Source organism: Capra hircus, chromosome 8, assembly GCF_001704415.2.
Source record: "Capra hircus breed San Clemente chromosome 8, ASM170441v1, whole genome shotgun sequence".
NCBI classification, from domain to species: domain Eukaryota; kingdom Metazoa; phylum Chordata; class Mammalia; order Artiodactyla; family Bovidae; genus Capra; species Capra hircus.
In genome coordinates, this window is record NC_030815.1 from 192247 (window position 1) to 314142 (window position 121896).

General features: G+C 39.3%; 1 protein-coding gene across 1 annotated transcript; it reads left to right on the forward strand.

Annotated features, from left to right (window-relative positions):
* MFSD14B (major facilitator superfamily domain containing 14B) lies at positions 2502 to 121144 on the forward strand. Its single transcript, XM_005683502.3, has 12 exons — positions 2502 to 2972; positions 48986 to 49081; positions 75765 to 75827; positions 91164 to 91291; positions 93535 to 93649; positions 97497 to 97715; positions 98584 to 98697; positions 103295 to 103366; positions 115111 to 115223; positions 116685 to 116782; positions 118534 to 118676; positions 119390 to 121144. The coding sequence occupies exons 1-12, from the start codon at positions 2874 to 2876 to the stop codon at positions 119639 to 119641; spliced, it is 1512 nt and encodes a 503-aa protein (XP_005683559.2). The 5' UTR covers positions 2502 to 2873; the 3' UTR covers positions 119642 to 121144.

Sequence of the window (121896 nt, forward strand, 5' to 3'; positions counted from 1 at the left end):
AGCGGCTGGGAGGAGCTACTCTGTGTCTGCAGTCAGGCGCAGTGGCCGGAAGGAGACACCCTGCGTCTGAGGTCAGGGGCGGTGGCCGAGAGGAGCTACCCCATGTCCGAGATTGGGGTGGCCAGGAGAAGCCACTTCGCGCCTGAGGCCGGGGCAGTGACCTTGAGGAGCCACCCGGTGCCCGAGGCTGGGGCGGTAGCTGGGAGGAGCCACCCGAGGAGTGGTGGCTAGGGCTTAGAGGAGCTATCCCACGTTGAAGCTCAGGAACGGTGATGATAAGGAGATACCCATCGTCCAAGGTAAGGAAGAGCGGCTGTGCTTTGCTGGAGCAGCCGTGAAGAGATACCCCACGGCCAAGGTAAGAGAAACCCAAGTAAGATGGTAAGTGTTGCAAGAGGCCATCAGAGGGCAGACACACTGAAACCATACTCACAGAAAACTACTCAATCTAATCACACTAGGACCACAGCCTTGTCTAACTCAATGAAACCAAGCCATGCCCGCGGGGCAAGCCAAGACAGGCGGGTCATGGTGGAGAGGCCTGACAGAATGTGGTCCACTGGAGAAGGGAATGGCAAGCCGCTTCAGTATTCTTGCCTTGAGTACCACATGAACAGTATGAAAAGGCAAAATGATAGGATACCAAAAGAGGAACTCCCCAGGTAAGTACGTGCCCAATATGCTACTGGAGATCAGTGGAGAAATAACTTCAGAAAGAATGAAGGGATGGAGCCAAAGCAACAACAATATCCAGTTGTGGATGTGACTGGTGATAGAAGCAAGATCCGATGCTGTAAAGAGCAATATTGCATAGGAACCTGGAATGTCAGGTCCGTGAATCAAGGCAAATTGGAAGTGGTCAAACAAGAGATGGCAAGGGTGCACGTCAACATTCTAGGAATCAGTGAACTAAAATGGACTGGAATGGGTGAATTTAACTCAGATGACCACTACATCTACTACTGTGGGCAGGAATCCCTCAGAAGAAATGGAGTAGCCATCATGGTCAACAAAAGAGTCCAGAATGCAGTACTTGGATGCAATCTCAGAAATGACAGAATGAGCTCTGTTCGTCTCCAAGGCAAACCAGTCAATATCACAGTTATCTAAGTCTATGCACCAACCAGTAACGCTGAAGAAACTGAAGTTGAATGGTTTTATGAAGACCTACAAGATCTTTTAGAACTAACACCCAAAAAAGATGTCCTTTTCATTATAGGGGACTGGAATGCAAAAGTAGGAAGTCAAGAAACACCTGAAGTAACACACAAATTTGGCCTTGGAATGCGGAATGAAGCAGGGCAAAGACTACTCGAGTTTTGCCAAGAAAATGCACTGGTTACAGCAAACACTCTCTTCCAACAACACAAGAGAAGACTCTACACATGGACATCACCATGTGGTCAACACTGAAATCAGACTGATTATATTCTTTGCAGCCAAAGATGGAGAAGCTCTATACAGTCAACAAAAACAAGACCAGGAGCTGACTGTGCTCAGATCATGAACTCCTTATTACCAAATTCAGACTTAAATTGAAGAAAGCAGGGAAAACCGCTAGACCATTCAGACATGACTTAAATCAAATCCCTTATGATTATACAGTGGAAGTGAGAAATAGATTTAAGGGCCTAGATCCGATAGATAGAGTGCCTGATGAACTATGGAATGAGGTTCATGACATTGTACAAAAGACAGGGATGAAGACCATCCCCATGGAAAAGAAATGAAAAAAAGCAAAATGGCTGTCTGGGGAGGCCTTACAAATAGCTGTGAAGAGAGGTGAAAAGCAAAGGAGGAAAGGAAAGATATAAGCATCTGAATGCAGAGTTCCAAAGAATAGCAAGAAGAGATAAGAAAGCCTTCTTCAGCGATCAATGCAAAGAAATAGAGGAAAACAAAAGAGTGAGAAAGACTAGAGATCTCTTCAAGAAAATTAGAGATACCAAGGGAACATTTCATGCAAAGATGGGCTCGATAAAGGACAGAAATGGTATGGACCTAACAGAAGCAGAAGATATTAAGAAGAGGTGGCAAGAATACACAGAAGAACCGTACAAAAAAAGATCTTCACGACCCAGATAATCACGATGGTGTGATCACTCATCTAGAGCCAGACATCCTGGAATATGAAGTCAAGTGGGCCTTAGAAAGCGTCACTACGAACAAAGCTAGTGGAGGTGATGGCATTCCAGTTGAGCTGTTTCAAATTCTGAAAGATGATGCTGTGCTGTCCATAGGGGTCGCAAAGAGTCGGACACAACTTGGCTACTGAACTGAACTGAGAACATGCCCATCCATATAACTGTTGGTGGCATCAGAAAAAAATAGTTCGGCGGTTTGGCTTCCAAACCAAGGCCAAAAGTACAGTCACTAACAATATACACCGACACTCTCACTTGCCCACACCAGCTCAGGAAAAAGAAAATACGATTGGAGGCCCTAGGTGATGACGCATTTCCGGCGCGATGCGGAATCCGGAAGCCAAGGAGGCCCCGGAAGCGTGGAGGAGGGGCCTGAGGTGGGCGGGCGCCGCTGAGGCTTCAGGTGCTGGCCACCAGCTTCTGGCGGGAGCTGAGATCCGGGCGGAGGCCTCCTTCCCCGCGGCAGCTTGTGGGAGAAGCGGGGGCGGGGCGGGCCGGCCGAGGAAGAGGTGGTCAGCTACCTGAGTTGTGTTCGGTTCGGCGGTGTGGTTGCAGTCGCGCTCTTGCTGCCTCCGCATCCCTCACAACCCACGGCCTTGCTGCTGGCCTGCCGCTTGACCTACGGCCGTTTTGGGCCCCAGAGCCCATGAGAGCGCGGGCCCCGCCACCGCTTTTGCAGCTAAGCTGTAATCCAGGGGCGCCCGGAGCCGGCGGAGGCATGACCGCAGCATGAACGCGGAACCTCCGGAGGAGAAAGCAGCGTCGGAGGCGGAGGCAGGAGCCATGCCAGAGAAGCGCGCGGGCTCCCGGGCCGCGGGCGGCAACTTGGTGAGCGTGGGCTTGGAGGCCGGCCGCATCGCCCAGCCGGAAACCCGGAGTCAGGGGAGGTCGGGCCGTGTTCGCGGCCGGAGTCCAGGGCCACCCATTGCGGGACTGGGATCTGGTTCCCCTTGGGGGTGAGGCATTGACCGTCAGCTCGGCGCAGGGGCTCTGGCTCTCGGAAAACTTTTCCGACTCAGCCAGCCGACTTCATCAGTGCTCTAGCGTTGCTCACCGCTAGATTAAAAATTAGGCGACTTGGTTGTTTCAGAAGACGCCCGATGTGGGATTGTGAATATAAGTAATTTGATTTTTTCAGAGTTCTCCATACACGTGACAGCCGGTACTGCTTTCATGGTGCATTTCTGGCTTGAGCCAACTTAGAAGATGTGCGGAGAGCATTCAGAACCTGCCTTGGGCCCTGGATCCTGGACCCGGAAGGTTGAGTGGATGCTGGGCAGGTCCTTCCTGTTCCTTCTTGGTTCTCTAGGCTGTCGCTGCAGCGTTTGGTGAGCAGGATTTCAGAGGGAGCTGCCGATCCCAGGGCTCGGCTGAGGAGTTTATTCAGGCCAATCTCTTTAACAGTTTCACGTGAGATTCAGATGACTTCTGAAGCACTGGTTTTATTGGCCTGGGTTGGCAGACAGGCTATGTTCGTGGCGTTTAGATGTCTGACGGTGGAACTCTAAGCATAGAGTGTCATTTTTTAAAATATTTTTTGGAGTTTATGTTAGACAGGAGACATAGAAATGGTACAATGAATACAAACTAATGCCAGCGAGACTTCCAAAGAAAAATAGAAACTTTAGGAAAATTAAATTGTATGCAATCGGCTTCGAATTTAATTTGCTTTTAAAAGAGTGCTAAATAATGTTGAAGACCCCCTTCCTGCCCAAATGACTTTTTATTTTTGGAAAAACAACCCTTAAGGGTTCCTCATTTCAAAGATAAGATTTCTGGAAAGTGGGAAGGTTTTTCGGTAGGAGGGAAATTCTGTAGAATTGGGTTTTTCTCGTTTTGTTTTTAATTACATAAAAAGTAGACTTGTCTTCCTGCCGCTTAGAGGAGACCAAATTGCCAGCTCCTCCTCCTGTCTTTGAATCAATAGAGCATAATTACTGACCATTGGCCAAGGTACTAAGCTTGGAGGTAGCCTCCTTCATCCTTTTCCATCTTTTCATCTCATACATTAATAAGTCTATTTACGTTTACCAGGTAAAGATTTTAGGTTTTTTTTTTTTTTTAATCCTTTCTGCATTCCTGTGGTTCAGTTCCTCAGCATTTTTGAGCTAGATTTTGACTTTGATACTGTTGCTTTACCATCAGGTTGTTCTCCACCTTATTGATTAGTGGAATCAAGAATGTAAATATGATCATTACTGCTGTCCTTAAATATTTTCATTGGCTTTCCTTGGCTTATTGTATAAAAAAATAACCTGACAACTTGACACATTGTAGCATAATGATTAGATGAACATGCTTGGAATTTCCCTTTCCACCTTTTATTACCTATATAACTTAGGGCAAATTATACAACCTTTCTCAATATTTTGAACATAAATGATTGGTCAGAATGTATAAGTCATCCCTGACTGATATAAAGCGTTCAGTTCTCTCCCATGTACTAATCTATACAGTAACTAGAGCCCAACCTAAAAATTAAAATTGCTAAGTTTATGTGCTTAGAGCAGAAACTTTTGAGAGATGTGTATTCAGTGAAACTGATAGGAGTCTTGCTGCTAATTAGGAATAAATAGATTCCTGTCCAGTCTTTCCTTGTCTCTGAGGGTGCAGCTAGTCAGTGTTGATCAATTGCAGTGAATCCTGACAATGAGTTTTGGTGCTTGCTCTGTTTAGTGAGATCAGTAGAATGGGCAGGTGACAGAGTTCAGCCAGTGGCACGTTTTGTAATGTGTGTGGCCTGGGAAAGAAGTGAATGCCTTGAATATGCTCATGTCATATGCCAGTACCCCCACATCATAAGTCTTTCCTGCTTGTAGTTTCTTTCTAGGTTGCTAACAGGTGCTACGTTCTTTGCCTCCACCCCACCCCCACGCCCCCAGTTGTTTAGCAACTAAACAACAAGAACTGATTCATTTTGATGTGTTGGAATTTCCTTATACCTTGATTCTATAATAGTGTATTCATCGTTTCAGGTTTTTAGATGCTACTAATAATCACAAGCAAGACTGCCCATGTCCAGGGATTTGGTTGAACCGTTTTCTGTCTTGTTTGGCAAGAGATGTATTGACCTGAATAATAGAAGGGAATCACGTATTTATTCTAAGAGATCATTGCATTCTAGAAAAGGGAGGTGTCTGTAGCAAATAAGTTCTTGTTTTAGTGTCCTTTCTTTGCTCTGTCTCTCCCTAGTTGTATGTGTATGTAACACCTTGAAACATTGTGTCAGAATTATTTGCATTATCATTGAAAGCATATTTCCTGTTTCCAGGTAAAGGGAAATCCCTTTTGGAGTCATTTACCTTTGAGCATCTAATGAGAATTAAAGATTTCCTGCAAAGGAAATACAACTGAATTTTGCATACTAGGTATTTCACAGTGTTCATGAACTACATAGAAGCAAACTTTATGTCCACTGACAGATGAATGGATATAGATATTATATTTATGCATGGTGGAATATTACTCAGCTATAAAAACACATTTGAGTCAGTCCTAATGAGGTGAATGAACCTAGAGCCTATTGTGCAGAGTGAAGTCAGAAAGAGAAAGAAATATTGTATATTATTACATGTGTATGGAATCTAGAAAGATGGTACTGATGAACCTGTTTGCAGAGCAGCAGTGGAGATGCAGACATAGAGAACAGACTGGTGAACACAGTGGGGGAAGGCGAGGGTGGGATGAATTGAGAGAGTGGCCTGGAAATGAGAGGGTAACAGGCAGGAAGGCCAGGGGTCTCCAAATGGAGGAAATAGCCTGCAACTGTCAGACATTTTTGTCTCTCTTAAGCGGCAGGAGGAAACAAACTAGCGATATTTTCTCCTTCTCTATACAAATTTAAAAGGAGGTTTCTCTTAAAATTCTGTGTTGCCATAATGACACCTGGTTTCACTTGAAGTTAACCAATGCCTTTTTCTTGTGGAAATGTTTATCTTAAGCTATGCTAGTGTACTATGCATTTACCCCAAACTGTCTTTTAGTTGGTTCCACCTTTTGGGCTCAGAACCTACTTGATAAACCAGTATGTTATACCCTGATATTGTTCCTCTAATCTGTGTAAATGAAACTATTTGTATGGTGCTCTGCCCTTCTTCAAGATTCAAGTTAATCCTTTTATGGCCCAAGATAAACCATTTGGTGCCAAGATTATCCCAAAATGCATCTTATGGGGGAGGGGCCTGGTGCCATTCTGAGTTTTGAGACATTCCTTTCTTCCATTAACAGCCCGCTGGTGACTGTATAACATCCAGCTGCAGACTAGCAGGGGGGTACTCTTTCTGCCCCCTTCTGATGCCTATGTCAGAAGCTTTCTCTATCTCCTTTATACTTTAATAAAACTTTATTACACAAAAGCTCTGAGTGATCAAGCCTCATCTCTGGTCCGGGATTGAATTCTTCTCCGGGGGCCAAGAATCCCGGTGTCATGATTGAACAACAACCTTTCAGAAACACGTACCTCACCATGTGTTAAATAGACAGCCAGTGGGAATTCGCTATATGACACAGGGAGCTCAACCCAGTGCTCTGTGACAACTTAGAGGGCTGGGAGATGGGAGGGAGGGAACACATGTATGCCTGTGGCTGATTGATGTTGATGTACCAGCACAATATTATAAAGCAATTAGAAGGAAATGGCAGCCCACTCCAGTACTCTTGCCTGGAAAATCTCATGGGTGGAGGAGCACTGTAGGCTACAATCCATGGGGCTGCAAAGAGTCGGACATGACTGAGTGACTTCAGAAACTTAAAAAAAAAAAAAAAGCCAGTACTAGGATACCAGTTAAGATCCCTGGTGGATGGCTTCTCAGGATCAGTGCCATTCTGGTTGCATTTGATGTCTGTTTAGTTGCTTTTCCTCAGACTGTTTCAGAGAGGGCCCTTGTAAAGACTGATTTTGATTTACAGGAACAAGAATGTCATATGGGCAAAATGGAAGTGATACCAAACAGCAGTTTGCTACCAAAACAGACAGACAAAGGCTGAAATCACTAGATATGTTTTGTTTGTAAAAAATTAAAGAGAGGACTTCCCTGGTGGTCCAGTGGTTAAGATTCCTCACTCCCACTGTAGGGCAGCACTGGTTTGATCCTTAATCAGGGAACTAGGATCCTGTATCCCACAAGCTGAGTGGTATAGACAAACACAAAACAAAAACAAAAGTGAAAGAGGTCCTAGGGACATTTTAGGGGAAATTTATCTTAAAATTAGCTTTTGGTTCTTAACACTATTAGGAATCGGTATGTCATTTCAGTAATAAAACAGTACTGGGACAGTGGTGCAACCAAACTGTTAAATAAATGAGAGCAGAAAAAAGATTAAAAGCATTCATGGGTAGTTGATCTATTGCAATTTATGAGTAACTGCATCATGCTTTCATAGCAGAGACATTTATGTTTCATGTTTAGAATTATGCAGATGTCTAGACAGCTTTCTGTTATTAAGCCCAGTCTTTATCAGAACACAGACTTAGAGTTGTTGTTTTATTGTTCTTGGGCCTGATGAAGGCAGGGTTTTTCAGAATTTGCTTCTTTGGGTATCTAAGCATCCTTTTGCTCTGTTTGTCTTAACAGATTAAGTCTTTGAAGATAGGGACTACAGCTGTGTATCTTTTAATCTAAATATTTAGGCAATCATCAGTAAATGTATTCGGAGAAGGCAATGGCACCCCACTCGACTACTCTTGCCTGGGAAATCCCATGGACGGGGGAGCCTGGTAGGCTGCAGTCCATGGGGTCGCAAACAGACACGACTGAGCGACTTCACTTTCACTTTTCACTTTCATGCATTGGAGAAGGAAATGGCACCCCACTCCAGTGTTCTTGCCTGGAGAATCCCAGGGACGGGGGAGCCTGGTGGGGTGCCGTCTCTGGGGTCACACAGAGTCGGACATGACAGTGTATTAGAGAAGTAAATCAGTTCAGTCGCTCAGTCGTGTCCGACTCTGCAACCCCATGAATCGCAGCACGCCAGGCCTCCCTGTCCATCACCAACTCCCGGAGTTCACTCAGACTCGTGTCCATCGAGTCAGAGATGCCATCGAGCCATCTCATCCTCTGTCGTCCCCTTCTCCTCCTGCCCCCAGTCCCTCCCAGCATCAGAGTCTTTTCCAGTGAGTCAGCTCTTCGCATGAGGTGGCCAAAGTACTGGAGTTTCAGCTTTAGCATCATTCCTTCCAAAGAAATCCCAGGGCTGATCTCCGTCAGAATGGACTGGTTGGATCTCCTTGCAGTCCAAGGGACTCTCAAGAGTCTTCTCCAACACCACCGTTCAAAAGCATCAATTCTTTGGCGCTCAGCTTTCTTCACAGTCCAACTCTCACATCCATACATGATCACAGGAAAAACCATAGCCTTCGCTAGACGGACCTTTGTTGGCAAAAATAATGTCTCTGCTTTTGAATATGCTATCTAGGTTGGTCATAACTTTCCTTCCGAGGAGTAAGCATCTTTTAATTTCATGGCTGCAGTCAACATCTGCAGTGATTTTGGAGCCCAAAAAAATAAAGTCTGACACTGTTTCCACTGTTTCCCCATCTATTTCCCATGAAGTGATGGGACCAGATGCCATGATCTTACTTTTCTGAATGTTGAGCTTTAAGCCAACTTTTTCACTCTCCTCTTTTCACTTTCATCAAGAGGCTTTTTAGTTCCTCTTCACTTTCTGCCATAAGGGTGGTGTCATCTGCATATCTGAGGTTATTGATACTTCTCCCGGCAGTCTTGATTGTAGCTTGTGCTTCTTACAGCCCAGCATTTCTCATGATGTACTCTGCATAGAAGTTCAATAAGCAGGGTGACAATATACAGCCTTGACGTACTCCTTTTCCTTTTTGGAACCAGTCTGTTCTATGTCCAGATCTAACTGTTGCTTCCAGACCTCCATATAGGTTTCTTAAGAGGCAGGTCAGGTGGTCTGGTGTTCCTGTCTCTCTCAGAATTTTCCACAGTTTCTCGTAATCCACACAGTCAAAGGCTTTGGCATAGTAATAAAGCAGAAATAGATGTTTTTCTGGAACTCTCTTGCTTTTTCCATGATCCAGCAGATGTTGGCAATTTGATCTCTGGTTCCTCTGCCTTTTCTAAAACCAGCTTGAACATCAGGATGTTCACAGTTCATGTATTGCTGAATCCTGGCTTGGAGAATTTTGAGCATTACTTTACTAGCGTGTGAGATGAGTGCAATTGTGTGGTAGTTTGAGCATTCTTTGGCATTGCCTTTCTTTGGGATTGGAATGAAAACTGACCTTTTCCAGTCCTGTGGCCACTGCTGAGTTTTCCAAATTTGCTGGCATATTGAGTGCAGCACTTCTACAGCATCATCTTTCAGAATTTGAAATAGCTTAACTGAAATTCCATCACCTCCATTAGCTTTGTTCATAGTGATTCTTTCTAAGGCCCACTTGACTTCACATTCCAGGATGTCTGGCTCTAGGTGAGTGATCACACCATCGTGATTATCTGGTCATGAAGATCTTTTTCATACAGTATATTCTTCTGTATATTCTTGCCACCTCTTCTTAATATCTTCTGTTTCTGTTAGGTCTCTACCATTTCTGTCCTTTATTGTGCCCATCTTTGCATGAAATGTTCCCTTGGTGTCTCTAATTTTCTTGAAGAGATCTCGAGTCTTTCCCATTCTGTTATTTTCCTCTAATTCTTTGCATTGATTGCTGAGGAAGGCTTTCTTATCTCTCCTTGCTATTCTTTGGAACTCTGCATTCAGATGCTTGTATCTTTCCTTTTCTCAGTCAAGTTTAAACCAGCAGTTATGACTATCAGTGAAATTAACTTGTTGCTGTTATATGATGTTTTGGTTGACTTTATAAAACAAATTGGAGAGTTCTGTTTTATTCTCTGAAGAGTTTGTGTAATATTCAAAATACAGTTATAGAACTTGGTAGTTCTTCACTTTTTTGGACTAACGTAGTTTTAGAACAATTCAGATTTTCTGTTTGATTTTTTATTTTTTTCAGTTAGTTTTAGTAAGTTGTATTTTGCTAGGAACTTGTCCATTTCGTCTAAAATTTCAGATTAATTGGCATAAAGCTGTGCCTAACAGCCTCTTAGGCTCTTTTAAATTACTATTGGATCTTTAGTCTTTTTTTTTTTTTTTATTGCTGACATTGGTAATTTTTACCTTTAAAATACATTAATTCTCTGATGCCTTCTGGATAGTCACAAGTTTTTCAAATGGCAATAATTTCTTGTCTTAGTCCTATATTTCTGTATTATATGAACTACACTATTGGGGAAAACATTCAGTAGTGATGATAAAAGTGTACAACTGTCTCTGCTTAACAGGAGTATATATATTTTTCCACTGTCATATATGAATATGAGAGTCTGACCATAAAGAAGGCTGAACACCGAAGAATTGATGCTTTAGATCTGTGGCGTTGGGGAAGACTCTTGAGAGTCCTTTGAACTGAAAGGAGATGAAATCAGTCAGTCCTAAACATGCTGAAGCTCCAGTACTTTGGCCACCTGATGCAAAGAGCTGACTCATTAGAAAAGACCCTGATGCTGGGAAAGATTGTGGGCAGGATGAGAAAGGGGCGATATAGGATGAGATGGTTGGATGGCATCACTGAATCAATGGACATGAGTTTGAGCAAGCTCTGGGAGATGGTGAAGGACAGGGCAGCCTGGCGTGCTGCAGTCCATGGGCTCACAAAGAGTTGAACATGACTGCATGACTGAACAACAACAACAAAGTGTTCAATTGTATGGATATATCACAGTTTGATTTTTCATTTATCCCTTGGTGAAAATGTCATTTATCACCAGTTTTGGGCTGCTGCTGCTGCTAAGTCACTTCAGTCGTGTCTGACTCTGTGCGATCCCATAGACGGCAGCCCACTAGGCTCCCCCGTCCCTGGGATTCTCCAGGCAAGAACACTGGAGTGGGGTGCCATTTCCTTCTCCAATCGTGAAAGTGAAAAGTGAAAGTGAAGTCGCTCAGTCGTGCCCGACCCTCAGCGACCCCATGGACTGCAGCCTTCCAGGCTTCTCCATCCATGGGATATTCCAGGCAGGAGTACTGGAGTGGGGTGCCATTGCCTTCTGTAATGAGCAGTCATCAACCAATCTTTGTATGAACTATACCTTATTTTCTTTTAAGTAAATGTCATACTTAGGAGTAGAATGGCTAGCACATATGATAGGTGTATTGTTTTATATTTTAAGGAACTGCCAAACTATTTTAAAATGTTAATTTAAAGTTTTCTATTGCCACCAGACCTGTGCCCTTGGTCAGTCAATTTTTGCCCTTCTGTTAGATGTGTAGTGGTGTCTTACTGTGCTTTTATTTTGCATCTTTCTATGGCTAATTTTGTTCAGCATCTTTCCAGAAGCTTACTTGCCATCGTATATCTTCTTGGTGAGGTGTCTGTTCACCTCTTATGCCTTTTTATTTGTTGTTTTGTGCTATTATCTTATAATAGAGATATAATGTTTTTATTTTTATTTATTTGGGCTACAAGTCTTTTATCAGATATACATTTGCAAATATTGTGAGCAGAAGTTTTAATTTTGATGAAGTTTTAATTTTATCAGTACGTTCTTTTAAAGATTGTTTTTGTTTTCATATCTGAGAAATCCTAACTCAATATCACAATTATTTCCTTTTATATTTTTAGAATCTTTTTAGATTTTACAGTTAGTTTTATGACCCATTTTGAGTTAATTTTTATATGGTGCAAAGTATGGATGGGAGTTCTTTTTTTGTATATGGCAATGAATTATCTGTTGAGAAAACTTATTCATTGAATTGCCTTTGTACTGTTGTCAAAATTCAGTTTTCCCATATGTGTGTCCGTCTGTTCTGGATTCTCTATTTTGTTTCATTGATCTGTTTATCTTTACATCAATACCATTCAGTCTCTATTACTGGAGATTCATAATAATATTTGAAACAAGTCGAGTTTGTCCTACATCCTTGTTTTTCTCTTTAAAATGATTTTGGCTATTCTCTCGTCATGTCCAACTCTTTGCGACCCCATGGACTGCAGCATGCCGGGCTTGTCTGTCCTTCACTCTCTCCCAGAGTTTGCTCAGACTCATGTCCATTGAGTTGATGATGCCATCTAACTGTCTCATCCTCTGTTGTCTCCTTGTCCCCCTGCCCTCAATATTTCCCAGCATCAAGGTCTTTTCTAATGATCAGGCTCTTTGAATCAGGTAGTCAAAGTATTGGAGCTTCAGCATCAGTCCTTCCAGTGAATATTCAGGGTTGATTTCCTTTAGGATTGACTACAGCACCACAGTTCAAATTCTTTGGGGCTCGGCCTTCTTGATGGTCCAACTCTCACATTCATACATGACTACTGGAAAAACCGTAGCTTTGACTATATGGCCTTATGTCAACAAAGTGATGTCTCTGCTTTTTAATATGCTGTCGAGATTTGTCATAGCTTTTCTTCCAAGGAGCAAGTGCCTTTTAATTTCATGGCTGCTATTCTGAGTCCTTTGCATTTTAGAATTATAAAATCAGCTTGTCAGTTTCCACAAAAAAGTCAGCTGATATTTTCAATGGGATTGTGGCGATCCAGAAAATCAGTTTAGGAAGAGTTGAAAAAGTATAGATCCATAAACAAGGTACTCTCCATTTATTTTATGTCTTTAATTTCTCAGCTGTGCTTTATAATTTTTAATAGTTCTTCTGTGTCACTTGTCACACTCATACCTTATGTGTATGAAAGTGAAGTGTAAGTCGCTCAGTTGTGTCCGACTCTTATCGGACTTGCTATAAGATAGGACTTACTATCTTAATTTTCATATGTAACATACAGTGGTGTTCATTATGTGTATCATTGTATGTTATATTCCTAGTACTTATAACTGGAAATTCATACCTTTTGACCTCCTCGTGCAATCCCTCCCCCCAATCTCTGGTAACCACAGATCGGATCTCTTTTTCTATGAGTTTGTTTCTTTGTTTTTGAAGTAAAACTGACCTGCAACACTGTAGGAAGATCCCTTGTAGAAGGGAATGACCACCCACTTAAGTCTTCTTGCCTGGAGAATCCCATGGTCAGAGGAGCCTGGCAGGCTACAGTCCATGGAGTTGTAGAGTTGGAACGACTGAGTGACTAACTCTTTTTCTCTGTATTTAATTTGCTGATCTCAAGTTTAAACGCATCTTAATAACCCTGCATTTTTACTCCTGCTACCCTACACTCACTGTTTTTGACATTCTATTTTACATCTTTTTGTTTCCTAGATTCCTTATCTGCTTATCGTAGATAGATGATTTTGCTAATTATTGCTAGCTAATTTTGCTAATTATCCCTACTGGCTTTATACATGGCTTATTTATTAGCTGCTCTGTGTTTATCTTTACAGATGAGATTTTTCCTTTTACATTTTCTTGTTTCTAGTTGTGGCCTTTGTTTTTTCGCTTAGAGAAGTCCCTTTTAATACTCTTGTAAAGTTGATTTGGTGGTGCTGAACAAGCTTTTGCTTGTCTGTAAAACTTTTGATCTTGCCATCAATTCTGAATGAAATTCTTTGTGGGTCTTTTTCCTTTCATCATTTTAAGTATTGTGCCACTCCCTTCTCATCTGCATAGATGAGGCTGAGACGTCAGCTGATAGCTTTATGGTAGTTCACTTGTGCTTAATTTGTAGCTTTCGGTATTCTCTCTTTATTTTTGCCATTTTAATTACTAATTATCTTGGTGCGGTCCTCTTTGGGTTGACCATGTTTCAGATGTCCATGATTCCTGGACTGTGTGGGATGTCTATTTCCTTTTCCCAGTCTAGGAAATGTTCAGCTATTGTGTCTTCAAGTAAGTCTTTCTTTTCTCCTTTTGGGCCCCTGTAATACTTGTATTATAGTATGCTTGATGTTGTCCTAAAGGTCTTTTACATTGTGCTCCTTTCTTTTTGTTCTTCTTCCTTCTTTCAGTTGTGCTTTAGTTTTTTCTGCTACTCTTTCAGCTTGCTGATCCATTCCTCTGTACCATTCAGTCTATTGTTGATTCCTTCTAGTGGATTTTTCATTTCATGCATTGTATTCTTCATCTCAGGTTGGCTTTTCTTTATATTTACTTGCTATTATATATGCATAAAAGTTTAACTCTTTGTTAAACACAAATTTTTAATTTTAATGGAGTCCACCATAACTTTCTCTTGCATGGATGGTGATGATAGTGTTGTGTATACAAGCTTATCATGAAACTAAGGGACCTAATTTTGGAGTCTGTGATCTATTTCGAATTACTTTTTTAAAAAAATTCATACTGTATATATATACATAACATAAAAACGATCGTGTTGGCCATTATGCTTCAGTGGCATTTGAGTACATTAGAATTGTTGTGCAACCATTACTGTTGTCCATCTCCAGAACTTTTCATTATCCCAACTGAACTCAGTCAGTACCCATTAAACTGTTAACTCCCCATCTCCCTGTCCTCCCAGCCCCTGGCAACCACTGTCTACTTTCTGTCTTTATGAAGCTGACTACTTTAGGTACCTAGTATAAATACAATCATACAGCATCTGTCCTTTTATGACTGGCTTATTTCACTTAGCATAGTTTCTTCAAGGTTTATCCATGTTGTAACATGTCAGAATTTCCGGTCTTTGTTGCTGAAAAATATTCCATTACATTCATATAGCATATTTTGTTCATACATTAATATACCAGTGGACACTTGGGTGGCTTCTACCTTTCGGCTGTTGAGAATAATGCTACTATGAATGTAGATGTGAATACCTCTTTGAGACACTGCATTCAGTTCTTTTGCATATAGAAAGTAGAATTACTGGATCTATAGTAAGGCTTGGAGAACCGCAGTCTGAAAAGGACACTCAGGGACAGCCTCTAGTGGACTGACAGAGTTTATTATCCAATTGTGTAGTTTTATAATTTTTAGGGAATAGAGCATAAGGCTGACCTGCACGTAGCCATTCTAGATAAACATTAAAACATTTAAGCATAAAATACAGTTCCCACCGCCCAAGCTATAACATACCTTTGGCGAAACTCTAGAGAGAGTCTTATCATAAAACAACAGTCCTTGCTCTCAAAAACAGGTGGTCAAAAAAAAAAGCCTTCAAATGCCTCAAGGCCGGGCATGTAACCCTTCGTTATCCGTTCCCAGCCTTGGGCACTCGGTAAACGCTCATAACCCTTTGTTATGCTCTTCCCAGCTTCCAACCTTCGTCATGAGTGGAGCAAATACATTTTCAGTATTTACTCAAAGCCTTCGAGCTCCTCCACACTGGATCTATTTTAAGTTTTCTTAGAAACCCCATACTGTTTTTCACAATGGCCATAGCATATTATGTTCTGACTAACAATGCACCAGGGTTCCAATTTCTCTATATCTTTGTAAGCACTTGTTATTTTCTGGTTTTAATTTTTGTTTTTCAGTCTTAGGCATCCTAATAAACACAAAGTAATATCACATTTTTTTTTTTGGTTTTCATTCCCTAATGATTGGTGATACTGAGCATCCCTTCATGTATTTATTTCTTCTTGCCCAATTTTTGATGTGTGTGTGTGTGTGTGTGTTCTTGAGTTGTTAAAAATATGCTCTGGATATTAATCTCTTATCTGATATGTGATTTGCAGATTCTCCTATGAGTTGTCTTTTCCTTCTGTTAATAATGTCCTTTGATACAAGGACATTAAATCCAACAGGTTTGTACTTTTTTTTTTGAGCATAGTTATTTTTATTTAGAGTTTTAAGTGAGGCTATCAACATATGGATTTCTTGTATTACTTTAAAAAGAATTTAATTGGACAATAATTACCTTACAGCCTTGTGATGGTTTTTGCCATACATGAATCGGCCATAGGCATACGTATGTCCCCTCCCCTTTACCCCCAACTTCCCACCTTCCTCCCCATGCTGTCCCTTCAGATTGTCACAGAGCAGCGGAGAGGTTTGTGTTTTGATCAAGTTTAGTGTATCTGTTTTTTTCTTTTTCTCTCGGTGTTCAGTTCAGTTCAGTTCAGTCGCTCAGTTGTGTCCAACTCTTTGCAACCCCATGAATCACAGCCAGGCCTCCCTGTCCATCACCAACACCCGGGACTCACTCAGACTCACGTCCATTGACTCAGTGACGCCATCCAGCCATCTCATCCTCTGTCGTCCCCATCTCCTCCTGCCCCCAATCCCTCCCAGCATCAGAGTCTTTTCCAATGAGTCAGCTCTTCACATGAGGTGGCCAAAGTACTGGAGTTTCAGCTTTAGCATCGTTCCTTCCAAAGAAATCCCAAGGCTGATCTCCTTCAGAATGGACTGGTTGCATCTCCTTGCAGTCCAAGGGACTCTCGAGTGTCTTCTCCAATACCACAGTTCAAAAGCATCAAGTCTTCGGCACTTAGCTTTCTTCACAGTCCAACTCTCACATCCATACATGACCACTGGAAAAACTGTAGCCTTGACTAGACGGACCTTTGTTGGCAAAGTAATGTCTCTATTGCCAAGTCCAATGTCATGAAGCTTTTGTTTTGTGTTGTCATCTAAGTTTTATAGTTTTAGCTCCTATGTTCAAGGCATTGACCCATTTTGAGTTTGTTTTTTGCACATGAGAAAGTGAAAGTGAAAGTCACTCAGTCATTTTGGACTCTTTGGAATTCTCCGGGCCAGAATACTGGAGTGGGTAGCCTTTCCCTTCTCCAGTGGAATCTTCCTAAAGCAGGGATTGAACCCTGGTCTCCCGCATTGTGGGCATATTCTTTACCAGCTGAGCCACCAGGGAAGCCCTTTCTGTACCTGATGTAAAGTAAAAAGGTCTCCTGCATTCTTGTGCATGTGAATATCCCACTTCCCTAGCACTGTTCATTGAAGAAACTGTTCTTTCTCCATTGAATGGTCTTAGCACCCTTGTTGCAAATTATTTAACCATTGTGCAAGTGTTTATCTCTGGATTCTCTTATACTAATTTGGTCTATATGTCTGTCTTTATCACAGTACCACACTGTTTTGATTATTTTTGTATTGGGTTGGCAAAAAAGTTCATTCTGGTTTTTCCGTAAGATGGCTCTAGTAGTGCTTAGTCGTCTTTAAGTTCATTTAGAACAAGTTTGTTAGATTTTATTGTGACAGCTCTTATATCAGCATGCATCTAATAAAAAAAAGTTGGTGAATTTTTGTGTATCCATTTTAATATTGAAGATGGAAAAAACAAATTTTGGACATATTATGCTTTATTATTTCAAGAAAGGTAAAAATGCAATTGAAATGCAAAAAAAAAGAGGAAAAAAAATACGTGCAGTGTATGGAGAGGGTACTGTGACTGACTGAATATGTCAAAAGTAGTTTCCAAAGTTTTATGCTGGAGATTTCTTGCTGGACAATGCTCCACAGTCAGGTAAACCAGTTGAAGTTGAAAGCAATTAAATCAAGACATTAATTGAGAACAATCAATGGTATGTCATGCAGGAGATAGCTCACACACTCAAAATATCCAAATCAAGTGTTGAAAACCATTTGTACCAGCTTGGTTATGTTAATCACTTTGGTGTTTGAGGTCCACCTAAATTAAGCCAAAAAAACTTGACTATATTTCTACACGTGATTCTCTACTTAAACATAATGAAAACATTCTGTTTTTAAAACAAATTGTTACAGGTGATGAACAGTGGATAGTGTACAATAATGTACAAGTGAAGATATTATGGGGCAAGCAAACTTAACCACCAAGCAAATGAAAACCAAGGCTGGTTTTCATGCAAAGAAGGTGACGTTGTGTGTATGGTGGGATTGGAGGGAGTCTTCTATTATGAGCTCCTTCTGGAAAACCAATTGATTATTTCCAACAAGTACTGCTCCCAGTTAGACAAACTAAAAGCAATACTTGACTAAAAAGCATCAGGAATTAGTCAACAGAAAACACATACTCTTCCATCATGATAATGCAAGATTGTATGTTTCCTTGGTGACCAGGCAGAAACTGTTACATCTTGGCAGGGAAGTTCTGATTTCTCTGCTATATTAGCCAGACATTGTACTTCCAGATTTCCATTTATTTCAGTATTTATAAAATTCTCTTAATGGAAAAAGTGTCAATTCCCTGGAAGACTGTAGAAGGCACCTGGAGCAGTTCTTTGCTCAAAAAGATAAAAGCTTTGGATGATGGAATTTTGAAGTTGCCTGCAAAGTGGCAGAAGGTAGTGGAACAAAATGGTGAATACATTATTCAGTAAAGTTCTTCGTGAAAATTTAAAAAAAAAAAATGTCTTTTATTTTTTAACTTAAAAGCCAAAGGAAGTTTTTAGCGAACCCAGTAATGTTTTCAGATCAGGAATTGTGAGAACTACAGGTTTGTTCTAATTTTTCTAGATTTATTTTGGCTATTTAAGGTTCCTTGAGATTTCCATATATGATCACAACATCTTAAATAGAAATAATTTTGATTCTTCCTTTCCATTTTGATTTTTTTTTTCCTTCCCTAATTACTCTGGCTAGAACTTTCACTACTGTGTTGAATATAAACTGTGAAACTGGGCATCCTCCTGACCTTGGATAAAAAGGTTTTTCCACCTTTGACTATTTTGATGTTAGGTATGGAGTTTGCATATGTGCCCTTTATTATATTGAAATAGTTTCCTTAGATGCTTGTTTTTGGGATCTTTTTTTTTAAACCATAGAACGGTGTTAATTTTGTGGAAGGCTTTTTCTGCATCATTTGAGGTTGAGCATGTGAGTTGTTCCCCCTTCATTTTGATATGGTATATTTCATTGGTTGCTTTTCATATATGACATATTTTTACATTCCAGGAATAAATCTCACTTGGTCGTGGTGTATAGCTCTTTTAGTACGCTGCTACATTTGGTTTGCTAGTATTTTGTTAACCACCTGACCTGCCTCTTGAGAAATCTGTATGCAGGTCAGGAAGCAGCAGATAGAAGTGGACATGGAACAACAGACTGTTTCCAAATAGGAAAAGGAGTACGTCAAGGCTGTATATTGTCACCCTGCTTATTTACCTTATATGCAGAGTACATCATGAGAAACGCTGGGCTGGAAGAAACACAAGCTGGAATCAAGATTGCCAGGAGAAATATCAATAACCTCAGATATGCAGATGACACCACCCTTATGGCAGAAAGTGAAGAGGAACTAAAAAGCATATTGATGATAGTGAAAGAGGAGAGTGAAAAAGTTGGCCTAAAGCTCAACATTCAGAAAACAAAGATCATGGCATCCGGTCCCATCACTTCATGGGAAATAGATGGGGAAACAGTGGAAACAATGTCAGACTTTATTTTGGGGGGCTCCAAAATCACTGTAGATGGTGACTGCAGCCATGAAATTAAAAGACGCTTACTCCTTGGAAGAAAAGTTATGACCAACCTAGATAGTATATTCAAAAGCAGAGACATTACTTTGCCAACTAAGGTCCATCTAGTCAAGGCTATGGTTTTCCTGTGGTCATATATAGATGTGAGAGTTGGACTGTGAAGAAGGCTGAGCGCCAAAGAATTGATGCTTTTGAACGGTGGTGTTGGAGAAGACTGTTGAGAGTCCCTTGGACTGCAAGGAGATGCAACCAGTCCATTCTGAAGGAGATCAGCCCTGGGATTTCTTTGGAAGGAACGATGCTAAAGCTGAAACTCTAGTACTTTGGCCACCTCATGCGAAGAGTTGACTCATTGGAAAAGACTCTGATGCTGGGAGGGATTGGGGGCAGGAGGAGAAGGGGATGACCGAGGATGGGATGGCTGGATGGCATCGCTGACTCAATGGACGTGAGTCTAAATGAACTCCGGGAGTTGGTGATGGACAGGGAGGCCTGGCGTGCTGCAGTTCATGGGGTTGCAACGAGTTGGACACGACTGAGCGACTGAACTGAACTGATCACATCAACAACATAGGAAAACTACTCTCTAGTTGTCTTTTCTTGAAGTGTGTTTGTCTGACTTTATACAGGTAATGCTGTCATCATAGAGAGGCTTCATAAAATGTGTTCAATTGTGAGAAGAGTCTGAGAGGGATTGGTGTTCTTTAAATGTTTGGTTTAAAGTGAAGCCATCAGATTCAGGGCTTTTCTTTGTCCGGAGGTTTTTGATCGCTGATTCATTCTTCTCACTAGTTCTAGGTCTGTTTTTATAATCTGTTCTTGATTCAGCCTTAGTAGATTTTGTGTTTATAGGAATTTGTCCCTTTCAACTAGTTTATCCAATTTGTTGGCATACACATGCCTGAGTACTGAGTAATCCCTTGTGACATATCTTTTACTTTTGATTTTACCAATTTAAGTCTTCCCTCTATTTTTCTTGTTACTTTTGCTAAAGATTTGTCAATATTTTGATATTTTCATAAATATCACCTTTTGATTTTGTTGCTTTTCTATATTGCATTTACTTTTTCTATAATCTGTTCTTTCTTTCCTTTTTTCTTTTTTGCTTTGTGTTTGCTCTTTTCTAGTTTCTTACAGTGAAAAGCTAGATTATTGACTTCACATCTTCTGTTATCAGGCATTTACAGCTATAAGTTTGCCTCTAAACAGTGCTTTAGCTGCACTCAAGAAGATTTGATATGTTATGTTTTTCTTTTCCTTCGTCTGATAGTTTGGTAACTTGCCTTGTGAGTTCATCTTTCACCCATCATCATTTTTAGGTATACATTGATTAATATTCACATTTATGAATTTTCCAAATTTTTGTATGTTACTGACTTCTGGTTTCATTTCATTGTGTGACCACAATATACTTTGTGTGATTTTTAATTGTTTAAAATTTATTCAAAGTTGTTTTATAGTCTTTTCATGTGCACATGAGAAGAATGTGTATTCTGCTGTAGTAGGGTAGGATACTCAGCATCTGTCATGTCTAGTTAGTGTACAGTGTTGGTGAAATCTTCTGTTTGTCAATCTTGTCTAATTGCTTTATCCATTATTGGAAGTGGATAGGGAAGTCTCCAGTTAATTGTTGATTTTTCTGTTTGTGCCTTTTTTAAAAGGTGTAGGTGCCAGTGGATGAGGGGGATTGACTTAATGTTGCACACTATAAATATCTTTGATATTGATTGTGAGTGAAGTTTCTCAGTGATGTCCAACTCTTTGCGACCCTGTGGACTGTAGCCTGCCAGGCTCCACCATCCATGGGATTTTCCAGGCAGTAATACTAGAGTGGGTTGCCATTTCCTCCTCCAGGGGATCTTCCCAACCTGGGGATCAAACTCGTTTCCCGCATTGCAGGCAGAATCTTTACCATCAGAGCCACCAAGAAAACTATATTGATCATAAAGGGGTCCTGTAAATAAATATGATATATCACACTTTTAATGAAAAGCACAAAAGGTAAACAATTCATAGAAAAAATGCAAATACCTAATAACCATAGGAGGAGAAGGCAATGGCACCCCACTCCAGTAGTTTTGCCTGGAAAATCCCATGGACAGAGGAGCCAGCCCACCAGGAGGCTGCAGCCCATGGGGTCATTAAGAGTTGGACATGACTGAGTGACTTCGCTTTCACTTTTCACTTTCATGCATTGGAGAAGGAAATGGCAACCCACTCCAGTGTTCTTGCCTGGAGAATCCCAGGGACAGGGGAGCCTGGTGGGCTGCCATCTATGGGGTCACACAGGGTCAGACACAACTGAAACAACTTAGCAGCAGCTACAGCAATAACCATAGGAAAGAAGCTCAATTTCATTTGTAATCAGGGAAATCCAAAATAGAATGAGATAATCATTTTTAAAAAGTCTTAACAAAAATGTGAAACTTATTTGTAATATTAGAATATAAGGAGACAGGTACTTTCAAGCACTGTTGATGTGGCAAGTTTTTTAAATTTTTGGTGACTTAATAAATTTTTGGTGTTTTTACTATTTTGTTATGAATATACCCATGTATTCATCACCTTATTCTAGATGAAACACTATCTCTCTTTTTTTAGCTATAAATTTATTTAATTTTTTAGTTGAAGGATAATTGCTTTACAGAATTTTGTTGTTTTCTGTCAGTTCTCAATATGAATCAGCCATAGGTATACCTATACCCGCTCCCTCCCATCTCCCTCTTCATCCCACCCCTCTAGGTTGATACAGAGCCCCTGTTTGAGTTCCCTGAGACATAACAGCAAGTTCCCACTAGCTATGTATTTTAGATATGGTAATACAGGTTTCCATGTTACTCTCTCCATACATCTCACCCTCTCCTCCCCTCTCCCTGTGTCTGTAAGTCTATTCTCTATGTCTGTTACTCCACTGCTGCCCTGTAAATAAATTCTTCAGTACCATGTTTCTAAATTCCATACATTTGCATTAGTATATGGTATTTATCTTTCTCTTTCTGACTTACTTCACTCTGTATGGTAGGCTCTAGGTTCATCCACTTCATTGACTCAAACGCATTCTTTTTATGACTGAGTAATTCTCATTGGAAAAGACTCTGATGCTGGGAGGGATTGGGGGCAGGAGGAGAAGGGGACGACAGAGGATGAGATGGCTGGATGGCATCACCGACTCGATGGACATGAGTCTGAGTGAACTCTGGGTGTTGGTGATGGACAGGGAGGCCTGGCGTGCTATGATTCATGGGGTTGCAAAGAGTCGGACACGACTGAGTGACTGAACTGAACTGAATATTCAATTGTGTGTATGTACCACAACTTCTTTATCCATTCCTCTGTCGATGGACATCTAGGTTGCCTCCATGTTCTTTACCAGCTGAGCCACAAGGGAAGCCCCTTCCATGTTCTAGCTGTTGTAAATAGTGCTGCAATGAATAGTGGGATACATGTGTATTTTTCAGTTTTGGTTTCCTTAGGAGTGGGATTGCTGGGTCATATGGTGGTTTTCTTCGTAGCTTTTTAAGGACTCGCCATACTGTCTCCTATAATGGCTGTATGAATTTGCATGCCCACCAACAGTGCAAGAGCGTTCCCTTTTCTCCACACCCTCTCCAGCATTTATTATTTGTAGACTTTTTGATGATGGCCATTCTGACCAGTGTGAGGTGATACTTCATTGTAGTTTCAATTTGCATTTCTCTAATAATGAGCAATGTTGAGCATCTTTTCATGTGTTTGTTAGTCATCTGTATGTCTTCTTTGCAGAAATGTCTGTATAGGGCAGAAATGTCTGTGTAGGTCTTTTCTCACTTTTTGATTGGGTTGTTTGCTTTTCTGGTATTGAGTTGTACGAACTGCTTGTATATTTGATATTGATCCTTCGTCAGTTGTTTCACTTGCTGTTATTTTCTCCCCTGAGGGTTGTCTTTTCACCTTGCTTATAACTTCCTTAGCTGTACAAACACTTTTAAGTTTAATCAGGTCCCACTTGTTTACTTTTGTTTTTATTTCCATTACTCTAGGAGGTGGGTCATAGAGGATCTTGCTTTGATATGTCATCAAGTGTTCTGCCTATGTTTTCTTTTAAGAGTTTTATAGTTTCTGGTCTTACATTTAGGTCTTTAATCCATTTTGAGTTTATCTTTGTATATGCTGTTAGGAAGTGTTCTAATTCCCATCTTTTACATGTTGCTGTCCAGTTTTCCCAGGACCATTTATTGAAGAGGCTATCTTTGCCCCATTGTATATTCTTGCCTCCTTTGTCAAAAATAAGGTACCCATAGGTGCATGGGTTTATTTCTGGGCTTTCTATTTTGTTCCTTTGATCTATATTTCTGCTTTTGTGCCAGTACCATATTGTCTTAGTGACTGTAACTTTGTAATAATAATCTGAAGTCAGGAATGTGGATTCCTCCAGCTCCATTCTTTCTCAAGACTGCTTTGGCTGTTCAGGGTCTTTTGTGTTTCCATATGAATTGTGAAATTTTTTGTTCTAGTTCTATGTAAAATGCCATTGGTAATTGGATGGGGATCGTATTGAATCTGTAGACTGTGTTTGGTAGTATAGTCATGTTCACAGTATTGATTCTACTCAGGAACATGGTATATCTGTCCATCTGCTTTTGTCATCTTTGATTTCCTTCATCAGTGTCTTATAATTTTCTTTGTACAATTCTTTTGTCACTTTCGTAACTTTATCTCTAGATATGTTACTCTTTTGTTAAGTGGTGAATGGGATTGATTCTTTCTCTTTCTGATTTATCATTGTTAGTATATAGAATGCAGGTGATTTCTCTGTATTGATTTTGTTTCTTATGACTTTGCTAAATTCACTGTTTAGATCTACTAATTTTCTGATAGTATGTTTAATGTTTTTGGTGTACTATCATGTCATCTGCACACCGTGAGAACTTCTTTTCCGATCTGGATTCCTTTTAATTTTTTTCTTCTCTGATTGCTGTAGCTAGCACTTCCAAAACTATGTTGAATAATAGTGGTGAAAGTTGACACCCTTGTCTTGATCCTGATCTTAGGGGGAATACTTTCAGTTTTTCACCATTGAGAATAATGTTTGCTGTAGGCTCATCATGTATGGCCTTTACTGTGTTGAGGTAAGTTCTTCTGTGCCCATTATTTGAAGTGTTTTAATCGTAAATGGGTGCTGAATTTTGTCAAAGGCTTTTTCTGCACCTATTGAGATTATTATATGGTTTTTATCTTTCGGTTTGTAAATATGGTGCATCACATTGATTGATTAGCATATATTGCGTATATTCCTTGCATCTCTGGAATAAACCCAACTTGATCATGGCGTATAAAGCTTTTTGATGTGTTGTTGAATTCTGTTTGCTAAAACTCTTTTGAGGATTTTTGTTTCTATGTTCATCAGTGATATTGGCCTTTAGTTTTCTTTTTTGTGTGTTGTCTTTGTCTGGTTTTGGTATCAGGGTGATGCTGGCCTCATAGAATGAGTTTGGAAGTGTTCCTTCCTCTGCAGTTTTTTGAAAGAGTTTTAGAAGGATAGGCATTAGCTCTTTTCTAAACAATAGAATTCTTCTGTGATTCTGGTCCTGGGCGTCTGTGTTTTGGGAGATTTTTCATCACAGTTTCAATTTCAGTGCTTGTAATTGCTTTGTTTATAATTTCCATTTCTTCCTGGTTCAGTCTTGGAAGATTGAATTTTTCTAAGAATCTGTCCATTTCTTCCACGTTGTCCATTTTATTGCCTTGTGTTTGTTCATATGGTCTCTTAGACTCCTTTGTATTTCTTCATTGTCTGTTGTAACCTCTCCTTTTTCATTTCTGATTTTGTTGATTATTCTCTTTTTTTTCTTTGATTAGTCTGGCTGAAGTTTTGTCAATTTTGTTTATCTTCTCAAAGAACCAGTTTTAAGTTTTATTAATCTTTACTATTGTTTCTTTCATTTTCAGATATTTCTGCTCTGATGTTTATGATTTGTTTCCTTCTGCTAATTTTGCAGTGTGTGTGGGGTGGGGTGGTGGTGGTGGGGGGGTGTTGTTCTTTCTCCAGTTGCTTTAGGTGTAAACTTAGGTTGTCTCTGATGTTTTTCTTCTTTCTTTAGGTAGGATTGTATTGCTGTAAACTTCCCTCTAAGAACTATTTTTGCTGCATCCTATAAGTTTGAGTTGTTTTGTTTTCATTGTCATTTATTTCTAGAAATTTTTTGATTTCCCTTTTGATTTCTTTATTAACCTGTTGATTATTTAGAAATGTATTGTTTAATCTCCATGGGTTTGTGTTTTTTACAGTTTTCTTTCCCTTGTAATTGATATCTAGTCTCTTAGCATTGTAGTCGGAAAAGATGCTTGATATGATTTCAATTTTCTTAAATTTACTGATGTTTGATTTGTGACCCAAGATGTGGTCTATCCTGGAGAATATTCCATGTGCACTTGAGAAGAATGTGTATTCTGTATTTGGATGGAATGTCCTGAAGATATCAATGAGATCCATCTCATCTAATGTATCATTTAAGACTTGTGGTTCCTTATTACTTTTCTGTTTTGATGATCTGTCCAGTCCATTGGTGTGAGTGGGGTGTTAAAATCTCCTATATTATTGTGTTACTGTCAGTTTCTCCTTGTATGTCTCTTATTGTTTGTCTTACATGTTGAGGTGCTCCTATGTTGGCTGGATAGATATTAACAGTTGTTATGTCTTCCTCTTGGATTGATCCCTTGTTCATTATGTAGTGTTCCTAATCTTTTGTAATAGTCTTTATTTTAAGGTCTATTTTGTCTGATATGAGGATTGCTACTCCAGCTTTCTTTTGCTTTCCAATTGCATGGAATATATTTTTCTATCCTCTCACTTTCAGTCTATATGTGTCTTTAGGTCTGAAGTGGGTTTCTTGTAGACAGCATACATATGGGTCTTGTTTTTGTATCCATTCAGCCAGTCTGATTCTTTTGGTTGGAGCATTTAATTCATTTACACTTAAGGTAGTTATTGATATTCCTATTGCCATTTTCTTAATTGTTTGGGTTTGATTTTGTAAATTGTTTTCTTCTCTTGTATTTCTTGACTATGAAAGTCCCTTTAATATTTGTTTTAAAGCTGGTTTGGTGGTACTGAGTTCTCTTAACTTTTGCTTGTGCACAAAGCTTTTGATTTCTCCATGAATTTTAAATGAGATCCTTGCTGAGTAGAGTAGTCTTGGTGGTAGATTTAAAAGGGAATTTCAGTACTTTAAATATATCTTACCATTCTCTTCTGGCCCACAGTTTCTGCTGAAAGATCAGCTGTTAAACATATGGGGTTTACCTTGTATGTTACTTGTTACTTTTTCCTTGCTGCTTCTAATAAATTCTTTGTGTTTAATCTTTGTTAGTTTGATTAGTATGTGTCTTGGCGTGTTTCTCCTTGGGTTTATCCTGTATGGAACTCCTTGTGCCTCTTGAATTTGACTATTTCCTTTTCCATGTTGGGGAAATTTTCGATTATAATCCCTTCAAATTTTTCTCATACCCTTTCTTTTCTCTTCTTCTGGGACCCCTCTTTTCGAATGTTGGTGTGTTTGATATGGTCCCAGAGGTCTCTGAGACTATCCTCAGTTCTTTTCATTCTTTTTACTTTATTCTCCTCTTCAGAAGTTATTTCCACCATTTTATGTTCCAGTTCACTGATATGTTCTTCTGCTTCAGATATTCAGCTATTGATTTCTTCTAGTGTATTTTTAATTTCAGTAATTGTGTGGTTTGTTCTTTAATTCTTCTAGGTTTTTGTTAATTGGTTGTTGTATTTTCTCCATTCTGTTTTCAAGGTTTTTAATCATCTGTACTATCGTTATTCTGAATTCTTTTTTCGGTAGCTTGCCTATTTCCTCTTCATTTATTTGGACTTCTGTGTTTCTAGTTTGTTCCTTCATTTGTGCAGTATTTCTCTGCCTTCTCATTATTTTTTTTTAAACTTACTGTTTGAGGTCTCCTTTTTCCAGGCTTCAAGGTTGAATTCTTTCTTCCTTTTGATTTCTGCCCTCCTAAGTTTGGTCCATTCGGTTGTGTAAGCTTCATGTAGTGTGAGATTTGTGCTGAGTTTTTTGTTTGTTTTGTTTTCTTCTGTATTGTTTTTCCTATGATGGACAAGGCTGAGTGAGGTGGTAATCCTGTCTGCTGATTATTGGGTTTGTATTTTTGTTTGTTTTTGGATGAGGTGTCCTGTGTGGTGGTTGGGTGATGCCAAGTCTTGTATTCAGGTGGTTTCCTTTGTTTGAGTTCTCACTATTTGATACTCCTTAGGATTAGTTCTCTGGTAGTCTAGGGTCTTGGAATCAGTGTTCCCACTCCAAAGGCTCAGGGCTTGATCATTGGTCAAGAATGAAGATTCCACAAGTGGTTTGTTATGGCATTAAGTGAGATTAAAACAAATACCCAAAGATGAAAAACCAAAGATGAACTCCAGATAAATGGCAGTTGCAAATCAGGCAAATAAAAATTAAAATAATGGAATAGAAACAGATACATTCAAAAGCAAAATTAAAACAGTGCAGCAAAAATAAAGTACAATAAATTGACCCAGCAAACAAAGGAAACCAAAAATTTTATCTACCAGTTAAGAATAAAACTAACTAAGCACAAACTGGAAAACAAAACTAAAGCAAGTTGCCAAGGTGGGAGTAAAGCAATGAAAACGAAACTAACACACATGTTCAGGGAAAAGGAAAGAAAGAAAAGAATAGACATGCACAGTTAAATAGAGGTAGATTAAGAATATTTTTATACAGTAAAGAATAACCACAGGAGGGAAAGATCTGTAGGAAAAGCAAACAAATACGTGTAGAAAAAAAAATAATAGGTTTTTAAAAGTTAAAAATTTAAATTTAAAAAAGAAAAGAAAATAAAAAAGAAAAATGGAAACTCCATAGAACTACAAAAGCCCAGTGTAGAGGCAGAAGTTTATAACAACACTAAAAAGTGTAATTTAACAACAACAAAAACTCAAACAGTTAATTAGATTTCATCATGCCAATAAAATCAACAACTACAACAGAGGGGGGGGAAAAAAGAAAAAATCCAAAATAAACTATGGAACAAGTCAAAACATAATAATAATCAATATATTTCTTGAGTCACTGCCATCAGAGTCCTTTCCCTTGCTGGGAGTCACATCCATCTTACCTCCCTAGGGTGCCCTGTGCTGATCTCTGGACCTGCTGTGGGGGCAGCTCAGATATGAATCTGGCCCTGCCCCTATGTGTTCTTGCCAATAATGTCCACAGCTATCAGAACTAGTGTTTTCTTTGGTGGGAGCTCTCAGTGTCCTTTTATGACACAGACACAGAATCTGCTTAGTTGATCATGTGGATTTCTCTGTAGCTTGTACAGCTGGTGGGAAGGTTTGGGGTCTTCTTTCTTAGGCACAGTGCACCTGGGTTTCAACTGTGGCCTTATTTCCACCTCTGCACTGGGGTTTGCTCCTGAGGCTGCCCTGGAGGACTTGGCTATGCCCCAGTGAGGACCAGGTGTGAAGCTGGTGCAGGTGCTTAGGTTGCAGGGGTTCTGGCAGCACCAGGTACTCAGGGGGATTGGTGGCTAGGGCAGCAGGAAATATAGTGCTCTAGAAGGGTATGGCAACCAGTTTTGGCCTGTACACTCCAGTATTCTTGCCTGAGAACTCCCCTGACAGAGAAGCCTGGCAGGCCACAGTTCACAGAATTGCAAAGAGTTGGACACAACAGAAGCGACCTCGCTTGCATAGATGTCAGAGTATTTTTGCATGTGGCAGCTTTGGCCCAGTGAAGGTTGAGCATGAAGGTGGCATAGCTGCCTGGGTCACGGGGACACTGGCCGCTCCCATTGTGCTTGGAAAGGACTGCCTCTGCCTCAGGAGTTATGGCTCTATCGGAGTGTTTTTTCGAGCCTCTGGTAGCTAGTGATCAGAAGGCCTCTTTGCCTAGTCTTTCTCTGCAGCCCTGCCCATTCAGGTAACTAGAGGGCTCCTTTGCTGGGGATCCCTGTCTGTTTTTGTCATGTCAGGCACATAGAGGGGTCCCCTGGCTGGAGTCCTACTCTGTAGATTGACATGTCAGATACTTAATGGGGCACGCTGGGTGGGGTCCTACTCTGTGGTTCACCCTATCAGGCAGTTGATGGGCCAGCCTCTGTGTTGTTCAGCTGCCAATGCTGGTGTTTGGAGAGAGAGAGGCTATGGTGATGGCTCCATGCCCAATGCGTGACTCAGCAGTATTACCTTTCTCCCATGGCTGCCTAGCTTTCCTCTACAGGCATGTCCTACCACAATCTCCTCCTCACATCCCCTCTATCCATCTCTGCACAGTCAACAGCAGGCCTCACCCTGGGATTGCTCCACAATCCCTAAACTCCAGCCCCCAGCCACTGTGCCTTCTAGGGCACCTGCATCCCTGTCCAAGGTATGTATGGCTGTGGCAAGGCCTGATCCTCATTCCGTTTAGGCTGCCACAGGTCAGGTTTTCACTCTAAGCCTTAAATGTTTCTCCTCTGACTCAGTTACCCCAATGTGGTGTTCCGATCCATGCTTCAGTTCCCCCACCCGCTGAAGGCAGGTCCAGTCTTACTAACGCTCCTGTTTCTCCCCCTAGTTCATTCATTCTGCCGAGGTTTGCGTAGTTCTATATATTAGTTTCTGCTGGTCAGGTCCTCCTGTCCCCTCTCAGCTGGTGTGCTGCATGCACTTCTGTGTCGAAGGTGCATTCCTGATGTATCCGTGGAAAGAGATGTTCTCCATGCCCCCCTACTCCTCTGCCATCTTGTTTTTGAAACATTATCTCTCTTTCACCTAAATTTTGTGTAAACAGGTCTTTAAATATCACCTTCCAAGCTTTTGTTTGTTTTATTTGATTTTGGAAAGAATAATTTATAAGTGGTATTATTTCTTGTTGTATCATGTCATGCGAGAAATAATCTTTGACTCTCTTAGTGATGTTATGAATGGTCAGGTTTCAGGTATCAGTCTGTTTCTTCCCCTGTGAAATCCTTTATTCACTTTTACCAAATGACTCTGTTGCTGTTGTTTATTTGCTCAGTCGTGTCCGACACTTGGCAACCCCATGGACTGCAGCACGCCAGGCCTCCCTGTCCTTCATTATCTTCGGGAGTTTGCTCAGACTCATGTCCATTGAGTCAGTGATGCCAACTCATCCTCTGCTGTTCCCTTCTCCTGCTGCCTTCAATCTTTCCCAGCATATCGGGTCTTTTCCAATGAATCGGCTCTTTGCATTGGGTGCTCAATGTATTGGACCTTCAGTTTCAGCATCAGTCCTTCCAATGAACATTCAGGGTTTATTTCCTTTAGGAGTCTCTGGTTTGATCTCCTTGCAGTCCAAGGGACTCTCAAGATTCTTCTCTAGCGCCACAATTTGAAGTCATCAATTCTTTAGCACTAAGCCTTCTTTATGGTCCAACACTTACTTTCATACGTGACTACTGAGAAAACCATAGCTTTGACTATACTGATCGTAGTAGGCAAAGCGATGTGTCTGCTTTTTAGTACTCTGTCTAGGTTTGTTGTGATATTACTTCCCTGGTGGCTCAGATGGTAAAGCATCAGTCTACATTGTGGGAGACCTGGCTTTGATCCCTGGGTCGGGAAGATTCCCTGGAGAAGGAAATGGCAACCCACTCAGTACTCTTGCCTAGAAAATCCCATGGACAGAGGAGCTTGGTGCAGGCTACTGTCCATGGGGTTGCAAGAGTCGGGCACAACTGACTAGGTTTGTTGTAGCTTTCCTTCCAAGAAACAAAGGTCTTTTAATTTCATGATGTGCAGTGATTTTGGAGCCCAAGGAAATAAAGATAAAAGCTATCACTGTTTTTACTTTCTCCCCATCTATTTTCCATGAAGTGATGGGATTGGATGCCATGATGTTAGTTTTCTGAGCACTGAGTTTTAGGCCAGGTTTTTCTGCTCTCTGCTTTCACCCTCTTCAAGAGGCCCTTCACTTTCTCTTTACTTTCTGCCATCACAGTGGTATCATCTGCGTATCTGAGGTTATTGATATTTCTCCCAGCAATCTTGATTCACCCAGCCCAGCATTTCTCACGATGTACTCCTCATATAAGTTAAATAAACAGGGTGACAGTAAACAACCTTCTCGTACTCTTTTCCTAATTTCAAGTCAGTCCGTTGTTCCATGTAAGGTTCTAACTGTTGCTTCTTCACCCACATACAAATTTCTCAGGAGACACATAATGTGATCTGATATTCCATCTCTTTAAGAATTTTCCAGAGTTTATTGTGATCCACACAGTCAAAGACTTTAGCATAGTCAATGAAGCAGATGATTTTCTGGAATTTCTTTGCTTTCTATGTGGTCTGATGAGTGTTGGCAAATTGATTTCTGGTTACTCTGCCTTTTCTAAACCCAGCTTGTACATCTGAAAATTCTTGGTTCATCTATTGCTGAAGCCTAGCTTGGAAAATTTTGAGCATAAGCTGACTAGCATTTGAAATGAGTGCATCTGTATGGTAGTTTGTACATTCTTTGGCATTGCGCTTCTTTGAGGTTGGAATGACAACTGACCTTTTCCAGTGGCCACTGGTGAGTTTTCCACATTTGCTGACATATTGAGCATTAGCCTTAACAGCATCATCTTTTAGTATTTGAAATAGTTCAGCTGGAATTCCAATACCTCTACTAGCCTTAGCCTTGCTTGTAGTAATGCATCCTTAGGCCCACTTGACTTCATACTCCAGGATATCAGGCTCTAGATGAATGACCACACCTTCATGGTTATCTGGGTCATTAAGACCTTATTTGTATAGTTCTTCTGTGTGTTCTTGCCATCTCTTTTTAATCTCTTCTGCTTCTGTTAGTTCCTTACCATTCCTTTCCTTTATCATACCCACCCTTGCATGAACTATTCCCTTAATATGTCCAGTTTTCTTGAAGAGATATCTAGTCTTTCCCATTCTATCATTTTCCTCTATTCTTTGCACTGTTCCTGTGAGAAGTCCTTGTTATCTCTCCTTGGTGTTGTCTGGAACTCTGTATTCAGTTGGGTATATCTTTCCCTTTCTGCCTTGCTTTTTTACTTCTCTTCTTTCCTCAGCTATTTGTAAAGCCTCCTCAGATAACCACTTTGCCTTCTTTCATTTCTTTTTCTTTGGGATGTTTCGGTCAGTGACTCCTGTACAATATTACGAATCTGTACATAGTTCTTAATGCACCCTGGTCACCAGGGCTCATCCCTTTATTCATCACTTCCATGTATAATCATAAAGAATTTTATTTAGGTTGTACCTGAATGGCCTACTGGTTTTCCCTACTTGCTTCAATTTGAGATCTGAGCCACAGTCAGCTCCAGGCCTTGTTTTTGCTGACTATATAGAGCTTCTCCATCTTTGGCTGCAAAGAACATAATCTATCTGATTTTGGTATTGACCATTTGGTGGTGTCCTTGTGTAGGGTTGTATCTCGTGTTGTTGGAAGAGGTGTTTGTTATGACCAGTGTGTTCTCTTGACAAAAATCTGTTAGCCTCTGCCCTTCATTTTGTACTCCAAGGCCAAACTTGCCTATAATTCTGGCTATCTCTTGAGTTCCTACTTTTGCATTCCAATCCCTTATGATGAAAATGACATCTTCTTAGGTGTTAGTTCTAGAAGGTCTTATAGGTGTTCATAGAACCATTTAGTTTTAACTTCTTCAGCATCCTTGGTTGGAGCACAGACTTGGATTACTGTGATGTTGAATGGTTTGCCTTGGACATGAACTGAGACCATTCTGTTATTTTTGAGATTGCACCCAAGTAGTGCATTTCATTTCAGACTCTTGTTGACTAACCTAATATTCCAGGTTCCTCTGTGTGCTGTTGATCCTGCTTACAGTGCCAGTGGTCTTACTCATCCTGTTCATCTTGCTCATCCTGTTCATCTGTCTGCATTGTTTGCAAGGTGCGAGCTAAGAGGCTGGAAGAAAATGCTAGAGTCCATGGGAACTGCAGATGCATTTATTCTCTCCTGGCTGGTGCAGCAGCCATAGCATTAGACAGAACACAACATAACTGCACACAACCCTTCAGGGCTTTCCCAAGTGAAGTTTTTACTGGTGTACCACACAGAGTAGCCCATGACCAAGCAAGTACCTCGTGATGCACATGTGCAGCGCTGTAAGTGATCTCAGATGTTCCGTAATTGTGCAGGGGCATTGTTTACAGAGCATGGGGCGAGAGAGCCTGACCACACCATCCTGGCTACTGTGCTCTTTCCCCACACTATGCAGTACTGTTCTTTACAGCATCAGAGTTTACTTTCACCACCAGCCACCATCACAGCTGAGCATTATTTCTGCTTTGGCCCAGCCACTTCATTCTTTTTGGAGCTATTTGTAATTGTCTTCCACTCTTTCCCAATAATATTGTGAAGTCACTCAGTCGTGTCCGACCCTTTGTGACCCCATGGACTGTAGCCCACCAGGCTCCTCCATCCATGGAATTTTCTAGGCAAGAATACTGGAGTGGGTTGCCATTTCCTTCTCCAGTGGTGTATTGGACACAGTCTGACCTGGTTCATCATCCGGTGTCATATCTTTTTGCCTTATATTGTTCATGGGGTTCTCGTGGCAAGAATACTGCAATGGTTTGACATTCCCTCCTCCAGTGGACCACATTTTGTCAGAACTCTCCACTATGACCCTTCCGTATTGTGTGGTCTTGCATAACATAAGCCCCATTGCCATGACAAGGCTGTGATTCATGAAGAGACGTAATGACTTTAAGGCCATTAATAGTTATTGCCTGGATTTACTATTTCATTGAGCTTACACGACTGAGTGACTGAACTGAACTGAACTGAACAAAGTGTGAAGATAATAAGTTAATCATTCCTTTTTCATTCATTATCAAAATTCTTAAAAAGAACTTTAGCTAATAAGTGTTTGGTTATCCTGAGATGTAGAAAAGGGGAATACATGCTTCTTTCTCATTTTTTCCCACATTTACCAGTTTTCAGAATAATAGCTTAGTTTTCTAACATCCACCAAAGATCTTACATTTCAATTCATGCAGATATTGCTCTTCTTACTCAGTCCTTCCCCAGTGGGGGTTCCTTTAGATTAGTTCCTGAATCCTTTTGATATGACTATAGTTGTCTATAGCATCTTTGCTTTTGCCAAAATATGTTCCAAGATCATGTACATTTTTTTACCAAAAACCTTTAATCAACTTATTGTCCAAAAATTTTAATTTTCTTTTAGTGGGAAATGATGTTTCAAGACCACAATCTGTGCTCTAGGAGGTGTTCACTCCCGTTAGGTCGCTCATTTTTTTGTACACCTTTTCAGTGAATAGAATTAGGAAGTCCTATTTGCCTTTAAGGTAATTATACCACAATCTATATTGATATTTTTAAACCAAATTTAAGATTTCAAGATTTTACTTCTTTCATTTTACATTTGTATCTTTTTCTCTTACTATGAAAATCTTAGTTCCAAGAGATAATAGCATAGTAACTTATTTACTGTGTGCTACTAGATACATTTGAAATTTCAGAAAATAAAAGTGTTTCTAGTACCAACATGATTACTTTAAAACAGCTTAGTGTTTTTTGTTTTTTGTTTTTTTGATCCTTAGGACATGCATTCAAATTCTGTATTTTAAAGCAACTAAACAACACCTTGATACACAAGTTGATTTATTTCATTTGGATTTAATTTTATTTTAGGTTCAGATGGTAAAGAATCTGCCTGCAGTGCAGGAGACCCAAGTGCGATCCCAGGGTTAAGAATATCCACTGGAAAAGGGAATGGCTACCCACTCCAATTATTCTTGCCTGGAGAATTCCAGAGACAGAGAAGCCTGGTGGGTTGCATGGGATCACAAAGAGTAGGACATGACTGAGTGACTTTCACTTTCAAAGCATCTATAATCCTTCGTTCCAAAACCAAATGCATAAAACAAGATACGAAATCTTACTTTCATCTGTCACTACCATTTCTCTCCCTCCTTCTCACGTGTGTAACTGGTTTTCTTTGGCTACTGCTTTGGATGCTTCCTTCCACCTGTGTTTTGATTTTTATTATAAGCAAATATATGTGTGTGCATAAGTATTAATGGTATTGGATCTCTTAGATTAAAAAGTACTGTATGTACCTTGCTTTTTTTTACTTAACAACGTATTCTGATCATTGCTCCAAAGCAGTGTGTAATTACTGTATAATACTCTAGTGTGTGGATTTACTATGTTCTATTCTGGTATGATATCTCTTCCTTTCCAAGGCAAACCATTCAATATCACAGTAATCCAAGTCTATGCCCCAACCAGTAATGCTGACGAAGCTGAAATTGAGCGCTTCTATGAAGACCTACAAGGCTTTTTACAACTAATACCCCAAAAAGATGTCCTTTTCATTATAGGGACTGGAATGCAAAAGTAGGAAGTCAAGAAACACCTGCAGTAACAGGAAAATTTGGCCTTGGAATGCGGAATGAAGCAGGGCAAAGACTACTCGAGTTTTGCCAAGAAAATGCACTGGTCATAGCAAACATCCTCTTCCAACAACACAAGAGAAGACTCTACACATGGACATCACCAGTTGGTCAACACTGAAATCAGATTGATTATATTCTTTGCAGCCAAAGATGGAGAAGCTCTATACAGTCAACAAAAACAAGACCAGGAGCTGACTGTGGCTCAGATCATGAACTCCTTATTACCAAATTCAGACTTAAATTGAAGAAAATAGGGAAAACCGCTAGACCATTCAGGTGTGACTTAAATCAAATCCCTTATGATTATATAGTGGAAGTGAGAAATAGATTTAAGGGCCTAGATCTGATAGATAGAGTGCCTGATGAACTATGGAATGAGGTTTGTGACATTGTACAGGAGACAGGGATGAAGACCATTCCCATGGAAAAGAAATGCAAAAAAGCAAAATGGCTGTCTGGGGAGGCCTTACAAATAGCTGTGAAAAAGAGAGGTGAAAAGCAAAGGAGAAAAGGAAAGATATAAGCATCTGAATGCAGAGTTCCAAAGAATAGCAAGAAGAGATAAGAAAGCCTTCTTCAGCAGTCAATGCAAAGAAATAGAGGAAACTAACAGAATGGGAAGGACTAGAGATCTCTTCAAAAAATTAGAGATACCAAGGAAACATTTCATGCAAAGATGGGCTCAATAAAGGATAGAAATGGTCTGGAACTAACAGAAGCAGAAGATATTAAGAAGAGGTGGCAAGAATACACAGAAGAACTGTACAAAAAAGATCTTCATGACCCAGATAATCACGATGGTGTGATCACTCATCTAGAGCCAGATATCCTGGAGTATGAAGTCAAGTGGTCCAACATCCGCTGGATCATGGAAAAAGCAAGAGAGTTCCAGAAAAACATCTATTTCTGCCTTATTGACTATGCCAAAGCCTTTGACTGTGTGGATCACAATAAACTGGAAAATTCTGAAAGAGATGGGAATACCAGACCACCTGACCTGCCTCTTGAGAAACCTATATGCAGGTCAGGAAGCAACAGTTAGAACTGGACATGGAACAACAGACTGGTTCCAAACAGGAAAAGGAATACGTCAAGGCTGTATATTGTCACCCTGCTTATTTAACTTATATGCAGAGTACATCATGAGAAACACTGGACTGGAAGAAACACAAGCTGGAATCAAGATTGCCGGGAGAAATATCAATAAACTCAGGTATGCAGATGATACCACCCTTATGGCAGAAAGTGAAGAGGAACTAAAAAGCCTCTTGATGAAAGTGAAAGTGGAGAGTGAAAAAGGTGGCTTAAAGCTCAACCTTCAGAATACTAAGATCATGGCATCTGGTCCCATCACTTCATGGGAAATAGATGGGGGAAGAGTGGAAACAGTGTCAGACTTTATATTTTGGGGCTCCAAAATCACTGCAGATGGTGACTGCAGTCATGAAATTAAAAGACACTTACTCCTTGGAAGAAATGTTATGACCAACCTAGGTAGCATATTCAAAAGCAGAGACATTACTTTGCTGACTAAGGTCCATCTAGTCAAGGCTATGGTTTTTCCAGTGGTCATGTATGGATGTGAGAGTTGGACTGTGAAGAAAGCTGAGCGCCAAAGAATTGATGCTTTTGAACTGTAATGTTGGAGAAGACTCTTGAGAGTCCCTTGGACTGCAAGGAGATCCAACCAGTCCATTCTGAAAGAGGTCAACCCTGGGATTTCTTTGGAGGGAATGATGCTAAAGCTGAAACTCCAGTACTTTGGCCACCTCATGCGAAGAGTTGACTCATTGGGAAAGACTCTGATGCTGGGAGGGATTGGGGGCAGGAGGAGAAGGGGACAACAGAGGATGAGATGGCTGGATGGCATCACTGACTCGATGGACATGAGTCTGAGTGAACTCCGGGAGTTGGTAATGGACAGGGAGGCCTGGTGTGCTGCAGTTCATGGGGTTGCAAAGAGTCAGACATGACTGAGTGACTGAACTGAACTGATTCTGGTATCACTTTAGTGAATGAACTGCGTCCCTTGAGGGGGAAACCCTATTCAAGTGTCCAGAGCCTTGTCTATATGACACCTCATATTATTCCTCTTTTGTCTTTGGGACAGATCTCTAAAGTGGAATTCTTGCTTTGAAGGATAAATATGTAAGTAATTTTGCTAGATGTTGCCACATTGTATGATTTTTCATGTGATTAGCAATATGAGGGAATATTGTCAAACTTTGGAAGACTACCTGAACTGACAATGAGACATTATCTGAGTAAAGCTCAATTTGCAGTTTTCTTTTTATGAATGAAGTTGTTGAAGGGCTATTTGATATAATACCTTATTCTAAGAACAGTTTGTTTTTTGCCCATCTTACTGTTGGGTTTTTAGTCTTCCTTGATTTTTTTTTTTTTTTTTAAAGAAGCATTGTGTGTGTTAGAGACATTTGTTGATTAGCTGATGTAATCTGAAGTGATTTTTTTTCCACTAACAGTTTGTATTGCTTTTTATTATAATTATTTCTTATGGATTATAATTTAAAGTGTGTTTAACCTTTGGCCCTACTATTCCACTTTTAGGAATTTATCTTAGAATACTGTACATTTGTATATATAAAAGGACATTTTTGTCCCATCAGTTCTACTCCTCAATGCATAGCCAAGAGAATTATGTTCTACAGAAATTTGTATATCAGTGTTTATACTAGCAGTATTTGTAATAGCCAAAGGTAGAACGAATTCAAGTGTCTATTAAACTGATAAATGAATAAGCAGAATGCGGTACATTCTCACAGTGGAATTTTATTTGGCCATTGAATTGAATAACGAACATTGATGAACTTTAAAAATATTATGCTGAATGGAAGCAGCAAGACACAATAAGCCACATGTCATATGAATCTATTTGTGAATTCTGTTTATAAATGATTCTAGAGTAGGCAAATCTGTGGAGACAGATTTAGAAGTTTGATTGTTACCAGGGGATGGGGTGAGGAGAAAATGGGGAGTGACTGCTCATGACTATGGGACTTCTTTTTGGGTGATGGTTTTAAAATTTTGTGAATATATGGAAAGATGAATTATATCTCAATAAACATTTTTAGTGATTATCACTAACCTAATCATGAGAGAACATTAGATGAATTCAAATTGAAGGACATTCTACAAAATAACTGGTAAAGTATATACCAATACGTCTTGAAAGTGTCAAGATCATGCAAATATAAAATAAAAATCTTAGGAATCATCTCAGATTGGAAAAGTCTAAGGAAATATAAGAACTAAATGCAATGTGAAATCCTTAACTAGATCCTAAACTAGGAAAAATAAATTAGTGGGAAAAAAGTGAATTCAAATAAGATTCGTGAATTAGCTAAAGTAGTGTAGTGATGTTAAGCATCCAGGTTTGAATAATTATACCATAGTTATTTAATATGTTATCATTTAGGGAAGCTCGTAAGGGATATACAAAGACTACTGGTTTCTGTAGGTTTAAAATTATCTTTAAAATGTTTTAAAATAAAAATTATTATTTCAACAACATTGAAAAAGACAAAACTCCATTGATATCCATCAACATGGAATGGTTAAAATAATGGTATTTTCATACAGTGGAATACAGTGTATCAGTTACAGAGAACAAGAATTTGTATACAGTGACATGGAAAAATAGGTTAAGGTATTCATAAAGAAGAAAGAAGATACATATTCTGTTACCATCTATGTAGAAGAATGTTTTTACCTATAATGTACATGTATAAAAATATTGACACATTTCTAGCATTGTGATTGCTTATGCAGAGTAGAACATAATTAACATATTCCCTTACTTTAATGTTTTATGACTTTCATATGTTCATGTAAGAGTTGTAATGTTTTTATGTATGTCTATTCCATAAAAAGGAATGCAGAAAGATAATTAACTCATTAGTGATAGCTTATGGTGAATGGTGTTGGAATTCGAAGGAGAAGGTCTCTGAAGGAGAATTCACTCTGGGACAGAAGACGCAGCCTCAGTCTTTCAGAGCTTTGTTTAGCAGAGATTTTATTAAAGTGAAAGAATAGAGAGGAGCTTTCAGGGAAAGGCACGGGAAGGGGGTAGGAGTGTACCCACCCTTGTTGCTTTATATATATTATATAATATTTATATAATATATATTATATATACCTCAAGGTATATATACCTCAAGGCTGTGAAAGTTTTACCAGGCTCCTCTCCCTCAACATACATCTTGAGATAACATCAAAACAAGATTAACCAAGGGGAGCAGGTCTCTGAACAAGATGTCTTTGGTTGGGATATATTGTATCCATATAATCAAGGGCATAGGTTTTTGAAGAAAAACAGGTTTCTGAATAAGATACATTGTTTTGTTGTATAATCATTAGCCCTGGGGTTAGAGTTAGTCTTAGGCAAATAGATTGTTGCCATAGCAACTCAGAGGCCTAAGGGGAAAGAATGTAAAAAAAGGGTTTCCGCCTCCTCTTCCTCAAGGGTCCTGGACTCCCTATCAACCTACCTAAAATTAACTCTCTTAGTATTGAAAGTTATGACCAACCTAGATAGCATAAGACATTGCTTTGCCAACAAAGGTCCATCTAGTCAAGCCTATGGTTTTTCCTCTAGTCATGTATGGATGTGAGAGTTGGACTGTGAAGAAAGCTGAGTGCCAAAGAATTGATGCTTTTGAACTGCAGTGTTGGAGAAGACTCTTGAGAGTCCCTTGGACTGCAAGGAGATCCACCCAGTCCATTCTAAAGGAGATGAGTCCTGGGTGTTCATTGGAAGGACTGATGTTGAAGCTGAAACTCCAATACTTTGGCCACCTCATGCAAAGAGTTGACTCATTGGAAAAGACCCTAATGCTGGGAAGGATTGGGGGCAGGAGGAAAAGGGGACGCCAGAGGATGAGATGGCTGGATGGCATCACCAACTCGATGGACATGGGTTTAGGTAGACTTCAGGAGTTGGTGATGGACAGGGAGGCCTGGTGTGCTGCGGTTCATGGGGTCACAAAGAGTCGGACACAACTGAGTGACTGAACTATTAGTCTCTACTGTTTAACTCTCTTACTAGTCGCTACTGTTATATAAAACATTAAGATAAAAGAGATGTGCTAAGTCCAAGTATTTAATTCCCTTAATAATGCCTTTCATGTATTTGATATTTTGGCTTTTTGTGTTAAGCTCATTAGGTAATTTTAGGATTATATGTGCAGTGATTGGTTGATTGCTGTGTCTGGCTTTGAATGAAGTCCAGGGAGTACTTGTTTTGCATTGTGTATTGCACAGCAGTACAATACACAATACAGACTCCTGTGGTCAGAGGTAAAGAATCTGCCTGCAGTACAGGAGACACAGGTTGATCCTTGGGAACATCCCCTGCAGAAGGGAATTGCTACCCACTCCAGTATTCTTGCCTGGAGAATTCCGTGGATGGAGGAGCCTGGCGGGCTACAGTCCGTGGGTCACAAAGAGTCAAAGACAGCTGAGTGACGAACATTTTCACTTTTTTTACAAACTCCTGTATACCCAGAGTGATGTTAAACCTCTAGGCATGTCTCCTGAGGAGAGAATCACAGTAGGCTTAATTAAGAGAGCTGAGAGTTGAAGTTGTTTTCCTTCTTAAGGAATACAATGTTAATTCCTCACATTAAAAGAAAAAAAAAATGAGTGCTTACTCTTTTCCTATAATGGGTAATATACAGTCTTTTAAACAGAAAGTTATGGACCGTGCCTTTTATTTACCTACAAGCTAATTTTGAATATCCTAGGAAAATCATCACTAAGTTAAAAAAAAAAAACTCCTGTAGTAAGCACCCTGGAGCACCCTGTATGTGAATGGAAACTCTAAGACATGTCTAGACCTTTGGCTGCTCTTGGATGTCTCTGTTTGGGGTTTATGTTTGAAAGAAATAGGTCTTAATCCATATGGTCCTCTCATCATCTTTAATAATATAAGCTTCCTTTCCTTCAGTTTCAGCCACTTTTGCAGATCTTCTTCTCCAAAGGAGGAAAAAAATGCTCTTTGGAGGTCTCTTACATGATTTTGAGTATCCACATGCATATATATATATATATAATCTACATATATATGTGTGTATAAGTGAACTCACTCAGTCGTGTCCTACCCTTTGCAACCCTGCAGATTATAACCTACCAGGCTCCTCTGTCTATGGAATTTCCAGGCGAGAGTACTGAAGTGGGTTGCTATTTCCTTCTCCAGAGGCTCTTCTGACCCAGGGATCGAACCCGGGTCTCCCACAGTTGCAGGCATAAATATATGTACATATAAACTTTCTTTAATTGTGGTAAAATATAGATAATATAAAACAATTAAGAAGTTAAATTTTAAGTGTACAGTTCAATAGTATTAAGAATATTTGCATTGTTAACAGAACATTTCATCTTCCAAAGTAAACTATACCCAGTAAGTAACAATTTCCTCTTTGGCCCTATTCCATCTGGCATCCACCATTCTACATTTTGTTTCTATGTTCAGCTACTCTAGATACCTCGTATAAGTGGAACCATAAGGTATTTGTTTTTCAGTGTGTGTGACTGGTTTATTTCACTTAATATAGTGTCCTCAAAGTTCATTCATATTGTAGCCTGTTTCACATGCTTATATTTTAAGTCCAGATGTCACCCTCGTTCCCCTGCTCCCACCACCACTGTTACTTTGAACTAATTTTTTGTAGCTTAGTGTTCAAAAAATGATTTCTCAGAAATTCTTGTTTCTCTTTGTAACCGCAAAAGTGAAAAGTGAAAGTGAAGTCGCTCAGTTGTGTCCAGCTCTTTGCGACCCCGTGGACTGTAGCCGACCAGGCTCCTCCATCCGTGGGATTCTCCAGGCAAGAATACTGGAGTGGGTTGCCATTTCCTTCTCCAGGAGATCTTCCCAACCCAGGGATTGAACCGGGTCTCCTGCATTACAGGCAGACGCTTTACCATCTGAGCCACCAGGGAAGCTCATAACCGCAAACATCTATAATAAATATAATGATTACTCCATCTACTTTTTAAAATAGAAGTAAAAAAGGATGTTTGTGATAGAGGTTATTCTTTAATCTCACACATTTTTCATTGAGTTATGTTTGGACTAAGGGTGAGATTGGGGAGCTACAGAGAATACTCAAAACAGTCTTGAGTTTAATGATGAGGGCAAGGGGGTGGTGGTTATATCAGTTCCTATTAGTATTTGCTTTTTATAAGGAACTACCCTAAAATTTAGTGACTTAAGACAAGTATTCTTTGGATTAGCAGTTTTAGTTCATCTCAGTGTGGGTTTCTTCACTGCATTTTTCTTTTTTTGGGGGGGGGGGGGGGGAGGGAGTTACTCATAAATTTTCAGTCATCTGCTGGCTTGATCAGAGTTGGATGATCTCAGCTGGCCTTGCCCGTATCAGGCCCTTGGTTGATCTAGATGGCCTCATAGGGAGAGTCTCATACGCTCTCATCCTTGTATGCTGAGATGGGATTTCTCTGCGGTCTTGAAGGCCTTTGGAGGCCTTCGTCAGAGGTCTGTGTTGTTACTTTATCTGATATATGTTGGTTAGATCAAGTTGCTAAGCCCCTCCATATCTTACGAAGTGGAGAAATAAACCTAATAGAATTTACAGCACAGTCATAACTGTTAAAAGTTTTAGTGTACAGGAATAGGAAGAATCTGTAGTTCATTTTTTGAAGTCTTCTACAGGACTTCCCTGTAGCTCAAATGGTAAGGAATGTGCCTGTGAGACAGGAGACCAGGGTTCGATCCTTGGGTTGGGAAGTTCCTCTGGTGAAGAGAATGGCAATCCACTCCAATATTCTTGCCTGGAGAATTCCTTGGACAGAGAAGCCTGCCTGGGGTCGACACTACTGAGCAACTAATACACATACACACACAGGAAGCTCCTGGAGTTGGTGATGGACAGGGAAGCCTGGCATGCTGCAGTCCATGGGGTCACAATGAGTTGGACATGACTGAGTAACTGAAGTGAACTGACTGATGACTGAAAATGGAGAGGGGAGACATTGAACTGATCCAGAGAGGCTTTGCTATATCATGCTCAACTGGAAATAATTAAAAGTTTAATTAAAAGTCTAGTAACTGTTTTAGTAATTTAATTAAAACTTTTAATTAATTAAAAGTTTAGTAAGTCATTTCTAATTAGCTCATAATTTAAAGAAGCATGTGCTGCTTTTTTCATCAGCATACTAGACACGGAGAACTTAAGGAGGAATTGGAAGGAAAGCAGATTTATTTTTGTCACTGTCTCCTATACAGTTGCCCACACAAAATTCCCGCTATATCAAGGCCTGGCTGTCAAGCCACATTCGTATTTGCTAGGGATGAATGATAATTAAAGTAGTTTACACAGAGATGAAAGAAAGTGTTCACATTTTAGAAGAGATGTTAATTTAAACAATTTTTAACTGACAGATATAAACATTTACTATTTGAACAAAAGGTGGGTTGTCTGTTTCTTTGCAAGGCGTTAAACATAGCGTAATTGTCTAATGATATATGCCCACAAACTGAGTGCCTGTTTTTATATTTAATTAGCATTGTAGCCATGTGGATCTCTATCCCAATGGTCTTCATAAATAGAACTTGCCTGGGAAAGAGTACTACACTAAACCACAGAAACTGCAAATGAGAAAAAGATGACTCTCCTTTGCTTCTTAGTGTGAGCAGTTATCAACGATTTTGGGTTTTTTATTTGCTTTTTTTAAAAATTCTGTGTGCATGATGATTGATAAAATGAACGATTTATAATGATAGTTATGCAATTTGTTGGCATATATTCATCTGCATTTTGAGATAGATTCTTTGCAGTGTGGGGTGGGTAATTTAGCCCTAGATAATTTGGAAATTATTGGTAAATGCATATAAGCTATTTGCTTCTTAAAATTTATTTTTATCATTACCTCTGCTTTTGTTTTCATTTTGTAGATTTTAAAACAGATTACAATTATCTTCTGTTTAAAAAATTTAATACATTAGCTTGTGACTCTAAGATTTAAGGACTTAAAGAAGTCTTTAGTACCATTATGATGAGTATAAGTCTTGAGTATCACTTAATACCTATTCTATTTTCAAATTTCTATGATTGGGTTGATGAAAACGTAATTGCTCTAAGAAAGAAATGAAAATTTTTTTGAGCTAAGCATGAGGTTTTTAACCAGGAGGAGCATGTCAGAAAACTCTGAAAATCGTTTGGTCCGTACACAGTTACATCATTGCACTTCTTCAGAGGTCAAGACACAGTTATATCCAGTGTTTTTGAGACAGAGGGGCTATACATCAACTAACATGTTATTTACAGCTTACACAATCCATTTCTGAGAGCCATGTGACCCCTTATCAAGAAAGAATATTATATTTAAGGTGTTATCTTGGGAGAATTTGCCATTTATGAATGAGGGGAAATTTCTACTGATGGGAAAGGTTTGGTTGATGCATAAGTCAAATAAACTATCCACAGTGGGGAGAGGGAGGCCAGAGGGCAGAGAAGATTTATTATGTTTAATTTTTTCTTATCTTAGTTTAAAATGTGAGTTTTACTTCACAATTGACTCAATTTTTCCTTTTGGTCAAAACCCAAAATCCACATGTTGCTTTTGGCTAGTATTGCTCAAATTTGTTTTACTTCGTATACTAATGTAGTATGTGGTTCTCCTTTTTATCTTCTCCATACCATGTCTTTGAGGAATATGGGTCATTTTTTCTAAATTCTAGATTTTGTGGTTTAAGAGACCAGAGAAAAACCATTATTTTCCAAAGAGCTCCTTCTTCCATCTCACCTGCATTTTCTTGAGTGCTTGTTATAGTGGGTTGTACTATTTGGAGTACATCTCTGAACAAAACAGATGTAAAAAATCCATTTCCTTCATGGCATTTACATTTCCAGTCTAGGGGAGGTAGACAGTAAACAAAAATGAAGTTTGTTCGACATCTTCTAGAAAACCGTAGCAGATAACAAAGGAAATAGGGAGTGTAGGACCGTGTTGGATGTGCCAGATGTGTGGCTCCGGGCAGTAGGAGCCAGGGAGGGTGGCAAAGAGGATCAGTTTACATTTAAATGGTTGCTCTGGCTACCTTGCAAGAGATGAAGGAGCTAGGATGAAAAGCTACTCTATAATTGGTGCAGTTACAACTCAGATGGGACTTGAACTCACCTCTGTTTTAACTGAGATTCCACACCTGGGCTCAGGGTTTAATGAAGCTTGGGTTCTTAATGTTGTGTCACAGAAAGAATTCAGTGATGGACAGACAGAGTCATGTCCGACACTGCAACCCCATGAACTATAGCTCGCCAGGCTCTTCTGTCTTCCACTGTCTCTTGGAGTTGGCTCAGGTTCATGTCCATTGAGTCAGTGATACTATCTAACCATCTCCTCCTCTGCTGCCCCCTTCTCCTTTTGCATTCATTCTTTCCCAGAATCAGGGTCTTTTCCAGTGAGTTGGCTTTTTGCATCAGGTGGCCAAAGTATTGGAGCTTCAGCCACAACCCTTCCTATGAATATTCACAGTTGATTTCCTTTAGGGTTGACTTGTTTGATCTCCTTGCCATCCAAGGGACTCTCAAGACTCTTCTGTAGCATCACAGCCAGAAAGCATCAATTCTTGGATGCTCAGCCTTCTTTATGGACCAACTCACATCCTTAGATGACTACTGGGAAAACATATCTTTGACTATACAGATCTTCGTTGGCAAAGTGACATCTCTTCTCTTTAATATGCTGTCTAGGTTTATGATAGCTTTCTTTCCAGGGACCAAGTGTCTTTTAATTTCATGGCTGCAGTCACTATCTGCAGTGATTTTGGGACCCAAGAAAATAAAATCTATCACTGTTTTCACTCTAACCTCTTCTATTTGCCATGAAGTGATGGGACTGGATGCCTAATCTTAGTATTTTTAATGTTGAGTTTCAAGCCAGCTTTTACACTCTCCTCTTTCACCCCGATCAAGAAACTCTTTAGTTCCTCTTCAGCTTCTGCCATTAGAGTGGTATCATCTGCATATCTGAGGTTGTTAATATTTTCCCCTGCAGTCTTGATACCAGTTTGTGATTCATCCAGCCTGGCAGTTCACATGGTGTACTCTGTGTGTATATAAGTTAAATACACAGGGTGACAATAGATGGTCTTGTCATGCTCATTTCCCAACTTGGAACCAGTCATTACATGTCTGGTTCTAACTGTTGCTTCTTCACCTGCACATAGGTTTCTTAGGAGACCTAGTTGATTCTAACCAGTTTGTTCTGTATATCCTAGGCTATGTGATTCTTCTAAAGATTGTGCCCTCTACCCTCCTGTTTCAAAACCTGGTTTGAAGGTTGTGTTATAATAAAGATCTTTCTTTGTTTTAATTGTTTGGTACTTAAATGGTCCTTTTTTGTTTTTAAAATTTTGTAAAATGCTTTCTGTTTTGCAAATGTCTTATTTAAGTGGCATTTAAAACTACTTATTATTTGTTGTTTGAAAAATCTAGAAATTTACAAGTTTGGATTTTTAATAACAATTGTTCTTGGCCTGAAATTTTTGAAAATTTTCAAGACAATAAAAAATTAGAAGAATAGTAAAATGAATAGTTATTCCCTTCATCAAGGCTCGACAATTAACAAAATTAAATTTTGTGACATTTGCTTTCGAAAGTATACATGTACCTTCATTTTGTTAAATTATTTGATTGCCATAAGTTGCAGTAACATTAATGCCATATGATTATCTAATATATATTACATATTCAGATTTTTTCCTCTCGTGTCCTTTTTATCCAGGATCCAGTCCAGGATCCCCCATTTGGTTGTTATGACTTGTCTCCTTTAATCTGTACTAGTCTACCTTTACTTTGGTCTTTTATGACATTGACATTTTTAAGGAGACCAGGCTGGTTGACTTATAGATGTCTCATACTCAGAATTTGATCATTTACTCATGGTTAGATTCTAATTAAACCATGCAGATATGCTTTTACCTTTTAAAGTATGAAAAGCATGGGAAGAGGGGATTTTACAGAGTCTTTTGTAAGTATCACTTCCAGTACAAAATGCTAATAAAGCATTTGATCTTGTAATAACCATTGTCACAGAGTCAAAGAATGTTAATTCAGTAGACTTTTAGATTTTATCTCCAGAAATCATAAATTGAAGAAAATTATCAGAATAGGCACAGTTTTAAAACAAAAGGGAAACAGAAAGCTAGATTTTGACACCTTTATGTATCAAAGTGTGTTTTCAGATTTGACCTAATCCTTATTGTTCTTCCCCCAGCTCCTATCATTTTAAATCATCTATGCTGCCCCTGAAGCTTTTTAGTGTTGACTGCCTGTCTTCCTCTCTCATGTAACAAGGGTGACTTCAGACTTGGGCCAGATGGCTAAGGAACCCGTAATTAGTGTCTTTAGACAGAATATTCAGGTCCTGGAACCTGAGCCTCTTGAAGACCCAGTTGATTTTCTACCAGAATTCCAGTTATTTACATTGACAGGCCAAGTAGAAAATATATAATCTTGACATCTTCCATAAGGGAAGATGAAGAAATCAGGGATACCACAGAATGAAGCTTTATCTTAAATAATATCAGTTCAGTTCAGTCGCTCAGTCGTGTCCGACTCTTGGCGACCCCATGGACTGCAGCATGCCAGTCCTCCCTGTCCATCACCAACTCCCATGACTTGCTCAAACTCATGTCCATTGAGTCAGTGAGGCCATCCAACCATCCCTTCCTCTATTGTCCCCTTCTCCTCTTGCCTTCAGTCTTTCCCAGCATCAGGGTCTTTTCTAATGAGTCAACTCTTCTCATCAGGTGACCAAAGTAAAGGAGCTTCAGCTTCAGCATCAGTCCGTCCAATGAACATTCAGCACTGATTTCTTTTAAGACTGACTGATTTGGTCTCCTTGCAGTCCAAGGGACTCTCAAGAGTCTTCTCCATCACCACAGTTCAAAAGTATCAATTCTTTGGTGCTCAGCTTTCTTTGTTGTCCAACTCTCGCATCCATACATGACTACTGGAAAATAGGTAGGACCTACCCATATTATTTAATTGGGTATTATTTAATATGGGTAGGTCCTAAGTTTATACAGTTTGTGTGTGTTAAGTACCATTTTAGGATAATGGGTTTCTTTTAACTGTTTACTGTTTTTCATAATAATTTTCCTCTTTTTTTTTTAGCTACAAGGCTTTGGCCGACCAAGTGTATACCATGCTGCTGTTGTCATCTTCCTTGAATTCTTTGCATGGGGCCTATTGACAACTTCAATGTTAACTGTAAGTATTGCTGAATCAAGTCCTTGTTTATGAGAGCAGGGACATCCTTAAGCATATGAGCTATATATCTAGGTATGTGTTTGAGAGTAGCTCTTGACAGTAACTTAAGACTGTTTAATTGTGTTGTTTCCACTGTAGACTGTGAACCACCTGCAACAAAATATCTCCTTATTAAATATTCTTGGGTAGCAGGACTACTTCCACTGAACCAGAATCTTGGGAGTGCTTATGTATGAACTCTAGCCTGCATAGTTAGGAAAATCTTTTAGAAGTCCTAGAGGAAAACATTGCAATGCTTTGTTGAAGTTTGTAACTTAGTATGGGTGTAACAGCCTTTGAGTTAAGAACATAGTAATAGGAGATTGGTAAGTGCTGTATAACAGTGACAGTGATGAATGAAAGAAGGAAGACTTTCCATTTTTGGTAGCTGACGTATAGCCATTTCTTTGCAGAGACCATTTAATCCCGAGGTCTGATATATGATGTGGTTAGAGGAAAGGGAGATGCTGAAGAAAAGATTGGGGTGCAGACTTTAAGTGCCTAGTAACTATTGACACTCAGTTTTAATAAAGGCATTTAATAAAGGCATTAAGAGTTCAGTTGTCTTAAATTGTTTTATAAAAATCATTGTTGATTAACTCTTCCCAGTCACTATTTTGCCTTACCAGAGAATCCCTTTGGATCCAGGTAAACTTTGTTCCCAAATTAGGTTTAGAAAATAGAGAATTTGAGAGGGTGACTATTACCTTTACTTATTACATTGCTATACACTTTTAAAAGTTTTTAATTCTTCTAGCACATTTAAAATTACATCTTGGATGAAATAGTAAGGTTAAACTGCCTGTGTTTTTAATCCTCTGTTTTATTCTTTTTCATTGCATTGCCTTTTTCTTCATCAATCCTTTACTGTAGAAGGTTATTGGTTATTAGTTACTGAGGGATGAGTGGTCTCCATTTCAAGTTTCATGAGATCCTGCCTGCCATGTTCTTCACTATGTCCCTAGTGCCTAGGGCTGTCTGGGACAAAGGTGTAAAATGCGCATTTTCTTTGAATAAATGTACATGTTACAGGCACATGTGTCTTGAGTGATTGCTTCTCTAAGACATATTTTTAATGTAAATATAGACACACCAGTCTATTCATTTTAACAGACTGTTATAATTTAATTTTTGACCCATGTTTTCTGATTCCCACCCACCCCTCCTCAAGTGTCTTTAGGTTGCAAAGTTCAGAGTTTCAAAATAGTGCTTTTCTGATGCAACCAGTTGTCTATACTTGTAGTTGTTCATCAGGTTTCTCAATGCAGAAGTTATTCTGTAACCATTCTTTATTTGATAAAAATTCAAAGTGAAATGAGGAATACTTTAGTCTTTTTGATATCATATAAGAAATTCTAAAACCACCTTCCAGACAGTTAAAATCCTTGGGAAATTTTGACCCTATACCAGATTATAAGTCAGTCAGTCAGTTCAGTCGCTCAATTATGTCCGACTCTTTGTAACCCCATGAACCGCAGCATGCCAGGCCTCCCTGTCCATTACCAACTCCCAGAGTTTACCCAAACTCATGTCCATTGAGTCGGTGATGCCATCCAGCCATCTCATCCTCTGTTATTCACTTCTCCTCCTGCCCTCAATCTTTCCCAACATCACGGTCTTTTCAAATGAGTCAGGTCTTCACATCAGGTGGCCAAAGTATTAGAGTTTCATCTTCAGCATCAGTCCTCCCAATGAATACCCAGGTCTGATTTCCTTTAGGATGGACTGGTTGGATCTCCTTGCAGTCCAAGGGACTCTCAAAAGTCTTCTCCAACACCACAGTTCAAAAGCATCAATTCTTCTGCCCTCAGCTTTCTTTACAGTCCAACTCTCACATCCATACATGACCACTGGAAAAACCATAGCCTTGACTGGATGGACATTTGTTGACAAAATAATGTCTGCTTTTTAATATGCTGTCTAGGTTGGTCATAACTTTCCTTCTAAGGATCTTTTAATTTCATGGCTGCAGTCACCATCTGCAATGATTTTGGAGCCCCAAAAAATAAAGTCAGCCACTGTTTCCCCATCTATTTGCCAAGAGTGATGGGACCGGATGCCATGATCTTAGTTTTCTGAATGTTGAGCTTTAAGCCAACTTTTTCACTCTCCTCTATGACTTTCATCAAGAGGCTCCTTAGTTCTTCTTCACTTTCTGCCACAAGGGTGGTGTCATCTGCATATCTGAGGTTATTGATATTTCTCCCAGCAATCTTGATTCCACCCTGAGCTTCATCCAGCCCAGCGTTTCTCATGATGTACTCTGCATATAAGTGAAATAAGCAGGGTAACATTATACAGCCTTGACATACTCCTTTCCCAATTTGGAACCAGTCTGTTGTTCCATATCCAGTTCTAACTGTTGCTTCCTGACCTTCATACAGGTTCCTCAAGAGGCAGGTCAGGTAATCTGGTATTCCCATCTCTTTAAGAATTTTCCACAGTTTGTGGTGATCCACACAGTCAAAGGCTTTGGCATAGTCAATAAAGCAGAAATAGATGTTTTTCTGGAATTCTCTTGCTTTTTTTGATGATCCAGCGGCTTTGGCAATTTGATCTCTGGTTCCTCTGCCTTTTCTAAAACCAACTTGAACATCTGGAAGTTCATGGTTCATGTATTGCTGAAGCCTGGCTTGGAGAATTTTGAACAATATTTTACTAGCGTGTGAGATGAGTGCATTGTGCAGTCGTTTGAGCATTCTTTGGCATTGCCTTTCTTTGGGATTGGAATGAAAACTGACCTTTTCAGTGCTGTGGCCACTGCTCAGTTTTCCAAATTTGCTGGCATAATGAGTGCAGCACTTTCACAGCATCATCTTTTAGGATTTGAAATAGCTCAACTAGAATTCCATCACCTCCACTAGCTCTGTTCATAGTAATACTTCCTAAGGCCCACTTGACTTCACATTCCCGATGTCTGGTTCTAGGTGAGTGATCACACCATCGTGATTATCTGGGTCGTGGAGATCTTTTTTATATAGATCTTCTGTGTATTCTTGCCACCTCTTCTTAATATCTTCTGCTTCTGTTATGTCCATACCATTTCTGTCCTTTATCGAGCCCATCTTTGCATGAAATGTTCCCTTGGTATCTCTGAAGAGATCTCTAGTCTTTTCTATTCTGTTGTTTTCCTCTGTTTCTTTGCATTGATCGCTGAAGAAGGCTTTCTTATCTCTCCTTGTTATTCTTTGGAACTCTGAGTTCAAACAGGTATATCTTTACTTTTCTCCTTTGCTTTTCACTTCTCTTCTTTTCACAGCTATTTGTAAGGCCTCCTCAGACAGCCATTTTGCTTTTTTGCATTTCTTTTTCTTGGGGATGATCTTGATCTCTGTCTCCTGTACAATGTCACAAACCTCCATCCATAGTTCATCGGGCACTCTATCAGATCTAGTCCCTTAAATCTATTTCTTATTTCCACTGTGTAATCATAAGGGATTTGATTTTGGTCATACCTGAATGTTTTAGTAGTTTTCCCCAAGTCTGAATTTGGCAATAAGGAGTTCATGTTCTGAGCCACAGTTAGCTCCTGGTCTTATTTTTGCTGACTGTATAGAGCTTTTCCATCTTTGGCTGCAAAGAATATAATCAATCTGATTTTGGTGTTGACCATCTGGTGATGTCCATGTGTAGAGTCTTCTCTTGTGTTATTGGAAGAGGATGTTTGCTATGACCAGTGTGTTGTCTTGGCAAAACTCTATTAGCCTTTGCCCTGCTTCATTCTGTACTCCAAGGCCAAATTTGCCTGTTAACTCCAGGTGTTTCTTGACTTCCTACTTTTGCATTCCAGTCCCCTATAATGAAAAGGACATCTTTTTTTGGTGTTAGTTCTAAAAGGTCTTGTAGGTCTTCATAGAACCATTCAACTTCAGCTTCTTCAGCATTACTGGTCGGGGCATAGACTTGGATTTCCGTGATATTGAATGGCTTGCCTTGGAAACAGAGATCATTCTGTCGTTTTTGAGACTGCATCCAAGTACTGCATTTCTGACTCTTTTGTTGACCATGATGGCTACTCCATTTCTTCTAAGGGATTCCTGCCCACAGTAGTAGATATAATGGTCATCTGAGTTTAATTCACCCATTCCAGTCCAGTTTAATTTGCTGATTTCTAGAATGTCGATGTTCACTCTTGCCATCTCCTGTTTGACCACTTCCAATTTGCCTTGATTCATGGACCTAACATTCCATGTTCCTGTGCAATATTGCTCTTTATAGCATCAGACCTTGCCTCTATCACCAGTTACATCCATAACTGGGTATTGTTTTTGCTTTGTCTCCCTCCCTTCATTCTTTTTGGAGTTACTTCTGCAGTGATCTCCAGTAGCATATTGGGCATCTGTTGACCTGGGGAGTTCATCTTTCAGTGTCCTAACTTTTTGCCTTTACATACTATTCATAGGGTTCTCCAGGCGAGAATACTGAAGTGGTTTGCCATTCCCTTCTCCAATGGACCACATTCTGTCAGCCCTCTCCACCATGACCCCTCCGTCTTGGGTGACCCCACACAGAATGGCTTAATTTCATTGAGTTAAACAAGCTGTGGTCCGTGTGGTCATATTGGCTAGTTGTCTGTGATTGTGGTTTCAATCTGTCTGCCCTCTCAGCACCTACTGTCTTACTTGGATTTTCTTACCTTGAACGTGGGGTATCTCTTCACGGCTGCTCCAGCAAAGTGCAGCCACTCTCCTTACCTTGGATATGGGGTAGCTCCTCTTGGCAGCTATCCCTGAGCTTGTACATTTGGTAGCTTCTCCCAGCTGCTCCTTGGATGCGGGGTAGCTCCTCTCGGCCGCCCTGACCTTGCACGTGGGGTAGCTCCTCTCAGTTGCCGCCCCTTAGCTTGGGCATGGGGTAGCTCCTCTTGGCTGCCGCCCCGACCATGGATGTGGGGTATCTCCTCTCAGCCGTCCCGACCTTGGACGTGGGGTAGCTCCTCTTGGCCACCCCTGTGCTGTTGCACAGCTGACGCCCTTGCACCTGTGCTGTCGCCAGCTGCTGCCAGATTATCAGATCCCTGTTGGTAGCTCTGACTGTAAAGCATCTGCCTACAATGCGGGAGACCTGGGTTCGATCCCTGGGTTGGGAAGATCTCCTGGAGAAGGAAATGGAAACCCACTCCGGTATTCTTACCTGGAAAATCCCATGGACTTAGGAGCCTGGTAGGCTACAGTCCATGGGGTTGCAAAGAGTCGGACACGACCGAGCAACTTCACTTCACTTTAAATTTAATTGATTAGCTAAAGTGCCCCAGGGGTCTAGTATATCTTCTTTCTTACTGCCCAAAACAGATAATTTTCTTAGGGTTTCTGTGTCCCTATTAGATCTGGAATGCAATCTTAGAAGGCAGCTAAAATGCTGTTCAAGTGCCTCTTTGCAGATTCTGAGCAGTTTTACTGCTTGCAAAGGTTTGGTTAAAATGATTAGTTATGTGAGAAGTACAGATTTGCTAGTGTCACTCTACAGTGTCATAGACAAAGTATTGCTCAGTTAGTGAAAGTTGCTCAGTTGTGTCCCATTCTTTGCAACCCCATGGGCTATACAATCCATGGGATTCTCCAGGCCAGAGTACTGGAGTGGGTAGCCTTTCCCTTCTCCAGGAGATCTTCCCAACCCAGGGATCAAACATATGTGGGCAGATTCTTTACCAGCTGAGCTACAAAGGAAGCCCATGTTCTCATGCTTTTTCTAAGCTTTTGGTGTTTCTAAATTAAACTAAATGTCTTTTACTTTATTGTCTCCTCCAGACCTTACACCATAGTTGGGTAACTTTGTTGGTTTCTTTGTTTTTTTTTTGATGTGGGAGAACTGGTTTACTCCTTTTTTTAAAAAGAGAGATTTGCTCTGGCACACCCTCCACTTTCTGCCTTTTCTGGTTGGACAGAGAAGTGATGGTATTCAGTTCAGTTCAGTCGCTCAGTCGTGTCTGACTCTTTGTGACCCCGTGAATCACAGCACGCCAGGCCTCCCTGTCCATCACCAACTCCTGGAGTTCACTCAGACTCATGTCCATCGAGTCAGTGATGCCATCCAGCCATCTCATCCTCTGTTGTCCCCTTCTCCTCCTGCCCCCAGTCCCTCCCAGCATCAGAGTCTTTTCCAATGAATCAACTCTTCGCATGAGGTGGCCAGAGTACTGGAGTTTCAGGCTTCAACATCATTCCCACCAAAGAAATCCTAGAGCTGATCTCCTTCAGAATGGACTGGTTGGATCTCCTTGCAGTCCAAGGGACTCTCAAGAGTCTTCTCCAACACCACAGTTCAAAAGCATCAATTCTTCAGTGCTCAGCTTTCTTCACAATCCAACTCTCACATCCGTACATGACCACTGGAAAAACCATAGCCTTGACTAGAGAGACCTTTGTTGGCAAATTAATGTCTCTGCTTTTTAATATGCTATCTAGGTTGGTCATAACTTTTCTTCCAAGGAGTAAGCGTCATTTAATTTCATGGCTGCAGTCACCATCTGCAGTGATTTTGGAGCCCCAAAAAATAAAGTCTGACACTATTTCCCCATCTTTTTCCATGAAGTGATGGCATCAGATTCCATGATCTTTGTTTTCTGAATGTTGAGTTTTGAGCCAACATTTTCACTCTCCAGTTTCACTTTCATCAAGAGGCTTTTTAGTTCCTTTTCACTTTCTGCCATAAGGGTGTATCATCTGCATATCTGAGGTTATTGATATTTCTCCCGGCAATCTTGATTCCAGCTTGTGCTTCTTCCAGCCCAGCGTTTCTCATGATGTACTCTGCATATAAGTTAAATAAGCAAGGTGACAATATACAGCCTTGACGTACCCCTTTTCCTATTTGGAACCAGTCTGTTGTTCCATGTCCAGTTCTAACTGTTGCTTCCTGACCTGCATATAGGTTTCTCAAGAGGCAGGTCAGGTGGTCTGGTATTCCCATCTCTTTCAGAATTTTCCACAGTTTAGGTTGTTCAAAAAGGAAGAGGCAAATACAGGCTTTGTTTCATGACAGCTGGAGTTTGTTATTCTCTTCCTTTATGATGGAGTTTACTAATATCCTGTTTCCAGTTCTTGGAATCTTGATTCTGTCATCCACCTTGGTATAATTTCAGGATGATGGTTCACGTGTCTTCCTTACCCCTGCCCCAACTTCTCCTGTAGCTAGTAGATAGCAAGTAGTCTGTTCTGTTTCCAAGGCAAGAAAAAGTCCTGAGATCAGAGTTTGGAGATATACTGTGGTATACACACAGTCATATTTTGTACAGTCTGACTGCATCCTAGCATTCATTAGGACTGATTTAAGTAGTGTAGAACAATTTACGTCTTTTTAAAAACATTTTTTGTTTTGTTTTGTTTTTGCTAGTTGTGGCACACAGGCTCTTTATTGTGGTTTGTGGCCTTATCTCTAGTTGCCGCATGGCATCTGCAGAGCACATGGACTCTAGTTGTGACATGTGCATGCGTGGGCTTAGTTGTCCATTGCACGTGGGATTTTAATTCCGTGACAAAGACTGAATCTGCATCCCCTGCACTGGAAGGCAGATGCTGAACCACTGGATCACCAGGGAATTCCCAAGAATTTACCTATTATTTTCTCTGTGAGATTTGTTGCCTCTCTCATGTGGTCATGTCCTAGATTACAGCTTTAGTTTGTTAATTAGGCACCATCAGAAAGGTCTCCACCCCTAATATACTGAAGCAAAACCACAAAGTTGGCCTTACATAATGGCCTTAACCTTCCAATAGTACTATTAGCTCATACATAAAAGTGACTTCTCTCTTGTCTTTCATTCCTGTTTGATATTCTACCCTCTCGTCAAAATGTGTATCCTTTTAGAGTGCCTGATCTGATTTTAACATAAAGTCATCTGATTAAATTTCTTTAAAAGTCTTAAAGTCTATTTAAATAGAGGATGTATTTCAATAAAGATGTGCTTAATATTAATTCTTATGAGTGAAGAATTTCATTTTTTGCAATTTGCAGGTTTTCTTTTGTAAACTCACATTTCAGAAATCCTGCTAAAAATCCAAGGACTCAATATTTCTTCCTACCACCCCACCTTTGCTCTGTATGGTGATCTGCTAATCCAAAGAATGTTCTTCAAACGCTTTGCTGCCACATTCAGTTTTCCTATACCTCCTTACTTACTCTCAACATATATGTTCATATAACAGACATGTAGCCTATCTCATCAGCGCCACAGTCCAGCCCATTTTCTTCCTTTGCATAACCAGTGTTTTCTCTTGAGAAGTGAGGTGGATGGATGGATAGAGTTGTTTTTCAGGCATTTTTGGCAGAGTACACAGGCACTTTGAGGCATGATTTGCTCTGCACTTGAAAAGGAAGTAAAGTTCTGACTATAAGCAAATTGACATTGTTTGCTTCATAAGGTGTTCCAGTCTCATTTTATATGATTTTGACAATTTCCTAATGGTGTTTTTGACCATGGTACCAAGAACCTACTGAAAGGTTGCTGCTGCAAGCCGTGAGCTACGCTGCAAATCGTGACCTTCGGAGGAGAGGATATTCATCCAGGGTCAGAGATGAGACTTGATCACTTGAAGCTTTTGTGTAATAAATTTTTTTAAAGTATAAAGTGATAGAGGCAGCCTCTGACATGGGCTTCAGAAGAGGGCAGAAAGTGTGCTAGTTTTTAGCAAGGAGTTATATATCTGTTAAAGAATCACCTGAAAACTGAGAGAGTTGTATCAGTCCTCTCTCCCACAACATGCATTTTGAGACGGCATTTGTACAAAGTGAACATCCCTGGCCATAAAACAATTGACATGAGTCTTAAAGAAAGACAGATTTCCAAGCAAATACATAATTAAAAGAAAACTTTTTATTTGTATAGAGAAGGAAAAAACAAAACAAACAAAATCCTCCACTTGCAGTCTATTTCCTCCACTTGGGGTCCCCTAGCCTTCCTACTTGTTACCCTCTCACTATGCTTTTGTGTGTCATATAATTATTAAAATAAGTGCCATTCACTAAAAGTACTTGTAATACATGATGTATATTTGTGTGCTCAATCCCTCTGTCGTGTCTGACACTTTGCAGCCCTGTGGACTGTAGCCCACCAGGCTCCTCTGTCCATGGAATTGTTGCAGGAAGGGGGACACCTTCCAGGCCCCAGAAGTGGTCTCTTGTCTAACACTTGGAAATGAATTGTCCGAGAAGACACATATGCTGACAGAGAAAGATTTTTATTGGGAAGGGGTGTCTGGGCGGAGAGCAGTTGGGTAAGTGAACTCAGGAGAACTGCTCTGCCACATTGCTCACAGTCTTGGGTTATATGGTGATGAGATTAGTTTCCAGGCTGTCTTTGGCCAGTCATTCTGATTCAGAGTCCTTCCTGGTGGTGCACACATTGCTCAGTCAAGACGGATGCCAGAGAGAAGGATTCTGGGAGGTGGTTGAATACGTGGTCACCTTTTGACCTTTCCTGAACTCTTCTGGTGGTTGGTGGTGGCTTCTTAGTTCCGCTTTCCTTTCCAGGACCTCCTGTCTTAAAACAACTCATGCAAATGGTTACTATGGTGCCTGGCCAGGGTGGGCAGTTTCAGTCAGTGTGCTTCTCCTAACAGAATTTTCCAAGCAAAAATACTGGAGTGGGTTGCCATTTCCTACTCCAGGGGATCTTTTTGACCCAGGGATCGAACCTGCATCCCCTGTGTCTCCTGCACTGGCAGATGGACTCTTCACCACAGAGCCACCAAGGGAGCCCAGTGCATTAATACGATGACATTAAATCTTCACCTTCCTTTGTGCAGCTGACAGTCACCATGTCTCAGCTACTCAGATGCAATGATCTTTTTTTGGCATTTATTTCTGTCTTATTGTGTGTTGTATGTTGTAATCTGTAGCATGCTTTTATATCTATAAACTTGTGAATGCTTTAAAAAATGCTGATTTCCAGCTTACCAAGTTAATATAATTTTAAGAAGAGTTGACATGAAAATATCAATGCAGGTTGACTCTTGGTGGGTCTCTTTGTCTTAGAATTTGGTATATAAAATATTTGGTGTGCATTCTAGATTTTTAAATAATTTTTTCAGCACTTTTTGTATATCATTATATTGCTTTCTGGCATCTATTACATCTGATGGGAAGAGAGTTGTTAATAAGTATTTCAGTTCACTTGATGTCAGAGGGTCTGTAAACTATGGTCCACAGGCTTAATCTGGCGCACTACCTGTTTTTATGTGATCTGTGTACTAATTTTGGGGGTTTTTTTTGCATTTCTCGAAAGTATGTTTTTGGTTCCACATGAAAACTGTATGAAATTCAAATGTGAAATTTTCTTGGACCACAGCAGTGCCGACTGAATGTGAAAGCTTTTGTTCTACAGTGGCAGAGTTGAGTAGCTGTAACACAGACCATCTTATCTAAAATATTTATCTTATATTTATGTTCCTTTACACAGTAAATTTGTTGGGCCCTGCTATAAGTAGTAACTCATTTTCTTTTCCATGCTGCTTTAGAGATTTTCTCTTTGTCTTCAACAGTTTTTGCTGTAATGTGTCTAGGTGTGGAACTGTGTTGTGTTTGTTTCTTTGTTTGTTTTTTAGCCATGTCTTGCAGCTTGGAGGATCTTGGTTCCCTGATGAGGGGTTGAACCTGGGCTGTGGAAATGAAAGTGCAGAGTCCTAAGCACTGGACCGCCAGGAAATTCTCTCTTTTGATTATTTACTTGTGGCTTGTTTAGCTTCTGAGGTCTGTAGATTTATATATATATATGGCTTCCCAGGTGGCACTTTTGAAACCACTCTTTAAGCAATTTTGATGTAGCAATCCACTGATGCTTTTGAACAGTGGTGTTGGAGAAAACTCTTGAGAGTCCCTTGGACTGCAAGAAGATCAAACCAGTGAGTCCTAAGGAAATCAGTCCTGAATATTCATTGGAAGGACTGATGCTGAAGCTGAAGCTTCAATACTTTGGCCACCTGATGTGAAGAACTGACTCACTGGAAAAAACCCTGATGCTGGGATAGATTGAAGGCAGGAGGAGAAGGGGATGACAGAGGATGAGATGGTTGGATGTCATCACCAACTTGGTAGACATGAGTTTGAGCAATCTCCAGGAGCTGATGATGGACAAGCCTGGTATACTACATTCCATGACTGAACTGAACTGAGGTGGTGTTAAGTGGTAAAGAACCCACCTGCCAGTGCAGGTGGCTGTAAGAGATACATTCCCTGGATAGGAAAGATCCCCTGGAGAAGGAACTGGCAACCCACTCCCATATGTGTGCATGTGTGTGTGTGTGTGTGTGTATGTGTGTATTTTAATCAAATTTGGGAAGTTTTGGCCATTATTGTTTCAAATATTTTTGCTGCCATTTCTGTCTTTTCCGGGGCTTCCCTGGTGGCTCAGAGGTTAAAGCGTCTGCCTGCAAGGCAGGAGACCCAGATTCAATCCTTGGGTCGGGAAGATCCCCTGGAGAAGGAACTGGCAACCCACTCCAGTATTCTTGCCTGGAGAATCCCACGGACAGAGGAGCCTGGTAGGTTATAGTCCATGGGGTTGCAAAGAGTCGGACACGACCAAGTGACTTCACTTTCACTTTCACTTCCGTCTTTTCCATTCGGGACTCTCATCATACTTGAATTGTCACAGGTGTTAAGGGACTTGGAGGTGAAGTTCATCTCACCTGCGCCACCAGAATTTTCACTTTTTTCAGAATATTACCATCAGAATTTTCACTTTGGTATGATGGAACAGACGGTCAACAAATTCTGTCCTAATAAAGCTGGACAAAACAATCACAAACAGCCATTTCAGTACTCTGGAATTCAACCAGAGGAACACAACAAACTGAGAAGCACTTACTTATTAAGCTATTCAACTTCAGGCAACAGCAGTGTTTTTGCAGTTCTGAGCTATATATTTCCTTTTGTTAAATTGTAACTGTGAATGTAACAGTTTCTGAGTCCTGAGATTCCTTTTGGCAAACCACAGAAATCCATTCTTTGGTTAATGGACATTTGGGTTCCCTGTGTTTGCCTATTACGCATATTGGCTTTATGGTATTTCCTGTATATGTCTGTTGGTGACTGTGTATATGTTTTTTTTTTCTTGTTTCTACCTAGGAATAAACTGCAGAGTTTCGTTCAGTTTGCTATATACTGCCAAAATTTTCCAGAGTGGTTAAATCAGTTTACCCTCCAGTAAACCAGGCTCTACATCTTCACCCACATATGGTATTTCATTGTTAATGATTCTGATCTGTACAGTGTGGCCTTATTTTCCATCTTCCTAATGATCGATGAAGTTTATATCCTTTTTATATATTTGTCTTGTGACTATGTTTGTGAAGTGTCAGCTCAAGTATTTCATCCATTTTAAATAATTGTGTTGTCTATTCTTTTTTCATTATGTGTAAGATTTCTTTATATATTCTGTATATAAGTTTGTTTGTTTTTTTTACATGTATGTATATATGTTTGTTTTCCCTTCATGGATCACAGCCTTGCTGTGTCAAAGAGGCTTGTGTAACTCCATAAATTTATGAGCCATGCACTGCATGGCTACCCAAGATGGACAGGATATAGTGAAGAGTTCTGACAGGACGTGGTCCACTGGAGAAGAAAATTGTGACCCACTGATTCCAAATAGGAAAAGGAGTATGTCAAGGCTGTATATTGTCACCCCATTTAACTTATATGCAGAATGCAACATGAGAAATGCTGGGCTAGAAGAAGCACAAGCTGAAATCAGGATTGCCAGGAGAAATACCAGTAACCTCAGATATGCAGATGATACCACCCTTATGGCAGAAAGTGAAGAAGAACTAAAAAGCCTCTTGATGGAAAAGAAAGAAGAGAGTGAAAATCTCCTTGAGCCTAAAGCTCAAGATTCAGAAAACGAAGATCATGGCATCTGGTCCCATCACTTCATGGGAAATAGATGGGGAAACAGTGGAAGCAGTGTCAGACTTTATTTTTTTGGGCTCCAAAATCACTGCAGATGGTGACTGCAGCCATGAAATTAAAAGACACTTACTCCTTGGAAGAAAAGTTATGACCAACCTAGATAGCATATTCAAAAGCAGAGACATTACTTTGCCGACTAAGGTCCATCTAGTCAAGGCTATGGTTTTTCCTGTGGTCATGTATGGATGTGAGAGTTGGACTGTGAAGAAAGCTGAGCACCGAAGGATTGATGCTTTTGAACTGTGGTGTTGGAGAAGACTCTTGAGAGTCCCTTGGACTGCAAGGAGATCCAACCAGTCCATTCTGACGGAGATCAGCCCTGGGATTTCTTTGGAAGGAATGATGCTGAAGCTGAAACTCCAATACTTTGGCCACCTCATGCGAAGGGTTGACTCATTGGAAAAGACTCTGATGCTGGGAGGGATTGGGGGCAGGAAGAGAAGGGGACAACAGAGGATGAGATGGTTGGATGGCATCAGCGACTTGATGGACATGAGTTTGAGTGAACTCTGGAAGTTGGTGATGGACAGGGAGACCTGGCGTGCTGCAATTCATGGGGTCACAAAGAGTTGGACACAACTGAGCGATTGAACTGAACTGAACAGTATTCTTGCCTCGAGAACCCCAGGGACAGCATAAAAAGGCAAAAAGATGGCCACCCAAATTGGAAGGTGTCCAATATACTACTACAGAAGAGTGAAGGTCAATTACTGATAACTGCAGTAAGAATGAAGTGGCTGGGCCGAAGCGGGAATGACGTTCAGCTTTGAATGTGTCTGGTGCTGAAAGAAAGTCCAATAAATACAATAAATATTGCATAGGGTTCTGGAATGTTAGATGCATGAATTAAGATAAATTAGATGTGGGTAACCAGGAGATGGCAAGATTGAACATTGACATTTTAGGATTCACTGAATGAATGTGAACAGGAATGGATGAAGTTAATTCAGATGATCATCATATCTACTACTATAGGCAAGAATCCATTAGAAGAAATGGATTAGCTCTTGGAAATGCAGTACTTGGATGCAGTCTCAGAAACAACAGAATAATCTCAGTTTGTTTCTAAGGCAAGCCTTATTCAACATCACAGTAATCCGAGTGTGTGTCCCAACCAATGATGTGAAAGAAGCTGAAGTTGACCACTTCTATGAAGACCTACAAGATCTTCTAGAACTAACACCAGAAAAAGATGTCCTTTTCATTATTGGAAATTGAAATGCAAAAGTAGGAAGTCAAGAGATACCTGGAGTGACTGTCAAGTTTGGTGTTGGAGTACAAAATGAAGCACAAGAAAGATTAACAGACTTCTGCCAAGAGAACACACTGGTCATAGCAAACACCCTTTCCAACAACCCAAGAGATGACTCTACACATGGACATCACCAAATGGTCAATGTGGAAATCCAGTTGATTATGTTCTTTGCAGCCAAAATTGGAGAAGTTCTATACAGTCAGCAAAAAAAAACATGGAGTTGACTGTGGCTCAGATCATGAGCTCTTTATTGCATAATTCAGGCTTAAATTGAAGAAAGTAGGGAAAACCACTAGGCTGTTCAGTTCAGTTGCTCAGTCATGTCCAACTCTTCGTGACCCATGGTCTGCAGCAGCCAGGCTTCCCTGTCCATCACCAATGCCCAGAGCTTGCTTATCACGTCCATTGAGTTGGTGATCACTTCCAGCCATCTCATCCTCTGTTGTACCCTTTTCCAATGAGTCAGTGCTTTGCATCAGGTGGCCAAAGTATTGGAGCTTTAGTTCAGCATCAGTCATTCCAATGAATATTCAGTACTGATTTTCTTTAGGATTGACTGGTTTGATCTCCTTGCAGTCCAAGGGACTCTCAAGAGTCTTCTCCAACACCACAGCTGAAAAGCATCAATTATTTGGTGCTCAGTTTTCTTTATGGTTCAATTCTCACATCCATACATGACTGACTACTAGAAAAAACATAGCTTTGTTCAGTTCTTGCTGTTTCTGTCCTTTATTGGGCCCATTCTTGCATGAATTATTCCCTTGGTATCTCTGATATTCTTGAAGAGATCTCTAGTCTTTCTCATTGTATTGTTTTTCTCTATTTCTTTGCATTGATCACTTGGGAAGGCTTTCTTATCTCTCTTTGCTGTTTTTGGAACTCTGCATACAGATGAGTATATCTTTCCTTTTCTGCTTTGCCTTTTGCTTCTCTTGTTTTCTCAGTTATTTGTAAGGCCTCCTCAGAAAACCCTTATGCCTTTTTGCATTTCTTTTTCTTGGGGATGGTCTTAATCAGTGCCTCCTATACAGTGTCATGGCCCTCCGTCCATAGTTCTTCAGTCACTTTGTCTACCAGATCTAATCCCTTTAACTTATTTGTCACTTCCACTGTATAAAATCATAAGGGATTTGATTTAGGTCATACCTGAATGGTCTAGTGGTTTTCCCTACTACGTTCTTAAATTTAAGCCTGAAATTGGCAATAGGGAGTTCATGATCTGAGCCACAGTCAGCTCCCAGTCTTCTTTTTGCTGACTGTATAGAGCTTCTCCATCTTCAGCTACAAAGAATATAATCAGTCTGATTTTGGTATTGACCATCTGGTGAAGTCCATGTATATAGTCTTGTCTTGTGTTGTTGGAAGAGGGTGTTTGCTATGACTAGTGCATTCTCTTGGCAAAACTCTATTAGCCTTTGCCCTGCTTCATTTTGTACTCCAAGGACAAACTTGCCTGTTTATCCAGGTATCTCTTGACTTCCAACTTTTGCATTCCAGTCCCCTGTGATGGGAGATACCCGTCTTCCAAGGTAAGGAGCAGCGGCTGCACTTTGCTGGAGCAGCCGTGAAGAGATACCCCACGTCCAAGGTAAGAGAAACCCAAGTAAGACAGTAGATGTTGTGAGAAGGCATCAGAGGACAGACACACTGAAACCATAATCACAGAAAACTAGCCAATCTGATAACACAGACCAAGCCTTGTCTAGCTAAATGAAACTAAGCCATGCTGTGTGGGGCCACCCAAGACAGATGGGTCATGGTGGAGAGGTCTGACAGAATGTGGTCCATTGGAGAAGGGAATGGCAAACCACTTCAGTATTCTTGCTTGAGAACCCCATGAACAGTATGAAAAGGCAAAATGATAGGATACTGAAAGAGGAACTCCCCAGGTCGGTAAGTGCCCAATATGCTACTGGAGATCAGTGGAGAAATAACTCCAGAAAGAATGAAGGGATCGAGCCAAAGCAAAAACAATACCCAGTTGTGGGTGTGACTGGTGATAGAAGCAAGGTTTGATGCTGTAAAGAGCAATATTGCATAGAAACCTGGAATGTCAGGTCCATGAATCAAGGCAAATTGAAAGTGGTCAAATGGGAGATGGCAAGAGTGAACGTCGACACTCTAGGAATCAGCAAACTAAAATGGACTGGAATGGGTCGATTTAACTCAGATGACCATTATATCTACTTCTATGGGCAGGGATCCCTTAGAAGAAATAGAGTAGACATCATGGTCAACAGAAGAGTCTGAAATGTAGAATTTGATACAATGTCAAAAACAACAGAATGCCCTCTGTTTGTTTCGAGGCAAACCATTCAATATCACAATAATCCATGCCTATGCCCCAACCAGTAACGCTGAAGAAGCTGAACGGTTCTATGAAGACCTATAAGACCTTTTAGAACTAACACCCAAAAAAGATGTCCTTTTTATTATAGGGGACTAAAATGCAAAAGTAGGAAGTCAAGAAACACCTGGAGTAACAGGCAAAGTTGGCCTTGGAGTATGGAATGAAGCAGGGCAAAGGCTAATAGAGTTTTGCCAAGAGAATGCACTGGTCATAGCAAACACCTTCTTCCAACAATACAAGAGAATACTCTACACATGGACATCACCAGATGGTCAACACTGAAATCAGATTGATTATATTCTTTGTAGCTGAAGATGGAGAGGCTCTATACAGTCAGCAAAAAGACCAGGAGCTGACTGTGGCTCAGAACATGAACTCTTTATTGCCAAATTCAGACTTAAATTGAAGAAAGTAGGGAAAACCACTAGACCATTCAGGTATGACCTAAATCAAATCTCTTACGATTATACAGTGGAAGTGAGAAATAGATTTAAGGGACTAGATCTGGTAGAGTGCCCGATGAACTATGGATGGAGGTTCATGACATTGTACAGGAGACAGGGATCAAGATCATCCCTAAGAAAAGAAATGCAAAAAAAGCAAAATGGCTGTGAGGAGACCATACAAATAGCTGTGAAAAGAAGAGAAGTGAAAAGCAAAGGAGAAAAGGAAAGATATACCCGTTTGAACGCAGAGTTCCAAAGAATAGCAAGGAGAGATAAGAAAGCCTTCCTCAGATATCAATGCAAAGAAATAGAGGAAAACAATAGAATGGGAATGACTAGAGATCTCTTCAAGAAAATTAGAGATACCAAGGGAACATTTCATGCAAAGATGGGCTCGATAAAGGACAGAAATAGTATGGACCTAACAGAAGGAGAAGATATTAAGAAGAGGTGGCAAGAATACACAGGAGAACTGTACAAAAAAGATCTTCATGACCCAGATAATCATGATGGTGTGATCACTAATCTGAATAAGAGTCTTGCCGGGTAGAGTATTCTTGATTGTAGGTGCTTCTCTTTCATCACTTTAAATATATCATGCCCTTCGCTGCTAGCTTGTATAGTTTCTATTGAGAAACTAGCTTATAACCTTGTGCAAGTTCCCTTGTATGTTATTTGTCATTTTACCCTTGTTGCTTTTAATATTTTATCTTTGCTTTTAATCTTTGTCATATTGATTGCTGTGTGTTTTCCTCCTTTGGTTTATCCTACCTTAGACTCTGTATGTTGCCTGGACTTGACGATTTCCTTTCCCATGTTAAGAAAGTTTGCAGCTAATATTTCTTCAAATATTTTCTTGGGTCCTTTCTCTCTCTCTTCTCCTTCTGGGACACCTATAATGTGAATGTTGGTGTGTTTATTGTTGTCCCAGAGGTCTCTTCATTCTTTTTTCTGTAGTCTGTTCTGTGGCAGTGATTTTGACCATTCTGTCCTCCAGGTCATCTATCCATTTTCCTACCTCCGTTATTTGGCTATTGGTTCCTTCTAGTTTTTTGTTCATCTGTTATTTTGTTCTTCAATTCTTCCAGGTCTTTGGCAAACACTTCCAGCATCTTCTCCATTGTTTTCCCAAGATCCTGGATCATCTTCACTATCATTATTCTCAATTCTTTCTCTGGAAAGTTCAGTTCGGTTGCTCAGTCATGTCAGACTCTTTGTGACCCCATGGACTACAGCACTCCAGGCCTCCTTGCCTATCTTCATTTAGTTGTTTTTCTGGTGTTTTATCTTGTCCCTTAATCTGGGACATAACTTTCTGCTTTTTCATGCTGATTAACTTTCTATAATGTGGTTTTTCTTCTAGCAGCTGTAGAGTTGTGATTATTCTTGTTTCTTCTGTCTGCACTCTAATGGAGTTGGGTAAGAGGCTTGTGTAAGCTTCCTGACAGGATAGACTGGTTGGGAAAACTGGGTCTTGCAATGGTGGGCAGGGCCATGCTCAATAAAACTTTAATTCAGTTGTCTGCTGATGGGTGGTGGAGTTGTGCTCCTTCCCTGTTTGTTTTTTAGCCTGAGGCTAGCCACCTCTCTGGTAGGGTTAGTGGCAACCTCCAGGAGGACTTATACCAAGGGTCCGTTTCCAGGACTGCTGCTGCCAGTGCCCCCATTCCCACGGTGAGGCCCTGCTGACCCATGCCTCAACAGGAGGCCCTCCCGCACTACCAGGTAGCTCTGGTTCAGCCTCCAGTGGGGTCACTGCTCCTTTCCCCTAGGTCTTGGTGCACACAAGGTTTTGTTTCTGCCCTCTAGGATTGCAGTCTGTTTCCCCCAGTCTTGTGGAAGCCCTGTAATCAAATCCTGCTCGTCTTCAAAGTCAGACTCCCTGGGGATTCCCAGTTCCTTTGCCAGATCCCAGGTTGGGAAGACTGATGCGGAGTTCTGAACCTTCACAACAGTGGGAGAACTTCCTTGGTATTACTGTCACCAGTTTGTGGGTCACCCACCTGACAGGTATAGGATTTGATTTTATCACAACTGAGCCCCTCCTGGCACCTCCTTGTGGCTTTTTCTTTGTCTTTAGACATGGGGTATCTTTTTTTTGGTGGGTTCCAGTGTTCTCCTGTCGATGGTTTTTAACAGCTACTTTCAGTTTTGGTGCTCTCACAGGAGTTGCACACTGGTCTTTCTACTCCACCATGTTGACCTGAAAGTCAGTATACTTTTTAAAAATTAATTAATTAAAATTATTATTATTATTATTTTGCTGTGCTGAGTCTTTGTTGCTATGCAGGCTTTTTCTACTTGCAGTGCAGGCTTTTTCTAGTTGCAGCATGCCAGCTTCTCATTGCAGCAGCATCTCTTGTTGCAGAGCACGGGCTCTAGAGCATGCAGGCTTCAGTAGTTGTGGCACACAGGTTTAGTTTCCTGACAGCATGTGGAATCTCCCTGGATCAGGCATCAAACCCACGTCCCCTGCATTGGCAGGTGGATTCTCAACCACTGGACCACCAGAAAAGTCCTAGCATTAGGTTTGTTGTGATAACAGTTACTGTTGTAGTATAATTATTTATATACTGAAAAAATTTTTTGAATTTGAAAAGTTTGGAAAAATTTTCTATTTTCTTTATAGCTGCTTTATTTTATAAAGGTTTAGTCCTTAGCTTAGTAGAAAATAAATTATTGACTTACTTTGTTTTACTTATTTCTTTAATAAAACTTTACTATTTCATTATCTTTTTTTAATAGGAAAAAGTAGGAAAGTTTTAAAAAGCACATATTAAAAAATTTTAGAAGAACTTCCTACATCATTGCTTTATTACCCAGAAACAGTTTCTTATACTGCCAGAAATTCCATTGCCCTGCCATGCCTGCTGCTCATTTCAGTTCAGTTCAGTCGCTCAATCGTGTCCGACTCTTTGCGACCCCATGAATCGCAGCACGCCAGGCCTCCCAGTCCATCACCAGTTCCCGGAGTTCACTCAGACTCATGTCCATCGAGTCAGTGATGCCATCCAGCCATCTCATCCTCTGTCATCCCCTTCTCCTCCTGCCCCCAATCCCTCCCAGCATCAGAGTCTTTTCCAATGAGTCAACTCTTCTCATGAGGTGGCCAAAGTACTGGAGTTTCAGCTTTAGCATCATTCCTTCCAAAGAAATCCCAGGGCTGATCTCCTGTATCTAATTCCTGTAGAACTATATATTCTAATATGCAGTTCAGTAAATCCATGTTCTGTCATTCATACATGGATATGTTGTTGTTGGTTTCTCAGTTGTGTCCAGCTCTTTGGAACGCCATGAACTGCAGCACACCAGGCTTCCCTGTCCTTCACTTTTGCACACACTCATGTCCATTGAGTCGGTGATACCATCCAACCATCTCATCTTCCTTCCCCCCTTTTCTTGCCCTCAGTCTTTCCCAGCATGTCTTTTTCAGTGAGTCAGCTCTTTTTATCAAGTGGCCAAAGTATCGGAGTTTAAGCTTCAGCATCAGTCCTTCCAATGAATATCTAGGGTTGATTTCCTTTAAGATTGACATGGATATGGTCTTGCCAAATTAAAGATTTAATTTCTTTATGCTAGATACATTACCTGCATAAATGAATGCATATTTGTATCATCTTGAATGTAGAACTGTTTTTAGGGGACACCAGAGGTCTGCAAGGTGAGGATTAAGCTGGAGGCAGCAGAGGTGAACAGAATTACTGTCCCTTTGACAGAGTGAAGGCAGTCCTGGAGTTACTGGTGTAGTGTTCACCAGCACTCCCCTGAAACCCATAGAGAAGGGGAGTTTGAAAAATACCTGTTAAGCTCTCAGCCTTGGTCTGACAGTGTATAATAGGGAAAAAGTGGGGCTAAAAGACTGGATAAGAGAAACATTTTTCTTATCAGAAAATATTTTTGATACACCAGGGATCAGAGAAACATTTTTTAAAAATATACTGTTATGTTTTGCTATTTTACCATATTTCTATGATGCATATGATAAATCATTAAACAGTTCTAATATTGATTAGTATTCCCTTTGAAGATTTCTGTATCTCTATTCTATGAAATTTGTTATTAGAAAAGATTTTTCTGAAAACTTATTTTGCACTTGAGTTATTTGTTGTCCTTTATCTTTTCTATTTTTTTTGTTTGTTTGTTTTTCAGTACAGTGAGTAGAGTTCAAATGCCACTAGCTGCGATGGCAAATCTTTTCTAACCTATAAAAATTATGTTATTAAGGGATAGATTTGAAATCATTTCTATGGATACATCTTAATTTCATTTTTTGAAAAATCTGTGGAGGTAAACTTTCTAAAGTTAGAGGCTAGTCACTCTTTCCTTCCCTCTGTTTTTGTAATTCATAGGATTTCAGGTGCATAGAAATAGATTAATCGTAACTGTCTTCATGATACATAGATTTGTTTCACTCATGGAATGAAACATTTAATTAAACATTCATCCCCCATTTGTTTTATCCTTCTTATTTTGTTTTTAAAATTTATTGCTGCAGCATAGTTTTTAAGGATGTGTTGAATACTGGTGAACCCATGCCCAACCCAAGAACAATTTATTTCTGTGTCCTCTTTGCCTATCTCTTTCCCTACTCCTCATCCACAAAGTTAACTACAATTCTGAATTTTTCTTGTCGTTTGCTTGATTACTTTCTAGATTTAGATCACATTATTGTATATATAAATACACGGATGTGTCTGTGTTGTTTGATTCTGGTTATTTTTGAACTTCTAAAAAGGGCATAATGTATAACATTCATGTTGTCTTCTGGGGCTTTCTTTTTTCTATTGTGCACTGTTAATGCAATTTATGAATATTTGTTTCTAGTTTTTCCATTGTTCCTACAATGCTGCTATAAACATTCTGTACATGTCTTGATGTTCATGTGCTTGATTTTCTTTTTCTGGCTAAACATTATGGGATCTTAGTTTATGCAAAAGTTCAGTTTATCCATTTTTATCTAGTTCCATTTAGTTGCTTTTAACTTCATTAGAAAGTTTTGTAAAATTGTATTGTGATGGTTGTCATAGCAGCATGAATTTTTGAAAAAAAAATCAAAATTGATGAATTTTTTTGTAGCCATTTTAATATTGAAGGTGGAAGGAAAAAAGCAACATTTTTTGGACACATTATGCTTTACCTTTTCAAGAAAGGTAAAAACAGAACTGAAACACAGAAAAAAGAGCAGTATATGGAAAAGGTGCTGTGACTGTTGAATGTATCAAAAGTGGCTTGCCAAGTTTCATACTGGAGATTTCTTGCTGGATGGTAAAGTCAATGTTATACCATGTGGGAGAGAGCCAACATACTCAATATCCAAAACCAGGCATTGAAAATCATTTGCACCAGCTTGGTTATGTCAGTCACTTTGATGTTTGGGTTCCACACAAGTTAAGCAAAAGAAAAGCCCTTCTTGACTGTATTTGCACACTGGATTCTTAACTTAAATGTAACAAAAATATACCAGTTTTTAAAATTGTGATGGACAATGAAAAGTGGATACTGTACAATAATGTGAAATGGAAAAGATTGCTGGGCAAATGAAATGAACCACCACCAACCATACTGAAGGCTGGTCTTCATCCAAAGAAGGTGATGTCATGTATGTGGCGGGATTGGTAGGAAGTCCTTTATTATGGACTCTATATGGAAAACCAGACAATTAATTCCAGCAAGTACTGCGCCCATTGAGACCAACTGAAAGCACACAATGAAAAGCATCCAAAATTAGTCAACAGAAAATGCTTAATCTTCCATCTGAATAATGCATGTTTCTTTGATGACCAGGCAAAAATTGTTATAACTTGGCTGGGAAGTTCTGATTCATCCACTGTGTTCACCAGATGTTGCACTTTCAGATTTTGTCTATACAAAATTATCTTAATGGAAAAAAATTTGAATTCCCTGAAAGACTGTAGAAGCCACCTGTGACAGTTCTTTGCTCAAAAAGATAAAAAGTTTAGGCAAGATCGAATTACGAAGTTGACTGGAAAATGGCAGAAGATAAGTGGAACAAAATGGGGAATACATTGTTCGATAAAGTTCTTGGCAAAATGAAAAATGTGTCTTTTATCTTTACTTAAAAACTGAAGGAATTTTTTGGCAAACCCAGTATGAGTGAAGTTATCCTTTGGCTCCAAATCCTGTGATTCAAATTCTGGTTTTAGGCTACACTATTTTTGCCTTTTAACTGGTGTATTAAGTCTTTGTGAATTCAATTACTTCATTATTTTTTTCTATGTACTGCAGTTCTAAGTTGTCATTTTGTTCCTTTTTGCCTTCATTTGCATTGAATAGTTAGGCTATTTTTTCTTCTATTACATTAGAAGTATTCTACTCTATTCCTGTTATTTTTGTGGTTTCTCTAGCATTACATGTAAACTTATCAAAGTCTACTCTTAATCCATATCTTTAATTTTATATAATATTAACATGTTATTGTTCAGTTGTTAAGTCATGTCCAACTCTTTGCAACCCCATGGACTGCAGCATGCCAGGCCTCCCTGTCTCTCACTGTCTCCCATTGTTGCCCAAGTTCATTTCCATTGAATCGGTAATGCTATCCAGCCATTTCATTCTCTGCCTCACTCTTCTCCTTTTGCCTTCCATCTTTCCCAGCATCAGTGTCTTTTCTAGTGAGTTGGCTCTTTACATCAGGTAGCCAAAGTATTGGAGCTTCAGCTTCCGCGTCAGTCCTTCCAGTGAATATTCAGGGTTGATTTCCTTAAAGATTCCTTTACGATGTCAAGCATATTAGCATAAATGAGGTAAATGAATATTGTTAAGTATTCTGTTTTTGTTGTTTAGTCACAAAGAGTTGTTTGCCTTTTTGTGACCCCTTGAACTGTATAGCCCACCAGGCTCCTCTGCCATGGGATTTAGCAGACAAGAATACTGGAGCGGGTTGTCATTTCCTTCTCTAAGCTTTTTTTTTTTTTACTTCAGACTTCAAGCTTTTCATTTTATATTGGCATATAGCCAACTGATTTACAGGGTTGTGGTAGTTTCAGGTGAATAGTGCAAGGATTCAGCCATATATATACATGTATCCATTCTCCCTCAAACCTGCCTACCATGCAGGCAAGCACGTAATATTGAGCAGAGTTCCATGTGCTATACAACAGGTCTTTGTAGCCTATCCATTTTACATAGTCATGTACACACTGCTCTATGTAAAATCCAATTAAATATTTTACTTCTGTATAGTAAAAATAAAAACTATAAGACCTGTTATTTTTGTTTTGCAGCATCCCTGTTCATTTATATACCATTTTCCATGATCTTTATTTTATTTTGCATCTTGAACCTTAATTATACCTCTATAATTTTCCTTCTCTTGAAAGTATTTTTTAAAATATGTTCAGTTCAGTTCAGTTCAGTAACTCAGTCGTGTCCAACTTTTTGCGACCCCATGAATCTCAGCACTCAAACTCACGTCCATCAAGTCGGTGATGTCATCCAGCCATCTCATCCTCTGTCGTCCCTTTCTCCTCCTGCCCCCAATCCCTCCCAGCATCAGGGTCTTTTCCAATGAATCAACTCTTTGCATGAGGTGGCCAAAGTACTGGAGTTTCAGCTTTAGCATCATTCCGTCCAAAGAACACCCACGACTGATCTCCTTCAGAATGGACTGGTTGGATCTCCTGGCAGTCCAAGGGACTCTCAAAAGTCCTCTCCAACACCACAGTTCAAAGGCATGAATTCTTTGGTGCTCAGCTTTCTTCACAGTCCAACTCTCACATCAATGCATGACCACTGGAAAAACCATAGCCTTGACTAGACGGACCTTTGTTGGCAAAGTAATGTCTCTGCTTTTTAATATGCTGTCTAAGTTGCTTATAACTTTCCTTCCAAGGAGTAAACGTCTTTTAATTTCATGGCTGCAGTCACCATCTACAGTGATTTTGGAGCCCCCCAAAAATAAAGTGTGACACTGTTTCCACTGTTTCCCCATCTGTTTCCCATGAAGTGATGGGACCAGATGCCATGATCTGCGTTTTCTGAATGTTGAGCTTTAAGCCAACTTTTTCACTCTCCTCTTTCACTTTCATCAAGAGGCTTTTTAGTTCCTCTTCACTTTCTGCCATAAGGGTGGTGTCATCTGCCTATCTGAGGTTACTGATATTTCTCCTGGCAATCTTGATTCCAGCTTGTGCTTCTTCCAGCCCACTGTTTCTCATGATGTACTCTACATAGAAGTTAAATAAGTAGGGTGACAATATACAGCCTTGACATACCCCTTTTCCTATTTGGAACCAGTCTGTTGTTCCATGTCCAGTTCTAACTGTTGCTTCCTGACCTGCATACAGGTTTCTCAAGAGGCAGGTCAGGTGGTCTGGTATTCCCATCACTTTCAGAATTTTCCGCAGTTTATTGTGATCCACAAAGTCAAATTAGCGGAGTCTATAAGTTAGTAAACTCATTACTATAAGTTAATAAACTTGTTTTTGCCAAATCGAAAAATGTGGAGACTTGCCTTTGTGTCAGAGGACATTTTAACTGGGTGTACAATTTTAGATTGGCATTTGTTTTATTTTTCTTACTATCCTGATGATAGAATAGCCCAGTCCTTGTCTCAGTTCAAAAATGTTAGTCTTAAGAAATAATCTAACTGTTGTTCCTTTGAAAGCAATCTGTTATTTCTGTTTTAAAGAATTTTTTTATGGTTCTCTATAATTTTAGTTTGATTGCAAATGTGGATTTCTTTTTATACTGCTTAAAATTTGATAGGTGCTTTAATCTCTTCATTGATGTCTGTCATTGATTCAACTACATTCTCAATTACTGGCTTCTAAAATATTATCTCTGCCTCACTGTTATTACTGGACTAGTTTACATTGTTAGACTTTCTTATTGGCTTCTCTGTATCTCTTACATTCTGTCTTATATCCTGTCTATTTGTCTCTGCTGCATTCTGGATAACTTCTCTTAACCTACCTTTTGGTTCAGTTAACTGTCAGTTAACTGTCTTAAACTGTGTTTAATCTGGTTAAACATACCCATTGAGTTTTTAATTTAGTATTTTCTCTTCTAGACTTTCGTTCTTTTAATCTGCTGCAAAGTTTCAAGGTTACTTTATATGTCTTGTAACACAGTAAGCATGCTATTTTTAAAGTCTGTTAAATAATTCCAAAACATAGAGTCTTTGAGTGTTTGTTACGTACTGTTTGCTGTTTTCTTGTTCATGGTGTCTTATTTACTTTTGTATCTGATTACCTTTGATTATGTCCTTGTCATTATATTTGAGAAAGTACATGTATGGTTGATGTGAAGCCTGAGTGATGGCCTTTTCAGAAATAACTTTAGATTTTTTTCTTCTAAACATCTGGAGAGGCTATCAGTCTGGATCAGTATAATCTGAATTTAAGGTTTGAGGTTTCCTGGACCATGTACATGCCATGAAGCTGGGCTGCAGGTTCATAACTGAGTTTGAGTAACTCTTTGTAGTATATCCTTTAAATTGTTTGTGCTTTTGTAGCAAAAGCAACTGAATCCTTGGCATACGTTTTTAGGTTCTTACTTCATTATCTTGTTACCTTTTCATACTTTTAAGACATTTTCCATATTTCATTATTCCTTAATATTTTTCATTCCAGGGTTTAGTTACCTAGTCTGCCATTAACAAGAGTCAGAAATCGTTCCCTTTCATTTACTTTAGAATTTTTCTTGATGTTTGTTTGCTTTTTGTAGGTTCTACATGAAACGTTTCCTCAACACACATTCCTCATGAATGGTCTCATTCAGGGTGTAAAGGTAAGAACAATTTTTGTTTGGCCCACAACAAACCAAAGCCAGGAATCCTTGATAGCTTAACTCTGGAAGTTTAAATAGGACTCTGGAAAACTATTACCATTTGTAAATTTTGTAAATCAAATTTTTAGTTGAATTATCAAAGTCAAAATAAAATACAACCCAAATCCATAAGGCACTGCTTTATTTTTATTAACATGTACAGAGCAGAATATAAAGGGTATAATTGTGTGAATTTTAATTCCTCTATTAACAGAATAAAATCAGTCTTAAAAATCAGTCAAGTATTAATGTCTTCTTTTAAGATAGACTTTGAGATTGAAGATGGAGTCATCAAGATTTAGTTGGATGTAAAGTCTTATGTCAAGGCTGGTGTTCTAGACACAATTTTCTGAGCTCTCAACCACTCGACATAGTTAACCTTAATTCATCGTTTAAATTTTAATGTGATTTCTTCCAGTCCCAATTTGTAGTAAAGTATATGTGTTCTGCATCTAATTTGTTCTTTTCAACTTAGGTAATATCAGTCTACATAATTTTATGTTGTTTTGAAAAGCGCACTTAAAATTATGCCATAGTACTTTGCTAAATTCAGTCAGAGGAATGCTTTGAGCAACATTAATTGTAATGAATACTGTTTATTCTTTGTCTATTTTCAAAAAGAATTTGAGAATGCTTACAATAATAACATAAGTAAAACAGAACAATTTAAATAAAGTAAAATAAGACATTTTTAATACTCATTGAGAGGAGGAATATTATCAAGAATCTGGTGTGTTTTTATTTAAGCACTAGTTTGTGAGCAGTTTTATCTACATGAGCAAATGAAAAACTAAATGAGAGAGGGCATTGATTACAAATACTACATAAGTGTATCATTATAGTGGAGTCTTTGAAAGTCACTCTGTAGATCTTTTTCTTTTATCATGTGGAGCGAATAAAATCTATCTTAGTCTGGTTCTACAGAATAAATCCAACTTGGTCTGTGTCTGAAAGCCAAGTGGCAAGCTCATCATACTTCACTTAGAGATACCCACAATATTATTGTAAAAAAACATAGAACATAAAGTATTTAAGTTGATTCAAGGGTGTGGACCAGGACTTATAAATAACTTCAGCAACTATTGAACTTCAATTTATTGAGCTTAAGGAGTTACATGTTTTAGTAACTGGTCGTTGTTTCTCAGATGAGGATATGAGAGAACCCTACAGCCAAGCATAGCTCTATTAAAATGTCTTAATATGGATATGAGCACAGTGGAACAAATATGGCTTTTATATTGCTTTTGCTTTAAATTTCTGTTCTGCATCTTATTAACGGTTACCTTAGTCATATAATGTAATCTTCCCTTCACTGGAAAGCTATGAGAAAGATAAAAGATCTCTTGTAGGGTGATTGTGAGGATTCAGTGAGCTAGTATATGTAAAACTATTAGCACTCTACATTCATGTGTTAAATACTTAGTAAATGTTGCAAAGAAAAATAACAGAAACTGTTACAAGGAAAGTCTGATGATCACTTTTCTCACCAGTCTGGGGAAAGATTTTCTTTTTTAGAATAAGAATTATACATAAATGAAAAGATTGAGTCATTTATATCAATCTTTAAATTTTGGTAAGTCAAAGCCACCATCATCAAACTTAAAATACAAATGACAAACTGTTTTTTGTGATAGAAGAAGCAATACATAAAAGCATTCTCAAATTAAAAGTGTAGGAAAATGACTAACATCCCAGAAGGGCAAAGAAGGATGTAAGCTGGCAGTTTACAAAAGACGTCAATGTGAAAATAAGTTTATCACTATTAAGAAATGAGTCCCAAATTAAATAAGACAATGTTTTTTCATGCACATTGGTAAAAAATTTTAAACTGACAAGAACTAGTTCAATTTGTGGTAAATTGTGTCCCCTTGCACTGTTGATGAGAGGATAAATTGGTATAGCTTTTCTGGAAGGCAGTATTTTTAGAGTTAAAAAAATATTCACATATTTTAACAAAGTAATTGCATTTCTAGAAATTTGTTCTTCTCAAATTGAGTTATTCAGAGATTCGGCTAAAGGACTGTTTGTAGTAATAAACGTGTAGAAACTTTAAATTCCTTAAAATTAGAAGAATAGATATGTGTGGTATAGCCATATAATGTAATATAGTATGGTTTCAGTTTTATTTTGACCAAAATGTAAGTAAGCAGGGGGGGGAAATGATTAAAAAGGAATCACCTGAAGTTTGAAAGGATGTGGATTTATGGATGATTTTTAATTTTCTTCCTTATACAGTTTGTTCATCTTTGTAGATTTTCTACAGTTAACTTTCACTTTGTAAGTTTACTATCATAATAGATTTGGGGTGAGCATCAATAAAGTAAGTATACAAGAGTAACCAGTTCTGTTCTGTGAATTCTCCAGTTGGGCAGGGGGTTGTTTGTTTGTGGTTTTGGTTACTGCAGCAGCTTTACTGAGATATAATTCACCTACCATGCAAGTCATCCGTTTAAAGTGCATGTGTGGTTTTTTCATCATACTCAGGGTTGTATAGCCATCAACACAGTCAATTTTATCACATTTTCATTGCTACAAAAATAAATCCTGTACTCCTCATTCCTCCCTAATCTCAAGTATAAATCTGCTTTCTGTCTCTATTGGTTTGTCTGTTCTGGACATTTCACATAAATGGAATATACAGTATGGTCTTTTATGACTGACTTCTTTTCTTATGGTGTTTTCAAATTTCACCTGTAGTACTTATGAGTACTTTATTCTTTTTACGGCCAAACAGTATTTCACTCTGTATCCATACCACAGTTCATCCATTTATCAGTTGATAGACATTTTGGGGTCGTTTCTGGCTTTTTATATTATTGTGAATAATGCTGCTTTGAACATCTGTATACAAGTTTTGATATGGACATTGTTTTCGCTTTATCATAGGTACATTGCTAGGAGTAGAATCTCTGGGTCATACAGTAATTTGAGTTTCTAAAAATTGTGTTTTCAAATTGATTTCTTTCTTAACCCTGTTTCTGACAAGTAATTTATGTTCCTTATCTCCTAGACTTCTGACAGATAAAGGGGCTCAAGCCAGGGACAATTTCTTTTTTCTTTCTATACTTAACTCCCTTAATGATATCATCAGACTTAAGACTTTAAACTCTCAAATAAGTATCTTCCTAAACCTTGAGCTGGAACTTTAGACTTTGTATATTCAGTTGCCTAATTGACATCTCTACTTCCTTGCATAATAAGTATTTGAAAGTTAACAGCTCCAAAACTAAATTCCTGGTCTTCCCTCCAGCCTGACCAACTCACAAGTCTTCCTCATATTAGTTACTTGTCATGCCATTCTTGCTTATGCCAAAATTCCTAGAATCAGTCTTCTTTCTCTTCCATACATATCCGGAACCCAATCCATCAGCAAATTCTGTTATTCTACTTCAAAATAGAACCATCATCAAAACTCTACTTCTTCCCCTTTCAGTGCTGTGTGTACTGTGCTTAGTGGCTCAGTTATGTCTGACTCTTTGCAGCCTGATGGACTATAGCCCACCAGTCTTCTCTGTCCATGGGAGTCTCCAGACAAGAATACTGGTTTGGGTAGCCATGCCCTCCTCCAGAGGATATTCCTGACGCAGGGATCAAGCCCAGGTCTCCTGCATTGCAGGTGGACTCTACCATCTGAGCCACAAGGGAAGTCCAAGAACACTGGAGTGAGTAACCCATCTCTTCTCCAGGGGAACGTCCCAACCCAGGAATCAAACCAGGGTGTCCTGCATTGCAGGTGTATTCTTTACCAACTGAGCTACCAGGGAAGCCCTTTGGTAGAGATCATGATAAAATATAAACCAGTTGGTGGCATTCTTCTTCCTTTCTTTTATATATATATATATATACACACACACACATACACACACACACACGTGTGTTATATGTATATGTATGTATAATATGTGTATGTATATCTTTATATACACACACACACACACACACACACACTGTGCTAAGCAGCGTGTGGAATCTTAGTTTCCTGACCAAGGATTGAACCTTTGTCCCCTGTATTGGAGGCGCACAGTCTTAACCACTGGACCTCTGGGGGTCCCTGTGGCACTCTTCCTAACCACCCAACCCCAACCCCCATTTTCTCTTGACAGCATCCTTCTACTCTGTTCCACTTCCTACTGACCTTGCTGCAGCCACAACTTCCTCAGCCTATTTCTGCCTGAAGGCTCTGCAGGTACTGTTTTTTTTCTGCTTGCTTTTCCCAGGTTTTGAAAGTCTTTACTCTCTAACCCTCAGCTCCTCACCTGGATGTTATTTTGTCAGTGAAGGCTTCACTGACTGCCATCTTGAGTAATGTATCCAGTTCTCATCACTCTTTTTTTTTTTTTTTTTTTTTTTTTTAATTTTTTATTTTTTTTTAAATTTTAAAATCTTTAATTCTTACATGCGTTCCCAAACATGAACCCCCCTCCCACCTCCCTCCCCACAACATCTCTCTGGGTCATCCCCATGCACCAGCCCCAAGCAAGCTGCACCCTACGTCAGACATGGACTGGCGATTCAATTCTTACATGACAGTATACATGTTAGAATTCCCAGTTCTCATCACTCTTAATCCTCTTACTCTGCTTTTTCTCCAAAGCATTATCTCTCCTTTGACATGCTGTATATTTTGCTGTATCTTTATCTTGTTATTGTGTTCTCCTCACTGCTCTTGTTTTAGACTGAAAGTTTCTTAAAGATGTGGATTTTTGTCCGCTTTGCTCACTGCTATCCCCAGCATAGTTCTTAGCACTCAGCTTCCCTGGTGGCTCAGATGGTAAAGAGTCGACCTGCCAGTGCAGGAGATGTGGGTTTGATCCCTGGGTCTGTAAGATCCCCTGAAGAAGGAAATGGCAACACACTCCAGTATTCTTGCCTGGAGAATCCCGTGGGCAGAAAAACATGGCGGGCCACAGTCCATGGAGTCACCAAAGAGTTGGGCACAACTTAGCGACTAAACAACAACAAATACTGTTGAATTAAAAGTTCCTCCAGGCTTTTTTATAGTCCTTTTGATAAAGTCAAGATCCAGCTTACTTAGAGACTATAACTATGTTTCTTTTCCCTTATATCAAGCATTTGCTAATTATACCTTCTAATTTCCCCATGACATTAAAACTACGTGAAGTACAAGCAGCCCTCTCTTTGCATGTTGTAGTACACACAAATTTCAGTTGCCACAGTTCAGTTAAATGGCATGAGTCTCCCAACACACAATTCAGATTTCCACTACCATATGTATTAACTGTGAGTAGTTGCATAATAAATAACTGCTAACTCCTCAGTCCACAAAACACTATGTCAATAACAGATGCACGTCATAACCCGTTGTGACATTTCAAAGTGTTGATGACCTGGTCACTGTGCATCTCTTAGTTCATGCATGTAAAGCAAAATGTGTACTGTGCTGCCTCTTTGATCCAGTGATTTGTTGGAATCTGATCCAAACCTAGAAATGCTTATGACAGTTTTCCAGTTCATAGAAGATACGTGCATCATGTAAGACTTTCAGAGAAGAAAAGTGCTAGTCTTATGACTCTTAATGTTTTGTTTTTTTTTTACGAAGAACATTTTAATTATTAATGCTTTAAATTACGGTGTACTAAATAAATACTAGTTTTTCTATTTCTTTCATTTCACTAGACATTTATAAGTGATAGTAAAAGACTTTTCAGTGTTCTGACAAAAATTTCTGAAAGTCAAAGAATAAATCAATCTTTTCCCATTGATTAGAATAACTACAAGGTTTCAGCTTGCAGTCATTTCTTTCAGTTCCATACTACCATGCAAAGTAAAAACTACGTGTATTGTCTGCAATGGTTATATGATACTCCATTGTATTAATATTCCATAATTTGTTTATCTATTTCCCTGTATAAGTGGTTTCTAATTGTAAACTATTGAAGATAATTCTGAGTAAATTTTTAAAATAAATCTTTATATATTTTTATTGTTTCCTTAGAAATAGAGTTGTAAAATTATAACTAGTGAGTAGAAAAGTGTGGGCATTTTAAGAAATCTTGAATATATAGTACCACATTATCTCCTAGAGCAATTGTGCCATTTCACACACCCATCAGCAGTATGTATATCTGTTTCACCATCCTCTAATACAAGTATTACTTTTCAGATCTTTACCAATTTGATAGCTTAAGAATGATGTCTCACTGTAATTTTATTTGTATTTTTTTAATTACAAGTGAGGTTAGGTATTTTTACATTATTTGCAGGCTACTTTTATGAAGTGTCTTCAAGTTCTTTATTTTTCTAATAAAGATTGTTCAATTCTCAATTTTTCAATAATGAAATTTATTTTGCATTAATCCTCTCATTTTAATGATTGTTAATTTAGTACCTGTTCATCTTAACAGTTATAAAGGGAAAAACTCATATTTCATCATACTTCTCAGGTTTTCAAAGTCCTACTCAAAAATTTTTTCACTAGCAATTTTTATCTTTATGAAATTGAAATATATGGCAGACATTGTTATATGACTAGCAATAAGTTGTGTTAGAGTTCTCCAGAGAAATAAGACCAATGGAATATTTGTATAAAGAGGCTTACTTTAAGGAATTGGCTCACATGATTGTGGGGCTAGCAAGTCTGAAATATGTAGGACAGGCTGGAAATTTGGCCAGAGTTGATGTTACAGTCCTGAGGATGCTATAGTCTGAGGCAGAATTTTTTCCTCTGGAAACCTCAGATTTTCCTTGTAAGGCCTTCAATTGACTTAAATGAGACTCCCATATTATTGAGGGTACTACCCTTTACTTTGGTTTCCCTGGTGGCTGGCTTATTGGTAAAAAAATTGCCTGCCAATGCAGGAGACATGGGTTCAATCCCTGGCTTGGGAAGAGCCCCTGGAGATGGAAATGGCAACCCATTCCAGTATTCTTACCTGGGAAGTCCCATGGATAGAGGAACCTGGCGGGTTATAGCCCATGGGGTCACAAAGAGTTGGACATGACCTAGCAACTAAACAACAAAAATACCCTTTAAAGCCATTTAATTGTAGATGTTAGACCACATCTACAAATTAGCTTCATGGCAATACCCATGCAAGTGTTTGACTAAATAACTGGGTACTATAGCCTAGCCAAACTGACACATAAAACTAACCACTAAAGTAGTTTTGGCTACACTTCGTTGGAAGTATAACCAGGCTGAGATGCTGTGGTTTGACTTAGTAGATGAAGTCAAGTTATTACTGCTGGATTTAATATGACCAGATGGAGTGACTAATAACATTCTTCATGAAAACAGTTGGTCTGATTGCCCAGTGTCCACCTTGAAACTTCTTTTAGCTTTCTTCTTTAGCTTATTTTATACATATTTAAAAACTAGATATCTTCATCAGTGTCCCAAACTAACAAAAACTAAGTTGGCTGGATGTCCAGGATTGGTATATAGCTGGGTCAATCAGTATGAACAAAGTGCCTCCAAAGCATGCTGCTTTATTCTTGTCTAGCTTTAACATCACAGCAAGAGGCTGAAAGAGGGGGAAAGTGGAAGACCCAGCAATCCATCCCAGGGCTTGACCACAGGGATTCACATGGAATGCTTCTTCTCAGTCTAGACTGGATGGTTAAGTCTGATCAAGGACATGGTCATGTAGAGCCTCTGCCTGAACACTCATACAGGGACATTTAAGATGTCAAGAGTTTATCTGAGCCTAGGAATTATTGCCAAACTGTCTCATCCTGCGATTTCATGAATTAAATCATCAACCATTGCATAGCACAAACACACAGAGAAATTGTTGACTGATGTCTCTAAGAATTAAAAAATAAAAAACAAGATACCTTTAAAGTCCCCTTTTAGCTATTCTTCAGTATTACTAAATACAGAAGTGTTTTTCATACACGCACGTACACAATCTTGCTTCCTTAATTTGGACAGGAAGTTGGATAAAAACTATCCTTTTAATTATCTGTAAACAATATTGTAAAGCAAACTACTTGAGAGAGATGACTTCATAAATTTTAAATATCATTTTATAACAGACTGGTAATTTATACATTTATTGAAATGTGCTTAAGAGAATTCACAAGTAGGTAAAGTCTAGTACTTTGTGTGCTTCAGGACAGAGACACTAAAATGTTAGTAAGAAAAATAGTGTGATAATTGATTTGAATTATGGGCCGGGTTAATCTCAGGTCTTAGAGCCAACTCAGCCTGAGCTGAATCCTGGTTCTACTGCTTATGAGCCCTGAGCCTTAGGCTAGTTACTTACCCTAGTAGTACCCTTCTCATAGGGTAAGACATTTGTATGAAAGCCATAGAACAGAGTGGCATATAGATGTGCTGTTATTTTTTCTTGGAATCAATTTGAAGTAATGGCCCTATTACTTCTAAGATTAAGGGAAAACCTGTGAAAACAGTCTGTTTCTTTATATTTTAATTAAAATTTTGTTTCAGTGGATCTTCCCCATGTCCATCTCCTTTTCTCCCTTAATCAAAAGAAAACATTTCAGCCCTCTTGCCCTTATTGGTCTCTCCCAGAAGTTTCAGAATTACTAGCTGTTCTTAGACCTTCCTCATGCTTTTCAAATCACCTTTCCTAGATTTTAGTGTGTCATATTTGTCATTTGTCCTATAAAACTGATTGTTGTGCGTCCTGGAAAGAAAAGCTGTGTACTGTGTAGGGTATAATGTATCCTAGGTCTGAAAGGTGCTTCTTGTTTTAGGACTATTTTTTATGTGAAAAATTTGCATTTGTCAGTTATATAAATAAAAACAATCCCATCAGTGTGAAAATTTCTCTTTGATCTCCTTTTAAAAAATGAAAGAGATGAAAGTCATTATTAGTAAAATACTGTCTGCAAAATCAAAGTGAATGATATAATTTGGGGGTAATCTATGTCTATATGTTCTACGTCCTTGTGGCTTATAAAGGATGTCATAAGATGTGAACTTTTTCATTGAAAAATTAAAGTTTTCAAAAGCAGTTAAGTGACTATATCTTATTTTTCATGGGTACCATTTTTCTCATACTGAGTTACAGAGTTAATTAAAATATTTGAAGGAAACAAAACAAAAAATTTTTTTAGTTTTAAAACTTTAACAGTATTAACACATTTATTTAGTCAAATATTTGTCAGCTGCTAATGTTAAGGACACCTTATGCTTAATACTTTTATGATAGCTGTATAAAGTATAAAATTCATGTATTTTTGCTTCAAGTGAGTTGTAATTGCCATTCTTTATATGCTTTAAAAAGTTTATAGATAATTGTATTTAATTCAACAATAAGCTTTAATTGCTATTTTGTCAAATTAGAGCCTGTAAGGCCATGTCTACCATTATGACAGAAAGAGAAAAGGAACTAAAGACTCTTTTGATGCAAATGAAAGAGGAGAGCAAAAAAGCTGGCTTAAAGCTCAACATTCAAAAAACTAAGATCATGGCGTCTGGTCCCATCACTTCATGGCAAATAGATGGGGAAACAATGGAAACAGTGAGAGACTTTCTTTTCTTGGGCTTCAAAATTACTGCAGATGGTGAATGCAGCCATGAAATTAAAAGACTTTTGGTCCTTGGAAGAAAAGCTATGACTAACCTAGACAGCATATTAAAAAGCAGAGACATCACTTTGCCAACAAAGGTCCATCTAGTCAAAGCTGTGGTTTTTCCAGTAGTCATGTATGGATGTGAGAGTTGGACTATAAAGAAAGCTGAGAGCTGAAGAACTGACGCTTTTTAACTGTGGTGCTGGAGAAGCCTCTTGAGAGTCCCTTGGACTGCCAGGAGATCAAACCAGTCAATCCTAAAGGAAATCAGTCCTGAATATTCATTGGAAGGACTGATGCTGAAGCTGAAATGCCAATACTTTGGCCACCTGATGCAGGGGACTGACTCACTGGAAAAGACCCTGAAAGATTGAAGGCAGCAGTCAGGAGAAGGGGATGGCAGAGGATGAGTTGGTTGGATGGCATAACCGACTCGGTGGATGTGAGTTTGAGCAAGCATTGGGAATTGGTGATAGACACAGAAGCCTGGTGTGCTGCAGTCCAGAGGGTCACAAAGAGTCGGACACGACTGAGCAAATGAAGTGAACTGAAGGCCATGTTAGGATTACTGACCAGTTAATTATGCCACCTTAAAAATCTGCTGGACTGGGAAGCTAATTTACAAAACTGACATACTAATTCTTGGTCCACACTGGACTCTGCACACCATGTTTTATCCAGTAGGCACTGAACCCTGATAGCATGGCTTAGCACATTCAGCCCTTGTTACTTCCAGATTTCTTATTTGCAGAATCTGCCTACTCACTAAATTCATCTGCAACCTCTGAGTCAGGACAGTGCTTTCATGTTCATGCATGTGTGGCATGAGGAAGCAGTCTGAGCTGCCCAGCTGCATGTTTCCAGCTCAGGCTGGACAAAGGACACTCTTTGTTTCAGGTCTCATACTGTGAGCATGTCAATTTTGCAGTCCATTTAGTGCTATGCATCTTGCATTTTTGTTCCTTTTGTTGACAATTTTCCTGTTTAAAATGACCAAGTGTTGTTAAGTGTTTCTTAGTGTAGGGGAGTGTTGATATACATTATGGAGAAAATACTGTGTTAGATAAGCCTCATTCAGACATGAGTCATAGTGCTGAGGCTGAGACTTCAGTGTTAATAAGTCAGCAGCCTACATATTAAATAAGTCATCTTTCAAGAGAAATACACGTAAACCAAGGTTATATATTGATCAGTTAATTAAAATATGTGACCAGAGAATGGTGGGAATACAACCTTCTGTTTCCTCTACAACAGCAGTTCCAGATTCTCTTAATTCGGTGTTCGTGGAAAACTTACAGAACATAACCAGTGTAGATAATGAGAGCTAACTATATTTATGCTAAACGCTAAGATTTTGATGTCACTCTGGTGTTGTTGTTGTTTGCCCATGCTTTGTGGCATGTGGTATCTTAGTTCCCAGACCAGGGATCAAACCTGTGTCCGCTGCATTCGGAGTGTGGCGTCTTAACCACTGGACCACCAGGGAAGTTCCAGTCTGGTTTTAATCTTTAAATATTTTCTCATTTGCAAATCATGCTCTTCCTCTTTAGGACTGCTGCAGTACTTGCCCTCTCAATCTGCTGTTCTAATAATGTGTCATGATAGGATCTAGGATGGACTGGGTGATAAAGAAGTAATTCTGAAACAGCAGAAAGTCTTTGATTTTTGAAAAATACAAGTTTTCCAAAGAGGCAAGTATTTTATTAGATTGTATTTCAGCATCATAATAAATGTAGGTTCTCCCAGAGGCTATTTTGAGTATCTGTTGTCACTGAGAATTATTTTTAAAAAATATAATGATCTTTTAATGATTGAAAGATTGAGGTCAGGAGGAGAAGGGGGTGACAGAGGATGAGATAGTTGAATGGCATCATCTTTTCAATGGACATGAGTTTGAGCAAACTCTGGAGATGGTGTAAAACAGGGGAGCCTGGTGGGCTGCAGTCCATGGGGTCACAAAGAGTCAGACACTACTGAGCAACTGAACAACAGTTGTCACTGAGCATTATTTTAAAATAATAATTACTTAATAGATTAAATTACAATTGAAATCCAGAATCTAGATAATAGTATCTTTTTTTTTTTTTGTAAAAACTGCATTATTTTAAATAAAACTTTAATTCTTGGCCTTCTCATGTCCTTTGTTTTAATGGCATGCATTCCATATCTTATTGTATGAAATATAAAATCAGAACTGTCCAAAAAATTTTCCAGGGTTCTTTGTGTTTAGATTTTGTTACTGTTTTTGAGATGATTCTTATTTCTATTCTTTTGGCCTCTTAAATTTATTACCATGTTTTTCTTGACCAGTTCTATACTACCCAAGAACTCAGGTATTTGATATTTTTAGAGGATTTTAAAGCAACGTAAAAGATTTGCTTTTCTAAATTTATAAAACTGATATTGCAGGGCATGAATTTCAGCCTTACTTCTGCAGTTGTTTGGCTCTTAGTTAAAGAGATCATTTAACTCTTTTGATGCAAAAACAGACCAAATGCTGGAAATCCAATGTGTCTTATAAATTGCACAGTTTGATGCCTTGTTGTTCAGTCACTCAGTCTTGTCCAACTCTTTGCAATCCCATGGACTGCAGCATACCAGACCTCCCTGTCCATCAACATCTCCCTGAGCTTGCTCAAACTCATGTCCATTGAGTCAGTGATATCATCCAACTGTCTAGTCCTCTGTCGTCCCCTTCTCCTCCTGCCTTCAATCTTTACCAGCATCAGGGTCTTTTCTAATGAGTCAGCTCTTCCCATCAGGTGGCCAGAGTATTGGAGCTTCAGCTTCAGCGTCAGTTCCTCCATTGAATATTCAGGATTGATTTCCTTTAGGATTGATTGGTTTGATCTCCTTGCAGTCCAAGGGACTCTCAAGAGTCTTCTCTAGCACCACGGTTCAAAAGCATCACTTCTTCAGTGCTCAGCCTTCATTAGGGTCCAACTCTCACATGCATACATGACTACTGGGAAAACCATAGCTTTGAATGTAAGGACCTTTGTTGGCAAAGTAATGTCTCTGCTTTTTAATATGTTGTCTAGTTTTGTCATAGCTTTTCTTCCAAGGATAGGCATAGATTAATATTTTATTTCAGAGGAGTCAAATGCTTTTCTCCTAAGCTTACCTCCCCTCCACTGAATCTTAGTCTTACCTCCCCCTTGCCTCGGTTTACCTGTCTCCTGGCCCATTGTCTCTGGGTTTACTAGTGGCTGATAGCGGATTAGAATCCTGTTGTTTCTCTTCTCAGCCTGAGTTGATTTCCTCATAAAAGTTCTATTCAGGTTACCAAACCTCTTTGCAAACCTTTATCACCAGACTGTGTGGTAGGTACCAAGGGTACAGAGATGAAAGAAAATCATTCCTCTAACCTTAATCTCAATTTCTAATCTAATAAAGAAGATAGACAAGTAACAAGTAATTGTAATAGTGTATTATAGTTACAATAGAAGAGATATGTGCCAGAGTGGAGACAGGAGTTATTTGTTTTGCACCCCTCAGAAACGAGTGTGATTAATTCTGTTTGAGTAGCTAAGAAAATAGAGGAAGAGGTACTCCTGGCCCAGAGTTGAAAAGAATGACTACTAGTTTACCAGGTCCAAGTGTGGAAAATGCCTAAAAGCACAGCAAGGGCCTTGCAAATGCCCATTTGCACAAAGGAATGTAGTATGTTCAGAAAACTAAGAAGTATTGCATATAGCCAAAACGTAGGATGTGTGCTAGGTACTAGATTTTGAAGGGTTCTATCTGTATGCTGTGCTGAAGATTTTTTTTTTAATATATTATGAAAATTCAGATATACAAAAGGAGAGAATAAGATAATAAACACCCATGTACTCATCATCTAGTTTCATTATTTATCAACATCTCCCCGCTTTTATCTCATCTGTCTTGGTTTTCCGCCACTCATTTTTAATTTTACTATTTAAAAGCAGAGTTCAAACACTTGAAGAATTTCAATTCTGTACAGTTGGGATTTTAAACAGGGGATCAAAGAACTGAAGTCTGCAGCTCATCAAGGTTTCTCTTGGAATTATGTGGAGGACAGATTGAAAGGAAGTAGAACCAAGGGCAGGGAACAGAGGATTTTTTTATTTAAATCCAGGCAAGAAATGCTGAAATGCATCACAGCAGGGGATAGACCAAGAGAGGTCATTATAAGAGAATGGTCTGAAAAATCACCTTGGGGAGCAAAGGAATGATGGGGAAGTTTTGGACAGCTTCTTAGCCAAGATAGGAAGTGTGGGTGTTTGGTCAGGTTTATAGGGAACAGTGTTCATGTTAAATGTCCAAGTAGGAAAGTCCATTTGACTATAGACACAGAACTCAGAAGAGAGATTGGAAAACTATTCATAATGTAGGTGGTGGTGGCCATGCATATAGGCATAGCATCTAAAGGGAGGACAGTGACACCAACAGAGTCTGAGAGGCAGGCCTGTGGCCACCTCAGAGGGCCCTGACATCAAAAAAGAAATTGATATGGAAGTGGTCAACCAGCAGGGTGACTAGCAAATTATGAGAAAGTGATAAATGTGAGGTTTTTTTACTTTCTTTGCTTACGTGTGGTGGTGCTCTCGCCTCCCTTTAGCCTCAACTCTTGTGCAACTTTTCATTATCTCTATCCTAAATTCATGGGAAATAGATGGGAAAACAGTGGAAACAGTGTCAGACTTTTATTTTGGGGGGCTCCAAAATCACTGCAGATAGTGACTGCAGCCATGAAATTAAAAGACGCTTACTCCTTGGAAGGAAAGTTATGACCAACCTAGATAGCATATTCAAAAGCAGAGACATTACTTTGCTGACTAAGGTCCATCTAGTCAAGGCTATGGTTTTTCCAGTGGTCATGTATGGATGTGAGAGTTGGACTATGAAGAAAGCTGAGCGCTGAAGAATTGATGCTTTTGAACTGTGGTGTTGGAGAAGACTCTTGAGAGTCCCTTGGACTGCAAGGAGATCCAACCAGTCCATTCTGAAGGAGATCAGCCCTGGGATTTCTTTGGAAGGAATGATGCTAAAGCTGAAACTCCAATACTTTGGCCACCTCATGCGAAGAGTTGACTCATTGGAAAAGACTCTGATGCTGGGAGGGACTGGGGGCAGGAGAAGAAGAGGATGACAGAGGATGAGATGGCTGGATGGCATCACTGACTCGATGAATGTGAATCTGAGTGAACTCCGGGAGTTGGTGATGGACAGGGAAGCCTGGCGTGCTGCGATTCATGGGGTCGCAAAGAGTCGGACACGACTGAGCGACTGAACTGAACTGAACTGATCCTAAATTCATCAGACAAATAGAATCTACTTCTTTTATGGACATTTAGTATATGCACATTCATCCTGTTTATCCCTGTTAGCTTACAAGCCCTTTAAGAGCAGAAAGTACATATTCATCTGAGTGTCTTCCTTTCACCACTTAATTCAGAGCTTTGCACGTAATAGATATGCTGTATGTTTTTATAAAATGAATTAAGTGTCTGGGTTCTTCCCATACCTTTGGTGTGTGTTCACATTAAGGGCCAGCTATGAGTATATATATTTCATATCACCTCACTTTTCCAGTTTCACCCAGAAAACAAGCTTTTATCCTTTTCTTCCCTCTCAAATAGCATGCTTACAAATTTTGTTAGAATCTTTTTTTAAAAAAACAGGTTGTATTTAATGTTACAAATTATTCTGTTTCAGAGCCACTAAAATGAATTAGAGCATTTAGAAATTCATTTAGAAAATGAAAATTATAAGTAATTGGGGGAATCACATTATAAATTTGACCCTTGCTTCTGCTTTCTTCTCCAGGGTCTGCTCTCGTTTTTGAGTGCCCCACTCATAGGTGCACTGTCTGATGTGTGGGGAAGGAAGCCCTTTCTTCTTGTCACTGTCTTCTTCACCTGCTTCCCAATTCCACTGATGAGAATCAGTCCATGGTGAGTGATTAGGCCCTCCATCATGACTGTCTGTTTGGAGTCACATATGGACAATACATCTACAGTGCACTTTTCAACCTTTGCAGAACAATTGTTCCTGTATTTTCATTTGAACTCTTTGCTAATACTGAAAACAAGTAGGCAGTTGCCATCATGCCCATTTTATAAATGAGGACATGAATGTCTAAGATAGTTACTTAGGTGAAGAAATAGAAATAAAAGATGTCTCTAAGGGCAGTTGTTTTTGTCATGAGGTAAGTTACATGATTGGGTCCTGAGAGGGGGCAGTCTCTGTACTCACTCAGTTGTGGCTCATTTGACTTTGAAGATATGTTGTTTTTGTCAGCTCATGCAGCAATCCCCAAGCTTTATGGCACCAGGAACCAGTTTCACGGAAGACAATTTTTTCACAGACAAGGAGGGGTGGGTGTGTGTTTCTGGTTGTAATGAGAGCGTTGGGGAGCCATGGGGAACAGCAGGTGAAGCTTCTCTTGCTCACCTCTCACTGGGTGGCCCACTTCCTAACAGGCCACAGGCCGCCGCCTGGGGGTTGAAGACCCCTGTTCTAGGGCACTGACATGAACATAGTTTACATCAAAAGTCAAGAGTCCAACTTTCCTGATGGTCCAGTTGGAATTCTGTCTGCCAGTGCTCGGGACACGAATTTGATCCCTGGCCCAGGAAGATTCCACATGCCACTAGGCAAGTAGGCCAGTGTGCCACAGCTATTGAAGCCTCGTGCCCTAGAGCTGGTGCCCCACAATAAGCCACCGCAATGAGAAGCCCACCCACCACAACTCGTGAAAGCCTGCATCCAGCAACAAAGACCCAGTGCAGACAAAAATGAATTAATTTTTTAAAAGGGGGCAGGAGTCACTTTAGTGTGTACCGTATTATGTCCAGCAGCCTATTCTGAATCATAATGTAAATTTTAATTTGATCTTATTTTTTCATGATAAATAGGGAGAGAATAATCAGCATGTAATAACCAAAGTCATTTGGTTAATAAAAATGTGTTGAAATTTGTACCTGACTTGTAACTTAGTTTTTATTGAGCCCAAAGAATGAATGATATTTTGGTCAGAATTCCTGTTGCTGAGATGCTATTCCTATGTGAATAACACAGTTTAGAATGGAAGGGTCTTTTGTGTTTCAGTCATTTTGGGTTTAAATGCAACTGATAGATTTGGGGGATACTCAATGTGAATACTCTCGTTTGGTTATCTGATAGGAATTTTATGTCAATATTTGTCATGTTCTAAATGTGTTGAGTACCTATAAGGAATCATTTTGGTTCCTACCAGATAGATTTCTATAAAATACTTTTTGGTATTGATTCTTTCTGTTCAAGTCCTACTTTTCTGATGCATTAGGTTTTTTGTCCTCTCAATATCTTACAATTTTTTTCTTTAGAATCTTAAAATGATTTTACCTCTTCTCTTCCAGTTGTCATGCAGCTGCTTCTATTGCTTGTATTGACTAATGCATAAAATAAAAATCTTTTATTATTGTTAAATAAAATTGATGATTATGGACCTATCTTCCTCATGTATATGAAGGAAATTTTATGTTTCATCCTTGACTATCAAGCTAGCTTTTGGGTTGAAAAATGCTAGTTCCTATTTTGTTTAGAGATTTTCTTTTTTAAAATCAAGGGAATATCAAGTTTTGATGCCATTAGTATCAGTGGAGATTATTTGAATTTTCTCCTTAAATCTGTTACCATGATTAATTATATTAATAGATTTCTAATATTGAAACATCATTACATCCTAGAATTAAAATACTACATTTTGTTCTATGAGATTCTGTTGGCTAATATTTTAACTAGATTTTTGTTAAACATCTATTTTATATGGTAGAAATTTTTTGTCTTATATTAATTTTTAAAATGCTTCCTGCTTTTGTGTATATGTATTTTTCTCAGCTAAAACTCAGAAATTTAGAAAGTTTTAATTTCTGTTCTGGCTACCATTAAAACTAACTTTACTGCATACTCCTACTTTTTCTTTTTTTTAAACTGCATGTACTAACACCCCTTGAGCAATGACAATATTGGTATGTTTCTACTTCCTCTCCATCTTGATTATAATTTTATTAGTTGTCCTTTATACCTTTAAATATACATGTATTTTTACAATTTATATTTTGGTGTATAACCTTTACATGATATCTTTGGTTTTGATTATAAAAGTGTATATACACTACTTCTCTCATGAATGCTTAAAATAATCTTTTTATAGGTGGTATTTTGCAATGATTTCCATATCTGGAGTCTTCTCAGTCACGTTCTCTGTGATATTTGCCTATGTAGCTGATGTCACTCAGGAACATGAGCGAAGTACTGCTTATGGATGGGTAAGATAATAGATTATGGTTTTTAACCAGAGAAATAATAAACATTCTACTAAAAATTTACTAGAAAGTGAGCTTTTATTAAAATAGTGTTAAACATGTAAAGAAAATCCAAAACAGTTGAAATAAAAAAGGAGACTTGTAAGAAACTAAAAATAGCAAGGTAGAAATTGCTACTGAGTTATCCTTTGGTTTTAGTAGTGTTGGAAGATTGGCAGGATATGTGAGTTGTCACTTGCAAAGTTTTTTTAATTTGGTTTGATTTGTTTCTTGTTAGCTGATCTCTTGAGGAACCATAAACAATAAACAGTTGCTACAATCATAGATCTCTGTGCACCTAATTAGAACTGGAGAGGTGATAGAACCTCAGTTATGTTAATTTATTGTCACTGTATTGCAGGTTGTATGACTCAGACACTTATTTGGAATGTAGTACTATAGAAAAAGGACTGCATTCATTCAGGAAATAATTGTTGAGTCAATAACAAAAGTTATAGGAGACCTTTTTGGGATAATTGAATATTAGAAAGTCACTTCTGATTTTCTTAGGCAAGATATTGGCATTGTGATTATGTAGGAGAAGAAAGACCGATGAAAGATGGCAGTCTGAAACCATTTAGGTCAGAGTGTCACAACCTTGAGAAATACTTAAGTGGTTCAATGGGGGAAAGTGACAGGTGAGCATTTGTGGGCATGTGTTCAATGTCTGAACCTCTTGGGGTATGTGGGTATGAACAGGGAAAGTTTTCCCTTCTTCCCTTTTAGGTTCTTTGAGTTAAGGGAGTGAAAGTCGCTCAGTTGTGTCCAGCTCTTTGCAACTCTATGGACTATACAGTCCACTGAATTCCCCAGGCCAGAATACTGGAGTGGGGTAACCTTTCCCTTCTCCAGGGGATCTTCCCAACCCAGGGATCAAACCCAGTTCTCCCGCATTGCAGGCGAATTCTTTACCAGCTGAGCCACAAGGGAAGAGTGAGCAAAATAATTTAATTGACATAAAGTTGGGGAGAACCTGTAGAACAAAATGGCAACCCACTCCAGTATTATTACCTAGGGAATCCTGAGGAGCCTGGTGGGCTACAGTCCATGGAGTTGCAAGAGTGAGACACGATTTAGCAACTAAAACCAAAGATAGATTAATAGGAGAAAACAAATTTAATTTCATATGTGTGGGAGTGTCACAAAGATGTGAAAGGCTCAAGAACTGTCACTGGATGAGGCTTATATACCATCCTGAGCTAAGGAGAAAGACTATAGGGGTCTGGGACTTCAAAGGGGAGGAAGATAATTCACAGGAAGACAAGGAGAGCAAATCAAATGTTTGCCATTACATGTAGGTAAGTCTTTCTAATATTAAAAATTTATCTTTAGTACTTAGTATCTTTATCATAATATTATCTTTTAATACAAAAAGTTATCTTTAGTATTTAGTATCTAATGTAAAAAGTTATCTAGTATTTACCAGTATTTCTTGGTATAGGCCTCCTTTCTAAGCTCTTTCAGGTTGTTATCAGCTAAGTTCAGTCACTCAGTCGTGTCTGACTCTTAGACCCTATGGACTGCAGTAGGCTATTCTGGGAAAGGTAAAAAGCTTTGCCTGAGTCTCCTGGGTCATAAATTGCCTTCTGCTTGAAACAATCCACATGCCAAAGTGGCACATTTTAGGGTAGCTTATTTTGCTCCCCTTTAGTGTACATTTTGTTCTTCTTTCAACTCTCCTGTGTTTGAAATGTTTATAGTAAGAAGATGGAAGAAGAAAGGTAACCTGACTGGATTGTTGAATGGTTGGAGAGGGACTGAATGCCAGAAACTCAGGTTACTTCTCTCCTGAGTCTTATTCTTTCTGTTAAATTCCACTTCCTGAAAGACAGTAAGCAGTCATTCAGTGTTGACTGAATGAATAATTGTATGGCTCAGTGATGGACATATATGCCAGTTACTGTTGTTCCACAAAACACAACAGTCATTTTTAGTTTGTTGACTTTAGACATCAGTAGTTTAAAAACTTCTCCAAGCCACTCGCCCTCTAGCTATTACTTGCTTCTCCTTCCTTCCTTCTTCCTGCCTCCCCTGAATGTTTCTCATGTCATGTCCTAAAACAGGACATCTCCTGAATGCTGTGGAGGAGGACAGAGGGAGAAACAGATAGGAAAGCTTCAAAGAAGGCAGGATGTTGAAGGTGGGCTTTTTAGGGGTGGTCAGCAGAGTTGAGGGGTGCCAGAAGCCTCATTTATCACACTTGTGAAGCTTTTCTCAACATTGCAGGAAACACTGTTCCTCTTCAGTTTTACTAGATTTTTGTTCTTTTGCCTTCATCAGAAAAATCCCTCACAAAGCTGCTGTGCTAAGCAGTAGTATTTAAGGAAGGATTTCAGAGAGAGAGAGTTCTGGAACCAAAGTGGTCATGACTTAGTTTCCCTATCTCTAGCTCGGTTCTTCATCTGTAAAATGCCAGTTATAATAATGCCTGGTCATAGGTATGTTGAGAGAAGTTACTTAGAGGAGTGCCCTGCTGAAATATGCCCTCCAGGCCTTAAGGTTGCCTGGACTGGATCATAGGACTCAGGGTTTGGCCAATGACTAACCTTTGCATTTAACTCTGTGTGTTAGATGTTGAGATGGCAAACCTGAAAAAAGAAAAAGAAAAAAAGTTTGCAAGCTATCTTACAGATACAGAATAATTAAAAATATCCTTTTGACAAATACTGAGATATTTGTATGCTCCATGATCTTTAGTTCTTTACACTTGGAATGCTATGTAATTAAGGGCAGGAGCTCTGTTTTCTTATTTTTCTAGCACATATAAATACTCAATAATTATTGAACCAGGAAATTCCTATTCCTCAAATTGGAATTCTATGTACTTCCTTTTCTCCCCCAGAAATTTTTAACTTTTGGCTTTTATAATTTTGGTATAATACTAATTTCCAATACATTGTATTTTTACAGTCACTTGGGGGTTATGGATAAAGGAAGAATATCATTGGTTACCCAGGAGTCATAATTTCAGTCATAGTTAATGATTTCTGTAGTTGCTATTAAAATCCATTAGAAGTTTAGATGACCAGCTTATAAATGTGCTTTTCACACCCAGTCTGGTTATAATTTGGAGGCTGTCCACTTAAGCTTCTGAACATTCAGACTACATTTCAAAATAAAGAGAGCCTTCTACATGCTTATATGGATTCAAGTTGTAAGTGATCAGCTGACTCAGTGGTCTTTGGTATTAGGACGTTGAGGGTGACAGCATGACAGAAACTCCTAGCCCAGGGATTTCTCTAATTACAAAGCTTTTGAGGTCTCCTTCAACAAATCTTTTTGCATTTTTGTTGTTGTTATATAGCTTTTTCTAAGACTGCCAGGGATTTCCACCCCCAATTAGTGCTAATGAAATGGTGAAACGGTGCACAGTTTTGGAAGATGAAATCAAGCCTAGTTTCTGAGTAGTTTGTAGATTTTTTTTATCAACCCTGCAAAAACTTTTTTGTTCCTTTCCTTCTATATCCCTGTTCCCTAATTACAGAAGATTAAAATATGTATGGTTTATTTGTGGGGAAGGTTTTACAATTTTTTATTTCTAAATAAATCATTTTTTTGTTCGTGTAGCTTTCTAGAGTAAAGCTACAAGAATTAGAAAGTTATTCAAATTGGTTAATAACTTGTGAGCAAATTCTTAAAAGAAAATTACTTTTAATTCTTAAAAGTTGTATGCAATACAGTCCTTTTGTATTTTTAAAGTTAGAGAAGGCTGGTTTTAGATATGCACCTGCGGGACCCTGGCTGGAAACAGGAATGTAAGTGCACACCTGCTGTAGATGCAGCCCTGGGTGAGAGTGTTCTTTCTCCATAGGTCTCAGCCACTTTTGCAGCCAGTCTGGTTAGCAGCCCAGCCATTGGAGCGTACCTTTCTGCCAGTTATGGAGACAGCGTTGTTGTGCTAGTAGCCACAGTGGTAGCTCTTCTAGACATCTGCTTCATCTTGTTGGCTGTTCCGGAATCTTTGCCAGAGAAAATGAGACCTCTCTCCTGGGGAGCCCGGATTTCTTGGAAACAAGCAGACCCTTTTGCGGTAAATAAAAACATGAAAACACTTACTTTCCTCAATATCTTTCTAAACCATGCAAATAAAAGTGCATTTCTGCAGATTCAAGCATCCTAGCAGTTGCTGGTTTATTTTTTTCTCTAGTAAAAATAGAAAAAATTCATTGAAAATAAGGGACAAAGGTGAACTGTACACCAAAGAATATATAAAATTGATAATTCTTAAGATTTGGACACGAGTGATTGACTGAACTGAAGTATGTGGTTACCATGAGAGACGAGATGCACTTTTGGTGCAACTTTTGGTCTACTCAGACATCCTGTGTAGAAAAGGGTGTAAGGATTTTGGGCAAAGGTATAATATTGAAAAGGTTGTTACTAGTCAAGAGAATCTTGTCACTGACCCCATGCCTGGAGCACATTTATTTTTCTGCCAATTGTGTGGACAAATTATTAATATTTTAAAGAATAAATTTATGTGTAATGAAAACCATGTAATGTTTGTGGCTTTAAAGGAGTTATTATGAGTGAAAAGAGATGAGATTTTCTTAAAAGGTTCTGTAGCAGTGTGGGTTTTTTTATTTTTCAGAGTCTGTTCATAGTATGTCCAGGATCTGTTTCAGTATATGAACCAGTATTCATATGAGATGAGCAAAAATGTTTTTTTAAAAAAGAGAAAAGACTAATATATGAAATATATACCTTTGAAATTAGGACTTGTAATGTCCTTAGAGAGGTGGTAATTGATTTTATGTTAAGGCTCACTTCCTTTTTTAATCCATTCATCTTTTGTTATCCACCTTAAGAAATCAAAAAACAGTGAAGCTAATATCCCAGAATATCAGTGACATCAGTATCTATTTGCTTTTTACGTTTCTGTTTCTGCTTATTTCTAGTCACTGAAGAAAGTTGGAAAAGATTCTACCATTTTGCTAATCTGCATCACTGTTTTTCTTTCATACCTTCCTGAAGCTGGACAGTATTCAAGTTTTTTCCTCTATCTCAGGCAGGTGAGTAAGGAATGCCGGAAAATCAGAGACTGGGATCGGTCTTGAAGTGTTTTATGGAAAAACCCCGGGTAACTCAGCTGGTAAGAATCCACCTGCTATGCAGGAGACCTCGGTTCAATTCCTGGGTTGGGAAGCTCCCCTGAGGAGGGCATGGAAACCCACTCCAGTATTTGTGCATAGAGAATCCCCATGGACAGAGGAGCCTGGTGGACTACAGTCCATGGAGTCACAAAGAGTCAGACATGACTCAGCAGCTAAGCACACAGCCTGTAAGAGGAAAAAATGTGTTGACTTACTTCTAGTTGTAAACGTAGGTGCTGACATATAATTAGTAGTCAGGAGAACTCTAGTGCAATAATTTTTTAAAATAAAATGTTCACTGTGGGAAAAATTTCCTTGAGAATTACACAGAAATAATTAGTAGAAACAAAATTTATTAAATCTTCAATAATACTCATTAAATTTCAGAGAGGTAAAATTTATTTCAGAAGAACCGTGACCCCTGGGTCTGACTGATCACATTCAGTTTGCCTAGTCATCTACGGTAGGCCACTGTAGGGACTTTCCTGGCAGTCCAGTGGTTAAGATTCCATGCTTCCAGTGCAGATGATGTAGGTTCGGTCCCTGGTTGGGGAAGTAAGATCCCACATGTTGCAAACCACCCCCACCTGCCCCTGACACACTCCCCACTACAAAACAAAAACAAAAAAACACCACTGTGGACTTCAAGGTAGGTCACAGATAATGACCAAAGTAATCTTTTCTGTCTTCTGATTTTTCTCCCTTTAAAAGTTTATGCTTCACATTTTCCCCCAAAAGGCAGTTGACTTAAGGCAATTTAAAAAAGTCTGCTTTTCCAGCTGCTGTCTCAGGTCTCTTGGGTTGCTGAGGTCTGAGCTGCCTTTCATTGTAACCCTGCCTTGGTCTTTCACTGGTTTCACTGGAGTCCTTCTTCTAGTGGTTTGCTCCACTTTGTCGGAGCAAGCCTCCCCCTAAGATAAATTCCTCTATCTTTAGAGATATTTCAAATAAAATTTGTTAAGTTTGCCACTCACAGTTTTCCTGAGAGTGTGAGACTGTAGTATTTTATATGGTAGCACAATTAAGTAAAGCTTTTTTTTCAAGCAGTTCCTTTTTTGTTTTACTCATTCATGGTTGGAGGATGCTGGAGATTTAGAGGGAAAAGTAGTGAGATACTGTATTTTGTGTGTGTGTGTGTGTGTACATGCTCAGTCAGTCTGTTATGTCCAACTCTTTGTGGCCCCGTGGACTATAACCTGCCAGGCTCTCTGCCCATGGAATTTTCCAGGCAAGAATACTGGAGTGGGGTTTTTCCTAATTCCAGAGAATCTTCCTGACCCAAGGATCAAACCCATGTTTCTTGCATCTCCCACACTGGCAGGTGGGTTCTTTACTACTAGCGCTCCCTGGGAAGCCCAGGTGTTAAATGTAGAAAATTACATATGCATCATTAAATGTACATTTAATGTGGAAAATAATGTAGGAAAAATGGGAAAGCCCAAGGAAGAAAGTAAAAAAAAAGTCTCCTTTCTTCACATGTATAGTTAACAACAGTGAATATTTTCTTCTCTATCCATTTTTCCTATCAGTTCAGTTCAGTCACTCAGTTGTGTCTGACTCTTTGCGACCCCATGAATCGCAGCACGCCAGGCCTCCCTGTTCATCACCAACTCCCAGAGTTCACTCAAACTCAAGTCCATCAAACTCAAGTCGGTGATGCCATCCAGCCATCTCATCCTCTGTCATCGCCTTTTCCTCCTGCCCCCAATCCCTCCCAGCATCAGAGTCTTTTCCAATGAGTCAGCTCTTCACATGGGGTGGCCAAAGTACTGGAGTTTCAGGTTTAGCATCATTCCTTCCATAGAACACCCAGATCCCCTTGCAGTCCAAGGGACTCTCAAGAGTCTTCTCCAACACCACAGTTCAAAAGCAGCAGTTCTTCGGCACTCAGGTTTCTTCACAGTCCAACTCTACATATGCTTATATCACCATCAACAACAACAGTTAAAACAAATCAGAATAATTCTGTTATTCTGTATTTATGCTCACTTTTTAGAGCTCACATATAATTAACACATATATTTTTAGTTTAAATGGTGTATACTTATAAATCATCTATTTTATAAGAAATTTAATATCCAGTATATATTTAAAACTTTATTCAACAATAAAAAGACATATAACTCAACTAAAAAAGTAGGCAAAAGATTTTGAATACATATTTCTTCAAGGAAAATATACAAATGGCCAATAAGCACATGAAAGGATGGCTAACATCAATACCCATCAAGGAAACCAAACACACCTGCTAAGAAAGCTGTAATAAAAAAGAAACAACAACAACTTAGGCTATGGAGAAATGGCAACCCTCATACATGCTGGTGGGAATGTAAAATGGGGTAGCTACTGTGGAACAGGGCCTGGTGGTTCCTCAAAGTGTCCAGCATAGGGTTCCCAGCAAATCTATTTCTAGGTATATAGCCAAGAGAATTGAAAACACCTATCTGTACAAAAACACTTAACAAAAATTATTATTCGTATAGCCAAAAAGTAGAAGCAAAGTAGAAACAGCCAATCTGCCTATTAACTGATGAAATGGATCAACAAACATGATACATCTGTACAATGCAATGTACAGGGTGTTTTTTTTTTGGCAATAAAAAGCAATGAAGCACTGATACATGCTACAAGATGGGTGAACTTTGAAAACGTTATGCTAAATGAAAGAACCCAGAACCATATATAGTGTGATTCCATTTATATCAAATGCTCCGAATAAATAAATTCAGAGAGACAGGAAGTAGATTACTGACTGGGTGGTGGGGTAGGTTGTGGGAATGGGACTCCTGATGGGATACCATGTTTCTTTGAAGAGTGATGAGATCTTCTAAAATTGATCATGGTAATAATTGCCCAACTCTGTATCAATACTGTACTGTGCTGTACTAGTTGCTCAGTTGTGTCCAACTCTTTGGTACCCCATGCACTGTAGCCCACCAGGCTCCTCTGTCCATGGGGATTCTCCAGGCAAGAATACTGGAGTGGGTTGCTGTGCTCTCCTCTAGGGTTTCTTCCCAACCCAGGGATCGAACCCAGGTCTCCCACATTGCAGGCAGATTCTTTACCATATAAGCCACCAGGGAAACCCATATCAATACTAAAACCATTGAATTGAATTGTGTGCTTGCAATGGGTGGATTGTATGGTATTTTTAATTCTACCTCAATAAAGCTGTTTTAGAAATATATTTATTGGGGAATGAGGGGGGATGGACTAGCTTTTTAGGGTTAGTAGATACAAACTTTTACATATAGAATGAATGGACAACAAAGTCCTACTGTATAGCACAGTGTATATAGCACTCTGTATATTCAGTGTCCTGGAAAAAGAACATCAGAATGTATAGATGTATAACTGAGTCACTTTGCTATATAGCACAAGTTAATACAACACTGTAAATCAACTGTACTTCAATTAAAAAATACATACATGGGCTTCCCTGGTGGCTCAACAGTAAGGACTCTCTGCAGTCCAGGAGACGTGGGTTCTATCCTGAGTTGGGAAGATCCCCTACAGAAGGAAATGGCAACCCACTCTGGTATTCTTGCCTGAGAAGTCCCATGGACAGAGGAGCCTGGTAAGCTACAGTCCATGGGGTTGCAAAAGTAAACATGACTTAGCAACTAAACCACCATAGATTCCATTTTTTTTAATTGCATTCAATTGGAGAGTGATAGGATAGTGTTAATGTCAGTAGCACTGGTTTGGGAACCAGAATTCTGGCTCTCATTAGCTAATTGTGTGATTTGAAGCAAGATAATCATTTATGAAATGTGAAGATTATTTACAATAATTTTTACAGTTTTTTTTCTGGATTTTATAGTTTCAATAGATGGCAAACTAACTTTAAAAACTTGATGTTTAAAACTTAAAATTTCAGGCATTTCATAGCTGCTCTTAAGCTTAAGAGGCTTAGACATCATTGCTAGCTAACTTTGGCTGCTCATTGGAATAACCATGGGAGCTTTTTAAAACATACCTGTGTCTGGGCCCAGAGAGTCTGATTTAATTGATATCAAGTGAGTTCCAGCATCTCTTTTCTCCCCTCTCCCTTTCTCGGTTGCCCACATGATTTTAATATGCAGCCAAAGTTGAGAACCATTTAACTTTCGAAGTGAATATATTCTGTGTTGACAGCATCAAAAATCAAATTTTTCTTTTCTTCATTTTTTTCCCTAGTAGTGGATAATGTTACATAGCTCTTGGTGGATTGTAGTGGGGAAAGCATATGAAAACAGTAGGGAGACCTGTAATAGAAAATATTGTGCTAGTAGTTAATCTTAGTCATATTCAGTTGTGCCTGCTTACAGTGATTTCTCATGACAGGTTTAGCTATAAATTATTAGTTAAATAGGTTTAGCTTTGAGCACTGCCTAAATTTCCATTGTCAAGGTTTCATGAACTTTCCTCAACTATTTTATTCTATAGCTTTAATGGAACATAACATTTCTTATTATTTATATAATGCAAAAAATTTGTATTATTTATACATTGCAAAATGTGTTCATTTTCACAGGTCATAGGATTTGGATCTGTTAAAATTGCAGCTTTCATAGCTATGGTAGGAATTCTGTCTATTGTGGCTCAGGTGAGTGTTATTTTACCCATCCACCCCACTTTTTTTTTTTTTAAACATTTTTAATCTGAAATAACTTTAGATTCACAGGAAGCTGCAAAGAAATATTCGTGAAGGTCTCTTGCACCCCTACATCAGTTCTGTACCTTCCCTGCCATGGTAGCATGTTATACAGCTGTGAACAATATCATACCCACTGTATCCACTAATGTGGATACGGATCATAGAATTATTCTCTTTTTAATAAAATCTGGAGGTTGTGATATAGGAAGAATTTAATATAAATATTTTAAAATTAATTTCTTAATTGAAGGATAATTGCTTTACAGAATTTTATTGCTTTCTGTCAAACATCAACATGAATCAGCCATAGGTATACACGTGTTCCCTCCCTCTTAAACCTCACTCCCACCTCCCTCTCCATCCCAACCCTCTAGTTGATGCAGAGACCCTGTTTGATTTCCCTGAGACATACAGCAAATTCCCATTGGCTCTCTATGTTACATATGGTAATGTAAGTTTCCATGTTACTCTCTCCCTACATCTCACCCTCTACAGCCCTCTCCCTGTGTCCATAAGTCTATTCTCTATGTCCATTGCTTCTTCGCTGCCCTCTAAATAAATTCTTTGGTACCATCTTTCTAGATTCTATATATGTGCGTTAGTGTACCATATTTATCTTTCTAATTCTGACTTACCTCACTCTGTATAATAGGCTCTAGGTTCATCCATCTCATTGGAACTGACTCAAATTCCTTTTTATGGCTAAATAATATTTCATTATGTTTTGTACCATAACTTCTTTATCCACTCCTTTGTCGATGAACATCTAGGTTGTGTCCATGTTCTAGCTATTGTAAATAGTGCTGCAGTGCACATTGGGGTACATGGCGGTTTTTTTCAGTTTTGGTTTCCTCAAGGTATATGCCCAATAGTGGGATTGCTGAGTCATATGGTGGTTTTATTCCTAGTTTTTTATTCCTACCATCTTCCATCGTGTCTGTGTCACTTTACATTAACATCAACAGTGCAAGAGGGTTCCCTTTTCTCCACATCCTCTCCAGCATTTATTGTTAGACTCTTTGATGATAGCTCTTCTGACATGTGTGAGGTGATATCTCATTGTATTTTTGATGTGCATTTCTCTAAAAATGAGTGATACTGAGAATCTTTTAGTATGTTTGTTAACCATTGGTGGGTCTTCTTTGGAGAAATGTCTGTAGGTCTTTTCCCCACGTTTTGATTGGGTTGTTTGCTTTCCTGGTATTGAGTTTTTCCTTCTTCAGTTCAGTTCTGTTCAGTTCAGCTCAGTCTCTCAGTCATGTCTGACTCTTTGCGACCCTATGACCACAGTGTGCCAGGCCTCCCTGTCCATCAGTGACTCCCGGAGTCCACCTAAACCCATGTCGATTGAGTCGGTGATGAAATCCAACCATCTCAGCCTCTGTCGTCCCCTTCTTCTCCTGCCCCCAAACTTTCCAAGCGTCAGGGTCTTTTCAAATGAGTCAGCTCTTTGCATCAGGTGACCAAAGTATTGTAGTTTCAGCTTCAACATCAGTCCTTCCAATGAACACCAGGACTGATCTCCTTTAGGTTGAACTGGTTGGATCTCCACACCACGGTTCAAAAGCATCAAATCTTCGGCACTCAGCTTTCATTATAGTCCAACTCTCAAATCCATATATGACCACTGGAAAAACTATAGGCTTGACTAGATGGACATTTGTTGGCAAAGTAATGTCTCTGCTTTTGAATATGCTGTCTAGGTTGGTCATAACTTTCCTTCCAAGTAGTAAGCATCTTTTAATTTCATGGCTGCAATCACCATTTGCAGTGATTTGGGAGCCCAGAAAAATAAAGTCAGCCACTGTTTCCGCTGTTTCCCCATCTATTTGCCATGAAGTGATGGGACCAGATGCCATGATCTTCGTTTTCTGAATGTTGCGCTTTAAGCCAACTTTTTCACTCTCCTCTTTCACTTTCATCAAGAGGCTCTTTAGTTCTTCTTCACTTTCTGCCATAAGAGTGGTGTCATCTGCATATCCGAGGTTTTCTATATTTCTCCTGGCAATCTTGATTCCAGCTTGTGCTTCATCCAGCCCAGCGTTTCTCATGATGTACTCTGCATAGAAGTTAAATAAGTAGGGTGACAATATACAGCCTTGACGTATTAGTCAATAAAGCAGAAATAGATGTTTTTCTGGAACTCTCTTGCTTTTTCAATGTCCCAGCGGATGTTGGCAATTTGATCTCTGGTTCCTCTGCCTTTTCTAAAACCAGTTTGAACATCTGGAAGTTCATGACTCATGTATTGCTGAAGCCTGGCTTGGAGAATTTTGAGCATTACTTTACTAGTGTGTGAGATGAGTGCAATTGTGTGGTAGTTTCAGCATTCTTCGGCATTGCCTTTCTTTGGGATTGGAATGAAAACTGACCTTTTCCAGTGCTGTGGCCACTGCTGAGTTTTCCAGATTTGTTGGCATATTGAGTGCAGCACTTTCACAGCATCATCTTTCAGGATTTGAAATAGCTCAACTGGAATTCCATCACCTCCACTAGCTCTGTTCGTAGTGATGCTTCCTAAGGCCCATTTGACTTCACATTCCAGGATGTCTGGCTCTAGGTGAGTGATCACACCATCATGATTATCTCGGTCATGAAGATCTTTTTTGTAGTTCTTCTGTGTGTTCTTGCCACCTTTTCTTAATATCTTCTGCTTCTGTTAGGTCCCTACAATTTCTGTCTTTTATTGAGCCCATCTTTGCATGAAATGTTCCCTTGATATCTCTAATTTTCTTGAAGAGATCTCTAGTCTTTCCCATTCTACTGTTTTCCTCTATTTCTTTGCATTGATGGCTGAGGAAGCCTTTCTTATCTCTCTTTGCTATTCTTTGGAACTCTGCGTTCAAATGGGTATATCTTTCCTTTTGTCCTTTGCTTTTTGCTTCCCTTCTTTTCACAGTTTGTAAGGCCTCCTCAGGCAGTCATTTTGCTTTTTTACATTTCTTTTTCTTGGGGTTGTTCTTGATTCCTGTCTCCTGTACAATGTCACCAACCTCCGTCCGTAGTTCATCAGGCACTCTTGTCTATCGTATCTAGTCCCTTAAATCTATTTCTCACTTCTACTTTATAGTCATAAGGGATTTGATTTAGGTCATACCTGAATGGTCCTTCTTAGTACTTTAAATATATCCTGCCATTCTCTTCTGGGCTGCAAAGTTTCTGCTGAAAGTTCAGCTGCTAAAACATATGGGGTTTCACTTCTGTGTTACTTGTTGCTTCTCCCTTGCTGCTTTTAATATTCTTTCCTTGTGTTTAATCATTTTTAGTTTGATTAGTATGTGTCTAGGTGTGTTTCTCCTTGTGCAGGACTCTTTGCACCTCTTCTTGAATTTGATTGGCTATTTCCTTTTCCATGTTGGGGAAATTTTCCAATGTAGTCTCTTCAAAAATTTTCTCATCCCATTTATTTTTCTCGTCTTCTGGGATTCCTATTATTTGAATGCTGGTGCTTTTGATATTTTCCCAGAAGTTTCTGAGACTATCCTCAGTTCTTTTCATTGTTTTTACTTTATTCTGCTCTTCAGAACTTATTTCCGCAAGTTTATCTTCCAGCTCACTGATCCATTCTTCTACTCCAGATATTCTGCTATTGATTCCTTCTAAAGTGTTTTAATTTGAGTAATTGTATAGTTTGTCTCTGTATGTTTATTCTTTAATTCTTCTAGGTCTTTGTTAATTGATTCATCCATTTTCTCCATTCTGTTTTCAAGGTTTTTGATCATGTTTACTATCATTATTCTGAATTCTTTTTCAGGTAGGTTGCCTATTTCCTCTTCATTTATTTGGACTTCTGTGTTTCTAGTTTGTTCCTTCATTTGTGCAGTATTTCTCTGCCTTTTCATTTTTTTTTTTTTTAATATATTGTGTTTGAGGTCTCCTTTTCCCAGGCTTCAAGGTTGAATTCTTTCTTAGTTTTGGTTTCTGCCCTCCTAAGGTTGGTCCAGTGGTTTGTTTTAGCTTTGTGTAGGGTGAGATTTGCGCTGTTTGTTTTACCTGATGGGCGAGGCTGAGTGAGGGGGTACTCCTGTGTGCTGATGACTGGGCTTGTATTGTTTTGCTTGTTTTTTGGATCAGGCGTCCTGCACAGGGTACTACTGCTGGTTGGGTGATGCCAGGTCTCGTCCTCAGGTTGTCTCCTTTGTGGGAGCTCTCACTGTGTGATACTCCCTAGGATTAGGAGTTCTCTGGTAGTCTAGGGTCTTGGGGTCAGTGCTCCTGCTCTGAAGGCGCAGGGCTTGATCTCTGGCCAGGAACAGAGATTCCATAGGTGGCTTTTTTATGGCGCTAAATGATATTAAAACAAATACCAAAAATGATAAACCAAAGATGAACCCCACACAAATGCCAGTTACAAAATCAAGCAAAGATTAGTTAACATAATGGAATATACATATACACGCATAAGCAAAATCAAAACATTCCAGTAGAAATAAAGTATAACAGATTGACCTGGTGAACAAAGGAAACCAAAAATGATGTCTACCAGTTTAGAGCAAAACTAACTAAAGCACAAACTGGACAACAAAACTAAAGCAAGGTACCAACTGGGGAATAAAACAATGAGAATAAAACTAACAAATATGGTGAGATAAAGAAAGGAAAGAAAGAATAGAAATGCAAAGTTAAATAGAGGTAGATAAAAAAGATTTATATATATATATATTAAAGATTAAGTTGAAGGGGAAAAGAACAGTAGGAAGAGCAAACAAAGGAATAAATGTAGAAAAGTAATAGGTTTAAAAATTTTTTTAAACTAAAGTTACAAAAAGAGGAAGAAAAGAAAACACCACAAAACTGCAAAAGGCAATGTAGACCCAGAGGTTTATAACAGCAATAAAAAAGTGTCATTGTGATTGAAAAAAAAAAAAAAAAACCTCAAAAGCTTAACTAGATTTCATAGTGCTAGTAAAACTGACAACTACAGTAGAGGGGGGAAAAAACGCAGGGGCGGGGGCCGGGGCAGAATCCAAAAGAAACTACAGAGCTAATCAAATATAGGAATAATAAATGTCTTCATTGAGTATCTGCTCTTAGCATCCTTTCCCTCTCTGGGAGTCACAGTTCACCTCACCTCTCCAAGATGCCCTCAACATTGCTCTGGTCTCTGAATCTGCTGTAGGGCAGCTCAGACTCTCATTTGGTCCTACTCCTGTGTGTTCTTGCTTCAAATGTTCACAGCTGTCAGAACTAGTGCGTTTTCTTTTGTGGGAGCTCTCAATGACCTTTTTTATATTCCATAGGCACAGAATCTGCCTACTGAATCATGTGGACTAAATCTGCAGCTTATACAGCTGGTTGGAAGGTTTTTGGTCTTCTGCCTTAGCCACACTTCCTCCTGGGTTTCAATTGTGGTTTTATTTCCACCACTGCATGTGGGTCTTCTGCTGGGGTTTGCTCATGAGGCTGCCCTGGAGGGCTTGGGTTTGCCCCTGTGAAGGCCAGGCATGGAGGTGGTGCAGCTGCTTGGGTCTTAGGGGCTCTTGCATCACCAAGTATTCGGGGAGTTGGTTGTAGGGCAGCAGGAATATAGTGTTCTAGAAGGGTATAACAACCAGTATAGGCCAATATACTTCAGTATTCTCACTGGGAGAACCCCCCTGACAGAGAAGCCTGGCAACCCACAGTCCACAGGGTCAAAAAGAGTTGGACACAACCAAAGCAATGTTCGTAGATGCAAGATTTTTTTTCCTGTGGCAGCTCTGCCCATTGAGAGTTGAGCATGAAAGTGGCTCACCTGCTCTGGTCCCGCGGACCTTGGCAGCACCAAGTGTGCAAGGACATGGACTGCCTCAGCCACAGGAGTTATGGCCCTATCAGAGTTTTTTCAAGCCTCTGGTAGCTGGTGGTCAGAAGACCTCCTTAGATATTCTTTCTCTGTGGCTTCATCCATTCATGAACTTAGAGGACTCCCTTGCCTAGGGTCCTTTTCTGTTGTTCTACACGTCAGGCACATAGAGGGGCCCCCTGGCTGGAGTCCTACTCTGTAAATCTGCATGTCAGGCACATCGAGGGGCCCCCTGGGTGGGGTCTTACTCTGTATTTCGACACATCAGTCACTCAAAGGAGCACACTGAGTGGGGTCCAACTCTACTTCAGTGCATCAGGCACTTGATGGGCCAGCCTCTCTGTTGTTTTGTGCTGATGCTGGCATTTGGGGAGAGAGGGCTGTGGTGACGGCTCCACCCTCTAGGTGTAACTCAGCAGTATTGCCTTGCATTCCATGGCTGCTTGGCTTTCCTCCACAGGCATTTCTCACCACAGACTCCTCCCTCATGGCCCCTCAGCCTGTGTCTCTGCCGTCAACAGCAGCCCTCACCCTGGGATTGCCCCACAATTCCTAAACTCCAGCTCCAAGCTGCTGCGCCTTCCAGGGGACCAGTTTCCCTGTCTGGGGTATGTATGGCTGCAAGGACAGTCTGATTCTCATTCCATTTAGGCTGCCACAGATCAGCTGCTTCAGTCTCAGCCTTAAGTGTTTCTCCTCTGACCCAGCCAATTGCCCTGATGCCAATTGCCTGGATCCCTGTTTCAGTTCCCAACCTGCCGAGGGCAGGTCCGGTCCTACTAACACTCCTGTTTTTCCCCCTAGTTCCTTCGTCCTACTGAGTTCTGTGTGGTTCTATATATTCTTTACCATTGGTCAGATACTCCTGTCTGCTCTTAGCCAGTGTTCCGCAAGTACTTCTGTGTCTGAAGGTATATTCCTGATGTATCCGTGGAGAGAGATGTACTCCACATCCACCTACTCCTCCACCTTCTTGTTCCTTTTAGAATTTAATATGAATTTTTAGTGCTTTTTAGAATATGTGTGGTTACCCCTAACGCATAGGTTTGGCACGTAAAAATTTGCTTATACAGCCACCAACCAGTCTTTCTCCACTATTCTGAAATTAACCAGAAGAATGTTTCAATATTATTTTAATACTGAAAAATAGTGAAAGGGAAAAACAAAATTTGAAAATTTGTAAATATTACAATTTTTGCTATCCATAAAACTGAAGAAATATGGTAAGTCAGTACATTAGGATTATATGTAATTACTTCATGGCAATTAGAGGGGGAAAAGGTGGAAGTAGTGAGAGATTTCCTCTTCCTGGGCTCTAAAATCACTGCAGATGGTGACTGCAGCCATGAAATCAGAAGACATTTGCTTCTTGGCAGGAAAGCGGTGACAAACCTAGATGGTGTGTTGAAAAGCAGAGACATCACCCTGCTGACAAAGGTCCATATAATCAAGGCTATGGTCTTCCCAGTGATCACGTACAGTTGTTAGAGCTAGACCATAAAGAAGACAGAGCACCAAATAACTGATGCCTTCGAACTGTGGTGCTGAAAAAGACTCCTGAGAGTCCCTTGGACAGCAAGGAAATCAAACCAGGCAATCTTAAGGGAAATCAACCCTGAATCCTCTTCGGAAGGACTGGTGCTGAAGCTGAAACTCCAGTATTTGGTTATCTGATGTGCACAGCAGACTCATTGGAAAAAGCCCTTGGGAGAAATTGAGGGCAGAACTAAAAGAGGGCTTCAGAGGATGGATGGCTGGATGGCATCACTGATGCAATGGACGTGAACTTGGGCAAATTTCAGGAGATGGTGAAGGACAGGGAGGCTGGTGTGCTGCGGTCCATGAGGCTACAGAGTTTGACATGACTAGGCAACTGAACAACAATAATTAAACGTTTCCTCATCTTTTATAAATACAGGACCACAAGAAGCAGGGCATATGTGTTTCGAGTTAATTCATTGTTATGCTTAGGTACATTCACTATATTGTATGGGACTGCAGAGAGGCTGTTTCCCTGAAATAGCTATGTTGTTCAGTTGCTAAGTCATGTCCAACTTTTCATGACCCTGTGGACTACAGCATGCAAGCTCCTCTGTCCTCCACTATTGCCCAGAGCTTGATCAAATTCATGTCCATTGAGTCAGTGATCCTATCTAATCATCTCATCCTCTACAGCCCCCTTTTCCTTTTGTCTTCAATCTTCCCAGCATCTGGATCTTTTCCAATGAGTTGGCTCTTCCCATCAGGTGCCCAAACGATTGGAGCTTCAACCTCAGCATTGGTCCTTCCAATGAGTATACAGGGTTGATTTCCTTTAGGATTGACTTGCTTGATCTTCTTGCAGTCCAAGAGACTCTGAAGAGTTTTCTCCAGCACCAAATTTGAAAACATCAATTTTTCAGTGCCCAGCCTTCTTTATGACCCAACTTACATCCATATGTGACTACAGAAAAACCATAGCATTGACTATATGGACCTTTGTCAGCAAAGTGATGTCTCTGCTTTTTAATATGCTGTCTAGGGTTGTCATAGCTTTCCTTCCAAGGAGCAAGTATGTTTTAATTTCATGGCTACAGTCACTGTCCGCAGTGATTTTGGAGCCCAAGAAAATAAAATCTGTCACTGTTTCCACTTTTTCCCCTTTTATTTGCTGTGAAGTCATGGGACTGGATGGCTTGATCTTAGATTTTTAATGTTGAGTTTCAAGCCAACTTTTTCACTTTCATGAAGAGGCTCTTTAATCCCTCTTTGCTTTCCTACCATTAGAGTAGTATCATCTGCATATCTGAGGTTGTTGATATTTCTCCTAGCAGTCTTGATTTCAGCTTGTGATTCATCAGTCTCAGCATTTCTCATGATATGCTTGGCATATAAATTAAATGAGCAGGGTGACAATATACAGCCTTCACGTACTTCTTGCCTGATTTGGAACCAGTCAGTTGTTCCATGTCCGATTCTTACTTTGCTTCTTAACTTGCATACAGGTTTCTTGGGAGACAGGTAAGGTGATCTGGTATTCCCATCTCTTTAAGAATTTTCCACAGTTTGCTGTTTTCCACACAATCAGAGGCTTTAGAATATAGTCAGTGAAGCAGAAGTATATGTTTTTCTGGAAGTCCTTTGCTTTCTCTATGATCCATCAAGTATTGGCAATTTGATCTCTCATTCCTCTGCCTTTTCTGATCCCAGCTTAAACATCTGGAAGTTCTTGATTCGTGTACTGCTGAAGCCTCGCTTGAAGGATTTTAAGCATAACTTTGCAAGCATGTGAAATGAGTGCAATTGTATGGTAGTTTGAACATTATTTGACATTGCCCTTCTTTGGGATTGGAATAAAAACTGACCCTTTCTAGTCCTGTGGCCACTGCTCAGTCTTCCAAATTTGCTGATTTACTGAGACAAAGACTTCTTATCTCTCCTTGCTATTTTCTGCACTCAATTGGGTATATCTCTCCGTTTCTCCCTTGCCTTTCACGTCTCTCCTTTCCTCAGCTATTTGTAAAGCCTTCTCAGATAACCACTTTGCCTTCTTGCATTTCTTTTTCTTTTGAGATGGTTTTGGTCATTGACTCCTATACCGTGTTACAAACCTCCATCCATAGTTCTATAGTTACTCTGTCAGATCTACTGAATCTACTCATCGTCTTCATTGTATAATCATAAGGGATTTGATTTAGATCTTACCTGAATGGCTCAGTGGTTTTCCCTACTTTCTTCAGTTTAAGCCTGAATTTTACGATAAGGAGATGATGATCTGAGCCACAGCCAGCTCCAGGTCTTGCTTTTGCTGAGTGTATGAAGCTTCTCCATCTTTGGCTGCAAAGAATATAATCAATCTGATTTCAGTATTGACTATTTGGTGAAATCCATGTATAGAGCCATCCCTTATATTGTTGGAAGAGGGTGTTTGCTATGACCAGTGTGTTCTTTTGGCAAAAGTCTGTTAGCTTTGGCCCTGCTTCATTTTGTACTCCAAGGCCAAACTTGCCTGGTACTCCAGATATCTCTTGACTTCCTACTTTTGCATTCCAGTCCCCTATAATGAAAAGAACATCTTTTTTGGGTGTTAGTTCTAGACAGTCTTATAAGTCTTCAGAGTGCTATTTTACTCCAGTTTCTTCAGCATTAGTGGCTGGGGCATAGACTTGGATTACTGTGATGTTGGAATGGTTTGCTTTGAAAATGAACTGAGATCATTTTATTGTTTTTATGATTGCACTCAAGTACTGTGTGTTGGACTTGTTTGTTAACTATGAGGGCTAACCCATTTCTTCTAAGGGATTCTTGCCCACAGTAGTAGATATAATGGTCATCTGAATTAAATTCACCTGTTCCAGTCCATTTTAGTTTACTGATTCCTAAAATGTTCACTCTTCCATCTTGTGCTTGACTACGTCCAACTTGATTCATAAACATAACATTCCAGGTTCCTATGCAGTATTGTTCTTTACAGCATCAGACTTTTCTTTGATCACCAGATACATCCACAGCTAAGTGTCATCCCTGTTTTGTCCAACCCACTTAATCCTTTCTGCAGCTATTCATAATTGCCCTCTGATCTTCCCCAGTAACATGTTGCATTCCTTCCGACTTGGGGGGCTCATCTTCTGGTGTCATATCTTTTTGCCTTTTCATACTGCTCTTGAGGTTCTCCAGGCAAGAACACTGAAGAGGTTTGCCATTCCCTCCTCCAGTGGACCACATTCTCTCAGAAGTCTTCACTATGATCCATCCGTGATGGATGGTCCTGCAGGGCATGGCTCATAGCTTCATTGAGTTATGCAAGCCTCTTTATCACAAGGCTGGGATCCATGAAGGGGCTATATGCTGTTTTAAAGCATGGTAGACCATGTGAAACACTCTCCTGTGATAAGTCTGTCTGGAAAAGAAATGAGAATGCCACAAAATTGTTTTCCCAAAATATTAGAACTGATATACCTCATAGGAATACATTAGGTAAATGCCTTTTACTTTTTAACTATATCAGTCAGTGTAAATTATGTTAAACTTTCAAGTTGCTTATGATTTTTTTTTTAATATTAACTCTAGTTAGTTGGCTCAGATTCATTATCTTATCCCCTTTCAGTCTATCTCACCTACTTTTTTAGCAGAGTGGTGGCTCAGACTGTAAAGAATCTGCCTGCAGTGTGGGAGACTCGAGTTCAATTTCTGGATTAGGAAAGTCCCTGGAGAAGGGAATGTCAACTCACTCTGGTATTCTTGCCTAAAGAATTCCATGAATAGAGGAGGCTGGTGTTCTATAGTCCATGGGGTTGCAAAGACTTGGAGATGACTGAGTGACTAACGTATTTTATATTTGTTAAAATCATATTTGTATCAATCCAACTTTGTGAAACTGTTAACTCCCACTAATTGGACTACAAAAAGGTCAAAGCAGTCAGTCCTAAAGGAAATCAACCCTCAATATTCATTAGAAGGAGTGAAGCTGAAACTCTAATACTTTGGCCACCTGATAACAAAGAGCCAATTCATTGTAAAAGACCCTGATGCTGGGAAACATTGAAGGCAGGAGCAACAGAGGATGAGATGGTTCAGTGGCATCAACGACTCAATGGACATGAGTTTGAGCAAACTGAGATATAGTGGAGGACAATGCAGCCTGATGCACTGCAGTCCATGGGGTCAAAGAGTTCGTGACTGAACAGCAACAAGCAACACATAAACAGATTTTTGGGGAGGAGGCTGAAGGCCCTGAGCCCAAGTCAGTTTGGGAAGCCCTTGAAGCTTCACTTCTTTTGGAGCTACATCAGTACTATGTGGTTTCCGAGGTGTCAGGTCAAGTGGGCTGCAATTAGAGGTTCTTGGTCACCATTAATGGGCTTTTCTACAGAGCTTGCATCAAATCTCTGTGCTTATATTTCTAATGATTATCCCCTTTGCTTTGCAGACGGTCTTTCTTACTAGCTTGATGAGATCATTAGGGAATAAGAACACTGTTCTCCTTGGTTTGGGCTTCCAGATGTTCCAGTTAGCCTGGTATGGTTTTGGATCTCAAGCATGGTAAGTTTCTCCAATAGATTCTCATGACAGATTTATCTTTTAGACGAGCTTGAATTAGTTGAGTGTTCATGCAAAAGAAGCAGGAGTTACTTTACTAGCATAGTGTATTCAAAATTTCAGAAACTCTTTAGCCTTAGTTTGAGGAAGGGCACAGCTAGATAATTCTGCATTATTCAGACAGACTGCCCTTCACCTCAGCAAGCTTTCAGTGAGATGTTACTTAACTAAATATATGTATCTCTTTCTCCAACCCTCCAAAAAAAGTTTTATGCCTAACTGTTAAACACATTTGTCACTTTTTGGTGACAGCACATATAGTCAAAAACAAAACAAGAAAACAAGGGAAAATGACTGATTATGGCAGGATTTACCACTATAATTAGCTGAGTGACATTGGACAGTGACATAATCTTTATAATATAAAGTATGTGAGTTATATGAACACTAAGATCTCCTTCAAAAGCTTCTGTACCCAGAGGCAGTGATTACTTCTAACAGTTAGATTCCTGTTAATAGGAAAGGAAGTCAAATTAAGCCCTGTGGAATAAGAAAAAATAAAAAGAAGTGAGTACTGTTTATTGTGTGGCAAGTTTCCTCATGTGCCTATTACCAAATACTACAGTTCATATCTTCATTTAAAATGTTTGACTTGGTCCTTATTTTTCAACCAGAAATGAATGGCATAGTTGAGAACCTGAAATGCTTTAGGTGGTTAGTGGTAGATTCTTCTTGTTCTTGGAAACCTTAATTTTAGTCCTATTAACTTTGGTTCAACAGCTGATTCTATCGACCTAAAGGGTTTTTCCTTTTAAGTAAGGTTATTCTTGTCATCCGCAAGACAGTCTGGCCAAACAGCATTTTAGCTCAATTGGCCCTGGACTTTGCTCACACTCACGCTTAATACTAACACACACATAAGGAACATAGGTTCCTTTCATTGAGACAAAGGTCTAAAGGAAACAGACTTGGAAGTCTGCAAGATGCCATCCTGAACTCCAGGTCTCCATTTTTCTCAGTTGGTTGCACACGACACTTTATTGAGGGTAGGAAACTGAGCAGCCTAAGGGCAGTATGGAGGCGAGCCTTTGAAAAGTACGAAGAAAAAAATGGAAAATTGGTGAGAAAAAATGTGGATTTACAGAAACAAGAAATACTTTTGAATTTCATTGAGCTTGCATTTAAAGATGGCAATAGATAAACCAGTAAGAAAAAACATATTTTGACAGGTAAGATAAAGAAATGAAACTTTCCCAGCTCATGAAGTGATCAGTATTAGTATTAAAGTGTGCTGTGTAACGTTCTAGGTTTAAAAAAAAAATTTTTTTTCAAAGAGGAAAAAAAATAAATACAACTTAACGTAAGACAACAGAAAGCATTTTGTGCTTTTGCCGCTTGTACTCTGAACAGCTCTCTCACTGGGGCTGGCCTGCCTCCTGACCACAGCCTGACCTGTCATTGCAGGATGATGTGGGCAGCAGGGATTGTGGCCGCCGTGTCCAGCATTACGTTCCCAGCAGTCAGTACCCTCGTCTCTCAGAATGCAGAGTCAAATCAGCAAGGTGAGGTCACTGTCCCCCTCACTGTTTCTTTCCCTCAGTGGAGATGTACCTGCCAGAAGCATGAGCATCTCTGAGCCTCTTTCCACATCAGCCTAGAAACAGGTTACAGCTGTGTGGTCCCTGCTGAACAATCATACCTCTTTACTTTGGCAAATAGGAAAAGTCTCTTTTCCTTCCTGCTTTGATTTTATACTCATATTTTTGAAATCTGGACACAGCAAGTCAGAATACTTAGAAATACAACTATCTAATTCCTCTTTTGACTCTTATTTTATGTTACTGTCAGAATTTACTAGACTATACTCAAATATTTCAACAAATATCTGTTAAATAATTGATAGACTAGCTAGTAAAACAATGAGTTCTTTATTTAATCACTGAAGTTTCTTTAATTTGGAATCACTCAAAGTCCAGTATTTACTCAGTTTAGAAGATGATTCTTTGAACAGATAAATCTGCGTAGTTCCTGATATTTGGATGCAGACTGAGAGACAAAAGTAAGATGACTATGTAGAGTAGCACTGTAAATGTCTAGACTCCTCATCCTTCTTGTGCCTCTGGCTTCCCTATCAGGTACTTCTTACTGCTGAAATTAGTTATTTTCCTTCTCCATCACTTAATGGTTTACCTGACAATAGTCAGGAAATAGTGAATTTTAGAGAAAAAAAATTATGTCTTAGAGCTCTTTAAAAAGTTTCAATAAAAAAAAAAAAAACTAGACTGGAAAAGATAGTTTATTGGTTGCACTTATTTTTTCACATTGGAAATTAGCCATTTTATTCATATCTACTTTTGTTTTTTAATTTTTTTTAACAACAGATCCGTGCTGGTTATCTATTTTAAATATAGCAGTTATCATTTGAAGACTTCAAATCTGTGTGTTATCCTGTTATGGTCACTTAGCTGACTGCATCCTTGGGAGATGCTGTGGTTGAAGTAAAGGCATGAGCTATCTGTGAAGGATGGGCATTGCCTGGGCTCTAAGAGACTCTTACCTTATCTCTCAGGGCATTAATTTGCTTTGGCTTCTTTTATGCTTACACGTGTTAATACATATGTTTCTAAATGTCAGCAAATAAACTTATTAGAACACAGTATACTAGGTTGAATTATTATTGACCGTTTTTGACTTACAGAAACATCTATCTCATGATTCAAGCTAATTTTTTACCTGCCACATGAGACACCAGAGATACCTAGAAATTGACTCTTCTGGGATTTTTCAGTACAGGTGTACTTGGAATACAGCCATCACCGTGAGGAACAGAATCTGTCAGAAGGTGCTAGAAGCACACAGGTTCAGGACCCCTGTGACTGACACTTGGGCAGGGATCCAAGATGCAAAGGACAGATTTTTATTGTAAAAGCACCATTAAATAAGTAGAAGAGGAAAATCTCAATCAGTAAAAAAATAGAAATTGCCTATAAATTGAGAGTGTTAAAAATTTTCATTTTATCATTCCCTGTTTATAGGAAGATCTGTTGTTCAGGGGGAATTCAGCCTCATAGGGATTTTAGAAACATCGGTGTCATTTCATATCCTTATAGATCTTAGAACAGGTAGTGAGGACAGCATTATAAGCACATAGAAAAGGACAAGGAGACATTTGTACAATGAATGGATATCAGTATGATGGGTACTCAGTCCAGCTTAATCAGTATTTTATAGTTTGAAAGAAAGGACTCTTAAGTCTCCAATCTTGAGATGCTTTTCTGAGAAGACTGGCTCCCTTCTCTTTGTTCTGATTTAGGAGTTGCCCAGGGTATCATAACTGGAATAAGAGGACTCTGTAATGGACTGGGGCCAGCCTTGTATGGCTTCATATTCTACATGTTCCATGTGGAACTGACTGAGTTGGAACCAGAATTGATTTCTAACAATGCTGCCCTACAGGTAATTTGGTAATAAGCCTAGTTTTTAACAGTTGTATCTGATTAGAACAAAATCTTGTGACCTTAAGTTTGGCAAGTGTTCTTATTTTTATAATATTACTATTGTATTCGACAGTAGTGTGTGTTCATTGCTTCTTGGGACTAGGGCAGGATCATTTCAGTGATAATGTCTTATGTAAAATATTTGTCTTGCCTTTGTTCAGATTCTGTTTTCACCTACATAATTTCTCTGGTCAGAATGCTGTCCTCTGGTGAAACTGAGGCCAAATAAAAGATGAAATGACCTAAACTTCCAGCTACAAATTGAGCTAAAGTGCTTTTTCTACCTTTTATTTGCTGTTACTTCCCTCCTTCCAATCTATGTTTAATGTAGATTTCTGTATAAAACTGTAATTAATGTTCTTACGTATACAGACTGCATGATCTCTGGTCACAGGGCAAGATTAGAGATAAATAGTTGTGCTTACATAATTGGTTAAGCTGTCGGAAAATGTTACTCAAAGCAGTGATTAGTTGCCCTCCATTGTATTCCAGACACCAGGCTTTGTTAGAGTTTCCCATGACAGTTAATGAACATTTGCTAATGAGAAAATAACTCACTTTCCAGTGGTGTGTTTTTGTTTTTGTTTTTTTTTTTTTTGGCTTATCCAGTACTAATTTTAGTTTGAAAGGCTAACCAAATTCTTCATCTTCATTTGTTTCCACACCCACCAGGGAGCTGTCATCCCAGGCCCACCATTTTTGTTTGGGGCATGTATAGTTCTTATGTCTTTCCTGGTTGCTGTATTCATCCCTGAGTACAGTAAAGGCAGTGGAATTCAAAAACACAGCAACAGTATCAGTGGCAGCCTGGCTAACACTCCAGAACGGGGCAGTGATGAGGACATTGAGCCACTACTGCAGGACAGCAGCATCTGGGAGCTTTCTTCCCTCGAAGAGCCTGGGCATCAGAGCACTGAGCTATAAATTCTGCAGAAAAGATTCTGTGGATGCCATCTCTGAGAGCCATGGTGGAACCACACCACATGGAGACTTCATGGTGCTGGAACAGAGATACTAGTAGCACCCTTCAGGGCTGAGTTTGAGAAGTAACCACCTCCATCCCTCTGTCTTCCTCCCCTTCCTCCTCCTGTGCCTCTTCCACCATTCTTTTCCTTTTCATTATACATTAGAACTAAATAAGATTTGAAATATACTTTTCTGCAAATAATATGCAACTCTCAAAGTTATCTGGGATCCACATTCAGAAACTCAGAATCTGTGGTAGAAATGATGGCTTTCCTTTAATAATGTCAGTGTAGGAGTGATCATGTCCTTTTCAAAAGCTGCAGGATTGTAATACAACTGCTGTCTCTGACAAAATTTAAGATAAAAAATCCCGTATTTTCTCCTCTCCTGTTCCTCTGAACTGTGTGCATTTATCCCATGACCGTTTGTGAGTGGCTGCTTCAGGAGTCACTCAGTATCAGGGATCTGTTGCCTTTGTTCTAAGGTCAGCAAAAATCTAGTCTTACTCTCCTTTCCTTCTCTGCTTCCTATTCTTGGCTAGAATGAAATTCAGCATATGCACCTCTGGATAGTAACAATACTGATTAGTATTACTTAATACCTTTACCAGAGGAAGGAAAATTTTTTAATAAATCTAAATCATGAAGAACTAGCAGTTCAGATTCCGGACCTAATGTCTTGGTTAGATCCATGGTGATTTTACAGAAGAAAAACATACATCAAGCATTCTGGTGGCAACATAGAAATTGGAGGGTGCTTGTAAGAAGGTTTTCAACAATGTAAACATTCCTAAGTGCAGATGAGAGTTAGTAACTGGATACCAGTGGAGTTTATCTCCAAGTTTAGACTCATGTAATGTTTTATTACTATTTACTCCCACCCACATATCCTGTGTCCTGCTTTTCACTGTATCACACCCCTACCTTAACTGTTATATGTAGGCATTTGTTTTCAGTCTTTGTTTTCATCTGTTATCTGCCTTTTAAATCTCATAGGAATATGCGCAGCAAATCCCTTCCTAAAATATGGGTTTAAGAAGCTCAGTTTCACAAGTGTCTTGCTAACTTTTCAAGATGTTTTATGGACAAAGAAAACTTTATAGATTTATGTGTGTTTTGCTGCATAAGTAAGTGGAGCATTAACTAGGGCCCATCTTTAACATAGCACTCCTTTGAAAGTTTTATAGGTATGAAATATATGTAGCTATATCATAAGGAGTTTTAATTTTTTTTGATGGGGTGCTGTGTAAATCTTGTATTTATAAATATAATGAAAGTATTGAAAGAAAAAATATATATACAACTTTTATAAAGGATTGTGTACTGACTGAATACACTTTAAAAAATATATATTTTGAAACCTGTTCTGCTATGAACAAAGATAACATATCTTTTTTTACTATGCTGTTGGTTTTTAAGTTAAGCTTCCTAATGCATAATAAATTTGCAATGAATACTTTTATGTCTTTTGTATTTCTTTAAAGCAAGTGGTACCATTGATCTTTAGGTTCTCCTTTGGGTGACTTTCAGCTAAAATAAGTTTTTAGTCCATAAGTTAATGCGAAAGATATGTGTATTTTCAAAATTAGTTTCATTTCACAATCTTCAAAATGAGTTCACAACTTTTTAAAAATTTTTCAAAAAGCAGGGATACAAACAGTTACTTGTACACCCGTGTTTATTAGCAGCATTATTCACAGTAGCCAAAAGGTGGAAGAACTCAAGTGTCCATTGTTGGGTGAGTGGATGAAGAAAATATGGTATATACACAAATGGAACATTATTCAGCCTTTGAAAGGATTCTAACACATGTTACAACATGGATGAACTTTGAAGATGTTATACTAAGTGAAATAAGCAGGACGCATACTTTTGTCACAAAAGGACAAAAACTGTATGATTCCACTTATATGAAATATCTAGTCAAATGCACATAGAAAGTAGAATAGTGGTTGCCAGGACTTGGGGGAAACAAAAGTGGGAAGTTATTATATAATGGATAGAGTTTTAGTTTTGAGCTTTCCCTGTGGCTCAGTGGTAAAGAATGTGTCTGCAATTCAGGAGATTCAGGAAATATGGGTTTGATCCCTGGGTCAAGAAGATCTCCTGGGGGAGGAAATGGCAACCCACTCCAGTATTCTTGGCTGGAAAATCCCAGGGACAGAGGAGCCTTGCAGGCTATAGTCCATGGAGTTGCAAAGATTTGCAAGAAAA

Coding starts and splice junctions, on each gene's coding strand:
- MFSD14B (XM_005683502.3), top strand. CDS start 2,874: ATGAACGCGGAACCTCCGGAGGAGAAAGCAGCGTCGGAGGCGGAGGCA. Junction 98,698..103,294: donor TTTTCCTCTATCTCAGGCAG/GTGAGTAAGGAA, acceptor TCATTTTCACAG/GTCATAGGATTTGGATCTGT. Junction 115,224..116,684: donor GGTTTTGGATCTCAAGCATG/GTAAGTTTCTCC, acceptor CTGTCATTGCAG/GATGATGTGGGCAGCAGGGA.